A 140,043-nucleotide genomic window follows, 5' to 3' on the forward strand; every position below is an offset into this window, starting at 1 on the left:
AGAAAAACAAATTCTGAGTATCAAAAAATCCAGCTGATGTGTTGACTGAAGATTTTTTTGTATCTCTGGGCTCGTGCCAGAAAAGCGAGGAAATGCCAACTGCGTATGTCAGGGCAGCATTTCTGAGGAGGGTGAACTGGCTGCAGGAGCCTTTTCTAAAAATTCCCTCTTGCTGAGACTGCATTCACACAGCAAGCAAGCTTTGGCATTCACTGACCTACTTATGAACTAAGTGTAGTAGCTTGCTTCCATAGTGAGTCTTCTCCAAAGTGGTCCCCCAGTATTTTAGTGTATTCTCTTCATGTATTAACCCAGCAGTTTAAAAACCTCTCTTGTCTTAGCACTGCCTTTGCATTAACCTGCTCAGTACCTCCCTTTCCCCACCTGCAAAAGGGGGGGGCTGTGATTTTCATCTGCTTTAAGAAGTGCTTTCACATCTGCAGGTGAGCTTTATGTTGTACAGAGATACTTTCAGACACTGGAAAAGAGGTAAATATTTAAAACAAGACTATGGTAATTTGTATAATATTTTGCTTATATAGGAAAGTATAATAATATTTAAAATTCAGCAAGAGGGATTTAGAAAATTCTGTGATGGGCAAAATGCAAGTATTGTGGAAAACAACCTATAAAAAAATTGTTTGTTTCTAATCATAACACTGCTAATCCTGTAAATAACTTCATCCCTTTTAAAACCCCTCCATGCTTCTATGGCTTCACTAACTAGCTAGGGACATATCAAACTGTCCCTTTTTGTTCTGTAACAATTACCATAGATGTCTTTCATCCTCATTACGTGCCAACAAGTCCCTAAGATACAAACCAGGGGTCTAGGACAACTGTCTGTCACCAACTGTCTGCTGTCAACTCACCACTGGGCACTTCTACATGGCCAGCTCTCCACCAGGACAGCCACCAGGTCAACTCTGCTTGGATTGGCAAATGGCACACAGCACAGTGACACCCATCCCCGTGCCACTCCTCCCTATGGCCCAGCAATGTGATGCTTCTCCCCACCACCTTGAACCATGCCACCTCTCTCTGCCTTGGGGTATCATGCTCTCCATGCACAGTGAGCTCCACAAAGCCTTGAACGTGGGTGGGTGCTCTGCATGGTGCCATGGGCAGCCCCAAGCAGGCTACAGGGAGCAGAGGGGGGATGGCCAGCAGGTTTGCTCCTGCCCTACCTGCAGTGTGCATTATATTAGGTGGGCAAAGAGGAGGTGCAGAGGCAGAAGGGCAAGATGCAGGGGAAGCAGGGGGGAAATGGAACACCTGAGCACTGCCTGTCAATTTATTGTATAAGCTTTGCTGTTTTAGAGTAAAAATAAAGAAAACTTTGCCTGGCATAAACATGGCCGGTTAGTGTGCAGGGGGTACAGAAGGTGGGTGGAAAGAGCTATAGGAGGGTTTTCTCTGGAAGCTGGGGAGCAGGCAGCTGCCAGGCTGCAGGGAGGACCAGCAGAACAAGAGTTCTCATCAGGGAGAGCTGGCACAGCACCATCCACCATGCACTGATCTGTGCAGAGCTGTTCCCGTGGAGAGTTGGTGGTGTCTGCCAGAAACTTGGCAGGGGTCAGGAGGAAGAGATTTGCTGGCAGAGAGTTGATTGTTGTGGTCAATAGGTGGTGGACAGTTGTCAGTGGACAATTGTCCCTTTCTGACAAGCCAGAGTAGCATTAGAGGGAAGCCCCAAACTGAGGAAGAATTTGAATACCTGCCATGAGCCATAGATGTTCAATGTAACATTATAAATGTGAATGTAAATAGTGTCATGTGGGGAAATGAGCTGAGAGAAGCAAACTCTGCACATCTCCAGGCTCATTTTATCCATCAGAAAAAAGGCAGCTGTTAGCAGTTATCTGTGATAACTGGTTTTTCATGCACTGAAAAACAAGAAACTTTCCACATTTTAAAATATTATGTTTTGGGTCACCCATCAAACGGTGAGATTTTATTTTTGAGGAAGCCTTAGTCCTGTGGTTAAACCCAAGTGCACGACCTTCATGAGACTGGGACACCTAACAGAGGCAAAAGGAGCTTATGGTCATGTCTCAGGAAGCTATGGATGAAAGTACAGTGCAGGGTCTAGAGAGTGATTTTTATAATACCATTTTATAGAATCATAGAATAATCTGGGTTGGAAGGGACCTCTAAAGGTCATCTAATCCATCCCCCCTCCAGTAAGCAGGGGCACCCTCAACTAGATCGGGTTGCTCAGAGCCTCGTCAAGCCTCACCTTGAGTATCTCCAGGGATGAAGCCTCAGCACCCTCCCTGGGCAGCCTGTTCCATTTTCCCACTACCACTATTTATTGATTCTGCACTCCTAGATTATCTTTTATATTCTATAAACTCTGACCCATAATATTTCAGTAGAAAATATCTACCTGTGGTTGGTTTCAGAAGGCAATTATAGAATGCAGTCTGTTTTTTGGAGGATCTCAGCAAGTGCCTCCTACTCTAATGAGTAGGCTTGGACATGAGCTAGATCTTGGACAGGATGACACTGGGACTGGTGGACTAGGGGGAGCCTCTGGGCTGTGGGTGTGACTCCATCCAACTTGAAGAAGCAGAAATGTTGCCCAGCTGTTCATCTCTCCACTCCTGTGCAGATGTTTACACACTGAAAGTCACTGTCACAAACACACAAATTGCTGGCAGTGCTAGCAATAAGGTCAAGCAAGGACAGTTCTAGGCCTTCATTTGTTCTCCTCCTTTATACCAGCACTTGAGATCCCATCCGAAGGTAGTCTGGACTACTGTGGATATTTGGATGGAAAAGGGTGCTTCTGAGCTGTTGAAGAAGAGGAGTTTAGCATCATCAAATTGCTGTAGGCCATTGGCAGAAACTTTCATCTTTGACAAAAAACTTCAGAGAAAATGATTAACACAAAGAGAGAGCTGAAATGCCTTCAGCACCTTGATAGAAAATTAATTTGGCATTGGATTCAGTTGGTAAGATACCATCTTCCCTTTTATGCTGTGGCATACAGCAGGGACTGGAGATCAGTTCTTCCAGAATAAACAAGCAGTAGATGCTACACAGATACAACATTGATGTGCTGCAGCTACAGGCCAAGGATAAAGATACCAGAAGACAGAGATGCTGAGGGGTGCAAGGATGGGTGATGCAAACGTTGTGGAGATGCAGTGATGAGAGATGTAAAATCAGAACCAATGACAACCTGGATGTCAGCACATGAGGTCCGGAGGTTATGTCATGGCTTCTGCACAGAAAATAAGCTGTTGCTTTCAGCTTTATTTTGAGAGAAAAAGAAATATTATTTGAGTGAGATAAACAGTAGGACGCTGTAGCACTTTCACATTTACATAACTGAAACACATTTAACATCGGCCTCAAGCGGTTTGTAAAATAAATGGCTAAAACTGATTGAGGCAAACCAGACAATGTCATTAGGGCAATTAGCTCAGGATGCCCTGGCACTTTGAAATTATTCACTTAAACATACAACCATCTTTTTATTCGTAGCCTTTGCATGGGGTACTTTTTTCCAGTCAGATACAAGATATTGCTGCCTGAGATGTAACAATAGCCAAACAAAAGAAAACTACAATCCCTTATGTTTTTTGAGAAAATAAACCTGGTTCCCTTTTTCTAAACTGTTGACATTTTTCAGTTTCTCAGATGTTTGTTTGTTTGTTTGTTTTTAATGCACTCTATAATGACAATCCCCAAATAAACCCCTAAATCCCTTTTTCTTGAAGAAGCATATGAGAGTATACACAGCTACTGCAGGTTTCTGTCTCCATTCTGCACCAGCCTGGGTGGAGGCATCTTAGAGTCTCTTCAACAGTCCCCGTTCAGGAAATGATGGTTCTTGTGGTGAGAAAGGCAAGTCAGGATACTGTAAGGAGGCAACTATGCCTCCAGCCATGCAAGAGAAACACAAAATTATGAGATAAAAGCAACTCAGCTAAATGTGAGACATTTTCTACAAGAAATGTTCAACAAATGCAATTAAAAACCATTTTCTAAAAGTAATATTAAATAAATTGAAACAGGTTTTAGTCATGTTCAGGTCAGCAATCTGAAATAAACTGTTCATAATCCATTTGACTGAGTTGCCTTTATCTCATTGTTAATTTTTTGTTCGTCACATTTGATTGAGTTGCCTGACTCAACTGGTTTCAAACTGAGACCCACTGCAGAGCAAGGTGGACACCTCTGAGAGTTGAGCACAACTGCTAATCACACGAAAAATGCAATTCTTGCTTTTGAGGAGGTAAAAAGGATAAATAGATAGCTGTCCCCTGACATTTCTCTTCCTCCAGCTTCAGAGGGCAATACCTTGCCTTGAACATTAATTGTTTTGGGATCTCTGAAGGAAGACAATGTTGTATGCTGGTTACCAAATGAAGAACTAATTGTCCTGTACTCTGAATTAACTTTTAGCTGCTGAGGGATTTTTTTGCTGCTGTTGACAACTGGATCTTCCAAAGCTGTGCTGCAGTCCCAGCCTAAAGTCTTTCCAGCATTCTTTTCCTTGACTGATCTTCCCTTTAGCTCCTTTAGTCCTTTTCAGCATTGTACTTTTAAATGTTAAAAATGTCCACGTTGATGATTTAGATGGGGGGCTGAGGAAGGTGATCCTTCTACTCTGCTCAGCTCTGAGTAGGCCACATCTGGAGTACTGTGTCCAGTGCTGAGCTCCTCAGTACAAGAGAGACATGGACATACTGGAAAGAGTCCAATGAAGGTGATTAAGGGACTGGAGCATCTCTCCTGTGGGGAAAGGCTGAGAGAGCTGGAACTGTTCAGCCTGGAGAAGAGAAGGGTCAGGGGGATCTTAACATATATATATAAATACCTGAATGGAAACTGCAATAAGGATGAAGCCAGTGGTGCCCAGGAACAGGATAAGAGGCAATGTGCACAAATTAAAACACAGGAGGTTCCCTCTGAATATCAGAAACTCCTTTTTGCTGTGAGGATGACTCAGCAGTGGAAGAAGTTGTCCAGGGAGATTGTAGAGTTTACATGACTGCAGATATTCAAAAGCCATCTGGACATGGTTTGGGGGCAGCCAGCTCCAGATGGCCCTGCTTGAGGAGAGCAGTTGAACAGGGTGACCTCTGGAGGTCCCTTCTAGCTTCAGCTCTGCTGTGACTCTACAAAAACTTATGAGGCAGAGCAAACTCTGTCTCATCTCATCTATCAGCATAGATTCTGTGACAACAAAGTCATGCAACTGTGGACAGAACTTGCCTTCAAAAACCAGAAATGTGGCCATATTCTAGGAAAGGGCGTGTGCAGAAATGGTGATGTCCACTTATGTATCAGGCTGCATTTCTGGAAATGGAAGAAACTCTTACTGTCTGAAACTGCATCTCTTCCAATTCTACATTTCCCAGGTCATCTGCTTTCTAAGATATTTATTGCACATCTATTTTACAGCAATCAGTCATGAAGGTGTTTTGCCACTTTTTGGCTAAGTGAAGGCATTTCAAGCCTGTGATACCAAAAATGTCCTCCTGCTGAGGTTCTAATGATGCCCAGAACCACGGGGAGTGGTTTACAGCTGTCTGCAGGACATCAGTGGCATTCAGCTTTACAGTAATGTTCAATTAAAATTTGATGAGTAGTGCAGCTTCCTGCTCCAGAAAGCTGAGGAGTCAGGGCTGTTGTGCAGTGCAGAGGGGAGGGCATGACAGTGTAGTTTGAGGTGGCTGCAGGCAGAGGAAGACATGGAGGTGCTTCCAAGCAGGACTTCCAAGTGGTTTAAAAGGCCACCCAGAGAGAATGTGTCCCCAGTCTTATTACCCAACAAGCTTACCTGGCTGCTGGCAACTTGAGGTGAGTGCTTCCCACTGATATCCTCACAATCCCCTGCCAGGAGTTACTGTACTTTTCTAGTCCTGTGAATTAAACTAGATAAGAAATGAACTAAGTCAGTCATATAATGCAGACTATATTCATCAAGTCATCTCTAGGCTCTGAAGCAACAGGGCAGACTGGCCCCCACATTGATGACAGTGTTGTTACCATGATTTCTGAGTATGGCACTGAAATATCACACCACATACATCATGTTGCACCCTTCATTTACAATACTTTTTGACTGGCTTGAACATGAGAAACATTTTGATAAATATATATATAGCTAGAAGATTGGACAGAGTTGAAGATGTGTCAAAACTGAAAGTGGTATTCTCAGACTTTTCCTCCCACATTTTGGCATAAAACCAAGTTTATAGCTTATGAAACTTGTAATAAAATAACTGCTAGAAATAATTTTAGAACCAAATTTGAGATGAACCTTTGATATTTATATTTTAATAACACAACCTGAATTCAATATTTAAAATTTTGCAGATTTTTTTTTTGGATAACAATCAAGTTTAATTTTCACTTGAGCTCAGAATGAAGGTGAATTTGTCCCACTTTTCAGGTGATGAATCCTCATGCCTTGAAAAGACACTTATGCTAACTGAAATAGCTGGAAATACTTCCAGTTATTTTAACTTCAGTATTTTCCTAGTTATCTAAAAGGATCACACTGTACTTGCTTAAACAAAACATTTAAAAATGCAGTTGTCATCCATTCTATTCCTCCTGTAGCTGAACACTTTGTTGTTTTATAATAAATGGTGACATTAGTTCATATCATGTGATTAAAAAGGATTCATCACACATTAGAGCCCATAATCGCAGCCTATAGTCTCATTTTAACATTTCTCCCTGGCATATCCTACTTGACCCTGCTTACTGCAGCATTTCTATTATTCTGTCTAAAAGGACAAGAGGACTGAACAGAAACAAAAATGCAGGGGTGAACATTGCTTTCACACTCCCAGCTATGTGTTCAGTACTGTTATAGCTCTAGATGAATAGAAGAAATCTGGAGTCTGGCCAACACCGCTCGGCAGAAATCTCCATCTTCCCAAAAAATGTTCTGATGTGTTGAAAATGAACTGAACAACTAAACCAGTGAGCAGGAACATTCTTTCACAGAAAGACAGGACACCACTCAAGACAACCTGATTTAATATATCAGCTTCACACTTTATGCAATATCACTTAGTTTAGTGGTGTTTATTTTCTTTCTTGGCATGCTGATAACAGTGGTAATGTATGATGAGGATAAATACAAAAAAAAAAAGGTTGAAGGCTACTGATTAGATCTTTCAGTCTAGGGTTGTAATAGGTAATGTAGTGTTGACATATTGCTTAGGAAAGAAATCAAGTTGTAATGGAGCAAAAGTGCACCTTCATGGTTCAACATTCTTACACCTGGTTTGCTGATAACATCATTAAATTAGTTTTCTTATCTGTATTGAGGGACATGAGCAGCCAAACAGCTCTTCCTTCTTCATGCTCTTTTTCTCTCTTTTGGAAGAGCTGCATATCAAAACAATGTGAAAATAAAAGGTAGCGAGGTGCTGCCTGAACCTGGGCAAAATAAGCTTTGTTAGGACTGAGCCACTGGCAGGTTTGTGTCCTGGGCTCAGAGGGCAGGCAGAGGGGCAGGGGGGCTGCCACTGGTGCTGGGGTTTCTCGGGACAGGAGGAGGGCAGCCAGCCCAGCTGCAGGAGAGGGAAGGAGAGCTCTGCAGCCATCCCACAGAGCTCCAGCACTGCACATGGGTACCACAGCTCTGGTGTTTTGCCCCAGGTGCTTCCAGGAGGAAATAAGGTGAGAAAGCCCAAGGTCAAAAGAAGCCCATCTTGAGGATTACCCTGGACATTTGGGTTTCTTTGCTACTTCCACTTAGTTACCATTATTCATCATTACCCATTTAACTCCTAACCAATCTTAGTGTTTGCACCCATCAGGTTTTTTTTAAATCTCTCCCTCTTTTACTCACTGAAAAAAGCCCATCTGGAAGCCTGCGTTGCCTTTTTTTCATTGCCATGACTTTATTTGCTTTTTCCCTTTGTGGTTTGTCTGGTGGAGTTATCTGCTGAAAATACTGAAGGAGCAGCCCATGACTATGAGCACCAGGCACCTGATGTTCACACTGCATCATTATGGGCTCTGCCACCCACCTCTCCATGGCAAACCTTCTTGGAGAAGGCAGGCAGGCAATGTATTCCTGGTGCCTGGGCCATGGGATTTGGTCTGGACTTTCTTTCATTTAGCAGTTTTAGGATAGTTTTAGAGAGTAGTAGGTCCAAATAAAAGGTGTTGGGTGGGTGCATGGTGTGTGGTGGGGGTGAGGTAGAAAATATCCCTGTCCTTGTAAGCCTGCACTTGGGCTCTACATGCAGCCACCTGCATGTTTCCAAGCCATACCTCTGGCCGAGCCAATTTAACTCATCTTCTGAATTGAATCTTCTCCAGTTTTGCTGAAATTCAGGTGTGCCATGGTGGCGGTGTCCATGCAACACCAGTTCCCCTTCCTAAGGAAAAAAATCCAAAGCAATCTGAATCACACACTGAATCAATTTCTTCATTTAAAAACCTTGCTCCACAGTGCTTATTGCTTCTTTCTCAGGTCGTCACATTTTCTTCTGGGATGAAGAGACAGTCGATTCCAGTGGCCTCCGTTTTGCTTGGTAAAATCAAGGTAGACTCAGGCTTCGCCCAGATCTCCCACAGCCCTCAAAAAAATGATGTGTACAAACTCCTGTGCACAGAAAAAAACCATGAGACATCCTACTGTCCAAAGAATTTCATACCTCCACTGAAGGATTTTGCTTAGATTTTCAAAATTAAATAAAATCTTCCCAGCTCATTTTGTGGAGGCTGGTTATCCCGACTGGGCCTTTTTTCACTTTGTTCTTCATTATATTTTCTAATATTCAGGTTTCAGGGCTGCCTGACAGTGAATCTCTGTTGTTCTTCCAGTGCAGGTGATGACAAATTGCTCTTTCCATAACTTTCATGGTTTTGTTGTGTCTCAGCTCTCCTCCTAGCTGGGTCCAGTCCCACAGGCACCACTCAGCTGCCATCTCCTTTTGCTTGTATCTGCAGAGCTCTGACACATGAATAGGGCCTGGGCTGCAATCAGTGTGACCATTCTGCTGTCAAACGTTCTTTCCTCACAGGAAAGAAGCCTTCTCATGTCCTTCCCACCAAAACCAGCCTTTCTGCTGGCTACCACAGAGACCTTCCATTTCTTCCAGAATCTATGGCTCTGTGGTGTTATTTCACCATTGAATCTGCACTTACTCAGGAAAAGTAAGACTAAACAGTAAAATAATAATTTCAAGCGCATCTAAGTACTTATGTGGCAGTAGTTACTGTAGGATCCAACCTCATCCAACCTCCTTATATCCAACAAAGGGAAATGTCATTACTTTGTTTTCCAGCTGTGGATTCATCCACTTCTGGACATCCAAGTTTACGTGGTCTATGAGAATAGCCAACTGTAATATAGCTACTAACATGGAAATATTCCTCCAGCACCCCTCCATGATAGTTTCTTCATTTTGACAGCTAAGGATATTTTATGTTTACATCTATAATAAGTAGATAAAATAAATTGAGACCTAAGGGTCATTTGGGTCATTTAAGTACATTTAGGATGGGATTCAACACATCTAAGTTTAGTCAGGGGAAAATTTGGGTTCTCTTAGAGTCCATGGTGAGAAATAGGCACTTCTGCAGTGTGATTCTTCTGATTTGCTTCAGAAATCTGCACTGAGATTTCCACAAGAGAGAGCTGTGCCTGTTCTCTTACTGAATTTGGAGGGACCACAGGAGGTGAACTGTGATGGAGATTTGGCATCATTGAGGGGACTTCATCACTTGCAGGTCTGAAGTGCTGCTATGTTAACAGAGGTGGCCAGTGATGTACTGGTGACCTAAAACACTCTCCCACTCCAAGAGTCACCACAGTGTTGTGTTCTGGTATAAAAAGATGCAGTGATTTTTCTGTGTACCTTCAGGTCACAAAAGGTATCCATTATCCAAGTATCCACCATTTGAGCCCACAGGAAGCCTGGAGCAGGCAACAGAGCACCAGCTTTTAAAGTGTATTTCCTCCTTTCATTCTTTTGGAATGATTTTCTCTTGATTTTCTCCTTCATCTTTCGATGCTACAGCCACAAGTGCTACAAGTTCTGGGTAGACACCCCCAGTCCTTGCCCCAGACAGACACCCCACTTCCTACCCACATCCCCCCCATCCATTCTCCCCAGTCAGTGGTTCAGGTGGCCACAGACCACACTGTTCCTTGCTTCCACTGCCATGGGTCACCCAGCGCTCTTATCTTCAGTTTGGAGTTAGAGGCTCCATCATAATCTCATCCTGTACCTTTTTACCTGAAAGACCCTATTCCTCAGTTGTGTTGGGTGTCTGTGGGGTTTGAGATTGAAGGCCACAAACACCACACAGTTCTAAGAGTGTGCCACAGCAGCATGCACCTTCTTATTACTGTGGTAAAACTCCTCTTTCCTGATGAAAAGCATTCCCAGCACAGACATAAAACACAGAAGGAAACATGGCTAAGGCTTCCCCTGGCCTACAGACAGTACCTGCAAGATTTCTCTTTGCAAGGGTACAATCACTTTGCACATGAGGGAGGATGTGGTGAAGCTGTGTCTGGGTCATCCAACTCACCCCTGAACATTTCCCAAAACTGCCATAAACAAAACCTACAAGGATGGTCCAAACCTGGCCATGGCATGGTGCTCCCATATATGTGGTGTGTGGTCCTCAGCATGGTGCTCCTGTGTCTCTGCACATGAAGAGAGATTGCCCCTCTCCTCCTCACTTAAGGAGGTATCAGGAAAACCACAGTAACTTTCACAGGAGATGGTGGAACACTCCCATTACGACACAACTTTTCCTGTCATGGACCCAGCAGTCTTTACCAGGCCACCAGGACTTGGCTCTGTCCCTCAACACCTCCCCTTCTGCACTGAGGGTGTCAGCTGCCAACTCATCACTGCCCAGGTTACTTTTCCTACAGGACAGGGCCCATGGCTGGGGGCAGCTGTGGGTCTCCTGCAGTGCCCACTGCTCCACTTTGTTTCTCTGTTCTGCCAAATAGGAATCTGTGCAGCGTGAAATTCCACACACCCCACCCCTTACTGCTTTTTAATCATATTTTTGTTAGAAATTGTCTGGTTAACATTAGCTCTGTCTTCTCCTGCTTTATTTCCTGCTTTAGGACAAGAGGTAATGGAGTCAAACTCTGCCAGGTTGGATATCAGAAAAAAAATTTCTTCACTGAAGGAGTGGTGAGGCATTGGAACAGGCTGTCCAGGGAGGTGGTGGGGGCACCATCCCTGGAGATGTTCAAAAGATGGGTAAATGAGGTGCTGCAGTGGATGGTTTAGTGGTTAGGGGCTGTACGGTGGACTCGATGACTCTGAGGTCTTCTCCAACCTTGATTGTTCTATGATTGTAGCACATCTGTATGCCTGGAGACCAGCAGAACTGACATAGAAGCTCAGGAAAATGAGAGAGTTAAAATAAGATTCCTGTTTTCCCACTCATTTTTAAATAAAATAATATAGAATTAAAAAAAAAATCTTTGGCTTTGTTAACAGTACTACATCATTCATCTATCTCCTTTCACTTTAAGATGGAACTCTCTGAGACCTGCATTGTTCATGTTCCTGAGTTTTCACAGAGTTAACAAAAATGTGGCTACACGGAGCTTTCATTGTATGTGGTGTCAGTTCTGTGCTGGGGGCTTTGTCTGGCACCGGCTGCCTGCACACCCACGTGATGGTCTCAGACACCACACACAATGGCATAAAAAGGCTCTCATCTTGTCAGCAACACCAAATTTGGCAGAAAACAAAAAACAAACAAAAATTTCAAGCAATTGTCTTCTATTGCTAGAGCATATATTTTAGTAGATAGCTCTGACGTGTCGCTTATCTTTTACCACAATCAATACAATATTAATTTAGGTGCAGATAGCCCCACATATAACTGAAAGAATTTATTTGGATTGCCTAAATTCCTGCTTTAAAATAAATGTTATCACCCACTGCCGTGGACTTGTGCAATTCTAAAATTTTCCCAAGCTGTTCTTGCTTGTGCTTTTTTGTGTCCCTGAGAAACATATAAAGGCTGCACTGGGATCTGCTTGCCCTCAGGTACCACAAGCTGCTTTGCCTGGCACTGCCAGTGAGATTCCTGTTGAGCCACAGTATCTTTTACAATGCTTGGAAGACTGAAGATCTGAAAATTAGTTTGAAAATGAGCACAAATTATGGAGTAGCGTTATATATCATTATATATGTATTATATATATATATTATACTTGCCTGCTGACACATACTGTTTCTTCCATGAAGATAGGTGTTGAACTTCTGATTCAAGGCACATAGAAGGCAAATCTGGCAGAGACTGCAGCAACATATAGTCAATTGAGTTAATCTTCCCATTTACAGAAAAAAATCTAGTTGATTTAAGTCTTACTGTGACTGAGAAATATAATCACCATAATATGTCTATTGAGATGTGTTCAAGCTCATGGAAACCAACCTCACCACTTTCCTTTCCTGCAGCCACCACTGGATCAGGACCTCCTGATGGCCGGAGACTGAAGGCAGCTGCTACAGGTGAGCTTCTTGTAAAGCTTAAGCCACACAAAGCAATTTTATATTAAATGAATAGTGATTGAGACTGGGGCATTTATAATGATTGTGCAAAATGCTTAGCACTAGAAGAACAATTTGCATTAGAAGAAAAATGTTACATCTCTCAGGTGTGTGGGCTCAGGGATTTCTAGTGAACATGATTCCAATGGAAGAAATTGCTTGTATGGGTATTTCCCAAACCACCTTTATCGGGGTTTACACGTTGCTTCAAGGGCCTTTTGTAACCAGTAAATGAGCAGTACCATGGCAGGAGCAGACCTCAGTTTCCTCTGTCTTGGAAATAATTCCCAGCTTGCCAAATAAGCAAAGGCAATTTGAGGACTTTGCACTTAAGAGTTCAAGTAACAGCTCCCTGCTGCTCCCCTGTGAAATGCTTTCTTTTGCCAGGTTTCCAGTCATTGTATCACACATTTGGTAACCAGTAGAAGGGAGGAATCTGTGTTATATTTCCTGCATTCGTGGTTCTTACTATCAGGGTTATGTCTTGCACTATTCCCACTACTAGAGGTGAGGATTTGCCCCTAGAAGCTCAGTGATGAAGCTGGGAGGTGGGTGGGTGGCATGGAGTTTGTCCCTCAGTGGAAGCTGCTCATAGCAACATGCTGCAAGTAATACGGAACCTCCCAGAGAGCAACACAACTCTGCTGGAGCTCACTGCTGTCAGCTTCCAGCCCAAAAGATCCAGTACATCTCAGGTATCCTGACATGAATCTGGACTGGTGTTCAAATGCACCTCCAGGTGGAAAAAGGACCCTGTGGGGTCATGGGATTCCTGCAAGACCTGTGATGAGGGGTGGAGGGGGGAGGCAAGGGGAAGTGAGGGGAGACGAGGGGAAGTGCGGGGAGTCTCCTGGGAGTTGCTTCCATCACAGGAACTCTGCAGGGCCAGGCACAGCCATCACCCTGTGGCACCAGGGTAGAGCTATTAGTGCTTCATCTTTTGTGATGGGGACCTTTTCCAGCAGAACATGGGAATTACTTCATTGTTGAGAAGGAACTAACACTCAAGAGTACATTGGAAAGGTGTTTCCCAGGGCAGGCACCTCCATCACTGCCAGCAGCACAGCACCTCCTTCTCCTCCACCAGACCAAATTCAGCCCCTATTGTTGCACCACTAGCTCTGGCAGTAAGGATGTTACTGGCACAGAGAAACCATTTTCCTCCTGATAACAATAATCTCAGATGACAGCAGCCTAAGATAGTTCCCCCTTTCTTCAGCAAGTTCCTTCCCTGTGGTGGGAATGGCAGGGCATAAAAATCTCATAGATGGTCTGCTTTCTCTGAGGCCCTTTTGCTGGTTTGCTTCTCCCTGTGCTGCAAAAATCTGCCCCAGGGTGCTGCCAGAGGAGCAGAAGGAGCTGAAATACTTGCTTAAATACACAGGAGAGGTTTCACTTTACTGCTTTTGAAGAAAAAAAAAAAAATATCTAATCCTTTTTTCTATGATTGCTCTCCTGATGTTAAAAAAACCCCAGCCTTCCCTAGGCGATGTAACACTGCTCCCTCTGACATCACATCCCAGTGTGTTTCTCTGGAGTAAGAAAACACTGTGAAGGGGGCACTCCTTGTCTTGTTTTGAATTATTTTGCTTGGCAGTTCATAGTAATATCCCTTGTTACTCACTTCTTCCCTACTGAGTTTAAACAGTTCAAATCAGTCTTTCTCCCAGAAAATAATTTTCACATCTTTACTAGGCTCTGATCCTTAGAAAGTTCAACAATTGCAGCACAAAGGCTGGCCCCTTGTTAAATTGACTGCAGAGCCACCAAGGAATTTTATAGGATTCTCTCTTACATATGGAAACTTAACTCACCTAAGCTATTGCCTGTAGTCCTGGGTGTTTAGTTGATGTGAGGAGCTGCTTGCTGCTCTGAACCTCCCCCTCTCTTTGTCTGTAGGATTCTCCAGTTGAAGCTGGAGGGGCAATCACATTATTTTGCAATGAGACATCAATGATACAGACAACACCGACCCTCGGGGGTGAGCACACATTTTTTTTATCCATGTGAAAATACACGTTTGACATTATCTCTGGGTGTGAGGTGGGATTTTATTGTAAGAAAGACTTTTTGCCTGAAGGCAGATGTGACTGCTTCAGTGTAATGTGGTCATCTCTCTGGATGAACGATCATACATATATACATAGTGCAATATACAGACACTTTGAATTGTATCCCTGCAAGTACATTGGCTATAGGAGCTGCCTAAGATACAAGACCATGTGTATGAACAAGCCTGTACATTGCAAAAGGCACCAGGGCTCCTATTCTCCAACCAATCTGAACTGAAGAGACACACTGGTAGAGAATTCACATTATTTCCTTTACAGCACCCTCAAATGACATTAAGCTGCTCAAAGACTGCTCTTCCTTCTGTAGTCTTTCAAAACTTTTTTTGTTGTTGTTTTTAAAACTTTCACCTTTAATCCTGATAAGGTCATTGATACAGACAAAACTCAGAGGGGAAAAAAAAAGCTTTATTGCTTAAGTTAATGGAAATCAGACCCTACTTGTTCTGTTAATGACTACCACAGAGTTATTTACATACTAATGTGGATGTCATGTCTGGGGCTAGAGAGGAGACAAACAGAAAATACTGTCAGATATCATGAGATTTCTGAGATTTTTTTTCTCCAGAGTTACCAAGGTGTTTTGCAGTGATGGTGGGCTCTCTCATTTGCCTTAGTGACACAGCATAATCCTGACCTGAAGTGCTTCTTCACTTCCAAGTATGGTACATAAAAAATTCTCAAAGTCCAGAAATGCAAATACTACACTTATATTGCCCTGAATAATGCCTGCTGAAACTAGAAACCACCATCTTCATTACTGTAAGTAGCATACTGCTTACTCAGGAAATGTATGAGGAAATAAAAAATTTTGTATTTTAAACCAGTTAAGCACTTTCAGTGGTTTGACACAAATGAAATGCCAGCAGTTTAAATTACACAGGTGACAGAGGTGTTCCTGTTTGCTTCCCAGAAAGGACACCGAGTTTTCACATTTTATGAACCAGAATGTTAGTGTAAAAACAAAATAGAGGACTTACAAGTATCCAGACTCATTGTACATGACATAGCCCACTAACACTTTAAACACTCTGTGACTGTGAACCAGGAACAATAATTTAAATCAATCGATAAATACATAAAGGAAGAAGATGCTAATAACCTCAACTTTCCTCTTACTGGCACTCACCCCCAAGGGTGACAACCATACCTTGAAGAGGGCTTAAGGTTAGGTTTTATTCCTTCCAGACCTCTGAATTCCAAGCTGCTGGCTCCCCTGCTGAGCACAAGCCATCCTGGCTTTCCAAAGCTCTCACCTTGGGCACAGCTGTAGGCACCAGGTGACAGAGGGACACAAGTTTCCAGTACCTGCTCTTCTGTCAAACTCTCATCATTTTGGGTAAAGACAGGTAAAACCAGTACAATATTGATTTAAACTTGGGTAACAATTCTAGAGAGCTTTCAGCACGTGTCAGGAGAGAGGACAGCAGCTCTACTGCTGCCTTTACATTGCACCTGCCCTAAGGCAGGATGGCAGCCAGAAATGGCCCTCACCAAGTGCCACATGACATCAAGAAATGCCACCCCTACAAGAAATGCAGAGAAGGCAAAAATCAGATCATGGGCAAGTCCCATTCATACTCAAATCCCTAGAGTTTGAAAAATTACATGAGTGAGAATGAAAGCTGAGCTTGATCTTATTATTTTATTCACTTTTTGTGAATAATCAAAGAAACTGTTTGGCTCAGAAATGGTTCCAGGACTGCCACCAGCACTACTTAGCCTGGGTAAAACCACACCTCACAAGGGAAGCAACAGTGTCTGGGCAGCCTTTTCCAGATAAGACAAAACAAGAGGGCTACCCTGTGGCTCTTTGCCTGTAGCCAACTCTTAAATCCTTCTGCCAGCAACAGAGGAAATGATTGATGGTGTCCTTGGAAAGATTCTTCCAAGGACTTGGATATCTTCAGAGATTTTCTCCTTTTGTTTCACAAAAACGAAAACAAAAACAAAGGACTCTGGAAGTAGAAAAACATTTGATTAAAGAATTAATTGAAGAGCTGTGGTGCCTCCCTGGTACCTGGGACACTATACAGTGATTTATCTGCAGCTTTCCTTACTCAGATTATGCACTTACAAATGTGCCATGGCTGCTCCATCAGTGGCTTTAGTGCATAAAGACAACCAGTTCTCGGGTAAGGAAATAAAAATATTCCCCAGATACATGTATTTGGAAACAGCAACATACTGATATCCTGAAAACACAACTAGCCAGACAAAGCTCTTTTAAATGAATACCTCATTGGGTGAAACAGCAACAAGACCAACAGCAAGAAAATCCAAAGTGACCAGGACCTCCTCAACAGGAAAGGAAAGGGCCTGAAAGCAGCTCTGTGCAGGGCATGAGAGGGAAGTGCTGCCCTGCTGCTGTACAGGACTGCCAGCCCTGACAGGAGGGGGGGACTGAGCAGGCACTAACCCCAATGTCATCTCTGCACATCTGTGAGATGCCTGCCGTGCTTCTGGGTGTCCAAAAGAGATGGCTGATTGGTGTTACAGACACTAACACCAGTCTAAGTTTTGAAGCACGTGCCCCATGACACACTGGTTTCAAACATCCTGCAGCAGGGCTCCTGTGCTGAGGCTTCCAGGTTTCAATGTTTCAAATTAAAAAGCTCCTAGAAGAAAGATTTATTTCTGACTTGAGAAACTGGAAATTTCCATGCTTAACCAAGCCCTTGGGGACAGCCACTGTCACAGCCCTCAGGAGACACACTAACCCTATGACTTTGCTAGAACCCTAAGCAAAGGGTTAACTCAAACTTCAATGCTTCAATAACGTCACTACCATTTGGTGTTATAATCCAGAGACTCCAGCTCCACATGCTAAGATCTAACACCTTACATCTTTTCTTGGTAATTTCTTACCCTTAAGTGCTCTGAATTTCAGTTTCATTGAGATTCCCCACAGTCCTCAGCGCAAGAGTTGAGAAGCTCCCACTCCACATCATACTTGGTCCTGCATATAACATGCACAACATGTAATGAACAGAAAAGCAAATGTTTACAAAAATGGAAATGAAACTATTTAACTGCCCTTCCTAATAGTCACAGAGTGAAATGGGAAAGTGAGTATTAGAAAAGAAACCTCTACATTCAAAAAAAGGTCACTGAAAATGAGGCAAGTTCCTTCCACCACTCATGCCTTTTCTCTTCCACCCCACACATCTTCTTTTGGGACTGCAAGCTCTCCTGTTTTCCATCTATTCACAAAGCCTCTGAGGACAAAGGCACAGATAGGAAGAAAACAAATACTGCTGCATTATAGACTCAAACTGTGAGCATCTGAAAGACAATTAACATTGTACATTTTGAAATCAGTCCACGACCACAACCTTTTGTTCAGTAAAAGTTGACTATCATAATTTATGCTAAGTTCAGTAATTACAAAAAGCTGCATACTCCCATAATGACAGCACAAAATCATAGAAAAATATGACTAAAAAGAAAATGTCTTCCCCGAAAACTGCATGAATTTTTCACATTTTTTCACACTGAGCTGTACTTTCTATGTAATTTGCCTACTGCTGCCATTTAATTTCCATAGTGAATTAAAGCTACTACTTCACCTGTGAAGTGTTCAGAACTGCATCTCAGACTGAGAAGATGCAGAGCACACGCTGGCACAATTTGAGGAGTTAGAAAATCCTGCCTGGACTGGAGCCAGCAGCATCTGCAGGGCTCCATGTGGGCAGAGCAGGATGGTCCCCACGCTGCCTTTCTCAGGTGAGCTGTGCCAGGGCTCACAGGGATGGCCACAACACCCAGGCTGCCACTTCACACCCTCTGAAGGTGGAAAGCAAGGGCAGGTTCCAGAGAAGTATAATTAAATCAGAAGCTCTGTGTAGAACACAGCATCATGTGTTCCTGTCCTGCAACCTGCAGGTAGCTCCTTGACACCAACCTGATTATAGTCCAGCTGCTTGACAGTTACAACACAGAATAATAAAACTATATGCCCTGAACTCCTAATTATTACAAAACTGCATGTATTTGTTTTATTCAGAACTAAGGCTTTTTATTGCATTTTGCATCACCATTCAAATTTAGAAGTAATTGCATACATTGAGCCATGATGCATTCTTGACTGCAGCCACCTCAGTAGTTTACAACACTTGATCTGAACACTTGAAAAATGTTATTGCTGATGATGGAATAGCTCCATCTTCTGGAATAAAAGCTATTTTCTTAACAACTATCTTCACATTTCCAACATAGATGTAAGTGTAAAAATTTGTATTTCAAAACCTAACTTGAATGTCTTCGGATATCTGATATGGAAGGTGAACCTCAGAAAGAAGAAGAAATCTAGGAAAATAATGTGATTTCTGGTAAACTTAAAGGAGCATTCATTATTTTCTAATTACATTGAAAATGAATGTCTGTTGTACAGCATGTCATAATGAAAGCTGGCCTTATTCTTAAAGAAATAGCTGTAATCTGTCTTTCACAAGAATTAAAGACTAAACACAACACACATAATGTTAGTCTTGATTTAGACTACTTTAAACTTTGTAGTGTTACAAAGTGTGCTTGTAGTTAAAATACTGTCCTAACCAGGGAGTTATTGAAGCCTCCACTGAAATACTTAAAGTCTGAACTATAGAGAAGAGACCTTAGTCACTTAGAGAAGTGATCCTTAATGCTATTTGTAAAAAACCCTGAAATATATATTTAAGTGAAATATTTCCAAGTTAAGCACACGATGCATTTTAGGCAGGCAGTTAGTAACAGTGATTCCCATACATACAATTTAACTTATGGTCAAGTCAGGTGTTCAACTGGAGAGGCCAGAACAAAACCAACTTCTGACTTACAGCTTTTATGTATCATGGGCACACTCTTACAGCTGTTGTTTGAAAAAAACCACGCATTGATGAACTAAGTTCTTATGTATTTGAAAAAGGAAATGAGCATTGAAGCTGTTAGTGATCTACTGTTTGGTGCTGCATAGTTTTTCTTGATTTCACAGGAAGATTAGAGCCACCAGGAAAAGAAAAAAAAAAGAAATTAAACATGCACATCTCCATCTACTTTTGAAATTGTGGAAGATCTGAAGTTAATACATTCTCACAGATACACAGGAATAGCAGCAATTTAAATAAACTTGCTTAACAAAACAAAGCAACTGAAGCTTTATTTCTCTATATAGAAAGATGCAACCCTATGTGCAGTCTTTTAAACTAAGGAAAATGAAAAAGCCATGCAGCCCTTGCAAGAAGGAAATCCTATGGTGGTAATATATATACATAGAAAGTTTCTCTCTAGTAGATGGTTCCTCTCAACAGATGCTTAATGTCATTTAGGAGAGTCAAACTTAGTACTACTTTCTAGCAGAATATTCTAGTACATTTTTTTCAGTACAATAGCAAAACCATTGCATGAACCACCATATTGCTCACATCAGTTAAACAAGAGCAAGTAACAAAACTTAAGCAGTTAAAAGTGTATCTGGAAATCAGACTCCTTAGGCAAAGTAAGCACAATGAAAGGAGAAAGAACAAATGAAAGGACTTTTCTTTAAAAAACTTAACTTTCAACTTTCTGGAACTTCACATCTCATATGGCTTTTGAATGGAGGCATTAAGTTAAAAGAACTTTCCCACTCATAGTCATTGTCTGTATTTAAATACAGCAACACAAGGATAAACAAAAGTTAAAAGTTTATCATACCATATTACTTTATGTAATACAGCATTAAAATCCCTTTTGCTAAGGCTACAAAGGACAGATTTACAGGAATATGAGGTACTGGCATTTATGGTTGGAAAAGTAAAGGAGGAAAGGAATTATTAGCATTGTCATCAGACATGTTTTTTTTTTTTCTTTTTTTCATTTTTTTCATTTTTTTGAGGGGTTTTTGGTTTTGTTTTTACAAAATACATGTCTTGATGACCACATGCTTTAAGCTTATATTCATTTATTTTCTCATAGATTTATATTTGTTTGTAGGGGCAATTGAGAGAGAGTCACAAATAAGGAAAGGACACTAAGGTTTTAATAAGGGCAACAAAAAAAATGGTTTCACCAGAATAGATTCACATTACAGTACACCAATATTGACAGCATTCTCTTTTGTCTATTTTTGGTACAGAAGATGGAATCTCTCTACATAACCTTATAAGGCTTCAGTAACTAAAAAGTAAAAAACCTAGTAGTTTACAATTTATTTAAAAATTCTGAAAGACACAGCAAGTTCTAAACTTTAGTAGTGCTACCCATACAGAACCATCTGGTTTAAGAACCCATTAAAAGAGCCTCCTTTCAAGGGAGCTTCCAACAGCAGAGTTGTGCAATTTGGATGTCTCTTACTACAAGGGGAAAAAAAATTACACATGGCACATTCTCATTCATATTTTGCAATGTAAAAAGTTACAAACATACCTAATCAAATAAATAATAATTAAAAAAAAGAATCTGAAATGTGTTTGTTATGTATCCTAAAACCACTACTCAGAATAATGGAAACTTTCACTCACAGACTATTTACATGGTAATACCCAGGTGAGGGTACACACTGCTACAAAACTCATAAAACAAAGGGTAAACTTGAAATGTTTTCCATAGTAAAGATCTAGCAGCATGACTATATCTAATGCTGTTTGCTTTCTTGACAGTTTTTAGAAGTTTGTTTCAATCTATGTCTTCATCCAGTTCATAATTGTCTTTATCATAAATATCTTTTACTAAAAGAACCCGTACGAGCATATTTTCTAACGTGTTGCGGTCCAGTGAAGTAGCAGTGTACCAGATGGGACTCTCCGTGGAGACAGAGCACTCTGGCTGGAGATAGAACATGTCCGTCCTCTGATTCAGATTCTGGGGGCTACAAAGGAGGAAAACACAGGGGGTCAGATAAACAGCTTCACAGGATAAAATTATCCATTAGCGCTTCTGACATCCTCTGCAAGCAAAACTCCAACCATACTCAGGCAAGTTACAAAAAGAAGATTAATGTGGAGAAATGTGGTCTTGTTCACAGAAGGAGTCATGCTAGGTCTGGCCCAAGTCCAGCGAGTCCCACATCCCCAGGGCAGCCAAAAGCAGATGCCTGGGACTGAGCAAGCATACAGGAGAACACAGATTCTTTCAACACTCAAATTTCCATCTCCAGGACTTGCTAAAGCAGGAAGTATTTTCTGTCTATTAAGGAACCCCTGATTGACAGATTTGCTAAGACATCAGCAATGGCTTGCACCACAGGCTGATGTGGCTCTCTCTGAATAGACTCTGGAGATTCCTTGAGAGTCAAACAAGGTAGTTCTGAGAAATGTAGAGAGATACAACAAGCCAGAATTTCTCCTCCCCCTATTTTGGTTGTAGGTTTGGTCACTCTAAGTGTTAAATTCCTCTAACTCCTGGATATGAATTCTGGAGTTTGAATAAATGCTTGATCCAGCGCAGACATATCCTCTAAGCCACTAGAGAGGATCCCCCAAGGAAATTCTCTTCCTTAGCATTTTGTCCATTTAGATAAGTTTCAGAAAATAATTCTCAATTCTGCATGTATAAATGCTTGCTCGTATTTCCTTCATAAAAACTGCAGACTGCAGAGGTGACTGTATTTTGTGGTGTTTGGTAAAACAAGATGTTTTCACCAGCTTATCTTCCCAAACTACTTGGTAAAAGTTTCAGAGGTTGCTTTTCACCTGCTGGGGCTAATGTTGGCTTGGTTCTACTCTCACATAAACAAGATTAAGAGTGAGGTAAGAAGCCAAAGTATGATAGCTTAAAATATTTTTACAATAATTCAAACATTTTAACTCTCTTCCTACTTTTTTGACAAGCCAGTATTTTTATAGAAATAAGTAGTGATATACTGCTCACAGCTGTGAATGAGAATCCTGAAATTTCAGCTGCAACTCTCCACTGACTGCAAAGCTTATTTCAAATAGCTGGCATTACCCTGAATTTAACAATAGTTTTTAAATGGGTTTCAATGTATTCTTTTCATGGAAGTTGAGAAGTTTCTAAAGAAAGAGAAATTATTTGTTCTCTCCCCACTACAGGCTGTGTAACTCAGTTCAAAAATCCAGTTTCAACTTTAACAAAATATCCCCTCCAAAACATGACAGTGAATAGTGAGAAAGGAAAAAAACCCCAACCCTTGCAATGATCAGAATGAATGGAGCTGATGAAAAAATGGTGCTTGCATTAACAGACCACAAGTTACTCTTTACATGTTTCTCTCTGTAACATCACATACTTGCTCTGTGCATCAGCTTTCTTCACTTTTAAGAATTAGATGGCATTTCTTGACACATGTTGAGTCTCATGCTTAATTTGATTTATTGTGCTGCATATACAATGTGATTTTATTACTTTGGTATCACAAGCATGATGCTCACTTAGAATTACATAAAATCTCCATTAAATTCAGTCACTTGAATTGTTGTTAAAGAAAAGTATTTCCCATGAGATCCTGTTTTCAAACACTGAGCTGCTAAACTGTTGTTGTTTTTTGCTATTTCTGAATGCTGGGCTACTATCAGTGGCATTCTGTACGTACACATGTTTTTAAACTAGGTATTTCAAAAGCATAAACAGTTCAAATTCATGATAAGCAAATCCTCTGACTATCTTATTCTTCCTGAAGAGACAGGGATCTCAGAAATGGAAGCCTCAGTAGTAAAAACTATCAGAACTCTTGCTGGTAATTTTCTGCAGAGATACCTGGTGTTTCCCAGTAACACAACTGAACCATACTGTCACATTCCTAGATGGATTCCTTGACAATTAACATTGAAGTTCTCTGCTGCTCCCACACTTTCTGTACATCCTGTCCAGATATAGACCTGGAGATTTCAATGCTTTCATTTAGCTACATTTAGAAGGTTTCAATCCATTCCCTTTGCTTGAACATACTTCATGTTGCATCAGAACATTTGCCTTTTCTACCTGTTCTACTCTAGACCACTTCTTTATTACCTCTATCACACTTACCTTTTAGACAGATAGCACTCAAACATTTTCACAGGACATCTAGCTGGATCAGATGTGTTTTCAATTTGTTCAAATACTGGTTCATCATCTTCATGTTTCCTTTTCCCAGTAGTAATCTTATCTTTAAGAAGAAAATCAACATCATCTAAGACATAATTTGAAGTTATTTTACATTCTTCAGTAAACACCCAAGAGTGGACAGCCCACCAAGCACCACAATGCAGTCACCAGAGCTATGACTATCTGCAACCTGGAAATGGAACCCACAGACACAAGTAAGTTGCATCATTTAGCATAGAGACCAATGGGTTCAAAGGGATCATTTAAGGCACAGACCTGGTAGTCTCCACAGACCACACACTCTGATTAAAGACCCAGGAACTCAGAGATGCTAAACTTTAAGTTAAGTCAGATCTCTGGTTCCTGGCAAGGTGCCTAGATGTACCTCAGAGGAGCACAACCTGATTGCTCCTGCAATACTTATCGTGGAATTGCCACAGTACCTTCACTGTCAGCTCTGCACAGGGAAGACACTTGATATCGAAGACAAGCTTTGCTTTCCATTGTTAGAGGATTTTTTTTCCACTGTCTAAAAACAGTCCCAAAAGAAAGTCTTAAGTGTTGCTCCACTGTCTTCAGGCCAAAATATTTAGTGTTAAAGTAGAACAGAGTGTTCAGAAGAGCAACTGGTGAATGCGATCCAAGCTGTTTAATCCTCCACAGATAATCTTCTTCAACTCGAGAGAATATTGATCCTTCACAAAAAGATGAGAGAAAATACAATGGGTTAAGCTCATAAACTGCCACAGTGCAAAAGAATCAAGTTTCTGTTTACTGCAAAATTTAACAAAATGCCCACAACATAAGCGTCTAATAAGTATATTTAATTGTATGTTCAGACCCCCCAAAACCACCTCCTAAGGACACAGACACCTGCAGTTTCAGGAGATACTCAGTGGGAAATACCACTATAGGCCATTTCACACACAACACATCTCTGTTTAATTACAGCAGCCTTGCTTACATACAGCTGTCTCATCTTATTACATAAAAACCAATGCGCAAGGGGCTACTCTAAATTCCTTCATAAAAAGCATGATTTTGAGTTTATTTCATTCTGCTCAGGCAAAGCCTCCAAGTAGCTATACCTTCTTCTTTCTAATGCCAATGGACATCTCACATGGAAAGCACTCCTGGACCATACCAGAGTACAGGGAGGGCCCTATACAGAGGTTCTCCAGAGCTATAGAGAGAACAGTAAGTATTAAGAAGAGAGAGGAAAGGGGCTGAGGGTAAGGACAAACCCTCAACTCAAGAGAGGATTGTGAGAAAGATGAAAGAAAGATCATGCAGTTCAGCACCAACATCCATCTGCTGGGGAAAATTTCATTTTTCTCCATAAACTGATGATCTTCCTGAGCAGACAGCCCATAGCAGAGAGTCCTCCAACACAGTTGAGAAAGATTTAAATATGTATCTTTTTTGCCCTATCCACACATAGCCCAGTGTCTGCCTGCCTGCTTCCTATTTGGAAAAAAAGTGGTCACAAATAAATTCAGCTCATGTAAAGAGTACAGGTTGAAGAGCAGCGCCTTATTCTAACTTTCTCTCCTAAAAATGCATAGTAAACTTAAGATCAACAGGCAATGGCAAGAGCAACTCTTGCAGCATGGGATTCCAAGAAATAAGAAAAAAAGGCATAGGTACTTTCTTAATTGAACTCTTAGATGAGATCTTTATGATTTTTAATTAATTACTTTATCAATGCACAAAATGTTTGTATATATCTACATGCTTAACAATACAGACCTATTAAGAGATGAAAAACATGCATGACCAAAAAGAAAATTACCATCTGGAAGTATGCTTGGTTGCCAACTTCTAAGGATTTTATTTAACTCCTGTTCAAATGTCTGATAGACTGGATCAATAAATATGTTGTCTTTTCGATTGCATCCATATAAATACTATAGAAAAGAGAGAGACAGACAATATTTACAATTCCAGATTAAAACAAATCCTGTGCTGTAAGATTCTCGGTACAATGTTTGTGCCTTTGTAAAAAATTATTTTAGATTACAAACCACAAAAAACTTAACTTTTCCTCCACCTAGTTCTTCAAAGAAAAAAAGACATTTGACACTTTAAATGTGAACTCTGGACACTGACAGAAATATCATCAACCCAGAAGTGGGAGCAAAAAAAATCACAATATAATTGTGGTAATGATATACAGCAGTGCAAGAAAAATGACAGGATGTTGCAAGCTGCCTGACTGTTTTGCAATCTAATTATCTTAATCCTCGTGACCTTAGAGACAGAAATATTTGAATCTTTACCATGAACTAATGGCTGAGGGCTACACTAGTATTTTCCATCCTCTCTGGAGATATTTCTAAGAAACAGAGGATTGACTTCTTCAATTTTCTCCTTCAATGTTAACCTTTATGTGACCAAGCCTGTTGTTAGTGTATACAATAAAAGTGATAGAGACCAAAGATGTACACAATCTTGGAAATGGCATCTATTTCTGTACATATACTTGTAATACCATTAAACACATCACTCATTAATACTAGACAGTTCAGCATATCTGATCTTTGCACCATGTTTTACAGTAAGGAAATAAATACATACACTTCCCAGAAGTCTCCAATGCAGCATCTTCATTTAGATAACTGTTTTATGCAGCATGTTCAGCTAATTCTTCAAACACAACATTCCTTAAAATGTGCTTTTTTCTACATATATCAGCTTTGATTTTACAAAGCAATTCTAAACCAGACAATATATCTTACTATAAGCTTCATAGGGCTTTCCCCTCTTTTCCTTGGCACTTTTTTCCTGTATAACTTTTCTTTTTCTTCTGGTTTGCATTAAACACTCACACTGAACACAGGCAGTGAAAATGAAAAGTGGACTAAAAACTGGTTCAAAACCAGGTGCCACAAAAGCTAAAAACATTTCTGTTTCCTGGTTCAGATTAACAGTTGTTTGGCTAAACCTTGACGTTTTTAGTGGAAACCTGTGAAGCATCCTAGACCTTTTTCACTACAGGCTCTACAGAAGGCTGATGTCACCTTGCAAACTCCCCTGCTATACAATACCCAATGTGCTTCCACAAATCTTCATTTCCACACCATAATGCTGTGTTCTGCTACTCAGACTCCAGAGGGAGCAGAATTAATGATCATAAGCAGTTTCCACCTCAGATGAGCTTTACTAGAACTGCAGTGACCAAGCAGGAACCAGACATAGCCAAGTCCCACAGTGGAGAACAGGCTGGGTCACTGCCCACAGCACCTGCAGACAAACATCTGCCGAGCTCCATCAGTCTGAATTTTGCCCAAAAAAAGCCTATTTTAATGCATGAAAAAAAAAAAAAAAAAAAAAAAAAGCAGCAAAGAAAATCACTCCAATCTGTGCTGGGACAAAGAACAAAGGCCACGATGCAGCAAGGAAGAGAAACAAGCTAACATCTTCTCAGTAAACCTTGTCCACTAGATGCCTGTCTGACCATGCAACAATCTCTATTTTTAAGTGTTGTGTTTTCCAGGATAAATACTTCAGAGTTATCAAACCCAATACTGAACTATTTTTGGTTGGCAGCAGAACTATTTCACCTGCAAATTAACCCAAACTGAGAAAATGTACCATTTGACTCAGGGACCAATTTGCTAGAACAGGTTTTCCAAGTGCTTTCATTAAAAAAAAATAGTGAATTCTCCTTCTTTGAAGAGATATTTACTCTAAGTAAATAAGTTTGCTAAGTTAGCAAAATATTATTTTTGGCACAACTTTAAATGGCATAATTTTATGTCCTCTGGGACCCTTCTGAGTAACATGGAGCCAGTATTTTTGATGCAGTAGCAGAAAGTTTCCTTCAGGTGTATCCATGCTGGCATTGCCAGATGGAAAGAAAGACTAAGAAAATACTAGAAGGCAATGGAGTTTTGCTGCACACTGTGATGACTATGTTTCATTTAGGGTACCACTAACTTGTTTAAACCTATTTCTTCAGAAAAGTAACACATACCCTACATGTAAAATGTGCCATTAGCACACACATGTGGGCTGCAGCCCTTGGCAGCTCCCATGACTCTGTCCCTCCCCTGCTCTCTGCCTTTCTGAACTGCAAGTTTCTTAGAACAGGACACATCTTCCTACCAATATAAATAGCAGTGGCACAACCAGAGAAATGAAATGGACTTGTTAGCATCTCCTGAATTAAATACTGGATACTAAATATAAGCAAGAAGTACAGTAAAATAACCACAAGTTGTTCCTCTAATGTTCCAGCATTCCGTGCATTTATTAGAGCTCATGGTAACTGTGCTGGGCCACAGAAACTTTGGGTTTGGTTAACAAAAAAAAAAAAAACAAAAACAAAAACCAAACAGTTTTACACATAACTAGCTTTCACAGTGGACAAGATAGAGAATGTCAAAGGCACAAAGAGGTGAAGAAAAAAATATTAGGTGACTTCCATTTTATAAACACATACCTCACCCTGTGTACGTGCTAGCTTAATATGAGTATTTTTAATTCAATAGGAAGATACAGAGAGACAGTGTACCATGCAAGTGCAGAGCAGAAAGCTAGCTGAATTTGAAACATGCCTTGTTGCAATATTGACTAAAACGCCCAAAACTGAATGCTTGCTTCTCAGATTTCACCCATGAGGTAAAGTTATGAATAAACTCCTTAATTTTGCATAATTGCAATACAGAAAAATTACTGGAGGTACTATTAATTTTCAAAATATTTTTAAATTTTGTGATTTGATTTGAGTCCTCTGCCTTAAGCAGGGAACAGTTTAAGCAAGATTGCCTGTGAACTGCTTGCTTGCTACATCACATGCATTTCTTTAATTGCCTTTCCACTTCAATGAAATTTACTGAGTCCTCAGCTTTAAAAACTGCTGATTTTATCTATTATTTGCCTTATGTACCAAAACTTAAGAAATCCTCTGCTTAAAAGATAAGCTGTGGAATAGCTTTTCTCATTATCTAGTGATACATCATTGTCTTCACTTCTGACACAGCTGAACTGACTTCCTTTACCTGCAAATTCAAGGGCAAGGTGTTTATGTGTAAGACAGTCAGTATAGCTGAATTTCCTGTGCTCTACAGAAACAGCCTGATTTACCTCAGGTCTGCATTATTCAGTACATGAGACTCACAAAAAGACAGTTCAATTAGCTTGTTTCCACTCTACACTAAGTAATAGAATTACTAAAGTACTGACAAAACAGGCCTTGTTTCATTCTGACTTTTACATTAATCCATCTTTAGCAAATAAAATGAAGCACAGCATTTAAAAAATCTGTCATTTGACACCACAAATTCTTTAACCCATCAGGAATCTTAAAATTATTGCAATTTACCAGTTTGTATTTGAGTTTTCAGGATGGGCCTGCACACCTTCTATACAGACAGCTTTCTACAACATGATTTACATAGCAGCCTCTGTGTTGCAGATCACAGCCATAACATTAAGAATAGCTCCCAGCTAATAAATCCACATTATCCCCATTCTTCCACTGGAATAGGTTACAGTCAAATCAGTAGCTCCACTCCCACCTCTACAGTCTCTACTCACCTCCTGAATCCCAAGACACAGATAATAGATGCTGTCAGGTGCATAGTTCTCTCCATTTGGTCTTCGAATTTCATTGACAAAATGTGTCAACCCATAGTTTAACTCAGCTGAAGTATGTGATAATAGATCTTCCTTTAATTTCACAGACTTTGCTGTAAAATAGAAAAAAAATTGCTATAATATACAACAGAATTATTACACAGTGAGGGTGGGACTGGAAAATGGGAAACTGGCTTTATGTCCTCTCTACTAACCAATCCAGGAGTCTAGATGTACTAAGTAGTTAAAATGTTCCAGCTGTATTAAAATAAACAGGGCTATCAGGATAAAGTCTAGTTAACCACATGTACTATCACCCACTGACAAAAGTACTGTCACACACAGCTGAGGATGACACATAAGTGGCCCAAGATTATGAAGTGAAGACAGAGCTGTAGAAACCTTCAGGGGAAATGCCATTTTCTGAAGATCAAACAGCATAATGCGAGGGACACATATGGGAGCTGGAGAAGGGCAGGAGTAGCAGCAATCCCTTGTTCCCTTCACAGTAGAAATGTACACACAGGGAAGCACTGCAGGGAGCAGTGAGGTTCCATGGGAGCAGAGGCCACCTTGCATCAGACCACAGCCAGGTAATGCCAGCCTCAGATGAAAATCTCTTTGCAGGACAAAGAGTAAGATATCCCTCCCTTGCAATTTAGAAGTGCAGAAAAGGAATGAACTCAAGGTGAGTTAGGATGCAAGCCAAAAATCAAAATTATCACTGAGTGAGAAGAACCAAGAACCAAGACCCTGGCTTGCACATAAGAAGTATGAAACCCAACATTTTGAACCAAGTAAGGAAAGCCAGTAAAACAAAAGAGGTTGGCAACTCCGTAGTAAAATAAACCCAGTAACTGTAGGAATATCTGCAACACAACATGTGAAAACTTGTATCAAAAATTGCAGCTGAAAATCAGACAAGTACAGCAATTCTCGCAAGCAAATCAGAATCTGGATGCCAGGTTTTTAGAAATACTTACTTGATTTGAGTTCCTCTAATTCTGGAAGCTCTTCCTCTAAATGTCGAGACTTTACCCAGTGCTTCCATGCATTTACACCATAGGCATATTTGAATGGGAAGCTACACTCTGAGTTTTCGGAGCTATCATCATGAGACTGGTATCCTGACACCGCTTTCCTCTTCACCCCCTGCCATCAAAACACAGTGGTTAGCCCCACCAGCAGCTCCCAACACCAGAACACAGAACCTGGGTGGAACAAGCAAGCTGCAGCACAAATTACAGACTGAAGGTTCAGTGTGCAGAAACACGCACTTCATTCAGGAGGGAATTTCTACACTGAACATACTTTCAAGGACAGCACTCACTTAAGACAGACATTTCTAATCTGCCTGGTTCCCAACATAGAGCAATTTCCCATAAGGGAGTTGCTCTATTGGATATATATTATTAAAGCAACAAACGCACAATTCCCTAAATAATTCAGTGTATTTGTAGGATTTCATTTTGTTAATTCTACAAAATCTGTATCAAATTTTAGGCTCAATGGAAAAAACAACATTGGTCCCAAATTAAAACATGTCTAGCAGTAGATATGCAGAAGATGTCTAGCAGATAATACCAACAGTTTAGACTTCAAATATAAAATAAGAAAGATACATTTATTCTTACAAAGTTTTATTAGAAGTTGGCTATTCTTTTTTAAAGCTGCAATCTAACGAAGCTATTTCAGCAAAACCACTTCAGCTGTTTGTCAGGCACAAGAAACTCTGTTTCCTGTTAGTTTTCTTATTTAATAAATCTCATGGATAATTTATTTGCATGTCTAAATTAAGATTTTTGACTGGAAATGAAACAGGAAAAAATTACAAGCAAGTATTTTTAAGCTATTTTATACAGGTCCCATTATAAGCTATGGTAATGCCAACATTATTTCATTTTACTATGAAATTAAACCAAGACAGCCTTGCTTGAAGGAAAAGGTAGAAAAGCACTGTTAAGAGTGCAGTTAGTAGATAGACACAAGCACACTACATCAACAGTTCTAGCAACATGAAGCAGAAGTGGCATCAGGATTTAGAAATCACACTCTTAACAAATTTAACAGTTAACTGCAACATAGAACTGGTACAATTTTACTGTTTGATATATATCAATTTATATCATAAAAACAATATATTATGTGTGAATAAGAAGTAACAGGTTTTAGAACAGTGTAAGAGCTGGAAGAAAAAACCAAAACAATAAACCTGGCATTTTTTCCCAAGTTAATTTTTGTGCTTTTTAGATTTTTTTGGTAGCATGACAAAAATTACCTTTTTCTTGGACCGAGGCCTTGGCTGTTCCTCATATTCTTCCCCAAAAACAGGAGGTAACAAAAACTCATTTTCGGTATCAAGCTCCTCAGTTGCTGAAAATACATTAACAGAAACTTACTTCTGAACATCTTTTGAGTAACACTGGTTTGACAAAAAACAATGAACTGTATTAGTGCACATGAGCATAAGGGGTCCACAACAGCACAGATTAATGCTACCAAAGACTGCATTTTGCTAAGAAAAAATTAACTCATTCTTTTTTCTAAGGGAAAGCAAAGTTATCAAAAACCTCTATTTCTAAATAAATAGTAAAGGACACAATGCTCAATAATTTTTGGTATTATCTGAAGTCACTAAGGAAGCATTTCTTACTATGGACCCTTACATAGTTTTTTCTTGCCTAGGTAGTCTTTGGTATTAAGAAGTTGAACTTACAGTGAGAATGAGCACCTATGAGTGAAAAACATATAAAATAACTTACCGCATGCCTTTTTGGTAATCTATTTCAATAATTTATACTGCTGTTTTATATCTTACACTGCACATTATATTTGGTTAAAATACTACCAACCAGAATGTTAAGCTGTTTTAAAAGAAACTGGTTGTAGTCTGTATTTATACAAGTGGTAGAGATCCAGTTCATGATGGATATTACCATAACTTCAGTAAAAAGATATGGTAATATGTCAAAATAATATTTCCTTAACATTTCAGGGGTAGGATAAAGGACTCTTTCAGGCAACACAGTGGAATGAGACAACACATGACTAGATTTAACATTGCAAGTTCCACCTTACTTTACTGAAATTGGTTCATCCCTCATTTAGACATCAACCAATGTCTTAGTTAAAAACTAAATGCTCTTGTGATTGCCAGATTTCATTCCCTTACTACTCAAGACACCATTCTATCTGATCTAGAGGAAACAGCTCTCACATGCAAATATTTAAGAGCTCTAACCCAGAATAAATACCAGTGCTTCCCCCGACCACAAAGAACCTCATCTCAGGAGCACTGAAGTGTTAAGTACCTGGTGAGTGAAGAATGCATTTGCTATTGTGTTCCACAACATGTCATCCCAGTCTTCAGGACTTCAAAATAGTTTCTCTTAATTCATGTTCAAAACCAAGTGATGCAGCTAAGTTTGTTTTTGAAAGGTTAATTCTCTTTTTTCTTTGCATTCTGTTTCAAATACTGTATTTGGAAATATGGAGGAACTAATTCAGAAGTCCCCAGTCTTGCAAAAACATCACAAAGGTTTACCTAACAGTCAATTGGATCTTACAGTCACATAAATCTCCTCTGAAATGAAAATGAACCAAGTACAACATTTGCCCACAATGTCTTTTTCACAATAATTATTTAAATAACAGAAAAAATACCTCTTGGAAAGTCTATTTCAATGTCAAGATCTGGTTCATATGGAACATCAGGCAAGCTTGTCTGTATCGCTGTTTCTGAATTTAGCTGATCTGATTCCACAATCACCACACCTGTTAAAAAAAAAGGGGGGGGCATGGGGAGAACTCTCATTTTAACAAATATATAGATTAGTAAAACGAGGGCAAATTTAGAACATCAGAAGTTGAGTGGTTCTAAATCTGCTTGTTCTGCTCATCACCATCCGAAGTTTTGCTTTTCTTGGGATCTCAGATTTACTTCTCCAATCTGATTTCCTTCAAAGAGAAAAGATACCTATCAGACCATCTGTGCCTCCTCATTAAGATGAGCCAGCAAAGCATATGTATAGAAAATCAAATGCTGGCAAATCTGGACCATATCAACTGATCACCGAACTACAACAAGCCTGACAAACCTACCTATTTTTCTACATAATTTCTACATTATTCTGCCTGCAACAGAATCGACTTTCAAGTCTGTTAAAGAAAGCCTACAAAAGCAAACAAGGCAGCCAGAAAAAAAAAAAAAAAAAAAAAAAAAGCTCAGTATCTTTCCAGCTTCTGGAAAAGAGATTTGTCCAAGTTCAGTTCTCTGCAAATGAACAAGCTCTGATCTCTCATTTCATCTCTCTGAATCAACTCATTCAGATAGCTCTTTTGAGCAAAAGGTAGCAAAGAACTGCAAATTACAACCTTGTAGCACCACCAGAAATGTCCAGCTTTAGTGAGGGAACAGCAACAGTTTGGAAAACAATAAACCTCCTGGGACTGCAGCACCATTGGCCTTCTATGTATCTGGCCCAAAGCATAAGTTCATGTCATTGATCAACATCTTTTAAGACATCTGTTGCAAGAGCACAGAAAAAAAACCAAAACCAAAAACAAACCATCACACCAAAATTTCACCTAAGTCACTGAAAAACTTTAAAATCTAATTTTTGGAAGGGAAGGCAAATTCTCCTGGGAAGATACAGAAAAGTGTGAGGACTTTGGCAGGCAGAGCTGGGAAAGTGGAGCAAAGAGGTATGCCCACTGTAAAAATGTCATTTCAGCATATGTGGCTTTTTGATGTTCAGCTGTAATTTGTCCCAGATGGCTCTCTCCTTTTAGATGAGCTAGTGAAATGACAAGCCACTTGAGGATCACAACCCCAGTGACCAATCACTGATGAATTACTGTCTTCGAAGAGATAACACTTGAAGGTCAGGATCAATCAAAAGCAAAAGCCTCACAAGGTCACCAGGTTTTGCTGACCACCATTCCACTTGTGAAAGGTATGTTGCTTTGAGTTTTAACAGCTTTCCCAGACACAACATTAAATGTGCCTAATAACCTGTTATTACAAAGAGATCAGATCCCCATCATACCCCACCTTGGTCAAAGGAAGTTATGTTCACACATATAAAATGCAACTAAGATAATTTTCCCTAAACTTTAGACTAGAGGGTTTTTTTTGAGGAATAACAGTTTGGTTTGGCTTGGTTTGAGTTATGCTGAGAAGAAAACATGTGTATGCAATCCTGTATGACTGCTTCTCATCAGCCAAGGAGCTGGTGCAAGCAAAGGGAATGCTTGTGTTTTTAAAGACAAGGGTCTGGCAAATGTACCGAAACAATCTTTAAAAATTATTTAAATACCTAAGATTTCAACTTAACATAGGAACTCAATAATAGTATTGTTGCATTCAAAGAATCTTTCTCTAAAATAGAAAAAAACAAAACAATACAATCCTTCTCAATTCACACACACACCACCACACCAGGGTGTCAAAAACTCATCAGGAAACTCACTGGTCACATCAGAAGCTTCAGGTTTTCCATCATGTTCAGATACCACCTCTGACAAGTTCAGTAGCTCAGTTTCCAGAGGATTTGAGGGCACTTTTCCTCTCACTTCTTCTATTGCTGCAAGGATTTTCTCACTGCTATCCAGACTAGTGGGCAAGAAAACTGGAACTGGCACCTATGCAGACAGAGAGAAGAGATAATTAGAAAAACCTATGCTGCAACTAACAGCAACAGCAATCACCACAGAAACAAACTCTACATCCTTTGTCTAAAGGACAGAGTTAATACAGATTAGAAACACATCTCTTCAGTGTGGTCTAACAAAACCATGTTGACAGGTTAAAAAATCCAATATAAATGATTGCAAACAGACGGGAAAGCAGGAAAGGATCCAGAAAACAATTACATATGACAAACTATAGTGTGTCAAAGTAAGAACAAAAGGGACTTTGAAGATCCAAGCCTGGATGATTATAAATTCAGACTAACAGTTTGGACAAATCAGGATCATGTTCTAGTGGCTTGTTTGTGAAACATGGAATTTTTGGAATGCAGAGGGTTTCTTTCACCATTTGGATGAGATTTGGTCCATAAGTGATAACAAATTTAACTTCAGTCTAGGAGTTTTTTGCTGGCAGGTGGTTTGGGTATTTTTTGCTTTTATTCATTCTGTTTATCCTGCTCTGGCATCTCTCCTCATGCAGTCTCCCAGTTTCTCCACTACTAGATCAAACCTTACTGTTTAATTGCATATTCATCAAACTTAGATGTATCACTCAGAATTGTTCTTAAGAAGTTCAAGAGCAGAAGATTTTCATGATGAAAGCAAGTAGAGAGGTCCTAAAGAACAATCATAAAACCAAGTGCCACTATCAGATTTCTAATGCTTTTTGGTAAAGAGTACCACACTATCCTGCAGTCCTTTAGATGGGTCTATGCAATACCAAGTGCATGGGAATGAATGCCAAAAGCTGAAGTTTCACTTACAGGAACAGGAACTGCTGTAGGAACAGGAACGTTTTGACTATACATGTTCATAGGCACTGGAACATAGACAGGTACAGGAATAGGCACTGGGACATACTCTTTTTTCCAATCATCTTCTATTAAAAGAAAAAAGAAAAAGGCAAACACTGCCAGGTACTTAAATATATTCTACACCTGCAGTTTAGGAAAAAAAATCAGAATATTTGCAATATGTTCCATTATAATAACAGTTTTTAATAATTCAGTAAAAAAAAGTACAAGAACAGTTCAAGAGTTACCTGTCTGACAAGATTTTGTCTGCATATGAGGTTTACAGTACGTGGCTTTTGTCATTGTTAAAGGCTTGCAAAGAACTGCCTTGTTCTTCATTTCTCTGTTAGGTGTTGGAGAAGGTGGGGGTGCTGAGCCCTACAAACAAGCAAACAAAAGAGAACAGGTACTGCTAAACCACGCTGATTTCAACTTCTTGATTTAGTGCATCAGTTCATACTTCTCACATGTCAGATACTTAAGAGGTGGCTCATACAACAGCACCAACTATTATTCTTTAACTGAAAGCCATCCTACATTTCTAGCCATGAGCTGCCACTGCCAGAAATGTAACAAAATAGTACTTTGCTCAGTCAGGGCTAGAGCTTTAACAACTTCTGTCTCATTTTCCATTCCTTTTTTTCCTCCAATTTAAGACTCTTAAGATCTTCTTTTTTACATTGTTGCTTAAATGAAAGTACAATTTAAGCTATTTTATAAATTAATTTCAGCTGTAAAAATAACTCACTGTAAATAGCATAACAAACTTCTGGTTCCCAGTCTAACCTTTTTGAACTACATGAACTAATGTGATTGAAAGATCGCGGTTTTAAAAAAAATTTATTTCTAAACAGGAACACCAGCTCTAAAAGATTTTTTTAATACCCAACATACGAACTTCGAGCTCCCCCTGCTGGCTCTACAACACTCAAAACAAATACTTTGGAATCTCACAGAACGCTCAAAGTGCATCCTTACACTCAACAGGTAAAAACCCTTCTTGTTCCAGACATGGTTTTTGTCCCCTAGGTCCCCTTTTCGAACCTCTTATCAGATACAGCTTGTCACTTTTATTTGGTCATGTATAGTAAGACTAGCCCCACATAACCTTTTCAATATAGTAAGTCAAATCCTAGGAACAGCAGTAGACTTTGTTTAAAATGCAAACTTCTGTAGTATGTTTAAAAAAATACTGTATCACACATAGCTTTTGTGTCATCTTAAAAAACTTATAGATTGACATTAACATCATTAAACAGTGCTACGTTTTTTTAACATGATAGTTTAGCTTGTCTGATGCCTGTAGTTATCTAAATACTCTTATTTTCTCTATTTTTCATTACTGTATTTTGTAATGCCATCAAAATGCTTCCATTTAAGTCTAAGATTTACCTTATAGAAGTTTATTTGCACTAAAAGGGTGAGTCAATTTTTTCATGGAAAAAAAGGCACTTTTGAGATCTTCCACATGTCAAACAATTTAAAACAAAACTAAGGCTCAAACAAAATACACTAAGTCGAAAGAATTCTGATAATAATATTTTGACAAACTGACAAAAATGAAAACTAAAAATGGAGGCTGCTGCTTTGTTGATGATGCTCACCCTCCCAGAAACTGATCCCTCCTCCCTACTTAAATACCACTTCCTTCAAGCCCAAGATAGGTGCATTCCCTTGAGTAAAACATTGGGTAGAGGAGGTAAGAGGCATCCATTGATCAACAAATAACTTTTGAAAAAAGTCTCGTGGAAGAAAGAAATTCACAGCTCATGGGAAAAGGGAGAACTAAAGGAATGTTGCCAGATCATGTAGGAAGGCAACAAGAAGGGCCAAAGTCCTCTTAGAACTCAAACTAGCAGAGGAAGTAAAAGGAAACAAGAAGAGCTTCTTCAATCAAATATATCAGCAGTGAAAGGAAGAATAGGGAAAATGTGGGCCCACTGCTGAATGGCAGGAGCCCTGATAACAGAGGATGAAGAGAAGGCAGAGCTGCTGAGTGCCTTCTGTGCTTCAGTCTTCACTCCTAGGACCAGCCCCTGTGATCCTCCAGAGAAAGCCTGGAGGAGGGAAGACTCACCACTGATCTATGAAGAATGGGTTAGAGATCAGTTATGCAGATTGAATATACACAAGTCCATGGGTCCTGATGGAATGCACCCAAGAGTGTTGAGAGAGCTGTTGGTGTCATCGCTCTAACGCTCTCCATCATTTTCAAAAGATCATTGCAAACATAGAGGTGCCTGAGGACTGGAGGAAAGCCAGTGTCACTCCAGTCTTCAAAAAGGGCAAGAAGGAAGATCCAGACAATTACAGACCAGTCAGCCTCAACTCCATCCCTGGAAAAATGATGGAGTGGCACATTCTGGCGGTCATCTCTAAGCACCTGGAAGAGAAGAAGGTTATCAGGAGTAGTCAGCATGGATTGACCAAGACGAAATCATGCTTGACTAATCTGATAGCCTTCTATGATGTTGTGACTGAATGTATAGATGCAGGGAGAGCAGTGGATGTAGCCTACCTTGACCTTAGCAAGGCTTTTGACACAGTCTCCCATAACATCCTTCTGAGCAATCTCAGGAAATGTGGGACAGAAGAATCTGCAGTGAGATGGATTAAGAACTGGCTATATAATAGAGCCCAAAGAGTGGTGATCAATGGCACAGAGTCCAGCTGGAGACCTGTGACTAGTAGGATCAGTGCTGGGTCCAGTCTTGTTCAACATCTCTATCAATGAGCTTGATGATGGGACAGTGGCTTCTCAGCAAGTTTCCTGATGACACAAAGCTGGGAGGAGTGCCTGAAGGCCACTGAGAAAGGCTGTGCTGCCATTCAGAGGGACCTAGACAGGCTGGAAAGTTGGGTAAGGAAAAAATTAATTAAAACAAGGGCAAGTGTAAAGTCCTGCATCTGGGCAGGAACAACCCCTAGTAGCACTACAGGTTGGGGACTGAGCTGTTGGGGAGAGCACTGAAGTGGAAAGGGACCTGGGGGTACTGGTGGCTGGAAGAATGACCATGAGCCAACAATGTTCCCTTGTGGCCAAGACAGTCAATTGCATCCTGGGGTGCATTAGAAGGGGGGTGGTTAGTGGGATGAGAGAGGTTCTCCTCCCCCTTTACTCTGCCCTGGTGAGACCACATCTGAAATATTGTGTCCAGTTCTGGACCCCTCAGTTCAAAAATGACAGGGAACTACTTGAAAGAGTCCCGTACAGGGTAACCAAGATGATGAAGAGAGTAGAACATCTCCCTTTTGAGGGAAGGCTGAGGGAACTGGGTCCCTTCAGCTTGGAGAAGAGGAGAATGAGGGGTGAACTCATTAATGTTCATAAATATGAAAATAGAGAACCAGGATGATGGTGCCAGGCTCTTCTCAATTATCCCAAATGATGGGACAAGAGGCAATGGATTTGAGCTTGAGCATAGGAGGTTCCATATAAACACAAGGAGAAATTTTTTCACTGTGAGGGTGACAGAGCACTGTCACAGGCTGCCCAGGGAAGTTGTGGAATCTCTCTCTCTGGAGACATTCAAAGCCCACCTGGATGCATTCCTGTGTGACCTGCTGGAGATGACCCTGCTCTGGCAGAGGGGTTGGACTCGATGATCTTTTGAGGTCCCTTCCAACCCTTAACTCTCTGTGATACTCGGTGAAGTGCACTAAAGTCAATCAGACCTTGAGCACCAATTATACTACTCTTGGGAATTATAATTTATGACCTGAACCTTTATTTAAGCATTTCAAAATTGAGATACAACCTTAATATTCTGATCACTCACTCAAATTCTCTTCCCTTTCTACAATCAATAAATACATTATCAGTCTAAACATGTGAATAAGATTCAGTTTGTGGATTAACCCCTAAGCAACACATTCATGCACTACAGGTGTAAAACAACGGATTATTTGGTTCCCCAGAAGCCATTAAAAGACAAAATACAAACATTTAAAAATTAATTTCCATTACTAATGTAAAAAAGAATAAAAACTCCACAAATTAAGCTTAATGCCATTTGAAGTTGATGATTTTTTGCTTTTTAATATCATCCCCTTAAGCCCTCAAGATCTCACATTTTTAATACATTTATTTAGGCTACATGTATGTTAAATATATGTACTTACAGTTATTTTTGTTCGAAGACCTTGACAGCCCTGATCTAAAAATGTAAAAAACAGTTTTAGAAATTCTTTCCCTTTTTCAAAATCAAAGCAAATTTCAGTAAGCAATTCAAACAACAGGTATCATCAGGATAATATTAAATAACAGCATTGGTTAATACTATGCTGCAGGTGGGAACTGCACACAAGACTTGTCATTCGTAGGCATCTCATTACTCCAGCACTGAAGCACAAAAGCAAATCCTAAATCAATGCTCCATACCCTCTTTCAGAAAAGTAAATACCAAAATGTTCAAATATGAAAGTGGCCATAAAAGAAGTTGTGTTGGTATAATTACATTAATCACAAAGCTGGTTTATTTGATCTTTCCCTGACTTGTCATTTAAGTGACATAAACATGCACTCAGCCCCCATCAGCAAATTTACAGGGGAACTATTGCCAATAGAAAAAAAAAGCAATGTATTCATCTTATCTAAATACTTTCATTCCATTCTCACTTAGTTTCCATTTATTTCCTTTTAATTAAATTTGATTTAATTTTCTTTTTTTTCATTCCTAGTGCACTTATCTGCTGCATGTGACCAAAAACAAATTTTGAAGGTTTCCAAAGGGCAAGTGATGACAAATTGGAGCACAGCAGAAGAGGAAAGTATTTTCTGTCCCTAAAACAGATTTGTTTTTTAAAAAGGGAGTACAAAATGGTCTGACTACCTGACAATGTTTCAACTCTCAAAAAAGCAATAAAATAACAAGCTAAGATAAGAAATAGTGAATGGATCAATTATTACTCAGATGATAAAAGAAGGTCATCTGTAACACAGTTTATTACAACAAATAAGTAATTCATGCAGCTTTAAATTTTTCATGTACAGGAAGCATCTTGTTTGCTGTTTAGCAGCCATATAGCAGCACATACCATACTGTAAGTTCTCAGGTCCTTTTTGGGTTGCCAAATTTGGTTCATTTTGTTGACAGTAGAAACGGAGCAAGCAGTGCTGATCACAGAAGTGTTTCATTTCCCCACGCCACTGTACTTTCTCTTTGAGAGTTCCTTGAGACTTACAACAGTCACATCGTGCAGCCTTAATACAAAGGAAGATTTTGACATTTTTAAACAAGCCTTGGAAAAAAAAAAATTTTCACATTTTAAAAGATTACGTTTTTAAGAGTGCTGAAGGATCATTACTGATGCACATTGAAGCATCACTCATGTAGGCTCCATGATAGTTATGTTACCTTCTAGCCTGTGTGTACAGGCACATCTGTCACTTCATTTTTCATTGTTTTCTGGGGGTGAACACCTAAAATGAATCTGTTTTTTTCACTAAGTCTTCATTAAGTCTTTAAAAATTGCTCACTTATAGTTAGCAAAAATATTAATTTTATGCATCCATTTTAATTAATTCCACTGAAACATTCTACAAAAGAAGAGCAATAAGCAACTGAGACTCCTTAATGACTGTCTTGAATCAAGAACAAGTAGATGTTTCCCCTTCAAAATCTGGTGCTCTTTCAAGTCACGAACACAATCACTTCTCTAGGTATCAAAACAGAGCCCTTTAGTGTAAATAACTTTTATATTTCCACTATTTTAGTACTTAACAATTTTAGATTCCAGTTATACAGTTCAAAGTTTCTCCATGATGTATAACCAATAATAGCTCTCAAACAGAAGATTTCCACAAAATCTAGTTAGCATGTAACCTGAAACTCAAAACTTTTGTTCTTCTGTATCCTTAGCTCAGTATTTCAGTAGAACATCTTTCACCAAGCTACATAATTTTATGAGGCATTGCTAAGACAATAGATTCAGAATTAGATTCCAGAACAGATTCCACTGAACTTAACCAGACATGCCATAAATTATTATCTGAACAGGGCTAGCTCCAGTTTCAGATGCTACAGTAAGCAAAGTCTTGTGCTACTGCTCCCCTTGAAACTGCTGGCAACCACTGTCCTAAAGCAGACTTTAAAAAAAACCAAAAGCTTTATGGATGCTCAGGAATCCAAAATAAGTCAACCTAATAATATATCCAGGAGAGGAAAAGTAATGATAATAAGCAACATAAAACATTAATACATAAACCCATGCACAGTTATATACAATTCACATATTCAGTATGGCTGAAAAAAAAATTCCAACTGTAGTTTGTCCCTGTTTTTCAAAAAAAAAAAAAAAAAAATATACAGGCAATTAGTTCCAATTTAAACAGCAATAAAATGTTGAACTCCTTCTCTATCCTTCAAGCAATCTGGCACCATGCTTTGGCAATACAAGAAATTCAGCTCTCAGTTGCAATTTTCAATTATTTAAGACGATATATAGAGACAATTCTGGCAGTCTATCAAGCTTTAAATTGGAAGCAATTAAAATTAAAGCTTTGGCTACAGCATCACCTCACACTAAGCACCAGGTGCCCCTGGAGGGCTAGGTCCTTCTATTCCCCATCCTTTGTGCAGGTGTCAGCATTAGTGCATATGCACCTGAAGGGTACACAAGGTCAGGGACCTTACAGCACCACATTACCCCTTTTCTCCCATAATTTTTGTTACATTTATCACTTTGACTTCCTAGTGATTCTAATCCACAGTTCCTTCTGCAGCAGAAATGTTCTGAGTGGGACAAAAGAGCAAGTTGTACTATTAGAAGGGAACAGGGAAGATGAAGTGTGGAGTGTTGCCAAAATTACTCAGATTTATCAGCTCAGGGAAACTGTGAATTCACACCTTTAATGCAAATGTATCTTTCAAAGCCACCAAAAAACTAAAATATCAATAGGGAAAAAAATTATGTAGAACTCAAGTCTAATTTTAAATCTCAAGCCCACCTAATGCTGATTAAGAACGACAGCCGACCTCTGTGCAGAAAACCCCACCAATGCTTGATTAGCAAAGCATCACTTTCTGCTCATTTTATTCTCTCCTTCAAAGAAAGAAAAAGGTGACTTGATCCTGTCAAATGCATAACTACAGCCTTCCTCCAACTGCTTCCTCACTCTCCTGATTCTGCTCTTCCGTTTGGACCTTTGAATAAGCGTATTAGGATACTTGGGTGAAAAAATTCTGGTTTGCTTCAGCATGGAAATTACTATTCCTTAGCAAGCCCAAGACTCCTTTATAAGGATGCTTGACTTCTCGTTCCTACATTTGCTACACTGTAATTTTACAATTTCCATCATCATGCTCACTGTACAAATTATGAACTCTTTCATGCACTTAAGTTTCCTACTACCTGCTTGTTCACCCCACTTTCCTGACCAAGAAAGTAACTAAAAATGTATGTACGTGTGAATTCGCAGTTTTCTGTATTTTCCTTCCTTCCTTCCTTTCCCTTCCCTTTTTTTTTTTTTTTTTCCACTTGAGATACTGGCAATATATGCTAATTGAATCTCCAAAAATACCTGCCTTCAAGTCTGCTGTCTCTATCTGTCCAGAGAGTCTGTGCTCCAATTGCACATAACTCTTTCACGAATGCTTTTTGGTGCAATTCTTTTCCCAGGTCAAGCTTCAACATGTTTAAATAGGCCTGGTGAATACCACAAATCACTAATGCTTGGTTTAAAAAACAAGGTTTTCACATGTGGGGCTTTTATTTACATTCTTAATGAGTTTGTTCCTATATGTTCTCTAATGGTTTGGAGTGGTATTAATTTGACCTAATTTTAGTTACTCGAGTTCAATCCACAATCAATAGGAAGCAAGAGATGTTTCCAGAAAATGAGTGATTAAAACAGAATGGAGATGAACTGTTCTGAAACAGTACCTACTTGACACTGAGATCCCTAACTACAGTGGCTTGATTTGGACAGGAGAAGTTCCACAAGGCTGTCTTGCTGCTTGTACCATTTAGATTAATGCTGGCTCCACTGTTTCAAACTTCACCACTGTTGACAATCCTTGCTATCTGAGCTCACCAGGCACAGTAATTTTTCCGTGTACAGGCTGTAGTTCCCCCACCTCCTACTTAGTCTGCACTGAAGATGCTTGCCATCCAGTGACCAGAGTTGTCACCATACATGCTCAATCCAAACAACCCTCTACTGCAGCCTTGAATGACCTGTAAGTGCACTTAAGCTGTATTATTTTCAGCAACGTTTCACAGTGAATATTTTAAACATATTTCTGTGCTGTTCTGAAAACTGTATACTCTTTTCGTAAGGTACTTTCAATGCTCCAGTTTAAGTAATACCAAATTACTGAAACCACCATCAAATATCACGATACTAAAATATTGAGAATTTCCAGTCATTTTTCAGATTAACATCTGAACCCCTGTATGCATTTAAAAGTTTAGAGAAGGAACTGTAATAACTTAGGGAGCTAACCTCAAGATACCAAAAATTTAACCTCATCTCACAGGTGCATGGACACCATACAACAGTAATTTCCTCAGAACTTGGCACGAAATGGGGTAGCTGTAGCTGTCACCCAAGAAATTATTAGGATTAAACTATTCCTTTACATTTAAATCCCTCATATTAGGTTTTAAGAACACTTACAGGTAAGTCTGATTTGCTTCTAATACTTCTAGATAACAGTCTGTGGTGCTTCTATCACTGCTGGCTTCTGGCTTTTTGAGAAAAGAATTTTGGCATTCAGGGAAGCTCTCCCATTATTTTTAAAAGTTAAGATGTTTCCCAGATAATACTACATGAGAATAATGTGGCCATAAAAAAAAAAAAAAAAAAAGAGAAAAAAAAAAAAAGAAAAGAAAAAAAGTAGACAAAGAAGATGACGACAAACATTTGTTTAATGAACACAATGCTGGTGTTAAAACATTACTAGGTTATTACTACTTCTCTTCATGTATACATTGAAGCTTCAAAATAACACTGGACATTGTATAAATGAGAACACTCATACATATGTAACTATACTTTTAAGAAGCTAACAAAACAGCAAATGAAGTACAAATTTGGGTAGGGGTACATATCTATCCTGTCTTTTTTTTATCGTCACTATTATTACTGATTTTGATTTTTTAATCTATTATTATTGATTTTTATCATTATCTCTTTATGGCTAGGTAAGAGCATCAGCTAACTATACACTAACAAATTTAAGATATCTCAGGGGACTTTTATAGAAAAGAAAGAAGGACAACTTTAGCGAAAGACACTATTTCCCAAAACTTACTACATGTTCCTCATGTAACAAATCCCAAACTGTTATAACCAGAACTGAATCAGGCAAAGGCTTTAAGAAGTATTTGAGAAAAACAGCAAATGGCAATTTAACTCTATGTAACACTTGTTCCACTAGCAAGTGTAAGATTTAAACAGTAAAAATATCTAACACTTCAATATCATTTTGATTGCTAGTTGCTAGTTCCCAGCAAATCTGTTTAAATTGCCTTTTCATGGCATCACATCTAACTTCCCTATACCACAGTATCAACAGCATTCCTTAAGCAGACTTAACAGGCCAAGTTACTGCCTTATCCCACAGATCAGGACAACCTCAAGTCAGACCTTTCAAGCAGTTCTCAAACCCAAATTACAGTTCCAAGCTTCCACCAAAATTCATTCTGTACATGAAACTAGTTTGGTATCCATACCCCCATATGGGGTATACCATTTGCTGAAACTCACCAAGAGATCTATAAAGCACACCAAAGCTTTATTAGGTTCTCTACAAGAAGGCACTTTTAACATAGGGATAAATTTCACTCCATACACCAGGTTTACAGGCATATAGATTAAATATTACTGTATGAAGTTAACATTTTAGGAAGTTTAAGAACCCTGCAGCCAATCTTCGTCACTCTATTTTCACATGAGACAGAAGAAAATCATTCTGGTCTTCAGTAGCTTTTTTTCAGGAATGTCTAACAGGACCCTACGTACATTATTCAAAATAAAAACTTAACAATGTTTGGCTGTAACACTTCTGGAACCAGACATTCCAAAATATCAGGTATGTCTTCAAATTCAGTTCTTTTATGGTAGGTAGATCATTTGAATTATAGGACTTGTATCTAAACCTCTAACATTTCAAGCTTCTAATTGCCTTCCAGGCTGTGTACACTTTCGGTATGGTGATGAATTTTGTACTGCCTGCTTTGCAATTGTATCCACAAGTAGAGTTCTTGTTTTGATATTATCAGTGTAGGTTTCCAGGATGCTCACACCAGAGATCAAATATTTTATCCATGGTACTAATTGCAGGTCAAACCCAGTTCAATTTCACCTTTATTTCTTTTCATTTTCAATGGAAAAAAAAAACCAAGCAAAACAACACCAAAAATCAAACAGCAACAAACTTCTAACGTGAATTCTTTGCTGGTTGTGCTTCTCAAGGTAGTTAACCTTCCAGAGGTTTAGAAACAGATGCCATCTGTTTGATTTAAACTTTTATTAGAAATCCACTTGGTCTTGCTTTTCCCTTTGGCATCCTTTCCACTTGGAAATAATAAACAATCAAAGCCTCTGCAGTTCAAACTGTGGGAAAAGTGAAAATGAAAAAAAAAAAAAAAAAAGAAGAAAAAAGAAGGAAAAAAAAAGGAAAGAAAAGGAAAGAAAAAAAAAGAAAAAGAAAAAAAGAAGCAAAAACAGGAACAAGAAAAACTTTTCTAACTTAGTTTATCAGTGAACTCCAGGGATCATCCAGATGCTATTAACAATGCTTGCAACATTCTGAATTCTCAATATACATTTAAGAAGTTTTGGCAAGAAAAATCAAATAAGGAGAAAAAAATGGAATTGTAAAGTAACAAATACACATAGTATCTTTTTGATTTTCTGTAACTCAAGATTTTCTTGCCAAATGAATTAATTAAGTCAGATGATAGAAATGCTGCTCTAAGATCTAAGAAAACTTAAATAATGAGATTAATCCATTTGCTTATTGTGTAGCAAATGCTTTGCTGAAGTGAGCCATATTTGTTGCACAGTCCTTGAGATATCTTCATATGTGCATTTTTGGGTTTTTTTAACTGCGGAGCTCTCGTCAAAAATTCTAAGTTACTTGCCTTGTAGTACCAGTCCTGAAATTTTTTACAGCACTCTTCACTGCAGAAATCTCTCACTACACCATCAAGTTCCTTAGTGGCTCCCTTTTTGCACAGCTGTGAGCAGTAATTACAAGTAACACATCTCAGTCCTAACCGTCTTGCAAAGTCTTGTTTATATAGCAGCTTGCAGCCTGGAAACAGATTTTAAATATTAGGAACAAAGTAATTTTTAACAGAGAGATATCACAGTTGAGAGTTAAATATTGAAAATTAAATTAATATAACAACACCTAACATTTGGGGCTTCAGACAAATTCAGGTTGGATAAGAAAACTAAATTACAACACACTTTTACCTGAATACCTTTCCTGCACAACTCAATGATTTCATATGTTGTCCACATCTTTTTCAAAACACTACACTTGAAACTGAGCTTATCAAATAAATCCCTGAATAAACAGCCAGAAAAAAACCATAATTTTCTTTTCATACAGATCCATGCAAATGCATTGACTTGAAATCACATCGCTCAGTTACACGTCCTCAGAATGCTAGACCTCCAGACAAACAGGAAATTTAAGATAGACAACACTATCCACTTAAAACAGTACCTACAAGGATCAACTTACTTCTATTACTATTTTAATGCTATCAATACAGCAAACCATTTACAATAGATCAATTATTTTTAAGAGCACTAATAGGTTCAAAATGACCTAGGAACCAAAATGTAACTATAAAGAAATGTAAAAATGTAACTATAAAGAAAGCAGTAAGTACTGTGAATAATTACACAATGATAGGAGTTTACATATAAAATTTGTGTAGGATTTGTAGGTCTTATTTTTTCTTTTTGCATCAGGTGGGTTGGGGTTTTTTGCATTTGCAATTCAGGATTGCCATGAGACCTGTATTCTTCAATAATCTGATACTCCTTCAACATATTAAATGCATTAAAAGATGAACATTATAGCTATTACATAGGCTATTTTGAGAATATAAAGTATTCAAACTACCTCAAATCTAGTGTATATTCAGCTGATGCCTAAATCACATACCATAAATCTCTGTAATTGTGCTAATTTTACAGAAGAGAACCGCTGGAGAAGATCAAGTAGCTGCCTGTATTAAACAGTGGAAGGACAGGGGAACATCTACACAGACCTTTAATCTCAGATACTGAACCTGCTTTTATGATCTCACAAATATCACAGTACCACCAAGACCAGAACTCAAGTCTTCCAAGTGCCCCCTCTGCTGTGGCATACAGTGCAGACTCAACATACTCTGGTAAGTAATGAAATTCAACATGTAACATACATACACACTGCATTTCCCTCCAGCATACAGAATGTAAAAGTATTGTAATATACTCAGTAATTTCAATTAAGTGACTTGTGCTTTTGTCTGTTAGGGTAGTATTTAATATCTGTGAAACTGGAGGTACTATTTTAAAATCACTAAAACACAAGAAAGCAAGTGGAAGCTGTGGCAGACAGCAGCTTCGAAAAACTAAAGGTTATTGAGGAATTTTAACTTGCAATGCTACAAACTTTGCTAACAAATTACAACTTGCTAGCAATATCAAAACAAGACAATTACAAAATACAGTACAAATAGGACACTGTGGGTAATTGTGTTTTGAATGGTTTAGAGTTAATTTAAGTTACCTACTTTATTCTTTTATAACAGCATAAAGAAAATTACTACCACAGAAAGCAGGCAGTGGGAAGTGTCAAATCAAGCAATTGCCCTTAAAGTGCATCTAATTCAGATGTTAAATACACTACTCTGAAGGAAATTGTAATCATGAAGATAGCAGTGTGTGCAAGCTATTCATCAAAAGTACCCATTAAGGCACTGAAGATTTCTTGCCGGTATTTTTTACTGTTGGCTGTATATCTCAGCCAATCTCTTGTACATGCATCATATTCTTTGGAATTTTTCACAATTCCAGAGCTAGCTCAGCACCACAATGCATCCTTCTCTTCAGCTGTGCCCTATAAGGGCCATTCAGCATTGCATCAACCTTTCTAGATTATAGATTTGTAGAAGTACTCTACCACCATGAGGCAAGTTATGTGCACCTGGCTAAATAACCTACAAAAAGTAATGGACAAAGTTGACATTTTTCTTGGCTCCTGAACTATAGAGAGTAAAGAAGTGAAGATGATACTGCTGTTGCATTAAAAAAACAAAACTATCAGGTATGAAATTTTACCATTCTCCAATCAAACATCTCCCACACTGCTGTGACTCGTGGGCCCAACTCCTCTGGGGATTTGGGATAACTGAATATGAGCACTGCCTAAGACAAACAGCTGACACCCCAACATTTTGATCAACAAGATATGAAAAAAATCCTAAATTCCTCAGGATTTCTACTGTAACAAACACACAAGTTACAGTGTGACCAGATTAAAATCTCTAGAGCTTTGAAGATCCTTTAAAGGACTTTGAAATTAACAGCTATTTTCTCTTAAAGAAAAAAATGTAAGTGCAGGCAGGACATTTGGTTCAAGCCAGACAGGTAAGTAATCACTTATGTTCTTTAACAAAGTTGTAATGGAAAACCACTCTGTAATTCAACTCTTTTTACCACAGACAATAACATCTTTTCAAGTGTTTCAGCCTAAGAGCAATTAGTTATTTACCTCTGAAAGGCTGTACTTACTAGACTACCTTTCTCTTCCTTTAAGCTACATACAGGATTTGCTTTGTCACCTTGTAACAACTGCAATTGTTATCCTTTAACAACTTCACCCAGAAGGTAACTCCAAATGATAAGCGTCCAACAAGCACTAATCAGAAACTACATTTATACAATCAGACTCTTCCACATGTACAATACCACAAGAATCAGCTCTCAAGCTCTTCCTTGTGCATTTGTCCCCATGTGTGGAAATGCTGAAGGAAAGCAAAGATCAAGAGCCTTCACTTGGTCCTTCTGAAGTGCAGGAGCCTGTTAAGAATTTCATCAGAGACTTTTCCAATATATATATATACTGTCTTTTTTACCTTAACTGATTTTTATCAGCATAAAAATATCTTTGAGCGTTTACAGTAAAAAAATTTGATTGGAATAGTCATCTGCAGCTCAAAGTTTTAATAACAGATTACAAAGAGGCTTTGGCCTGAACAACTGCACTGTACCAATCAGAGTGCTGTTTGGAAACCAGTTTGTTAATGTTTCTAGTAACAAAAGGAACTGCTATGAATTCCAGGTAATATCTTAATTGATTGTGAAATATTCATAGGTAAGCACCTATATATATAAAGCTTAACATACTTCTGTTTAGGCTACTCCCAGTATCCGTAATGTTTTCATGAAAGTCTAAAAACCAGTTAAAACCAATTAGCTAAACACGTAACAGTATACTTTACTGAACAATCTGCTGTGCTGCAGTGGTTGGAAAAATGCCACTCTAAGATCTGTAATGCTTTAACTAAATAAACATCTTTCCTATACTCAGTTCTTAAATCACTTAATTTCCTAAATTCCTTTCCCACTTGTCAGCTTGGATGAAACCTCCCAGTTGTACATTGGGTTTAAGTTACAGAATCTGTAATTCCCAGGAACTTATTAACATACTATTAAGATGATACTACAGTTGCTAGTGTCACAGCTGTCCTTTATCTGTATTACCCATTTGAAAGGAATTCCCAAGCACCCCACATAACTGAGTTACTGCACAGCTTACTGACCCTCTCCCTCCAAGAAGCAGACTACCAGATATGAATCAGTGTTATTAAAACTCATACTACAAAGCTTGTGCTATTTAAATCATAGCATTTCTATCAAGAAGATTAATTACATGCAAAATACATCCACAAGTAATAAGAAATTATGGTCATACTGATCATAAAATAGTTCCATTGCCAAAGACTTATTTATTCTCCTAGACCCTCAGAGGGTCTATTCAACAAACCAAAACTCAGTAACTTGAAAAGCTCCTCAGGATTAAAAATGTGCAAAGCCTTTTCTTAGTTGTCACTCATGCAATTACACATACATAAAAATCTACAGGTAACTTTGATCTTCTTGCTTTAGCATATACAATATACATCTCATTTAACTTAGATACTAGGATTTTGGAATGAGGCATTTTAGTAGCAAAATGCCAGGACAGTTTAATTTCCAAAGCCTCAGCACCAGAGTAACAGATTACTCTTTAGCTAGTCCATTCAGGTTGTTCATCCTCCATGTATGTAGGTCTGTGTGTAAATACATACATATGTGCATTTACAAAAAAACTTTAGGTATGAAGAATGGGAGCAGAAGAATGACAAGATCTTCAGTACTGTGGCTAGGCAGGCATAAGCAGTCAAGAGTATTTCTGGTTGATGCTATCTATGCTTTTCCTTGGGTTTGCTTGAAGACCAACAAATAACTCTGGCAGACATTTCAACACCTGTTTAAATTCTGTTGATTTTATCTAGGAGCTTTCTGTATTAAATACACACCTGAAATTTTCCAGTATCTCCCTTGAGAGTTCAATTTCTTCCAAAAATACAAAAAATTTTTGTGACTGAGCACTTTAGTTTATTTCTTCTCAAATCCTAATACATTTTATTCTGGTGAAGAATAATCAAATGCTCAACAAAATAAGTTCTCTTGGTGAAGCTTCTTGAACACATTGCAATATTCAAAAGCAGCATGGCCTCCATATCCAACAAGTTTATTTGGTTCATCTACTAGTTCTTCTACTTTACAAACAGTTTGACTATTTCTGGAAGAAGGCTATGACATCAAGGAAAAACTAGTGGTATCTGGGAGCCTAGAAAAGGAACAGAAATCTACCACCTCTAATATAGAACTTTCATTTGCTGATCTCCACTCAACCCATCTAAAGACTTAGCCCTCTCCCCTCCACATCAGATCTAAACACTTAACTCTTGGACTCCACTATTTCTGCAGCAATAAATGTAGCCCAGACAGTTTTTATCATATGCATCACAAAGTACACCTGAGCTACAACCACCAAGTGTGCCACATTCAAGTTACTTTCTATATAGTGCTTTTGATTCCCTTCTCTCTATTACTCATTGGGTTCAGATCATCACAGTAAACCAATAAACTTTAACAGTAACATCTGGCACATTCATCCTCAGAACGATCACCTTTGCTATCAAGCTGACAGTTCAACACATGCAAACTCAGAACCCACACCAAGCCATCTGGCAGTGAATTCCTCTCATTTAGTAACTATTCATGCAGCAGAGTGCTTTTGTTTCTCTCCTTCACTCAAATTTTCCAGTAGAAAATATAAGTACTCACTTATTTCAAGCCCCCTCATATGGAAAAGTATCTTTGGAATGAGTGAATAGCATAGCTTGCCTGATCAATCTTTCTGGTTTCATTCTCTCAGTCACCAGGCTTTGAAACAAGGGAAGCGTAAGATTCACAGTAATACCAGCATACACTGCAATTTCCAAGGCAAAACCAGTTTCCTCTTGTCTTTGAAAATATTCCATGGAAATTTTTACTAATGGAAACAATTTCTAACTAGATGTTACTGAGCACTGCAATATACTCTAAAGCCAGACCTTGCTTTGTCCTTTTTTCCTCTCCAGCTATCAGTTTGCAGCCCAGAACACAAGAAGAAAGTAATGATGGCAAAGTAACCTAACCCACACCACTCCATTCAAAAATAAAAGATTGCAGAGTCCAGAGCCATATGGCTCAGCACAGAGGAAAGGCTGCCTTCAGCCCCACAATCCACCTCACTACAGGTTAACAGGATCCTGCTACAAGTGAACTGGCACAACTGCTGCTTAATCTGCTTGAAAGCAGACAATCTTAGCAAGGTTTAACAAATGATAGTAAAAGAATTATTATTATTATTACTACTACTAAAGAAAAAAATAATATTCACTATATCCTCTACAGACCCGTCATCCAAACTTGTAATTAAACTTCTAAAACCAGGAGTAAATACCAGTATCCCAGAAGTGGAAAGGATAAGTTCTTACTAAGACTCTATTTTGCTCTTCCTATAAATACAATCAGTATTTTAATGCAATTTAAAAGAAACCTGTGACCATATACTTCCTTTTTAATTTATTCTCTTTTAAAAAATCCAAATAATTAGTCCGGAAAATTATGATAGTAATCAACCCACATCAACACACCATCATTAAAATTACCGCTTCAATAACTACTCTAAGCAAATAAAAAAACCTAATTTCCACTGTCACATTAAATTTTGAAAATATTAATCAAAAAGAAAGCTTGGTATTCCTCAATGCAGTTAGTGTTGCTATAGGCTTTGCTGCACAAATTAAACAAAACAAATCTCTAATTTTTTTGAGCATACGTGTATGTATTTATGCACACATTTAAGAGTGTTGCCAATTTTTAATGATCTTGGACCATAAAAGCAGCTCAGATAAATTAACATATTCATGCACTAATACTAACAGGCACATGCACTTCATTAATAATAATGAAGAAAGTTAGCTTAATTTTCACATTAAATATTAACACAGTAAGTCAGCTCCTGTAAAACTGCAATGACCAATATCTTAGGGAAAAAAAATAAAAAGCATCTACATACCTTCACTACAGAATGGTCTTTTGATGCCAGAGAAATTCACCGTCTCATGCAGCGTTTTCTCCTCTTGACAGTATTCACAGTATGTAACTATGCAGTGCAGTTTCTTATAATCATCAGAACATGCTCTGCTGCAGAACTGATACACTTTGTTCTAAACACAAAGTTGGAAAGCATCACAAATAGAGTTAATGGATAAAATTTTTCGATCTGGAGAATTTGCCATTAAGACACAACTTCAACTAGTAAACAGAATTGCAAGCATATAATTAGGGTATGACTTCGCACGCTAAAATTAACAGCTGCCACTCAAGCTGACAGGGAATGCTACAAATACTCATAATTTCATATGAAAATGCTAAACACAAAAGATGCCAATCAATCTTAGCATATACTCTTCAGATCCTTCTCTCCATTCACAGAGAAGTGTACAATGATCTATCATATCTCTAGGCATACAGTAAATGAAGATTAAAGATTTCAAACTTACTTAGCTGATGTGAGAAATTACATTTTTCTTTAAATTCTACATATGCTTTTCTATGTGTTATTCATGAACAAAGACCCCTTCCTTTTCCCATCTTAGAGTTAAATGATATTCTACAGAACCAGGTAGATTTTGTTAATTTTTTAAGCTTCAATACCTTATAAAATAGCTATCTAGAAAAAATTTGTTAAGTTACAGATTTAAATTTCTAAACATTTCATCATTCTAAAAATAACTCCAACCCCCTCTTACCTCCCACTCCAGTACTTCTGGCTTTGAACAAAAAGAACTTTTGCAATAATTACATTTCAACTGAATATCACTGGGAGAGACAAACTGACCATTTGTTGAAGACTGCACACCGAGAGTCTGAAAAACATAAATATATATACACTTCACTAAAAAACTTAAGAGCAAGAGCACAGCAAGTTAATCTTTCCCTTAATTATTTTTCCCTTGTCATCTTAGGTTTTCCAAGATTGAATCTTCACCCTTGCTTCCACCATAATTACTTTAGGTCATATTTCTTTTACCTTACCTTCCTAATGCTTGTTGTTTAAGGGTAATGTATAAATAAAATTTTAAAATGTGTCCCAAAACTGAACACCTGTTAATCACAAAACACCTATTTTCACTACATACATCTCACTGTTTGCTTTATTTGGTCACAGAAGGTCACACCAACAATGATTTTTCAATTCCAAACATCACCAAGGCAGGTTATTAGCACCTTACTGAAGCATACCACTTGAAAATAGAGACACTGAAGTCAACAGCTTTCAATTTAGAAACCATGTGTTTGCTCAGGTTAAGAGAAAACTAGCCAATAGTCCTAGCTGGCCTCAATCACCAGGGCAGAAGGATGCTATCATTCAAACAGTCAGACTCTAAACAATTAAGGGGTTTCAGACTGAGAGAAATGCTGCAGATTACGTGTGTAGGTATAAGAATTCTGCAACTGAATCATTAACTTAATCCTTTTCTGAATCAGTAGATTAAGAACTCAATTTTACAGCATCAGTAGTGATCCAGTAGGTCTGCTTACAGAACAGTCTTTTGGTGTTTCCTTGAAAAAGCAACAATTACTAGTGTGTTACACATGACATTCAACATAAAATTAGAATAAGTAATGTAACATTCATTTGAAGAATCCAGGACAAATTCATTACATGTTGCATCTTCTCAATAAATTTTCCCACAGTTTGCAACAAGATAAATATATTTAAAGATTACAAGCTCTCTTCAGACAGATTTATTACTACCTCTCCATCTCATAACTGTGAAAATGTAAACCATGTCTCTTACAGGATACTTTGCTTCAGACTGTCGTGTTACTAAGAGTTCACCTACATTAATAAAAACATAAAATTGTGGTGACTGATTACTGATATAAGCCTTCATGTAGGAGGACCAGTACTGCTGAGTGCTACCTAGTATTAGTATCATTCTAGGCAGATGAACTAATTCTATATCAGCAACCTGCAGATATTAGGACTCATGCACATTTCATTTCCCAGTCATGGACAGGACCTTAGCAACAGAATGCCACATACTGCAGAAAAGATGCCACCTTGATCTCAGTGGTACATTGTCCCATAACAACATTTTAATAGAGTCTGATGCCCACATACACCACTGTTGTATCTCTCCTACTGTGTCAAGCAAAAATCCCTGTGGTTGATAAAGTGTTAATGGTCTTTGGCTGCTCTAAATAGGCAGCTGAAGACTTGTACTAACATGGGAACCACAAAGGTTTCCTCACAAAGCAAACACCATGCTCAGGATGTGTTGCCATATGGCATATGTAGACACAATGGAAGTTCTAACAGTTCTCATCAAAAGCTTGAAGAAATGAAGATGGAAGCCCTAAACCAAGCAGAAGATGGTTGTAAATCCAACAATTAATCACAATATGATTCTGTATGCCTCCTTGAAGTTGATATTATCCAGCTTGAAATTTAGGTACTGTGTCTGTATAGTGTTTTCGTGAATCAAGTTGCCATGCATGTAGTATTCTCATCATCTTGCTTTGCTTCTAACTGACATGACTCCTAAGAGAGTATCTTCAGGATATGCCCTGAACACAAAGACCATTGAAAGGGTCAAGAAAAGCAAAAAGCAGCGTAAAGGCCTCTTCAGCCTTCAATGCAACCATCCCTAACTTCTGTAAGCTACCAAATTACTAAGGAAGAGCAGGCAGACACAGTCTAGGACTCTTCTGAGAAGACCAGGATAGTAACACAGCTTCTGGACCTGCCACCATCCCTGCCACCACAGCAGGAATCAACAGTAACACAAAATCAAATTGTACAAACTTATCTGTACATAAATGTCATCCACTAGGACTGTTCCACAAGTGAAATCAAGGGCATCAAATTAAACAGGCCAGGAATCAAACACCTCCCTTACATTCATGTGTGCACACAGATCTTCCAGCCTCAGCATGGAAGCCTCAGTTATATTTATTATGATCAAATAAATAATTTCAGCATGTCAATCTTACTTTTTAAAATATATGTACGTATGTGTGATAGAGAGATCTAAAGTTTATAACAAAGAACACTCAAAGGCATAAGGATGAAAGATAACATTAGTGAAAAAGCAGATTAACCTTAAAATTTTTTTTGTACTCATAATTTTAAAACATACCGATCCTACAACTCTCCTGTTACACCATAAATTGAAAAAATAATGGTAGTTAAAAAAAACCAAAAAACTTTACTACAAATTTTCTGAAATTTTTCCACAGCTGTGTTTTGCATGATAGATTGTACTTTGTTATTTATACTTTGTTATATATAGCTATAAATTACATAAATTTAGACATTTATACAGTTGATGGTTTTGGGAAAATACTTGTACTACATCCTTCATGTTAGCAACAGATAAATTAGTAGCTTATTTTTCTTTAAGAGGCAAGTTCAGATCAAGATCTTCAACTGACCCAGGAAAGGTACTAACAGCAAAACCAGCTTAAATCAATACAACTTTGGAACAGTTCTGTCTGCAATAACATCCTCCAAGACAAAGCATGAAAGACAAGATACACCCACACTATCCTACTACCACCTACCAAACCACAAATCACATCAAGCAGGCTATTCCCCCTTTTAGCCTCTTTCTTACAAGGATGAATTCACCTGCAAGCTGTCCACACAAAATGACAGATATGGATGTAAGTTGCACAGCAAGCTGCTCAACTGAATCTTTCAAGTAATTTAATACTTTAAAACAACAGTTAGCTAGAAACAAAAAGGCTATTTACTAGATAAAATGACAATGAATCCAACAGTACTGTAAACAAATTGAGAATCTGAATGTTCAAACTCATTCGTAAACAAAGGGGGTAAATTTTTTGTAGAAGGGAGAAAGAACTGAAGCAGCAGTTACTCTGCTCCAGCAGTTACTCCTGAGAAGGGTAACCCCTAACAGAAGAAAACCTATAGAAGAACAGGCACAGTAAGAAAAAAAGAGGAATGGCAGAAAATTGAAACTTGAGTTATCAGCATCAGTAAATACTGAAAAATACAGAGTGCCATAGGAAATCAGCCATTTTTCAAACATCATTGCAGAAAGAACTGTTAATGACCAAATGGATTAAACCATTCTCTCAGTTTAGGTTCAATTCCTTATGTGTCACTTAGGTATAAAAAAGCATCAAAAGAAAACTTTAAATTCCAGTGTTCACATTGTAGGATATTGTCCTTTCCTCCTAAATACTAAACAAACTGAACAAATAAGACATTGTCATACAATCAACTCCTACCTAATAGCGAATATACTTTATTGTTCTAGACAGTGAATATATGAGAATGATGTAACATTAGAACCCAGAGATATCTGAGCAAACTAAATGTAAGCAAATTACCACCTACCAGTTCTTGGTCTTCACGAAGAACTCGCAACCTTTATGGCTGTTCTAATTAAACTCCATGACAACATTAAAGAGACAAATCTACACCTAGCAGTGTAACTGCAAAAGCAGCATCAGCAAGGTCTCAATAAGATCAGAAACCCACAACAAGCATCAGCTGATCCAGCAGTTACATTCAGTAATGTTGCTTAATGTTGACTTATCTGCAAATCCAAGAAGGCCCAGGCTGTTATTTTTCATTCACTAGCTTTATTTTCCTCCCTCACACAGCAGAAAGGTTTTGTTCTGAGAGCTCTCAGGACTGCAATCAACTTCAAGACCATGTAGAATAAAAGAGATGCCAAACAAGTTTGCAAGAAGCATTACAAATTTGACATTACATACTAAGATTCGGCATCTATTCTTGTTAATCAGTTCCATTGACAGACATCTACTAAATTGTTAGGATGGAAGAACATAACAGGGCAATATGCTGGAGATCCTATCCAGGGTATATTAAGAAAACCATTAAGAGATCGATGTGCTTTCCATTTGGCAGAAAACAGTAAAGTTTAACAAGAAATGGAAAAACCTTGTGTGGATGTAACTGTTCAACAACATATGAGGAGGCATTTATCAACTGTACGGTGCACATCTGAGAAAACTGTTTTTACATATAAAAATTGAATTAATTTTTTCAAAAATGTTCCTTGATCACCTAGAGATGAATCACTACAACACATTTTATGAATTAATCATAAGTCATATTAAAAATATTACATTTTCAACAAACAACACAATTTCTGGATATAATTTCGACAGCTAGTTTTGTTCATAAACATTCTGATGGCTTAAGCTCTAACCTTTCATTTCAGACAGCTGCTACTTCCAATACCTCACCTTTGTTAGTACACTATTCAACATAATAAATTTGTTACTGTATTAGTATAAAAGAGATAAAACACTGATCTTCAATGCAAAAGCACCAAGGTTCATCTTCACAGAGATGTTGGAGTGGTAAAAACAAGATGATCAGTGATACTGATCTGTGTTTTCTCATAGTATGAAGGAGAATGAGTTATTATTATCCCATTCTGTAAGTTTAAGATAATGATTAGTGTTATAATTATGAAACAGTACTTAGATGAAACAAATTGTTATGTGCTAGAAGCATCTATGATAATTGTAACTCAACATGTATACAGAAGCAACTTAGTTTAATATGCAAATATTTATCACAAACAGGTACACACAAATATTTAGGAAAGAAAAGATTTAACACAACAGCTAACCTGAAATTTAGCTACACAACTGGAACTGCAAAAGTTGTACACTTTTCCATCAGGCATTGTGGCTGGATATTGAGGTAAAGAGTTTCGTTTACAAAACTGGCAAATAATTCCCATACCTAAAAGAAAAATGTAGTTTACAGACAAAATAAACATGAAAAAACAAACACAAAACAAAGAAAAAAACACAAACCAAAACCCTGGAGTACAGGGTCAGCTCTTCTTAACGCTTTGATGTAAAAAGCTAGAATTTGTCTGTTTTCCAGCTTCCACAAGTCAAAGAAAACAAGTCTTAATTCCCTGAATTGAGATCTATGCATGCTTTGTATACTGAAGAATACACAATTTATCTACCAGTTCCTTTCACCCAGACCAACAATTTTACCAGGAGAATATCCATACATATTACAAACTACCTCTTCCCTCCTCCAGTTGTTGCTTGAGGTGAAAAAACGGGATGGTGTTAGATCACAAAAAAGAAAGTATTAATTCATATGCCTGAAAAGTGCACTATCATTCTGTGACACACAAAAGCATGTTATTTCTCAACAATTTCTCCCAGGAAGCCTTAAGACAGTTGAAAACTGTTTTCATCATCAAGCAAGAAGGCCAGTGGGGAAAATGATTTCTCATGGGTCCATTTACTAGTGCTGAATATTAAGATAGTGACTTTTTAAAAGTAAGTTTTAAAACCTACAAACCTATTGCATAGCTTAATTTTAAAACAAAATAACACAACTCAAGTGTTCAGTCCTCAAAAAAAACAAATGTCTACTCTTATAAGTGATGAAAATCCATCATCCTTTTCACTTACTTTGTGATTTTGCATATTTTGATGTGTGTGTGTTCATGCATGCAGTTGAGCAGTACGACTCCATAAATCCATGAGATCCTATGCACTGAGTCATGTCAAAAAACTTGCACTGAGCTCTGCAGCCAGTACAAGATGTTAATTTGCCATGTTTCTAAAACAGAAAACAAAGCAAAATAACACATTAGTGAAAACTATGCTTAGTTTTTGGTTTCAAATTATAGTAGAAAAAACACAGAGGAAAACAAATACTACTGCAATTTGCTCCCCCCATCACAACCTTCCTGTACTAATTCTCATGAACATCCTCTCAAGAACATTCAGAGCTCTATAGCTGGGTCTCTTACTCCTGGGGGGAAGCTGGCCAAAACTAAACTTCTGTGGAAAGAAAAAACAAACACACCCTCCTAAAAAAACAGTCAAACAAACAAAAAACAACCCAAAAACCCCTCAAGCAAAACAAAAACCAAAAACCAAAAAAACCAAGTCAGAGTTTGAAACAACTCTGCTCCTCTCTTGTTATTGATGGGACAGTGTTTGAGAGAAAAGATACAGCAGTCTGGCATAGCAATGATGAAAGATAAAAATTGGTGCTAAAATCTGAAAAAAACCTGTGCTCTCTAAACAGTAAATCAAGCATGAGTTAGGCAAAGCAGACTCTTGGTAACAGCACTAGTGGGAAAATCTTTTAACTTCTCAACTCCCCTAGTTCTAGTCCTACAAGCAGCAGTAATATCTTGCAGGAGAAACACCCTGCAAAGTTTCCATAATTCTCAATATATCCGAAGGGAACTGGAACTGTGACTCCACAAGCCTGACAACAGACTCAACTCTGACATCTGTCAGCACAGCACTCAAGTCAATCAACATTCTTCCACAGAAGGGAACAAATATTCTACAAGAAGCACTTAAAGGTTGCACCAAACAGAAATATCAGTGACACAACCAACACACAGTGACCTGCTACATCTAGTACATACTTTAGTGTTAGGCAAGTATTTCAAGCATCATAAAGCAAATTTCAGAAAAAATCTAGACACCTTCCCTGCCCATAGAAAAAGCACCATGGTTTTGACAGTGATTACAGAGAATTCCTCATCTGAACAACGAGGTGTCTCCTATCAGAATCTTATTCTTGAGTAATAGGAAATACCCCATTGACACTTAGGAGGCACTCAATAGTTGAGCAATGATTTTAGCACTACTTCTCCCTCTTTTCCTCTTCTCAAGGTCTGAAAGTGGAAGTAAAGGCAAAGCATGTTTCACTTTATTTAGAATAACAAAAGCTGTAGTCAATATCTTTGCGCTTTTTATCTTTAGCTACCTACATGTGAGAACAAGATAAATCCAGCCTTGCAGACAGCCAGAGAAAAAAACTTGTAAGATGTGTATGTATATGTTTTGTAAGACTTAAGATTTGTTAGATATTCCCTATATTAAAAACATGTACATGAAAACATAAATACATATGCCTCTGCCATAAATCAGCTGTAGCATCTTGCAGAGATAAGCAAAATTTCAGAGTATCACACAAATCTGCAATTGCCACGTGCTACTTTGATGAAACCTTTGCTGTGGATTTCCTCCAAAAAGGAGTGTGTCAAGGCATCAAGCTCCTACCTACAGGGTATTTTATACAACTCTAGGATCCCTGCTTCCCATATTCATTTTTGTCTGTTTCCCTTTAAAAACTTTACCTGGCACCTAATAATCCTCCTAATCAGCCACAGTATTGACAAAATTCACGATAGGCACCAAGACCAAAATGCAGCAATTACATTGTTCTGAGTTGGAGCTATTCTGCCAATATGCATTCACCTCTTCTGACAGGCTAACAGAAAAAAAGAGCAGGACATCAAGAATACTTCAGGTTATACTACCAGTGAGAATACAGGGCATCACAATTTAAAAAAGAAGGAAAAAGGAAGGGACTTCTTGTAACAAGCTTAATGGACGACAGCCAAGGAAAAATCTGCATGTACAAACAGTGTTAGTATGTCTAGAATAAACGCAGATGTACATCTAAAGCACCAATACAAATACATGGGCAAACAGCTTAACAAAGAGTGGTCAGGAACACGATGAGAAACAATGCACAGGTAAGTTAAGCTTTCACAAGTTCTAGATTTGAAAGAAAAAAAAAAAAATCTATCTGAGGCCACGATGCCTAAAACAGACAGCAAGATAAAAATGCAGGTTATAGTAAGTTAATTTACAGTAAACCCATCAGAGCATAATCAGAATTGTTTGTGTCAACAGACTATGTCTTTGAAAAGAATCCCTTTAAAACATAAATAGCTCTTGGAACCAGCAACTCAAATATCATGTTATTAACTGATGTCAAGGAAGGATCATGCTCACAAGGTATAGTGCAGCAGCACATCCATCACTTCTGAATTTCAAACCACATTCTAATAGCAGGGCTGTTTACTGATTTTACCCTAAATTTCTCCTAAATTACCCTAAAAGCAACAAGAAACCTGATGAATATCAAGTAAAAATTTATCAACCTTAGATCTAAATTATCAAGACTACAAAGAACATAAATCTGTTCTCATCTTCTTAGTATTTTAACCATCCTCAAAGAAAAGTCTATGTTCAGAAAAGAAAAATGTAAAGCTTTGTCAGTGCTGTTCATATTTCATGGTCAGGAGAAAGACAATGAACTTCACTACTAAAAAGAAAAATACAACAAAAAACACCAAAATTGACATTACTAAGACAAGAGGGGGAAAACCAAACCAAACCAAAACCACAACATGAAAACTTCTTGACTCTATTTTAAACATCACTGCTTTGTTCTTTGTTTCAGAAGAACAGAATAACTGAACCATGAAGATTGGAGGGGATTTTAAAAGATCAAGTGCAGCCTCCTGTTCAAAGCAGGTGCAGAGCTCAGGATCTTGTCCAGTCAAACCAGAGCATCTCCAAAGATCTCTCTGGAGGATTTCTCTGCCCTCAGACAAAAAAAAAAAAAAAAAAAAAAAATTTTTTTTTCTTTGGAAAGAAGGGGAAACTTGATTTATTTCAAAGTTGTGTCTGTTGCCTTTCGTCCTTCCACTGCGCATTTTTTAGAATTCCAACCTTGTCTCCTGTCCACCTATGTCATGTAAACATCTTGGTAGCTACACTGAACCTGTCATGACAAGACACGTCCATGTCTTTCATCCTGTTGAATCTAAACCTGGATGCAGTGCTCCAGACACAGTCTCAAAAGTCCAGAAGGATCTGGAGAGGGCTGGGAGGGTGAGGGGGTAAGCAGGGCTCAGAAATCATTTCCCTTGACCTGCTAGCTACACTCTTGCTAATGTAGCAATAAGCTGCCCAGAGAGGCCTTGGGGTCCCCATATCCTTGGGGATATTCAAAACTCAAATGGACGTGGTCCTGGATGGTCTGCTCCTGGTGACCCTGCTTGAGCAGGAAGGTGGACAAGACGATCTCCAGGGGTACCTTCCAACCTCAAGAAGTCTGTGATAAAATCCAGGATGCAGATGGCCATCTTTGCAGCACAGGCACACTGCTAACTCCTGTTCAACTTGTGCCACTGGAACACCCAATTCTTTTTCTCCAAAGCTGCTTTCTTGGCAGTTATCTTCAATACAGGATGAAGTACTGGCTTCATTTTGTGGTCCCCCTGATACTTTAATAGTAGGCAAAAGTGATTATAGGCAAAAACCTCCACGTACAAGCTAGTTTGAGATTTATGATTGCCTTCAAAGATAAAATTAATCAGAACAAATCTGCAAAAGAAAATACCAAGCATTTTCCTTCCGTGCACCATTTCTGGAAAATTCAAATCTACAGCATCCTGCAAAAATCTATACAGGTTTATGGACTGCAATTTTAGGGAGACTTTTAAGTAAAAACACCACTACAAAACTAGCAAAGAAAACTGTAACAATTCAATTACTACGTAAAAAAAAATATTAATCCAGAGACAAAATTTCTACAGAATAATGGCCTGGTGCCCTCCTAGGGGAAGCTTGATGTAAAGTAGTCTGACTACACCTTTCCCTCACTACTCCACCTAGATTCTGCATTGAGACGACCTACTTTTAGCTAGATCCCATTGCATGTCTAACCTTTTCCAAAGCATCACGTCTAAAGTAAGAGCAGAACCCTGAATATACATTTGTTATTGTATTTGATTTCAAACTCAACTCAATCTTTCATGACTTCTTTGTGTAACCCATGTATACCTAAATATCAAAATCAGGTCTACTACATGAAATTATCTGTTGATAGGTAACTAAGAAAAAACAGATTATGAAGCCCTTGATGCAGTTTGAAAAATCTTTCAAGTTACAAGTTCTGTATAGACTTCAAGTCCTAAATCCTTCCAGTGTTGCACTTAAACTGCAACTATAAAAAGTGGCTATCAAGATGCAAAATGAGACAGATGAAAGAGATATATTCCAGAAACACAAGTACTGCTGCAACAGAAATCCTGGAAGTAAGGAGAAAATTCACTTGGAGGGTTTCTGAGCAATTTTTATTCTTGCCATTACCAGCAATCATCATATTAGAAGGTATCTTCATCTTCCTTTACATCTTACCGTAAGGATCATGAAAGCTCCAGTCTAGACCTCTTCTTGCATAGATTCTACCAAGAGGAAAGAAAAAGCCTCAAAATAAATGTCATATAAATACTATAATTTCATGGTATTTTAGAAGTAAGCCTTACTTCTGTTTGCAACTACAACTAATGAAAGTTTCTGTTCTTGAACTTCCTAGCTAGAAGGGTGTTTTAGTAAAGCTATTGGTGCCTTGCATCTCGGCACGTGTGCTGAAGTTTTATTCCTGACTGAAAAAAGCAGTATGACCTGCTCCATGTGCTGTCAGAAGGCTAGAGAGCAGGATGAAGAACACACCTGCAAAGAGCATCTTTACCACAACTTCTCCCTTGCAAGAGCCAACTGATTGAGAACACCAACATGACAGCTGATAGTCACCATGCTCTGTAGCAGCCCAAGATTTGTTGCCAGTTGAAGGAAATGCTTTGCAGTTAAAACTCTTGGCCCCCTGTAAACAAATCTGTTATATATCTCTCAATTCTGGCAAAATTCTCTCTGGTAGCTTTAGACAGTAACAGTTTGAGATCAGAAGTAAGATAAATACCTGGAAAGCATCTAGAAAAGAATATTCTGGGACAGAAACAGTCAACCAGTGTTCAAATAGGAAGATAAAGGAGAAAGAAGATTGAAAATTTCATAATAGAAGAGCAGAGACATTCACTAAATGGAATTCTTTGATAAGAGAGATCATTAGTAAAACAATCTAGAAAATAGCAGCTAAACTACTTTAGATTTTTAGAAGGATGGTTTGGGTGGATCCAGAAGCAATACACTGGTCTAAGAAATAAACCTGATGTCAGCAAAATCTGAAACAGCAAAGAAAGAAGAATCATTTTATTTATTCAGATTTTAAAAATACTGCACTCAAATAATCTCTTCCCCTGAAGAAGGTGAATTCCACCTTCCTCCAGCAAGATTATTAACACCTCAAAAACACTGGCCTAAGTCTTAAGACCAAAAGGTGAAGTAATCTCTCTTGTGCTTTTTGTGGCCCTTAAGCACCACATGATTCGTGTTTACATTCCAGGAGCTGAACTTTGCAGACAGCCAAATCAACAGCTTCTCCTCTAACTTTTCTTTGGCATCTCCCAACTCCCAGTGAAAGCTCTTTTTGCCAGTTTTGCTCCCACTCTCAAGACACCTGCCTTCATGTCTTCAAGAAAAGCAGAGCTGAAAAATCCCTTCTCCCCCTGCCTCAAAAAAAAAAAAAAAGGTCACTTTTATATTAACTTAATGTTTAAGCTGTTTCTGTTTTCTTTTCTCCCTAGTCCCCAGTCCTACCCAACTATTCCAGGTATAGTCCCAACTCCAATACCCAGTCATACCAGCTTCTTGCTTCCTCCTCCTGTGCTCCCAACACACACAGACCGCACCTCACTGTTCTGACTGCCAGAAGTACTTTTCCTTGGAACTACAAAGTTGTTTTAACATTCCTGATGTACATATCACACTTTATCTTCCAAAATATCAATAAAATATTCTGAATACTTATTATGAATGATTCTCAGGTACCTAAGGAAGGTGATTATACTGTTTTATTAAAGAGCAGGAAATTCTACAGCTGAAGACAAACATCTAAAGCAGAAAAGGCAATATAAATGGTTCCAGAAACAGGAATAAAGATAGATGTAAAGCTAGAGAAACATGATAATTTCTAGAAGTACTTGATTTGCAACAGGGATGCAGTACTGTCAGAGACTCCAAGACTAAACCACAGGTTTGAACAACCTGAAACCAAAGAACTTCTCTTTAAAAGCAACGAGAATTTTTTTTAAATAGTGAAGTCAGTGGTTTTACTATTTCAATTTATAGGGGCTAGTCACCTCTCACAATTACTGGTTTTGTCAACAGTATTTGCACTTGAAACAGACACTTGGAAACAAGAGTTTACAAACCATCAACAAAGACAGCAGATTTTGTTATTAACTGTACTACCAAAAAGACAGAGCTGCCTTAATAGCAAAGAAGCACAGAAAAAGAACAGACACTGCAGAGGACAAGACAAAGTTGAAAACCCTAGATGTCTCCACTGAAACATCTAAACCAGACATTCCAGAAAAGCATTCACTGAGCTTTAAACTAGTAGACAGCACATTTTGTGAGATCAAACACAAACTCCACATAAGTAAAAAATGCTCCTAAACCCCTATACAAAGATAAAACAGATGAAACGAGTTTTAAGAGAGTTTCACAAAAGCAGTTTGCCAAGGAGCAGAATTCAAACCAAGGCAACATGGTTGCTGAGGCTGGGCTTTTTTCTAATGTTTTTAAGTGAACAGCTTAAAGTAATGGCACAGTCTGGTTAGTCTTGAAGCAGGTTCAGTCTTCAGCTAATCAAGGAAGTCAATCAAATGCACTTCCATTCTGTACTGAAGGAAAACTTTCACTAGATGGAAAGACCCTGTGGGCATCCTCTCCAGCTAGGAGAATACTCATTTAGCTTGCCATTCACCTGGCAATCAGTTCATTCCAGAGCTACCAAGAAGCTCATCAAGAATTAACTACAGCTCATTCCTCCCTCTCTTGACAGCACATGAAACACCCAAAACAAATGAATCCCAGGTAATATTCTAACACGAATTTTAGTCAAGTAAGCAAAGCAAGAAGAAGTAAAATAACATTTTGAAGTAGTGAAGTATTAAATCCTTTCATGGCAGAATCAAGAGCACTGTGGATTTATCAGGCCAGTAAGCAAAGCAGTTAAAGCCTGTATTTTTGGAATTAGACACGGATACAGCTTCCTCTTAGTTAAACAGCTGAAAATTAAAAGGTACGGTTGGCTGGAAAAGCCAAATCACGTAATTCACTTGTTCCTTCGAACAAGGTTGTCAAGCCTGTACCCAAATCCAGCAAAGCAGGACACAAACAACATTGGAACTACCTTGAAAAGCAAGTCGACTATTTTCTAAAGGCAGAAAATAGGCAATAATATAAGAAACAACCTATGTATCCACTGTTTGTTAATATGTCTTTATGGCAGACATATCCGGGGGCCGTTTTAATTTGTTGCATATATACTATTTTAAAATTAACTACTAAAGTAATTATTATATTGTTCTCATTTTAACTACATGAAATTACTACCTGAAATAAAATATTTCAGCATTTGCAAAGTTACACAGACAATTCAGCCACATCCTGGTCACTCTTGAGTGTTTTCTGGTTTTTTACTTTTCTTCAGTATAATTTCCATGTCTCTCTACATGTGAGGAGCTAGAACCTCTGTGCAACAGGTAGAGAATTTACAATCTAGTAGTAGTAGTCATCTTCAGGTTTAAAAAAAAGTAAATTCCAATAAGGGCTTTGTTCTGACTTTTTAGTGGAATTTATTGTCACAGTCATTTCATTCTCAGAGGAAGGATTTTATAATTGTTTTCTGTTTTTTAAAAAAGCTTGACTTCTCTTAGCTGTCTTAATGAACAGCTGTTGTGCTCAGGAAATTAACATGCTCTTGAATATAACAGTGAGCATGAGCATCAGTTAGGCTATATTATTTAAATAATTCTTATGCAATTTATTAATCTATTTTTCATAGCTTTTTCAGTATGAAAAACACTAAGCTCTGTAATTCAGTTTTAGGAAAGAAACAATGGCCACTGCCTCTCAGAAAAGCAGAACAAAGGGTGTAATGCTCAAGATTAAAGTAGGTTCCAAAACTGTTACATGGAAAACTAACTTCATCCATAACCTTGCAAGGTGACAGGCACTTCAGAAAAAACCTACTCCCCATCCTAGGAATAACACTGTTTCTTACTCCCACCAACAGTTCAAAGCAGAAGAGAGCAACCCTTTGTAGCCAATAGGTTATTTGAACTCCCAATGTGTCAATTACCCACAATTTTAATTTTTGCATTCCAGCAAGAAAAAATGTCCATGCTAAGTTATTGAAAATTAATTGTAAAAATCAGTGTAGTATTTATTGAAAAAAATAGGGATTAAGTTTATAGATAAGTACAAGTAATCAGAACCAGTTTTCATTTATTACTACTACAAATGCATTGCATATTGATAGCTGTATGACATTGTAACACAAACTGCTGAATACAAAGTTCATAACAGGAAGACCTATGTATTTTACAATTGTTTGTAAAAAAACCCCAAACAAACAACAACTGTTGACACACAATAATCAGTAATCAAATGACACATCAACTTTTCCATTTATTTATTTCAGTATGTAAGAGTAACTCTCCCATACTCTCTTCCACCAGTTCTCCTTCGAAAGCAAGAACAAAAAATTTCCAACAAAACTATGAATTAACAAAGCAAGCTACAATTTATTAACTGTGACCCAATGAACTGTGACATTTCCTGAAGTCTAAATTCCTTTTTAAAAAGCAGAATTCCTTGAAAAAATTTTCAGTTCAAAAAAATCAATGCAAATGGAATAAGCCTAACTCAAGCCTAAATAAATCCTTCTAAACAGCTAAGTAGTCTCAAATAATGGTGTCCTGAGCAACTATGGACATACCTCAACATACACTAAAAACCTTCTAATTTTATAGTTTTGTTAACATCAAAAATAACCCTAAATCCCCACACTCCAGAAACATTTAAAACCTACCAGTTAAGAGTTTCGCTTAATCACCATTCCAAACCAGATGCACATGAGGACTCAAGCTTCTCACTGCCTGCTGCATTTCCCCAGTAGTATATACCAATATTTCTACAAATGCATTAAGAACTTGCTTGAGCAAAGTCTGCAGCCAGACCTGAATGCACAATGTGTGTTTCATTCTTAGAGCTTAAGGATCCTCACACTAAGGCACCATATCCAACACTACTTGTGAAGATTCCTGGTATTGCAAAAGCTGCTTCTCCTCCCCAAATCAAACCACAACATACACCTTGCTACCCATATACCCTTCTCATTCTCAAATACACAAAATAAAAGAGTATCTGAACAAATAGAGTACAGTTTGTAAAGTGTTAAGTACAGATTTATCATGCAACCTCTCAACATTCCACGTTCATTTCATAATTCCGTGTGCAGTGTATGTTATAGTGGTTGTGTGGGAATGTCTCAAGTTCAAAGTTAATCTCATGCCTTTTTTTTCTTCGAGAGACAGTATTCAACGTTTCTTCAAGTCTTTCCATGGCTTCTGGGCATGCCTACGTTTTTAGTATCTTGGAAACCTATCCTGTCCCCTTTCGTATAGCTGTGACAAAAGAATAACGCTTAAGTTACGTTTTCAGTTACACTGTTGATACCTTTCCAGTTCTGCTGTTTGCACACTGCATATACATAAGAACAGCCAAGGGCATCAAAACTTAATGTTTAAAGAGAAAATACAAACATGTGATGCAACAATGAAGAATGCACATTCAGCACTGCATTCCCTTTTCTCTTTAATTACTGGTTTCTTAAAAATGGAAAAGAGATGAAGAAAGAACCCAAAGCAATGTGCAGCACTGGGGCCACTCACATATTCAAGTGTGAACTTCAAAATCGGATAAAGAAATTTCTTGCTAGTAAAAGAATATTTTCATATTTCATAGTGCTATCCCTATAAACCCTGAGCAGAATGTACCAAGCAGAAAAAAAATAAAGTGAAGAAAAAAAGCTCCAAATTGCACATACTCCTCTAAAATAGTTATAATTTCAGAGTTGTCCTATCATACCATAAATACTGTGATTAACATTTGAACCTTCAAGCCAGCATTAGCAATGGTTCAAAGCTAAACTGTCTCTGTAAAGAAGACATCAGCATCACATTTCTTGATTTGGAATTATTTTTAACCACAACAATTATCACTGTCTTAAGGGTCTTAAGAATAAATAAAAACCAAACCAAGTCAAGAAAATGAAAACACAGAATTTAACACATAGAAGGTTCAAAGTAACAATAAATTTTGAAATCCTATGCTGTGTAGTGAAGGAGATTCAACATAGCATGGGTACAGAGCCCATGTGTCGTTGGAGCATTCTTGCAGACACGTTCAATCTGTACGCTCTGCAGATTTTTAAATGTTTCGATTGTATACCAGCAAGCTTTTATACCTAAAAAAGAACATCACTTGAGGACTAGCAAGCCTGACACACAAGCTTACTATTAATACATTCATAAGTAGCACAAACATTAGAAAGGAATAGAAATTATTAAATTTAACTTCAATTATATTTTTGTTAATAACAAATATTGCTATAACAGCAACATCAAAAATGCCAGTAGTAAAAGGTCCATTCCAGCTAGCTTATCCTCACTGGCATTAAGTTCATTTTTACAAATCTTTAATACTTCACATTTCAAACAAGATGTGGAGCCATGTTATGAAGGACAGGATATATTTAAGGCATATTTATGATTATCTACTTTTAAATTATAGGTAAAGTAGTAATTACCTGCTTGTATTCACCAATGCAGTTCTGACAGCAGAATCTTTTCTGCTGACCATCAATAGTAAGAATATTGTTTCCAGCTCCTTTACTGGGCAAATACTCCCCGCAATGCTCACAGCAATTCATTATTAAACCATTTGCCATCCTGTATCTATTGAAGCAATGGTCACTGCACAGTTTATGAGTCATATTTTTAAAGCTAACTTCATGACGAATCTAAAGAAAATAAAAATAAAGAAGTATTTTATCACCAAACAAGCACAACATTGCCTGAAACTATTAGACAAGCCAAAAGTCATACTTTCAAGTACAATAATTAAAAGCAGATTATACTAGCTCACCATTTAAGAAGGGAGATGCTTCGCCAAAGCATCTCCAAAGTCTCCAAAGTTCTAGAAAAACACTGGATCCATAAGCTCTTGTAGCCTAGAGGCAAAGGATCTTGGCAAAGGTCCTAACAGTAAAATCCATGAGCCAGCAATGTGTCCTTGCTGCCAGGAAGGGAAATGGAATCCCAAGGTGCATAAAGAGTGTGGCCATAAGGTCAAGCAAGGTCATTCTCCCCCTCTACTTGCCCTGGTGAGGCCACAGCTGGAATACTGCATCCAATTCTGGGCACCCCAGTTCAAGAGAGACAGAGAACTACTGGAGAGAGTCCAGCTGAGGGCAACCAAGATAACTCGAGGGACTGAGCATCTCTCTTATGAGGAAAGGCTGAGAGAGCTGTGACTCTTTAGCCTGGAGAACAGAAGAGTGAGGGGGGACCGTGGTAATTTCTACAAATATCTAAAGGGTGGGTGCAAGGAAGATGGAGCCAGACTCTTCTCAGCAGGTCCCAGTGACAGGCAGTGGTCATAAACTAGAACACAGAAGTTCCATTTAAACATAAGAAAAACCTTTTTACTGTGGGGGTGACAAGGTGCTGAACAGGCTGCCAGGGAGGTTGTAGAGTCCCCTTCTCTAAGACTTTAAAACCCACCTGGATGCAGTCCTGTGTAACGTGCTCTAGGGATCCTGCTTTAGTGGGAGAGTTGCATCAGATGATCTCTAGAGGTCCCTTCCAACTCTGCTAATTATGTGATACTGTGATTCCACAGTAATTGCAGATTAGAGCCGCTGGTCATTTATGTGGATTTTATAAAATGACCCAGGTTTTACAGGCTAAGAGCATGGCATATTAAGACTGGCCAGACACTTATGCTGTGTAAAGTAGCAGCCTAAACACACCATCACGAGTAAATTAATATAATCATGAAAAACTAAAATTACATATATTCTACACATCTTTAAGAATATTTGCATCATCTTTCAAAAAATAAAGTCCAAAATACTACAACAAATCTTTGTTTTTTTACAACAGCAATTCTTCTGTGTGGGAGATCAGGCTTAAAAGATCCTGCACCTAATGAAATTGCTGACTTCAGCTAAAAGGTATCAGCAAAAGGCATTTCAAGTTTCTGGAACAAAAATGAAATATTAACCTCTTTGAATTATTTCTTCCTTCAGTTGCTCTTCACAAATATTAAGCCTGTACAGCTTAATGTATTACCACATATGAAAATACTGCATCATATTATTTTCATTTCTCTTATTTCAGAATCTAAGTTACTGATATGGTCATTATTGAGACAGGTAACAGAAATAAGAGTCAAGCAGACCTCAGTTAGTTTACCACAGATAGTGCATCTTGATTTATTCAAAGCTCCTTTTGAGGGATTCTGCTTCTCTTCATAGAAGGATAAACACGACGTACTGCAAAACTCCTGGAATGACTCACTTGAATCAACTTGAGCAACAATGGTACCTTTCATTGTTGTTATATCTCTGAAAGACAAAAAAACCCACCCTCTAGTGTGCTTGTATAGAAATACATATATTTAAAAAAAGAACACTTTACATCTAGTAAGATTCATTCTTTTTTAACACTTATATTTCAAACGGGGTTTGTGGGTATACACTTGTTAGTTAAATGTAAACCAGCTAAGTTTAGTACTGCTTTAAGTACTGCAAGTACAATGTCCTTCCTGTGTAGAAACCAAATTTTTTGTTTGGATTTGGATTCTTTTTGTCCCCATTATATTATTCTAGAACAAAGTGACATTAATGCACCATGAGGTACCAGTTGTGGCAAACTGTATCTTACAAAGAGAAAAAAAAAAACAAAAAAAAAAAAAAAAAAAAAACTGGCACAGCAAATTTAGAACAGCTCTTTGGAAGTTCAGACAACAGCTGCATTTAAGTTTTGTATAAAAAATTCTGATTTATAGTAAGTGGTAAGAAATAGGTCCTTACTGGTATATAACTCATCTAACTCTTGTATATATTTCCTCTCATATCAGGATAGGATTACAGAAAAAGAAAAGGTGGTTTTCCTATGCTTATAAATTCAACCTAGAAGTTTGAAACTCTACTGCAAACTTTCCTAGAAATTCTATAATTTACAATTTTTTTTAAATTTAATTCCATCATTACTTCAACCTCACCCTTTGCCCTCTAAGTGAAAAAAAAAATCTTGACATACAGGAGATACTAGCAGGCAGAATAAAAAAAATCTTGACTGGGCATGTCTGGATCTCTATTGACATCACAATGGATCACAAGTCTGAAAAGACAAGCTGCAGACACTCAGAGCTAGAAGCCCTAAACAAAGATGAGTGAAAAGGATTGGAAAAAAGCTGTATGCTTCCTGAGACAACTCCCTTGAAAATAAACTGGTAGTGCCCCTGGATATTAACACTTGCAAGCCTGCCTTCTTCCATCAACGCAAAGTCACCAGATTTTGGCTTGCCCTTCAGCAAGTTAGCAAGGACTTGTGCTGGGGAGTGTTAGCCCTCCTGTTCTGCAAAACAAAGCCAGCACTCCTGCCCTGAGAAGTTTACAGTTTCTGGCCATAAACTCTCAAGTTTCTGGACTTATAAACACTTTTAACTTGTACCAAAGCACAGAACTGTGAACTCAAAGAGTAATACAAGTCAATAAAAATTATAAACACTAAGGAGAATGTCAGGCATCCCCTTTCCTTTCCCTTACTCCAATTCTTATGCAGTTTATGTAGTTAGAAAGCTTTGAAAGACTGCTAGAGAAGTCATCTACAATAAAATATATAAGAGTTTTGACTTCTCAGATTGAGTTAGATTTTTTTAAAAAAGCTATTGCAGGCTTCACTTTTCCCACTTAACATACATATTTAAAGATAAATATGAGCATTACCTCTGAAAGTTTGACCTATGACTAGGTCTATCAACTACTACCATCTGTCTAACCTACATTCAGGATCTCCTGGATTTTGCTCGAGTTCCCAAATCCTTTTACTGACCTGCAATCCGACAATATTACATCTACTTCAGTATGAAAAGAACACACAAGCAAATAGTCAGCAAATACTTGGTCTAATTAACTTTTATGTATAAAACACAGCTAGCTGTATAACTCATGGTGGTTTACAGACTACCATTTTCAGACTACTGAAAAATAAGCAGGAACTGTTCAGCCTGGAGAAGAGAAAGCTCTGGGGAGACCTGAGAGCAGCCTTCAAATACCTGAAGGGGGCCTACAGGAAAGCTGGGAAGGGACTTTTCACAAGGGCATGTACTGATAGGACAAGGGGAAACAGTTTCAAACTGAAGAGGACAGATGAGATTAAGGTCATGTAGTGACAGGACAAGGGTTTAAACTGGAAGAAGGTATATTTAGGTTAGGCATTAAGAGGAAATTCTTTATAGCGAGGGTGCTGAGACACCCGTACAGGTTTCCCAGGGAAGCTGTGGATGCTCCATCTCTGGAGGCATACAAGGCCAGGTTGGATGGGACTGGGAGCAACCTGGTCAAGTGGGAGGTCTCCCTGACCATGGCATGGTGGGAACTAGATGATCTTTCTGCTCCCTTCCAACCTAAACTACTCTATGATTCTACAGTTCTACGTACAAGTTGGCAGAGAGAGCACAGAGTGCTTTTAACTAGCTCTGCAGAGGTGAGGGCAGTGACCATTTTAGCTTCTACATGTATTTTTTAAAAGCTTATATTTTAAGTTTGCAGTGTCCTGAGACACTAATACAAAGAATACCAATACTTCCTATAGTTTATTTTCGCTGAATCTCAAGGGAAAAAAAGATGTACTAACATCAGTAGCTTACAAATGTATCCACAAAATGAATCCACCACACTGCATAGTGAAGTAGAAATTTTTTCAGTGGTTTAAATTTGCAACTGAACAAAGACCATCACAAACCACCTCTCAAAACAAGTATCAATGAAGGCAGTTTATTGCCTTCTTAATTCAGGAAGAATTCACCATTTAACCAGTGTCATTGCTGAGTGTACTGGGTTGAGACAATACTGAAAAAAACATGAAAAAGTGCAAGAATCTCTGTTATTGGTACACTGAAAGAAAAAGACACTAGAGCTATTTTGTACACCTAATATTTCAATAGTACAATTAGGGAAGACCTCTCTTTGGATATTTTAAGTTTGGGAAATACTGAAAAATTACAAGCCAAATTTAACAATAATTCAGAATAAGACAGTTCTTGGTATGTTCACCTCTACCTCTACTGCCCACTTAAGGTATCTACAGTTTCAAACCTGCCACAATTGCCTCTATGGGGAAAGTCTAAGGCTTCTGCTCTCTACAAACTTCTTCCAGCTCCCAAACTTCTTTCAGATTCTTTCAAGTATCAATTTCTCCTCCTTTTAAAGCCTCTTGATATTTTTTCTTCATCTATCAAAATAAATGCTTTCTATACAACACAAGGTCCATTTTTCTTCATAAAGGACTTCAGATATAAAGAATCTATCTTGTCACAGAAGCTATTATAATCTGGACACTTTATGTTAAGAAAAAAAAACCCATGATTTTTAGTGTATTTGCTTCACAATCTGCCATACTCCGAATTCAAAAGGTGGTAGACTTTTTATGTTGTAATAGCAGACACAGTGAATTCAACATTTCCAAACAACACTGCATTTAGTACTTCAAAGTCAGATTTATATAATTAAGCAATTCTCAGCATGAGAATCAGTATAACTACTTTTAGCTGCTAATGTGAAACAAATAAAAAAATCCCTTACTTTCTCGCACATAACACAAAAGTTCTTTGGAGTGGTTTGTGTGAATGATAGAGGCAGCTAGTAGAACAAAAAAGGTGAGCTGATCTTTCCGCTGATATGCAGTCTGTCCCTTTTAAAGGCTTTTGCAGTTGCACATTACTTAATAACAGGGTGACAGGCTGGAAATCTGTTTAGGAAGTGATACACAGATGACAAATCCACATGATTCCTAGAGGAAGCTGACTAGGGAGATCATATATTATCCAGAATCTTCAAAAAAACAAACAAAAACAACCAAAACAAACAAAAATAAGTGAACAGACATGCACATATATATAAAATTATATTCATAGACATAGGACTATAAAACCATTTTTTCTGTTGGAGCTGATGATTAACATAAGAGAGATGTTATTTCAGAAATTCAGGGTTTTAAGTAAAATGCTGTTTGATGGTACCATTCTCCATTGTGAAAGCTTCAGAACATGAAAAAATTACAGGATGTTCCCATCCTTTATCTAGTGACAAATTCTGCAGACCACAATCCACTTGCAGTGGGCTTGCAAACTGGCAATTAATGTGTAAACTGGTAAAGTTATGGAAGTTCCAAGTCTTCCGCAGTAGAAATCAATGAACCTAGAAAATAATACTTCATTTAGTTCTGGCAGTACACAAACCCACACCTCTGTGCTCCAGACTCCACTGGTTTTCTATCTGCATTTTAGACAGTAAATTACTATGTAATTATGTTATCTTTGCCCAAACTTTTGTAGCATAACATGCTACAGAGTAGCTTTCATAGAGGAACTTGAAAAAAACTTTTTATCCAAGGTAAATACATCTGCTAGACACATGCTTCTGTTAAATTACATGCTCAGTATCTTGGTTTGGAGCAGAATAAACAGTTCAGGGGGGAAAAAAAAAACAACCCCCAATTAAAATGTAATGTCTAGGCTTTTCTCCAGAATTTAAGCTTCCATTTTAAATCATTATTACTAGAATTTAGCAACATTTGATCTTGTGAAGAATACCAAGAATGATACATCACTTAAGCATGAATTAAATCTGGATAGGAACTATTAAAAAACCCCAAAAATCAAAAACCAAAAAACCCACCCCCAACACCTTTACACACATTTTCAATATATGTCAGCTACTTCGAATACTGTTACTGCACTTGAGACTTACCTTTCAAGCTTTAGATTCCCAGCATCTAGAACAGTAGTTTAATGTTACTTCATTACTGAAGCAATGTTACTGAGCAATGAACACCTGCATAAATATTACTCCATTTTCTTTTCTGGTGACTATTTTCAAGAGTAAACACAACACTTTAAAACTCTGTAACTTCAACTAACAAAAACCTTAATCTATACACTTCAGCAAATTGCCTGTACCTTATCTTTCGGGAGGAATTATTTTTGTCCATAATCATTCATTAAATAGAAGGCACCTTTTCTTCATCCTACTTTCAAAGTCTCTTTTCCCCAAGAGGATTCTCTTAACAAAATATTCTGCTGCATAGTTTTAAAAATAATTTTAGGGACAAAGTTCCAAGAACTCCTGGTTACAGCAACAAACACCATATGCTCCTTAGCAAGTAGAAAATAATTTTTTGCTGTGACTTTGTAGCTATCAAGGATGCTCTGTTTCTCAAGAGATGTAAAACAAGCTGGAAGTTCAGCCACTGTAATGCGTGAGGGTAATTGAAGAACTGGTACAAAGAGGTGAGGGAAAAAGGGAAAGCAGAGCAAAACACATTCCTCTTTAAACCATTGAAGAAGTTCACCTGTAAAGCATGATTACCAATACTGACAAACTAAGGTATGTTATTAGAGTGCTTAAAGGTAAAAATCACTTGAGTGCCTCCTTCAAACGTTTCTATACTATGTCTGCTACTTCAGATACATTTATATCCCATTAGCACATTAACAACAAAATATTTTGAGATTCTACTCTTTTCTCCTATCTTTCAAGAGGGAGTACATTGTCTCATGTATTAGAAATACACAACATAAGCAGCAAAGTTACATGTGCTGGTAATTCCAGTAGCACTCAACTACCACTTATGAAAACTTCAGCAGGCTGGGTTCATTTGAGTTTGAAACTTTCACCAAGTCCACCTAGGAACTCATTATTTCAATACTTCCTTAGCACCTTACAGCTTCAGATAGCCTCCCTTAATTGACATTTTATTACATTTCTCATTCTATAAACATACCAAAAGAAAATCTTAAGGTCTCCCTGCCTTTCCTTTCACTTCTTCCACATCACACCTTCATAGACATTTTTAAATTGTGGCTTTTCTTCACATGCCACTTTTTAACCATGTCACCTTCTCCACTTTATATTCTCTAAGAACAAACCATAAAATCTGTTTTTCATGTCCTTGAACTAAAAATGTATAACACTTTTACATTTGTGGAGTCATCCTGCACAAATGACTCAATTAAATTCTTTTTTTAAAGAAAAAAAAATAAAACACTACATTGGCACAACCTAGGACAGAGGTAAGAAGGAAGATACTAACCAAGTTTACAGAGGCATGCAGCTCTAGAAATATATTCAGCTACACTTACATTAATGACCCAGCTCAGATCAGGGCAATTCTGAACTGCATCCTCCATTTGCTAGGTGTTGGTTCTGGTTTTGAAGCACAAAAACTGTATTTCCTTCACAGAAACAAAAGCCAAGTTCCAGTCCAAAAGCACTTGAAAATTCTATCTATATGGAGTTCTGTTCACCAACATGGACTTAAGCCAAAATTTGTGATTTGGCCCCTACAACACTGTTGCTGCTAAATTAGAGACATGGTTTTGATGGGTAAGAAAACGGCTAGACAGCTGCACCCAAAGATTAGTTAACAGCAAAATGTCCAAGTGAAAACCAGTAATGAGTTGTGTCCCTCAAGGGTCCACACTCAGAGTGATACAACTTAACATCTTCATCAACTCCACAGATCAACTACCAAGCTGAGAGGTAGAGCTGGTAAGCCAGAGGGAAGGGGTGACATCCAAAGGTTTGACTGGCTTGAGGAACGGGCTGAGGAATGGGCCCTCATGAACATCAACAAGAGTAAGTGCAAGGTCTTTCACCTGGATCAGGGCAATCCCCAACAGAGTCAAGCAAGGCAATTTCCTCTTTTCTGGTGAGACCCCATCTTGAGAACTGCATCCAACTCTGTACTGTCCCCAGTACAAAACAGACAAAGAAAGGCAAAGAAAGTTGGGGTTGTTCAGCCTGGAGAAAATACAGCTCTAGCAAAAACTTAAAGAAGCCTTTTGGTATATTAAGAAACTTAAGATAGATGGAGAGATACTTTTTACCAAGATCTGTAGTAACAGGGAAAAGGGCAATGGTTTTAAATTGAAAGAGGGTAGATTTATGAGTAAATTTTTTTTTTATGACAAAGGTGGCGAGACACCGGAACAAGATGCCCAGAGAAGCTGAAGATGCCCCTGGAAGTGTTCAAGGTCAGGGCTTTGAGCAACATGATTGAGCAAAAGATGTCCCTGACCAAAGGGTGATGTTGGACTAAATAATCTTTAAAGGTCCCTTTAAACCCAAACCATTCTGTCAAACGTACTGCAATGCTTACCAGGGGCATCAGGTTCTGTATCACTGTGTTGGAAAGATGTTTCTTCATTAAGCATTTACTGCTTCCTACAGTGGAGGCATTTAGCTGAGGGCAACAGACTAACACTGATCCAAAAGTAATTTTCTTAACCATATACAGCATCATAGAATCATTTAGGTTAGAAATTACCTAAAGACCATCAATTCCAACCATAAACTTAACACTGCCAAGTCCACCACTAAACTGTCACTAAGCACTACATCTGAACATCTCCAGAGAGGATGATTCGAGCACTTCCCTGGACAGTCTGTTTCAATGCTTTGTAACTCTTTTGGTGAAGAAACTTTTCCTACTATCAAATCTAAACCTCCCCTGGCACAACATGAGGCCATTTCCTCTCATCCTATCACCTTTCACATGGGAAAAGAGACCCACTACAGCTTCCTTTCAGGTAGCCGTGAAGAGCGAGAAGGTTTCCCCTAAGCCTCCTTTCTTCTAGATTACACGAATCCTAGTTCCTTCAGCCACTCCATGCAAGACTTGTGGTCTAGATCCTTCATCAGCTTTGTTGCCCTTCTTTGGACACACTCCAGCACTTTAATGTCCTTCTTATAATGAGGGGCCAAACACTGAACACAGGATTCAAGGTGCAGCCTCACCAGTGCCGCATGCAAAGGGACCATCACTTGCCGAGTCCTGCTTGCCACACTGTTTCTGAAACAAATACATACATGTATTTGCCAGACCCTCAGCATCAGCAATTTCCCTCTGTTTTTCTAACATGTCACATGTCCTAACTTTTTTGTCCTAGAGAAAAAAATTTTTTAAAAAGTCAGTATCAGAAACTGTACATGTTGCAGGCTTCAATGCTTCAAATGCTCTACAAGGGGAAGCAAACAGGGAAGTAACGTGTTTTGGAGAAGATGCATGCTAGAATGTCTTTAGGTAACAAACCAGCTGCTCTGTAAATTGATGTATGAAGTCTTCAAGCAAAGCTCTGATGTTCAAACTCTAACTAGCAAACCCCTAAAGAAGGGGCGGCATGTGAAAACTAAGTTTGCTTTGCAACTTCTTACATCCTGTTTCTGAACTATAAGCAGTGTTTTCCAGTTCATGATTTTCAGATTACCTAAATAAGTATTTTCATAATCTATATGCTTAAATTAGCTAAAGAAGGGTCTCCAAGTCCACTGGAAATATTCTAGAAATCTGGAAATCAAAACAGATGGAAAATCACTGATGCAGAAGAGATTAATTCATCTTTAGCAGCTTAGACTGGAATTGATAGACTGTATTAAAATATTTAAATCAAATACTTCCGGTCTTAATATCAGAGATTTCCAAACAGGGCAGGGTTAACTTTAGTAGTGAGGTTGTTTCTAGCAGAAAAGAAGGCAACTCTCCAAGGCAAAAGAAAAAAATTGAAAACTTCCCCGAAAAAACCTTATTACATTCTTTGCAAGTACAAAACAATGTTTCTCTATTTCTCTTTATTCTGCAGCTCCAATGTTTCTCATGTTGTCGTTTCTTGTAGTATAAAGCCTATTGTCCAATTAATAGCTGTGCTGTCCTTTCCACCTCCTGTATTCAATCTCTCAATGCCTCATTTGCCACTTTATAAACATAGCCTCTTAGTTTCTATTTTACTCCTTTCCTTTTACCTGGCGGCTGCCCTTACAGGGTCCCTTTTTAACCTAATGCTTTTTTATTTTTCAAATACAAAACACAGCCATAAAACCACTGCATATGTACACTTTGAAATAAGTCTCATTCTCCTGTAAACTTATTTTAACTCTGTTTTGAATGAGTCTTTCCTTCTGAACATAATCTAGTTTTCGAATACTGCTATGGTCCCAGACTATCAGATTTCACACCAACAAAATTTTTGGTGACTTGTTTGTTAATGACACCAAAAATGAAAGGTCCAGTATTTAAGAAAGCACATCCTGATTTTTGGAGACATTGCTTTCCTCAAGACAAACAAAGGCATCAACTTTAAAGTAACAAATGCTCTTAATTCTCATGCCCATCTACTTACCACCTGTGATAACAATCATTATCCATGTCTACGGAGTCAACCAGCAATTAGTGGGAATGCTGCTTTAAAAGATATAAAGCAAAACATCCAGATTATTAAACACACTGCTAGTTTCAATTTGTTGGATGTGTTATTTAAATTTTTGTTGAAAAACAGGTAAAAAAACTACCCACGTGAGCAAAATAAGAAAATTGTACATAACAGAGTCTATTGCTTCCTGGATTCATAAATGTTTTAAAATTTGCCTTCCAAAATTATCCTAAAGTAGTCTGAAATTAAACCTGTAAGAAAAGTGATCTGGCTTTTTCCCTACACTTCTAATGTAACAGGGCAGCAGAGTACGAGCATGTGTTGTACTTGGAAGGTTTTTAGATAGCTTGTATTTAGATATCTTGAATTCTGCACACTAGCAATAGCAGAAGACCATTCATGGCTTCTCCATTTGGATTTTAGCAATATCTGTTTACTTGCCAAATCAGTAGACAAATATACTGCTATGTACACAGAAAATACCAGCACAAACCCAACCAACTTCATACTGATTATATAAATATTACCACAGGATATTAAAGAGCAATTACAAAGTACATATAACTTAGTACAAAAATATGCAAGTCCACAAATAATTTGGACCTTGTTTTGTTAAGCATTGGACAGTACCAAGATTGTTCAGTATGCACAAAATAGCGACAGACTAGCTACTTAGTGACTTAAAAAAGCCTTTTAAAATCTCAGGTTTTTTGCGAAGTCTAAATTATATCTTAGATTAACAGAAAGTAGATCAGTAAAGATATTACTTAGAATTTAACCTTGGATGCCATTATAATGAATAATTATTAATTACCCCAAAAAGGTACAGAAAGTTTGCACAGAAGTCACTGATGTTTCCTTTTGCTGTCAATTACAAAGGGGTATGGCTTAATTGTCATGAGAGAAAGTTCTTCTGTTCTTGGATCATGAAACATCTAAATGATCACTAACTACTAAACTGGGATAAATTTACCTGCTAAACAAAGACAAAGGCTGTGATAGAGATGAAGAAAACCATATGGATTAAGCTAAAAACCCAAGGAAGCATCAGTGCAAAAAATATTTTAATCAAGCATCCTAGTAGTTATTTCAGCTTTGAAGAAAACTATAAAGAATTGCACCCTTACCAGGATTCATGATGAGTCGCAGATTCTCCATTTTGAAAATACATCTCCAGCCACATTCATTCTACCAGGATTGAAAGGTCCTACACCAGTCTTGGTCTTGTGAAGTCAAAGATGGGGTGTATGTTTGCATATTAACACCGAAATTACTTGACTGCAGTCCGTTAGATACATCTCCCATGTTGGCATTCTGCAGTGATGTAACATGTGTAATTATTAAGTTCATGTCACGCCCTTCAGCATTTTCTAAATGACCATCACTCACAGAGCTCATAGGACCTGTTTCTAATGTAGTAACATTAGCAATCTGAATTTCAGAGTCTGGTTCTGTGGTTATACCACTATTACCTATTCCTGAATTTACCTTACTTCTCGAAAAACCGGAAGATGAGAATTCCATATCGTTGATTCTCTATTTTTACACTCTGGAAGTCTTCGTTCATTAAACTGGAAGCATTCTTCTCTTGTCCTTGATTAGTTTCAATGTCGTCTTCATCATCAATAATAATAGTTTCACTTATACTCCTCTTCTGAGAGTTTAAGTCTTTTGGAGAAGGAAGCATTTTGCAATCATTTCCCTGAAGTTCTTCATTTTTTGATGATGTAAATGCAGCTTCCTTTGATCTGCTATCAGTGATGGCAGAATTGGTGGGGAGGTTGTATAGGTTCAACAAAAACTACATCATCATCATCTTCTATAGATGAGTTCTGGAACTTACTAGTCTAGAAAACTAAAGAAACCTGGCGGACCTCCAAATGTATTTCCTACATTTGCAAGACCTGCTGCCATGGTTTGTATCCTACTAATACACCAGAGGTGTGTTCAGACAGTTCTATATCCTCCCAGAGGACTCAAGTCCATTCCAGATCTGCTGTTTAAAGAAAAACAAAGCAAGAAAAAACACACCCAACTTCAGAGTAAGATAGAACTTTCCAATAACAGTTCTTAAAAATAACTACAGAATTAATAGTTCCAGCTTTTACTTGGTTTTCTTCCTAAGATCATGTAAAGAAAAAAAAAAAGTTTCGCTATGATCTCTTTTTGAATGCCTTAACATTTATTTACTTTCTAATGCAAAAAAATACAGCAATTAGCAACGTTTCCCACACAATAGCTACACATCATTATGTTCAGCAGTGCACACATACACGCAGGAAACAAATTTTTATGGCATTAATTACATGATCCTGATTTCTCAGTCCCTTTCCCACCCACACACGCATACAGTGATTCTGTAATACTGATTTTGCTAGTCTGCAAAGCAAAACCAAAATTTCAGATATGCAGAAAGAAAATTTAAATTCCTATTAAGTTTCATATCTACTAGAAATGTTAAGAGTTTCAATATCAACAAACGTATACAATAAAGGCTGAAGTGCATATTCAAGTGCCTAACAACAATTACAAAAAAAAGTCAACATTTTGCGTGTTAGCTTTTACATTTGACTGATTTTTCCCCAGTTCTACACTGCCAAAGCTCTTAGGTGGCCCCAAAATAACTGGAGCTGGAATAACTAAGAACTGCTGTACACAATGAGCAACAGTACCACTGGTGAGCAGTGGAAGGTACACAACAACCTCTTATTTCCAGCCACTACCAGAGATGGCTCATTTGAGGTAAGGACTTAGGACCTCATGTTCCATTGCAGCTTTTAAGGAATTTTTTTTTATCTTTCTTTCTTTCTTTTTAAAAGCAATTGATCTTCTTCAGGACCCTCCCCAAACAGCTACTTTGTCTGGGAGCTTGTTTGCCCTTTAGTAATCCTTCAATTTGAAGTGTGTGCTGTTTATATTTGTCAACTGTCCCATGAGTTAAACAAATTATAAAAGGTAACCTGAATATCTAATTTCTGTACCTGTAATTTCAAACTGGTATATAACCAGTGATTAAGTACCAAAGATCTCTCTAAAAACAGCTGTACTAATAAGCCGTAAATTAAATTGGTCTTGATATATACTAGAAAAATTTAGACACAATTACATTATAAGTTGGTAATGTCTTTGTGTATACACTACTGTGTGACATCACTAAGCTTTTTTATAAATCCTTTATAAAGCAAGGTAAATAGGGGATCTAGAAGCACCCAGCTCACCAATACTTACCCATCCAGAAATCCACTGCAATCTGTTTTACCTTAATACGTTGCTCCAAGACCTTTTTTTTTTTTTCGTTCCTGAAGGTAACCTGCTCTTTCTTGATCAACTCTGCTGCCCTCTGCAAAAGCAGTGTGTTCTGAAACAGGGTTGAAACAAGATTAGATAGTCAAACAGTATCTTCATCTCTTCTTCACCAAAACCTGCCTGGACACTCTCCTGTGCAACCTACACTAGGTGACCCTGCTCTAGGAGGGTGTTGGACTTCATCTTTCAAAGTCCCTTCCAACCCCAAACATTCTGTGATTCTACCAACTATGTTCATTAAACTAACTTCCTTCTAAATCTACCACTTACGTTCAAGCCTGACTTTAACCACTATCATCCTACAACATTAGAGAGAGAACATCAGTCTACACAAGTAGACTTTACACGAGTAAAGTAGTGACAAGTACTGTTTATTTTGTATTTTCAACTGTGTCAATCATATTTCCAGAATCCTTCTGAAGAGACAGACAGTCATAAATGCAATTAAATAATCAAACTCTAGAATTAAAAAGTATCTGTAGAATATTTAACAATGCTTCAAGTAAACTGAGATATAGAGAAAAAAAATATTAACAGTTACATTTCTTTGGATTTTAGTGTCAACCACCTTGATGCTTGTAGCATAGTATACTATGCTACAATTAAACACAGCAAAAGAAAAATCACAGAATATAAATTATAAATCAGGCTTACAATGGCAACAGAAACCTTTTCAAAATTGTATATATGCACTGCAGTGGTACTTAGCTAAGGTTCACGCATCTGTAGATTATATTAACATATCATCATTCACAAGAGACTGAAGACATTCAAAGTTCAAGCCTATATTTATTCTTCAGGTTTTATAATAGTCATTAGGTTTTTCAGGCTTAGCAGCATTTTTAGAATATAGAGTATCAAACTGTGTAGCTTTCTCCTGTCTGAGAACAGCCCATCAAATCCCCAAACAGTGAAGAGGCCCAGAGGAATAAAGCTCAAATATTCTTTTATGCATTTACAACTTCATTAAAGTTCTCTTGTCCATTAAGTGAGAGGCAGCAGGGTGAGGGCTGAGGGGAGAAACACCAAACAGCAAAGCTGTGAACCCATTAATCCTAGAAGAGAGGCAACCACTTTTAATTCCTTTATGTGTTACCCTTACAGCCAAATGTCATTATGTAATAGCATTTAACTTGCAATAAAGGTAACATTCAATTGGAATTTAAGAGGATTTTTACAAAAGAAAAAATGTATTATTATCAATGCAGTTGGCCTGTACCTCCCTGGAAATCAGTTACACTGAAGATAAATTTAATCCAATTTTCTCTTTTACCTATCTTATTTGTCCTCTAGGGCTGAATAATTCAGTGTTAGATTTCCCTACATCTCAGCTTTTGCTGAAAAGAAGTCACTCAGTTCCCTGATTCTTAGTCTACAGGTTTATTCCATGTATTTTCTTTCTCGACAAGGACAAAAGTATCATAAGCACATAAAGCTTTTAATAAAGTTTTAAATGTACCTGAACAGATGGAAGCAAAGAAGAAATGAGACAATGCCAAGACTATACCTCAGGCCTGACTCAAACCTTTGCTATTCCCATTTTTACAAATCCTTAGTAGAGCGATGGACTTGAACTGTATTACATGGACAAAATATATAGCAAAAGTAATACTCAAAACACATCTTTTTGTCTAAAGGCAAAGGCTCTTTAAAAAGATTCTAATGACCTATATTGGTATGACACAAAAATAAGAGAAGTTTACATGCTTAACTGTTAGTCTACAGTTTAAAGTAAAATCTGCATATAATTCCTCAAGTATCAGCTCCTATCTCTGTAAGACTCAGCAACAAAATTACCCAAAGAATCAGAGAATTTCCCCCCCCCAAAAAAAATTTTCAAAATGAGGTACCTTGCCTTCTATAAATGCTAGTAACAAGGAGAAAAACTACACAGGCAATGTCAATGTCAAAGTCAGTATTTCTGAATTTTTCTAAAAGGAATTATAAGAAAAATGAAAATGAGGTACTAGGATAAACCTCACAACTGCTAACAAAATATAGAATAGAAACATTTGTTTCATTGCTAGAAACCTGTAAGACTGATTAGACTGATCACTGGAGGAATTGTTGAGACTTGGAAGAAACCTAAGAAAATTCAAACTGAGGAGACCTAATCTGTAGAAAATGTATGTACAATAGTGCTGCAGAGCTCAAGGCTTCGTGGTAGTGCGAAACTACAGGCACCAAAACTACAGCTGGATGGAAAAAGAAACACTATCAGCATGCAACAGCCTTTCCAGAACCTGCCTTTGTGTGCCTTCCAATTAGGCTACATCATTTCTGTAAAAGTCTTCATGACAAAATAAATTACAATTCCATAGCTTCCATTCATGGCTTAATTGCTAGAAGAAATAAAAGGCAAAATGCAGGCACTTCTATGGAAGGATGGCAAATACAACAGCTTTCAAGATAGCCAGGTTAATGAACACTTTTTAGGCCAAATCTTAACTCCATAGCTGAATGACAATATAGTTTTAAATCTACGATGAATTGTTGAAATTGGGGCAGGGAGTGTGTCTACCCAAAAAAAAGTATCAACTTCACTTTAGAAAGATAGAAACAGGAATTCAGAAGTCTTTACTAAGTCTCATTAGCAATACCTGGAATTAAGATAACAGAAGAGGACACTTATGGTAATGTACAACTGGAGCAAAGACAAAAATTACTGAGATCCAGCCAAAACAGGGCACTTAAAACAGAAATCCAAAGTAGGACCAGTATATGTAAGTGCTTCCATAAAAAAGCTTGAAGCCCCAAAATAAAAAAAGCAGAACTTGAGAAACTGCTTTTCAGATAGCACATACCTGAGCCATCTTCTAAAGTGAATAGAGCAACAAAATTCAGGCAGAACTGAGGTACAAGCATAGGAGCAAGAGGGGGATGATTCATTTGCCCCCATGAAGGATACTACTTTCTGCTAGAAAAGCGCGTATCCTAACAGAATTATTTACCTCCACATTTAAATTCCATATCCAAACTAGAAGAAATAGCATATTAATGGTATACTACCAACAACAAAAAAAATCCAATCCAAACCAACCGAACAAAAACCACCACTGAACAATGGAGACAAATTCTTACAACACAGCCAACTGTAATCAGTTTTAAGACTAACTGGAAGAAAAATAACTCCTGATCTAATTCTGAGCCACACAACATAGCTCAAGATGTAGTTATCCAGATAGCACTCCAGAAGAGCTTATTTAAATGCCCAAGGGCATTAAGAAATTATATATAAAAACTCATTACGTCAACATTTGGCTTCAAAAAGGAGAACTGTGAAAATTTCAGTTAAAATAAAATGGGAAAGAACAGCTAGAAGAGCAAAAAGTTTCTTGAGCACACTAAGACCATTTAAAACCTCACTATATTAAATGTACAACCAATCTACAAAGACCATAGGAAACCATGAAGACTACCATCAGGATGTTTCTGAGATGCTGAAAATTGGTAGGGGGAAACTTCATCTCCATTTGCTTTTTTTGTTTGGTTTTTTTTTGTTTGTTTGTTTTAATGCACAGTTCCGGACAGGCTGTTGAGCTATGTCAGAGCAAAGGATTGTCTAAAATCCTCATTCTTGCCAATTTTACATACAGTAAAATTTTCCTAAAAAGAGTACCCAAGAAGCCTGAACTGCAGTAGAAAACACAGAATTAATTCTTTGCACTGATGCTGAATAAGGAAAAGATCAGGGAAAACCACATCTAAGCTCTCGTTCTAAAGGTCAGATCAGAGGAAAAATGTCGTATCAAAGTGCTAATAGAAAAGGATTTTAGAACAAATCACTAGGGCTACATGGCATTCACTTAAGATTTCTAAAGACAGTCAGAAATGTTGCATTTCAGCATCTTAAAGCAATTACTTAAGCAGAAGACAGTAACAATTACCCACATAATTACAGACTACAGTCCTATCTTCATCACTTGGCAGGCTGATAGAAACTACAGAAGAATAAATATAAAGAAAAAATAAATGGGGGAAGAATTCACATGGATTCTGCAATCAAAAGGTAGTATGTCATAAGACTACTAGAAACCTTTTGAAGGCCTGACGACTTGTTGACCAACCCCAATTAAACTGGTACATAGCATTTAAGACTTCCAGAATGCCTTCAAACACATCTCTCACTTAAGACAAATTCCACTTAAGGATATTATCTACCATAAGGAGCTGAGAAAGGGTTGTCTGGGAGATTTTTAATAATTTAAAGAGAACTATATAATATGTTGTTTTATTAGAATAAAGAGAATTTACCAGGGATAAAATCAAATAAAATTGTATAGGTCAAAATACATAAAGCCACCATGAGACAACAGCTACCAAAGCAATAGTCTCCCAGTCAAACAAAATTATTCACAGGAGCTGAATACAGAAATCAACTGTGAAGAACTACAGAAGGATACCACAGTGCTGAATGCTTAGAAAGTATGGTAGGCAAAATCACTAGTGATAGATGCAAGGTAATGAACAGGTATAAAACGTTAACTACAGAAAGAGCAATTCCTCTAAAGTTGAGTCTAATATCCGTTGCAACTCTGTCACTCTTTCAAACCAAGTCTACTCATCATCAACCCAAAAAGGAAAAACAATACAAAAGAAGAATCAAGAACAACACAAAACGCATTTGTCACTACATAAGCAAGACACTAGTGAACTACTTTTTTTATCACAAGAGGCTTAGGTCACCCCCTCTTCAGAGAGGGAAAAACTGATGAGTTGCATGAACAGAAAAGTCTTCTCACTGGAAAAGCAAAACAACTCACAGCAGATGAAAAATCTGCAAGAAAAAAAAATACATAGGAGACAGAGAGCTATGCTCAGTGTCTTACAACACACACACAAAAAGGCATCCAATGAGATAATTAAGTAGGTTTAATAATTTATTGTGCAGAAAAATACTGTCTTCTTAACTGTCAGTTCCCACTGGAGAAGGCTACAGAGGCAAGAAATGCAACCAGTTCAAATAGTGATTGAGCAAACATGAAAATAAATGCACTGACAACTGAAACACACAGGTCCAAAGGCAACTCTACAAAAATCCCAAGCCAATCAGCTGAAAAAACAGATACACCTGCAGAAAAATCATGCTATAACTGCCAAGCTTCTATACCTAGACATCACTGTTAGCAAACAAGTAACCCAATTGTCTGCTAACCTAGTAAAGCAATTAATCTAACCAAATAGAGGAATAATAATATATCTTACATGCAGAAGAAACGTCACCTACTCAACGAGTCCCTTACCCACTTACCCAAAATGTGAATTCTGGCCTGTGGCTGCCAGGCTGACTGACTTCAGTTGAGGGAGGGTGTCAACATTTGGAAAAATTATCAGGCAAGAGACAGATCTGAACTCACCTCAAGGTCCTGTAAGGCTACATGGTATTAATGATCATCTCCTGCCTCTTCTTGACCATGACAATTTGTCTGACTTCAGTTACTTCCAACAGTTTTTATCCTTCCTTATTACAGAAAATAACTGTTTATCACTTCATATTTTGTAAGTCTAATGATCAAATAATCAGCCTGTTGCAGATACTACACACAGCTATCAAGAAGCTCTTACTCTGGCTTAAACACTATGCTGTAACATCTTGCTGCAACTTGGGAAGGTTCATTCCCTACACAACCAGATGCAGCCTACATACCATGGCTTTCTTGGGATATGAACATTTTGGGCAGTGAATAATAAATGCTGTGTATGGACAGACACCTACTATGTAAGCAGAACTCCATGGTAGCAAAAAAGATGTCGTAGGGCCCTTCCGGGTCACCAGACAAAAAACTCTTATTACAGGCAAGCACACAGTAAAACAAGTTTTGTTAACCACTCTTACAAATGAGGACAGTCAGACATTGGAATGGTCTCCCAGGGGAAGTGGTGGATTGCCCCACTTTGGAAAATGACAGGGTGCCCAGACATATCATATAAACAATAATATTAGAAGGGTTGGACCAGATGATCCTTGACGCCCTTTCCATTCAATTATTCTACTACTCTATGATTCAGTATTTTTGTTTGGTGGCTTTTGTTTTGTGTTTTTTCCCTCCTTATAATCTTCCTGAGGGTCATCTAGTCATCAACCCAAGCATCTTATGCTGAGATACATGGTGCCTCTGATTTACTGCCAACTTCTACATCTCTGACTTTAACAAAAGTTCTAACCTTTCTGAAGGTCCACACAGTTATCTGGTCCACAGACTCATTTTGTTATTCTATAATGTGGCACAGCTGTTTCTGCAATTGTGCACATAACCATAAAAAAAAGTTGAACCAGCTGACAAGACCTTCCCACTGGAATCCTTTCCAGGCAGATCAGTTCTCCCCTCCCCCAAAGAAAAAATCTCTGTGCAACAACACTAAAAGCTGTGCCTGAACACGACAAGGTTGGTGCCGCTGTTCTTTACTTCAGTGTAGACATCATTTCAGCAGACAGGATAACAGTGACAAGCTGATAGCCACAGGCACTACTCCACAACACTGCCAAGTACTGAGTAAAGCACTCCAAAATATAGGTGCTAACTAAAAATGAAGCAAGCAGTGAGACTGAGTATTAAAATGTGTATATCCACTGGTCACAATTAGTAGGTTACCCAAAACTTGTAAGACTTGAAGCAAACCTAACATACGACATTAGGACCACAATAACAACTATTCAACCAGCTTCACACACAAACCACATGAGTGAATTCAACAAAAATACTTGCATACTTTGGGCTACACTCAAGTGTGAGTATTCACAACAGCAAGGTAAAACAAGAGTCTTTTTAAAAATATTATACAAGAGTCTGAATAAAATTTAACACTAATTCAGTGTATTTATTTTGCTGTTTTTTAGAACACAGGTAAGAGCTTTCAGCAACAGGTTACTAAGCTTAGGTCCACAAATCTTATCTATCCATTGTCTGAGTACTATCATTACAAAAGCCCGGGATCTCATTACTTCAGCCCAGAAACAAATACTCCAGAAATTTTTTTCAGCTTCAAATTTCATCCTTTCCCCAGATTTTCAGAGCAGTTGTATGGATTCAAGAAATTAGCTCACTGCAAGTCATTATGTAACACCCAAAATTAGTCTGTCACACAGATTTCAGGATATTTAAGAGAAAAGCATATACATATGAAGACCTGTAATCCAGCAAGCAGCAACAAAGAACTGTAAAAAAGCAAGAAAAGAGAAAGAAATATTTTTAAGCCATTCAGGTCAGTAAGTTTTGGTTTTATTCACAGGACAAACTATTAACACAAACTATAGCTTGCTGAAAACAAGCAAACTTAATCATTATCTCCTGAGCACCTCAAATGCTCTGCAGCCACCAGTACTACATGTGCATGCTGACATTTGGTTTCCAACTGATATTTCCAGGAAAATTTTAATAACTTTACTTAACATAGCATCTTGCTTGTGTCCTTCTCCTCAACCAGTGCTAAGAATTGCTCCCCTGTATGTATGAAAAGTATCAATATTCAGGGTCAATCTCAAATTTGATTCTATTCAGGGTCAATTTTGAATGCAAGCATATCCACACCAAGCACCAATTATTTTCTAGTCTACTAACAGGGAAAATAATTAGCACTTGGCATACCAACTCATTGCAAAACAAAATCAAAGAGTTGACTAACTAGGTACAAGCTTTAGGACAGCCATACTGACCTGTATCCCTCTCCTTATAAAACCACTTTCAATGAATTTCATGGCTGTTTATTCATTAAAAGGTGCTGATGAGCAGGAACCCAGCACCACTTCCAGCCTTAAAAGCCATTATGCACAATGCAGTAGACAGCAAATTTTCCCTCCCTACTACTCAAGCTGCTTAAGGATATCCTTTATCATAAATGGAAGAAGTAAGGTGAAATAATACAAGGAACCAAGGACCCACAGAAGAAGTTGTATCTAAATGCTTATCTATTACTTATATCTAAATGCATATCTATTTCCAGGAAAGTAGGTAACCCTAGACCACAGCAACAGACTTGAAAGATGACCTAAGTGGAAAGGGAGGAGTACAGTAACACTGTGCTAAAGATACAAAAATAGGAAAAGGGTAAATAAAACATTGAAAAGTATAAATAAATAGTGTAAAGTGGTCTTGATGAAGCATGTAAGAGGCCAAATTGTCATTTGACATTTTAATTTTTAAATTTTAAATTCTACATTTTAAAAACTAACTCTTTCTAAGGAGAAAAAAATACATACTGAATGGCTAGATCAGAAACAGACCTGAGAACAGTAAAATTATTTAGATGTTGGGAGTGGGCAATGGCATACAGACCACTGATAAATGTCAGTGGATCACAGCATACATCTGAAAAACACATTTTACTCTTGCTCCACAGGGACCAATGAAGATTGAGAATTCAAAACTATTAAGTACTTAGTTTTTGCTAGCATTCAAGAACCTTGAGATAGCAATACATAAAATGCACAATCCTTTTAAAATACCATTTAATTATTACAAGCTCTAGGAAACAAGTTGGAAGTACTCTGGTAACTGACATAATGCAACAAATGCCACAAATTTAGAGTAGATATTAATGAGAAAAGGCTCTATAACAAAGTAAATATCCTATTTCATGAGAGGTATAGTTGCATTGGCCATACTTTCTATATGACTTTATCAAGATCAGTAACTGTACCAATCTGTGAGTAATATACTCAAGCAGCATGCCATCTTTCAAATTTGAAAAGTTACAAGCAACCTGAGATACAGCAAAACATGTATAAACCAATAAAATGTGACAAAAACCCAGAAAACAGGAAAGAGGAAATCTCCCATGAAAGAGGATGAGATCCAGTAGATCAACTACATTCTGCAGAATTGCGTGTTCAGAAACAGACTAACTTATTCACTGCAGTAATGCTGATTCTGTGAAGAAGTTAACTTGTTTTTTTGTGTTATTGCAGGAGGAGTGGTGGGGGAGTGTTGCCATTAACTTACAGTAATGCACTGCATATCAACGGAGAGCATCTTCCTGGTCATTAAATAGTATCCTACCTTAGTTTAAAACACTAAATGTCATAAAGCAGCTGATGTTAGAAGAGAACCCTAGATATCACCTTATCAAACCCATCCCATCTTAAGAGCAATAACAAGTAAGAAATGAGATTAATTTTCAAAGTTAAGTCAGGTTGTTAAGGTCATACCGAATAAAGTTTTCAATATCTACAAGGATACAGATTTCTCAGCTACTTTTGGACACCCCTCATCCAATGTTTATCTTAGCTATTCAGAATTTCTTTTTTTGCTACTTCTGCTCATTACCTGCCATTCTATCACCATGCATCTCTGAGAAGAGCCAGGCTTCATCTTCTTATAGCTCCCCATTAATTAGTTGCAGACAACAGCAAAATATCCTTTTGGCCTTTTCATTAGACTGACCACACCCATCCCTCTCTGCTTTTCCTTTCTTAGGTGCCAAGCATCCAGCCTCCACTGGACTTACTTGAGTATATCAGTTGTCTTCATTATAAGAGTCACAGCCAGTACTATTCTCATAGATTTTAGAAAAGAAAATGCTTTACTAACAGCCAATAAGAACTTTTAATGTTATTTTTCATTAATGCTGCTGCTTCTTCGGGTGTTTTGGTTTTTTTTCTTTTAAACTAGCATGCAGCATGAAGAAAGCAACTGCATGGATAACTGGTAACCATCATGCCTAATGGCACAGACAGTTACTCAGTGACATATTGCACAAATCTTCTTAATTTAGCAATTTAAAAGCCTTTCTTTTTACTTTTGCACGTGCTGAGAAAAACAAAAGGCCCTCATGCAATAGCTCATAAATGAACATGAACTTGTAGATCAGCCCTTTTCCTTGTCCTTAACAACAGCATCAGCCAGTAGTCTCAACCATATTTTTTATCCTGGAGAAGTATCAGCAAACAACCTAGTATTTTTGGCCCAGTATGGACAAACTTCTTCAACACAATTCACCTGTAGTGATTAGCATTCAATATATCTAGTTATTCAGAACAAGAAAAACTGAATTTAAGGGAGTACATTAACACTATGATGGGCATTAGAGGGAAAACTATGCAGTCTGTGACCAACCAAACAGCCAGTAAAACTACAGAAGAACAAAGGAAAGAAAACCTTAGTATCATGTACAAAAAGGTGATTTAAAAAGGAAGGGAAAGAAAAAATAAAAGAGAAAATAGTTCCAAGATCTATGCTGAGGGATGTTGATGGGAAAATGGGAGCCAAGGAAAGAATGGACATGGTCAACAAGGCAAGGTTGCCTTGTTGGGCTGCACTTGTGGGCTGGCTGCAAGCTATGTTATGCAAGCAAGACTCCAGTTTAACAAAGTAGTTTTAAAAAGTAAAAGGTAGCTTCACTTTTAGACAACAAACATGTATTGTACTGGCTAAGGCTGCAGTTTCACAACAAACCACATCCAGCCTAGGTCACAACCACTGTGGTTTTGAATTCCCACTCCATGCTCCCACTTTCTCCAGGGCAACTCTTTCTCCCTAATTGTTACGGGTCAAAACAGAGCAAACATCCAACACACACACAGCTCCCCCAAAAAAGAAGCCGTTGTGATGATTCATGGAACTAAACTGATTCCCAAAAAAAGAAATGGAAAAGGTCAGTGCTGGTACAAAGAGGACAATGAAAACCTTAAGTAAGGGTGGTTTGAACAGCAAAATGCAATCAAGCATATATGCCTACTAGAACTTATCTCCATGAAAAATACCCTGTTATAGCACTTGTTCTAAGCCAGTACTTTTCTGAGTCCAACTCTTCAATAAAGATCTACAGACCATGAAGTGTATTCCAAGCCTTAAAAAAAAATTAAATAAAAGAAAAGAAAACCTATTTAACTTTGCTAGTGTGGAGCTTTTCAAATTCCTTTTAACCTTTTGCCTACACAGCAGAAAGTGATGACCTGGGAAGTTATTCCAGCTCTTAACCCAACTCTTGATTATCCTACCTGCTGAAAGGCTACACACTGCTCTCTGTCTGAATTTGTATTCCTTAGGCACTACAGAAAGAAATTAAATCTTTAACACTGGGGAGGAGATAGAAGCACCCCCTTAGCTAATCTGTTAATGGACACATGGCCTCTTCTAGAACAAGGTAAGTCACACCCTAATCTATTATGTCTTGGGGAACAGATTTGAGTCTGTTAATAGAAAGCAAGTTTTACACTCATTAAGCCATTTTTTGAGGTTTCCTCTGAACTCTCCAGTTCTTCTTAATTACTAAAAAATGGTGGACTTAGTTCCGATCATAACTCCTGTACTCAGATAAACTCAATATTACTGTTTGCTAATTCTTTGGCTAGAAGTATACATAATGATGGCCATGAAAAAACAGAGACAAGGGCAACAATTCCAAAATACTTTCAAGATTTGTATCTGATAAAAAACAACCAACCAACCTTTGTGGTGCTCTACATTTTCTGGGGCTTATACTTTGCAATTATTTTTTATTACATGTATACAGACAACTTCTTAACCTCGCCTTTCTAGATACTATTTGACTACTTTAATAAAGCACCTCCTACCAGAACAAAACCTCACCTTCTGAATGAAGATTTGCCAAAAATAACACAACCATCACAAGGAAAAGCTGAACTCCCCAAAACTCATGCATACAGAAATAGTAGCTATTAATTTAAAAGATGTATGGTTAATTCCTAAATGTATAGAGGTTGGTGTATTAATCATAAATTCTTGCTCAAGCAAAATGATGAAATAATTTCAGGTGTAACAGCACACTAGGTCTTCTTCCCCTTTACACACACACAAAACTTAAAAAATAATAAAGAGGATAAAAGATAACAGACACGGATGCCACACCCATATAGTGCAAACCTTATCACAGGCTGCTAGTAGCCAAAGTCAGGGGCTACATTGTGCTAGCCACTGTACAAACACAGAATAAGACACTTCAAAGAGCAAATAAACTAAACATAAGGGACAACAGATGGAGAGAGACAAACAAGAGAATACAAGGAAACAGCACCACTGTAAACAACAGTTAGAATTAGTTATTGTTCTAAGGATGGTGTGTTGAGTTCCAGGGTGACAGGAAAGGTGGTGGTTTCATTTAGACTTTAGAGGGCAATGTTTCCTAAAGTTAACTTCTTTTTGTTGTACCAGGCTGCAACTTCACTAAAGGCTGCACACAGAGAACTTCTCCAAGAATGAGGAGCATCACAGAAGAATAAAATCGCACTTAAAATCTCATTAACAACAAAAAGAGAATACCCTTCATAGCCAAACCCAAACATAACCTGCTACTTTTACAACTATAAAACCTAACATGCAAAAAGACCAGACAGTCTAAGTAGAAGACAAAATTACTCTTGCTCAGGATTCTGAAGCTGTATCAACAAAGCAGTACCTTTTTACTGCAACTGTAAGAAAAAAATGTTACAAGCTACCAAGATCAAAGTAAAGGTATGAGATTTAGTCATGTGATTTATTAACACAACTAAAAAACTGTCTATTAACAATTAAGAGACAGCTCAGAAATGGAAGAATTATGCAGTCTTTTAGAAGAGCAGTATGTGCTGTGTCCAGAAGGGCTAGATTATGGGCTTAAACCAATGTTCTCATGACTATGCTGTCCACAAGCACCAGACAGCATGGAGAGCTTTCCTTTGGGGAAGGATGGATTGCCTTTGTGACAGCAGTCTGAGCTAAAGGCCAGACATCCACAAAGAGAAATCAGAGGTACACACTGAGATGTAGCTGGTATAGAAGGCAGCATGTTCACAAGTCCAGAAGAGAGAGATACTTCAAGGTCATGCATACTGAGATGACAGCTGAGTTTATGAACGAGATTAACAAAATAACTTACAGAGAAACCTGACATAGCACTAGGGGTAACTGCCAAACTGCAGAGGTCTTACAGGGACAAAAAGAAAAGGAACTCTAAAAAGAACTCATGTTTAGAACTGAGATTTTCACTGAAGTTTAACTTTCAAGGGGAAGGGGGGTATTAGGATGACATCCTGCTTAGCATGTATCTATAAGTATTAAAACTAATGGGTAGGAACTGTGCCTTGATAGACAGGGCACATAAATCTAGGTATTAGGGCTTTTAGAAGTAACAGTGACACAAACTGAAGGATTCTGACAGTCTTGTATGAGTAAAGGAATTTATGATCCTTATACAGTTAAGTACGAAGTACGAAATTAATTTAGTTTAGGTAATGCAGTAACATTAAGTGTTATGTATATTAGAGTTCAAAAATTATTATTTCTACATAACAGCAATACATGATTAAGTAATCTAATTACAGAACTTAAAGCAAACAAAAAAATGCCACAATACTCTTGTGTTAGGCAGCATGGTTGGGAAGAGCACCAGTAACACCCAATGACTCTTCAAACCATTACTGCAGCTCGTCTGTTCAGAGCACTGGACACTTGGTTCTGTTCCCCTGCCTCAGTGACGAATTCCTGCCATCCCCATCAGATTACTCTCCAGTAGCTGAATGTGGAAGGGGCAGAGAAGGGAATTATTATGAAGGTAGTTCAAAAAAGCTTGGGAAACAGAGAGAAAGATGGAGTACTTAAACACTAAGATATATTTACAAAGTGCAAATAGCCTCCAAACAGAACAATCTTGTCACTGAAGACTCTCCCCTGATCACCAAAGTGCATAAACTCAGTTAATTTTAACTATGTTGGACTAGCAAAATCTGAATTGTCACCAGAACTGTAAACATTAATCACAATAACTTTGCTCAGATAGCAAACTGCAGTAAAAAAACAGTTTTGGTCACTGAAAAACCCAATCCACATGGTATTTCAAGTGATGACATGAGAATCCCACAGTGAACAGTTAGGATACAACCTGTCTATTAAGGACAGTCCTTTACCTCACGTGATCTCATGTAGTGCAACTACTGATGTTCTCACATAATCCAATTTCACACGTGTGTGTGAATCCCATTGAATTCTAGTGGCAGAGTTTACAAACAAAATATTTTGTCTTAAAAATTGATAATTTCTAGAAGCTCACAGAGAACAAGCACTTGAAATTGCCAAAACAATTTACATATAAGTAACTGGAATTGAAATGACAGAATCATTTGTGATTTTAAGGATCTTTTCCAACCTCAAGTCCAACTGTTAGCCTAACACCACTAAACCATGTCCTCAAGCACATTTTCATGTCTTCTAAATACTTCATGGATGATGACATAACCCTTTCCCTGGGAAGCCTGTTCCAGAGCTTCACAACTCTTTCAGCTAATAAATTTTTACCAATACCCCATCTAAAACTTCCCTGGCACAACTTGAGGCCATTTCCTCTTGTTCTGCTGCTTGCTACTGGGAAGAGATTAACACCTACATCAATCCAACCTCCTTCTGGGTAGCTGTGGAGAGTGATAAGGTCTCTTCTGAGCCCTTTTCTCCAGACTAAACAACCCCAGTTCCCTCAGCCACTCCTCACTAGACCTGTGCTCCAGACCCTTCATCAGCTTTGTTGACCTTCTCTGGACACACTTCAGCCCTTCAATGTCCTTTCTTGTAGTGAGGGCCCCAAAACTGAGCACCCGATGGAGGTGGGGCCTGACCAGTGCCAAGTACAGAGTGACAATCCCTTCCCTTCTCCTGCTAGCCACACTACTTCTGATACAGGCCAGGATGCTGCTGGCCTTCTTGGCCATCTGGGCACACCACTGGTTCACATTTAGCCACTTCAACCAGAGCAGCAATGAATGCTCCTTAGTCATCTCAGTGGGGGTAAGGGATGGAGATCCACACAGCAGCAAAGATGCAAACCAAAGAAACACCTCAGAACAGTCACATAATAGCTTCTCTGCCACAAAAGGCAGTGGATTCAGTTGCCCTAATGAAGCACATCTATATGAATGGACACAATGTGAGCAACAAACAGCAGCTGGAAGTCATTTGTGAAGCTGGAAAACTATGAAATAAAGTAAGTTAAGGAGTTAACTGATGTGGACGTACCACAGAACTTCATTCCAAAAGTCTCACACTGCTCCCTTCTACCTAAAATTTCTCTTGGAAGTACAAAATACCACCTGACAAACTTACAAAACTTGGTCCAAAATGAAGAATTTTAATACAAGCATCTGAATTGAACAGATAACTCATATAGCAAGTTGGCATGTGTTGCCAACCATATTTACCAGCATCACACAAGGCATGCTACAAGTATGGAAGGAAAGCTAAGTTTCCTCTGAATGGTCATCTCTCAGAAACCTAATTATTATCCTGGAGCATTCACCTAGTAAGATTACATCACTGAGATGAAGTTAAAAAGAAGTTGTAAAAAATATACTTTCAATGCTTAAGTTAAACTCAACCATTTCAGCAGACAACAAAACTTCAGTAGCATACAAGGCTTTAAGGATCTTGTAAGGCAAGCAGTACATCAAACTTCTCAGAAGGCACAGCATACCAACACTCTGAACTTCTAATTTCAATCAGCTTCCACAGCTAGGTTGAGTTCATATTTATTTGTGATGTACATTTCTTCCAGGGAAAAAGAGTTCTCCATGAACAGTGGATTCTCCATTAGTACCAATACTTCATAAAATTTCTTCACAGAACTCCTCATCCTGCTTTTGTTGCAGAATGCTGCAGAGCTTCCAACTATCAATTAGCTCCAAACTCACACAATATGACAGCTTCAGTAAAATATTCATGATATGCTGGACAAAAAAAAAAAAAAAAAAAAAGGTAGAACCAGTTTTGGTCTCAAAGCTCTCCATATACTTGAAAAAGCTCTGTAGAAGACAAAGAAACTTACTTTCACTTTTTCCCTGGCAGTTGTACATTCTTCCTGATTCAAATCCCTCTTAGCAAGGGTAAACAACAGTAGATGCAATCATATATTTGAGGTAAACCCTGAGTTGCTGGAGTGAGTTCAGAGAAGGGAAAGCTGGTGAGGGATCCAGAGAAGAAGTCCTATGAGGAGAGGCTGAGGGAATTGGAATCATGTAGTTTGAAGAGGCCAAGAGGAGGCTATTGTTCTCTACAATTGCCTGAAAGGAGGTTCTATGGAGGTGAGTGCTGGCTTCTTCTCTAAAGAAAGGAATAGGTCTAGAGGAAATGGCCTGAAGTTGCACCAGGGGAAGTTTAGACTAAATATTAGTAAGAATTTCTTTACCGAGAGAGTAGTCAGGCAGTCGAATGGGCTGCCCAGGGAGGTGGTGGAGTCACCATCCCTAGAGGTATTTAAAACCCATGTAGTTGAGGCACTTCAGGACATGCTCTAGTGGGCATGGTGATATATACATATATTTTATTTTTACTTTTTTGTAGGGGAGGGATGCTGATGGTTGGATGGGGTGCTCTTTGAGGTCTTTTCCAACCATGACAATTCTGTGACTTTGTGAAAAATATAAAGCTAACTTATTAAATATTCTAATTAAGACAGTCTTCTATTAAAAGAAATTATTTCGTTTAACTACCTAACAATGCGACACCACCTCCATTTCACAAGTTGTGGATGAGGAACTTGGTTTCTAGAGCAGACATTGCAGTAGTAAGCACTGAATACATTTTGTTTCACAACAGCATGGCCAATCACATGCCACAGGATAGGCTTCTTACCTCCAGTCACATGCTAGAGGAAAGGCTTTGTCACTACCACCACAGTTGGAGAAGAAAAACGTGCCATCTAGTAGGGTGCTTTTGTGCAACATGTTAGTGTAATTCACAAACCAGCTGGCAATTGCTTATTGAGGTTTACTGAATCTTGGCTATACAGCTGTTCTTGGCAGTATTCTCATCTTTTCATAGACAGCCACAAAAAGCTGCAATAATTTTTTCAAACCAGCTCCAATACTCAACATCCTTTTTCACTGTCTTCCAACACAACAGCCTTCCTCCTTCCAAAGCACTATTTGCCTTCATCACTCAAAGATGTAACTTTTCTAACAAGAGGAAGCATCAGAAAAAGCAGAACAGCTGTTAGATTGAAATGCATAATGAATCAGGAGTAAAATCAGATGGTAGCTTTATATCCAAGATACAGCAAGAGTTAAAAAATTATAATTAAAATTTAAATGGTACAGTAATAAGCAAAGGTTTCAAATAGCCCACTTTGTTAAAAGGCCATAAAAACTCGTAGTATCTTTCATAGGGTTGGTAATTTTAGAAGCTCAGAATAAATGTAAATTTGATGCCTTTCTCCTAAGCAGTGAGGTTTTGCAGTGAAACATTTATTCTTTGTATACTTTAGCCACCAAAAAGTGACAAAGTTGCGATCTATGCAAACTTGGGAAATCTGCTAGGTAGAATGGCAAAAGAGAGGAAAAAAATAAAAGACAAAAAGAATATTTCAAGATACGAGTAGAGGGAAAGACTACAGGACCTGAGCGCCCCTGTCCCCGAGTGAAGACTCCAGAGCACAAGGCTGGCCTTCCCTTTATGTTTTGTTCCCGGGCTGCACGCTCCCACCACCGCCCGGCGGGGCCCAAGGCGCTGATCGCGGCGGCCTCTGGCGGCGGCCCCAGGAGGGCCCCGTCCAAGCGCCGCAGCTCCCACCACCTCTTCCCATGCGCACTCCGTCTCACTTTCTCCTTCGCTGCACTACTTCGCGATTTCTGAATCTCCCGTGGAGAATTAAGACAAAACAAAACAAACAAACAAAAGACCCAAAAACACAAGGGGGGCAAACAAGTGTCAAACTACACCCCAATCTTACAGACAGCGATCAGCCATCAGGCTCTCCTCAGCCGGCCTAACACCCAACAGAGATGACAATCTGCTTGGAAAAATTCCACCACAGAGGTGAAACACCGAGTATCTTCAATTTTAAGAAGCTATGGGTTTACCCAGTGACCTCCAGCTTTTTGGGGAAAGGGCAAAGCTGATGGCTCATACACCCCACCAAGGTCCACAAACTGCCAAAGCTACCCAACAGTAACCCTCGAGCAAATCTGCGGGTGTAAAGAACCAGCGCGAAAGCACAAAGAGAAGAGACTGGAATATCCTCTGCAAATTGCTGGGTTATTTTAAACCTCTCATTCCTCTTCTTACCTTCAAGATATGCGGGACACAGGATGGGAAAAAGAGCGAAAAATTTTTAAAGATGGCTAAAGGTGTCTCGCCTGTGGTTTTAATGCACGCTGTAAAACTCTAGAGGGCACCCGAAATATGCCCTCCCCCTCCCTCCTGAGCCGGGTAACGTGAGCAGCGGCAGGAGCCCGTCGTCTGCTTGCCGGAGTTGGTATTGCAGGAGCGATGTCTGCAGCAGCAGCGCCCACCCCGAGGAGGAGCCGCCTCACAGCCATTACTGGGGCTTCGCCCCAGGGCAGCAGCTGCTGGACCCAGGAATTTCCCCACCCAACCCTGGAGGCCCTTCCCCTGCCCACGGAGAAAACTGGGGGGTAGGCTCGAGCCCACCCTAAGCAGGTCTAGAAGGGGCAGAAACAGATACGTAAATAGCACTCACAATGGAGCTCCCTCTCCTTGTTGGTCTCTGCCAAGGCTGCACCAAACTGGGCTGGAGCCTAAGGGAAAGAGATGGGGTTAACCCGGGGCAGTGGGAAGCAGGCAGCGCCCCCGAGCAGTATTTCCTACGCCTGGCGAGGGCAGGTACCGCCTGCATCACCCTCTACTTCCCTTTAATCCCAACCCTTAAAATAAATCAACCAATCCATCTAAATTGCCCTCCCCGGGGCGGTGGGGTACTCCTCAAGCACACCTACGCCGCCTGCACCCACTGAAGGAGAGGGGACAAGGAGCCGCCCCGGGCTGGAGTAAAGGCAACGGCGACACCCACGCCGGGGAGCAGATATTACCTGCTAACTACCCTAAGCTGCCCTGAACCGGCGCCCGGGGGGTCACAGGGCCCTCAGCAGCGGCACCTCAGCGCCAGACCGAAGCCTCGGCTCCGCGCACGCTGTCGCGGCAGTTGCCCCCGGTCTCGGGTTTGCCCCCCTGCAGTCGGTCAGCAGCACTGCCGCCTCCTGTCCGCCATTAGAGAGACCCAGCCAAACAATACGGGAGGGGAGCAGCGACGGCGGCTGGATCCGCGGAGCGCTGGGCAGGAGAGAGAGGGAAGCACCCGGGGGGAGGGGAGGGGGCGGCGAGGGCGGTGGGTGGGGGAGGCACCGGGGCAGAACAACAGCCGAAGGCCCGCCGGGGAAGGCAGAGAGGGTGTTAAAATAGGAGGCGCTAAACCAGACCCGGCCCTTCCACCAAATGCCCCTGCCCCCCCCCTTAGGGCTTGCCCCCGGATGCCCCCCATTTACCCCCGTCGCTCATCTACAGGCCACGATGGCTACCCGCGGGGCTGCCCCCGGTGCCGTCCGCGCCCCATCCACTGTCGCCAGAGGTGGCGCCGCGGCGGCGGCGACACCGTGGGGTACTTAGCCCGGGTAGCTCGAGGGACGGCGGCTGCTCTCCCTTCCCCGCCCTGGGGGCAGTTCCGCGCCACCAACCGCCGGCCAGCCCGCCCCTGAAGCGCAGCACCCCGCACCCCCACCTTACCCGGCTCCCCGCCGCTCGCAGGCACGGACCCCCCCGCGAGGGACGCACGCACTCTGCGCTACTCCTCCGGCGTCTCAACTCTAACTCGGTCCAGTCCCGGGCGAAGCGCAGCTGCTAGCGAAGGGGAGGAGGAACCGGGCCAAGCGAGCTCGGGGGAGATCCGCCTCCCTGCCCCGCTATTGGCTCCCTTAGAGGGCGGGCTCTGGCGCTGAGCTAGCGGAGTGGGTGGGCCGCCCATCCATCAGCGCCGCCCGTAGCCGGTTGACCCTATAAACTGCCAATCTTCCTCCTGGCCATGCCCGGGGTTCTTCCCACATTGATCCATCAGGTTTGAGGAACCCGGATCGTTGTCCACCGGATCGTTGCCCACGTCCGAAGGCTGTGCTCGCAGTCCCGGCGCAGCGCTTTGACAGCAGCAACTTGTAGAAGTTTGCGCTGCCGCCACGCCGTGGCGGCCGCACTCCGCCGGCGGGGAGGTTGCGCTGCCCATCTTAGCCTTGCGCTCCGTCCCTCTGGGCGCTACAGCCCCAGCCGTGGGGCGCGGGCTCACCGGGCTCACCTATCCCTTTCTGCCCCCCGTCGCCCAGCGATACAGATGGCAGGATTCCTCTGTGGTCCTCCGAGAGGTCCCACCCTCTCCTTCCCCCATCAGGGCTTTGAACCTGGGGCCATTTCCATGAGGGACAGAGCGTGCATAATGGAAGCGCTCCCAGAGGGGAAAGGGAGAAGGCGCACGTATCCCCGGGAGGGCGCCTCCCCCGCAGCCTGCCCCGCCGGGCAGCGCCTCCTCTCCGCCGTCTCCCTAGGACGCCCTCCTGCAGCCACCCGCTGTGGGGGAGGGCGCCATGTCAGCTGCCAACATGGCTCCTGGAGTAGCTGGTGGAGGTGGTGGTGGTGGTAGCAGTGGTGGCGTCCTCCATTTTGTCGGAAGCTGCTGCGGGGAGCTTGGGACCAATTCAAACCAATGTGAGGTGCGGCGGGGCGTCCATTTGAGGCGCCTCTGCCCTAGCTCCCCGCGAGAAGAGGAGCTGAGTGCCCTCGGCCGTGCCGCGGGCTGGGTAAGAGTGCTCGGGGCGGCGACGGCAGCCAAGCGCCAGGAGCCAAGCTCTCCGCCCGCCCTCCGCCAAAATGGAGGATGCGCACTTCCCTTGCGCGGCTCCTTCCCCTCGCGCTAGCCATGGAACTCAACGCCCGCTCCTTCGAGGACCTCGGGAGCTCAGCCTCCTATCTTGCGCGTTGGCCGCGCTCTGTCCCATTTACTCATCCTCCTTTGTCCAGAAGAGGGAGAGAGAGAGAGCAAATAGCCGCCCTGCTTTCTCTAGCCAGTATCAATTCGTGTCAACCCTTTGGAGCAGTGTCCCCCGGCGAGAGCTTCTTGCCTGCGCAAGGAGCCGAGTTCCAGCTGCTGGCGCCATTTCCAGACCGGAGCTTCCCTCAGCCTGGGGAACCCTCGCAGCATTTTAGCTCTCGAGCGGCGAAGTCACTGAAGGGCTCGTTCCTTTAGCCATCAGCCTGCTTGATGGGTTTGGCTAACAACATTCACGTGTGGGAGAGACCAGAAATGCTTCCATTGGCACACTGCATCTTCTTTCCTCCTGACAATGCCATTCGGAGATGTAGGCTTCAGCCACCAACTCAAGCCAAAAGCTCTCCCAACATAATCACTCCATGTTGTTGATTGGGATTAATGTGTTGGGTTTTTTTTTCATACCATCCTAGCCATCAGATGAATCTTGGAAGGACTACCTGGTGTGGGAGTAGAAAGTTACCCTAGGGCTGGTGGCAGCTTGCACTGCCATTGTTCATGCCTGAAAAAAAGCGGTGAGTTGGTGGTGAAACAGCTCTAAAAAACACTGTAAAAGAGAAAAGCGAGGTCCTTGAGGTTGAAAACCATGACCTGTTTTGAATGTCTCCTCAAAGTTGCCCTGTAAATTAACAAATTTTGTTTCATAGCATCATACTATCCAGCTACTTGTGTTCATAGTAACCAGACAACTGCTGAAATTTCAACATTTACTCTGATTCACTCAGGCAGCTGTCTCCTTATCATTTCCATTATTAGCCTTGAATATATACTAAGTTGATAAAAGTCAAAACCACATTAATTTATCCTTTGCATTTCATGTTTTTCAATCTTTCTAGTTTGTTACCTCAGGAAGAGGTCTTTCATTTTACAACAGCGCTTATCCATAAACACTTCAAGTTTCAGAAATAAATTCAAGAGGACTTATGTGTCTGGTTTTGAGATCTGTGATGCATCCAGAGATGGATGGTAGAAAATGAATGGTTTTCTGATTTAGAACATGTTCAGTGTAACCAATCACTCTTATTAGTCATAAAAAAACTAACTTGAGCACTTTCCTCTTACCACTGCCACTTACAGCAGACATTACCTAAAAGTGTGACTATGTCTTTTTTGTAGCAATAGACCATTTTCATTATTGCTTTAGATTATTAAATTTTCACAGAAATTTTAATGTTTTGCTAATAAATTTTGGAACTGTACTGTAATGTATTTATATATAAAATCTATAAGATAAGAAAGCCCTTGTTCCCCTATAGACATGTAACTCTTTTTTTTAATATGTATGTTCAAATGTGGATAGAAATGAGATACACAATGTTTCCATCATTTTTTCAACTGACATAAGGAGTGAGATCTTCAGACACCTATGTAAATTCCTTTTCATCACTGAAAGCATGTATAACTCAGATTATTTTTTAAGAATAATCCAGATCAAAAAATTCTCTTTTTATGATTTACAAGAGTTAGCATTAGCTCAAACACTAAGCAGTAAGCTCTTCATGAAACCAGAGATATGAAATGGATGTATTTGTTGGCTCTACACCACTGCTTTCGTGGTCAGGCATGATGTCAGCAACTTCACTAAAAAGTGTTGAAGTATTGACTGGCTTTAGATAAATTCAACAAAGCTGAACCAATCATATGGCTCAATTATTTACAAGAGGAGTGACACCCTTCTATCTGATGAAGTAAAATAATCACAAAAAGAAGTCAACTGTATGTGAACTGAGAAGGAGTAATCCGATGGATCCGTACAAACTGCATGAAGGTCAATAAGGTCAAGTAAAAGGTCCTGCATCTATGCAGGGACAATACCAAGCACAAATGCAAGTTGGACAGAGAATGCATTGAGAACAGCCCTGAGGAAAAGGACTGGGGGATGTTGGTTGATGAGAAGCTCCACGTGAGTCGGCAGTGCGCGGTTGCAGCCAAGAAAGCCAACCATATCCCAGGCTTCATCCAAGCAAGTATGGTGAGCAGGTCATGGGAGGTGATTCTCCCCTTCTACTTCACTCTTGTAAGACTCCACCTGGAGTACTGCGTCCAGTTCTGGAGCTCCCAACACAGGAAGGACATGGAGTGGTTGCAGCAAGCCCAGAGGAGGGCCACAAAGATGATCAGAGGGTTAGAGCACCTTTCCTGTGAAGACAGGCTGATAAAGTTGGAGTTGTTCAGCCTGGAGAAGAGATGGCTCCAAGGCAAACTTAAAGTTCCACCTCATGGAAGCTGGGAAGGGACTTCTTAGAAGGGCATGTAGCAAAAGGATGAGGGGTAAAGGTTTAAAACTGGCAAGTGGTTGATACAGGTTAGACATTTTGTTTGACACTGGACAGGTTGCCCAGGAAGTCTGTATGTGTCTCATCCGTGAAGTGCTCAGGGCCAGGTTGGGTGGGACTTTGAGCAACCTGATTTAGTGGGAGGTATCTTTGCCCCTGCAGGGGTTGTGGAATTAGATGATCTTTAAGGTCCAATTAGATGACCTTTAGGGTTCCTAACTGTTCTATGTTTCTATGATGTATTCTAAAGAGTGTTGTATCAGGAATCTTAAGAACACTACCAAGCCAACCTTAAAATTATGCACAGTATATTGTAGCAACAGGATGAACATTGCTTAAAGCTGCCTCCTGCTATCAGCAAAATTTACCTCTGATAAGGATTAGTGGGGTTTGTTCCAGAATTTCAAGGAAACATATTCATTTGACTGCAGGTCTTCTTCAGCCTGAACACTGTTTAGGTTTACATCAATCTACCTGTCCAGGTGCCTGAACAGAGATGTGAGGAATGAAGAGGAAATACTTGCACAAGGTGTCTTTCACTATTCCATACATGTAACACTTGAATAGTAAAGGTTCACAAAACATTTTAGAACACAGTTTATTACAACTGGTTTGAAGATTGGCTTTGAAAAAATGTGTTTGGAATGCAGGTAAAAATTATGTTTATAGAAGTGTCTCTGCTTTTCCACACTGTATTGGTTGATGAAACATGTTGTCTTTTCATCATCGTGGCATAATGGATTTCTGGTCTACTAGCTGGTTGCACAACACGAATTCAAGAAATAGTAGTGAAAGAAAAAAAGATTTAAAAACCAAATCCAACAAAAAAATAGTAGACTGTTAAAACACCTATCACTGACACGTCAATAATTTTGAGTTTTTATATAATATTCTCTCTATCAGTGTTCCAGTTTGAGAGTTTCATTAGGTATTGCAGCTATCCTTTATAAACTAAAGCTCTTAATGAAAAAATACCACGTGTATATGTGTTTTTATGGTACATAACAGATCCCATACTACAAAAAAATGGAAAAAAAATTGCTTCCTACAAAACATTGCCTGTGGTTTGCATTGATTATTGAACTACATATACTTTTCATAATATTTATAAACAAATCAATGTGTGTATACATATATATATATATATGTATCTATAAAGAAATTGCATTCAGCTATCTAGTTTGCATATTATTCAACCAAAAGTGATCTTTCAAAAGGTCAAATAATGAGACAATATACACTATCCTATTAGATTATTATACATTGAGTGATAAGCCTACAAATGATCTTTTTATCACATATTTCAATTTTGGAAAGGTAAATAATAGCTTATGTTCTGAACTGGGCAACATCCCCACAGAAGACATTGCAATACAATAAAGACTAAGAATGCAATACCCAATAAAGTCTTTTTCTGAAATCACTGGCAGTGAGTTTACAGTAATCAACATAGTTTTTAATTGCAGAATAATTTTTATTAGTTCTTAAGCATTTGAGGGGTTTAGTTGGATAAATCTCATGTTCTTATGGAGAAGAAATAACAGTGCAAAATAGAATATAGGATCTTAAGACTGGAAGAGACTCCCTAGGGCACTGAGTCCAGTTTCTTGCTATTACAGGAAACTGTGACATATAATCCCTTCCAGAAACTTTTCAAGCTCCATCCTAATGGTAGCTTGATATGTTTACCCCCTACTCCTGTTGCAAATCTGTTCCAGAACTTCATTGTTTTGGTGGTTAGAAACCTTCTTCTAATTTCCAGACTAAATTTATTCAAGAATCCATTTGTTCTAGTGCCAGTATTCATCCTTTGGTTTAAATAGCTCTTCTCCCTCCCTGGTGTTTACCCCTGGTGTATTTATAGACAGTAATCATATTCCCTCTCAGCCTTCCTTTTGCTAGACTAAACAAAGCTCTTTTAGTCTCCTCTTACTCAACAGATCTTCATTCCCTTCATCATTCTACCAGCCTTTTACCTGTCCCAGTCTGAAGTTACTCATCTTTAGTATGGGTTCAAAGTCCCATAATATTCCATTTTTTATGGAATTACTACATTGTGCAGTACTTTAATATTTACATATCTCCATGAGATATTGCAGTCTTGGGTGTTCAGTTGTCCTTTTGCTCAACTACATTAGGTAACCATCATCTCTTCTAGTAGTATCTGTGTTGTTTTCTACACTACTCATTTACTGGAAAAGTTCTCCATTAACAACAAATTTTTTATTAGCCTCCAAGAGCATGACCTTGCATGTTGTATTACAGTAGTGTGTTTTGTTTCTATTATTTCAGTAATCATGGTCATTCATTGTTTTTCCATATGACATCCCACGGCAGCTCTGTTGATGATGCTGCCTAATTTTTTTGAGACTAGACAATGCAATAAACTTGTTTTCCCCTCTTTGCCAAACAAAAAGATCAATCCCAAGAATAAATCTCAAAGAAATTTACTAGCAGGCACTCTCCAATGTGACACTCTCCTGTTCTTTACTACCTGGTGTGATTTCACTCATTCTGCTCTGGAAATACAATCTTTTCTCTGTGGTTCTAAATGTATAGCAAAGCTTCTCTGCTAGTCAGTTCTTCTTTCCCTGAAAGCTCTATACTTATTCCAAATTATCCTTTTTATGGACTGTGCTAGCACCTGCCTCGTGAAGAAACAGCAAAGTATTTCAAATCATTTGAGGCTCCTGATCTCCTTAGTTGAGTCGACTTGATTAGCTAGGTCCTTCCATTTACAAAAAAATGCCTTATGAAATCAGGAGTCTTAGATATAGACCTCTTTTGGTTTTTTTTTTCCTTGCATTTTACAATAAATCAACTTTAAGATTATTTTCTATAACTAGCTTTTCTGCACCATCCTCAAACTGTAAATCCAAGTGTAAAATAGCATAATTTCATGTTGTTTTAGTGACATTTCACCAGGAAAAGCTGTCAGCTATTACATTCAGCCATATTTGGGGCCCTGCCACCATTAATAACATTTTTTCTCAAACCTAGTAAATCAATTACAGAAAACAAAATGCCACTTCAATGAGTTTAAGTGACTTCTGTCTCAGACAGGTACCGAAGCCCTGACAAGCACAACACTGTAAGGTGTAGAGCCTGAAGGAGGACAGAATTACTCAGTTTCAGCAGCATAGAGTTCCTGAAAGAACCTAGCTTCTCATCTTGCCATAACCTTTCTTTGGAGTGGCATCTCTTTATGGATCCATAGATATAAAGAAAATTCCTCTTTCTTTCTATGTCCCATTTCTTTCTAGGTTTTCATTAAAGGAACTCAAAAACTGGTCACAAATATTAATCAAGTACTGGATCTGGCAAATCAAACCTCTTCTAGTCTCCTCTTAAACAAAATCTTTCTACTTACAGGTTGGAGATCTTGAGAGGTCTGGAAGAACAGTGTTTCAAGAAATGACTTCAATATATCCAAGCCTTCAGCTTCTTTCAGTTGAATCCAGCATATGGCATTCTTTTATTTTCCTGGTATTTCTCATACTGAAGAGCTCGAATAAGGTCAGGCTCCTTGAGGCTTAGCGTGTGGTTTCACCACAGGCAGGTTGCTGCATGATAAAGCTGCTGCCAAAAGTAGCATTCCTGTCCTCAGTGTCTGGGTAGAAATTTCTGTCACCTTTCAGTGCTGACATGAACACTCATATAGCTAAAAACTGGGCAATACTCAGTTGGATCAAGATGTTGATCTTGCTGCCTGTGAGTGATAGATGAGTGACAGTGCCAATAAGGGGTGCAGTGGGAAGCACATGGGAACAATGTATATCCCATTTGTGAAATTGCAATCCTAGTATGCATAAATCAAAGTGATGCTACATATATGAGAAGGAACTAGTGATTTTTGGCTGGTGTAATATCTTTTGCTTTATCTCAGTAAGATCTGCAATTAAGTTTTTGATTTGTTATTATCATTGTTTAGAGCCAGATGAGAGGAAAAAAACCCTGCAAAATACAGAATCATTAAGTGAATTCTATCTAATAAGGCTTAAAATTGCTCAGTTCTTAAAACTTTATATAAGAAATTTCCTGTAGAAAATTTAATTTAAAAATCAAGTTGTAGAGCAAAGTAATTTTTTCTTCAATTTCATTCAAAGTGCCTGAGCCTGTTGTAGCAATGAACAAAGCTTTTTTGTCAGCTTGAAATTTGTGTTGGATGAGGACTGTGCGGTGTTCATCAGTACCTTCAGACAGGATTAATACATTGCTGTTTAATATTCTAAAAGTCTATTTGAAAAAAGTAGTTAGAGCAGGACACAATCAGGAAATTTTCTACAGGATCTTTCCATCACAGCTATATTTAACTATAAGGTGGATGGAAGAGTATGTTAAATAGCACACAGTCTCTCATTTGCCATGAGACTCAACACATGTGCTGCACAGAACCTTGTAAATGGAAAGGACCCAACCTTTAGGACAAGATTGTGTGATGAGCCTATCGTAAGAGTTCTTATTAACTCTGCCTTTTCTTCTTTTGGAATGTCTGCTAAGTGAGACTTTCACTCGTGTCCAGAAAATGAAAATTCTTGTTCTGTATGCACATGTCATCATATTGCAGCCTCTTTTCCACACACCCAAAATTTTTCTTCCTTGTTCATTGCATTAACCAGTACTTGATCCTTATATTCAGTCCCCTCACTGGTTCATGCAACTCCCCCAGTTCTGAATCTGTTGCAGTCTTCTCTTCTGTGGTCCTCCAAAGGTCCATCATTCCCTTTTAACTCTATGGTATCTCTTAAGGTACCTTCTCTTCAGTCAAAGACTCACAGAATCATAGATTCATAGAGTGGTTTGGGTTGGAAGGGACCTTAAAGATCACCTAGTTCCAAACCCCCCAGCCATGGGCAGGGACACCTTCCAATATCCCAGGCTGCACAAAGCCCCATCCAACCTGGCCCCATCCAACCTAGGGATGAGACATCCACAGCTTCCCTGGGCAAGCTGTGCCAGTGTCTCAACAGCCTCACAGTAAAGATTTTCTTCCCAATATCTAATGTAAATCTAACCTCTTTCGGCTTAAAACCATATCTCCTCATCCTATTGCTACATAATCTTGAAAGCTCCTCTCCAGTTTTCCTGTAGGTTGCCTTCAGGTACTGGAAGGCTGCTATAAGGTCTTCCTGGAGCCTTCTCTTCACCAGACTGAACAACCCCAACTCTATCCTGTCTTCATAGAAGAGGTTTTCCAGCCCTCTGGTCATCTTGGTGCTCTGTGAATCTGGTGGTTTTGTTTGATGGTAAGCTCAATATCAGTCAATAACGTGTGCTGGTGGCAAAAAGGCCAGATGGGCCCTGGGGTGTATAAGGTACAGTGCAGCTAAATGGTCAAAAGATGTGGTTGTCTCACTCTACTCAAGACTGTTGGGGCCGCACCCTGAGTACTGTGTGCATTTTTGGTTTCCACAACATAAGGATATAAAAATATTGGATTGTATCTAAGGAATGGCAACAAAGATGGTGAAGGCATGACTTACGAGGAATAGGTCTATGGATCTAAGAGAAAGGGATGCTGAGGGTTGACCTCATTGCTGTCTACAGCAGCTACAAGGGGGAGTGGAGAGGGAGGTGCTGATCTCTCCTCTGGTGGCTGGTGATAGGATGTAATGGCATGGCTTAAAGCTGTGTCAGGGTAAATTCAGACTGGATATTAAGAAAAGGTTCTTCAGTGAGAGTGGTCATGGGGCCATGGGGGAAGTGCTGATGGCCCTGAGCCTGTCAGTGTTCAAAAAGCATTTGGATAACACTCTTAGATATATGGATTAACTTTTAGGTTGCTCTGCTTGAAACCAGGAGTTTGACTTGATGATTCTTGTGGGTCCTTTCAGTTCAGGATATTTGATTCTTTTGGTACTTACCAGGGCAGATGACTGCTTCACAAACAATAGGCTTTTTTAGACACATTTTATACACAGAGACCTATGGTACAATTATATTAGCATCAAAAATACATTTTATTTTGTCTGCCTATTTTGGATGACCACGTTTGTCAAGAATATATAATCTTATTTTTACAATTAATTTGGCAATTACATCTGACATCAACTTTGCTTGATGTCTCCAGAACATGAAGCTGAGTACCTAAGAAGTGAAAAATACATCTATCCCAAATATGAATTAAGTGCATTTCAGCCTCATACAGGATTTATTGAAATGAGACAAGGAAATAACTGAGGTGTCTAGCAGATACTTATCTGTCTGAAATACATAAGTAACTTTGTCTTCTTGGGATCTTCTCTCAGTCACGGTGTAGTTTTTGTACTAGACAAGGAAAGGTCATAAAAACAATAGGCTACTTAATAACTTCATACTCTGGACTATAGGTATCCCGTGTACTAAAAAAGGGAATGGCCAGTGGAAAAAACAGTGTGATCTTTGATTTAAGTCTGTATCATAGTACATATATTGTAGGAGTCTGAATTAAGTTTTCACAAGCAACTTTAGTTCAAGTGCTTTCTACTTTTTGGATGATGCTGGCTCTCTAACTTTGACAGTCTCCAAATTATTTCCAGGAGGTAACTTCCTAAAAGGCAATCTAGAAAATCAATTATCAAGGCTTCTATCTTGTTGAAGCAAATTGGCATGCCTGGGGCTCATCCAAGAAGTTCAAAACTCAGGATTTTATGGAACAAATTCAGGTGACATGAGCTAATAGCAAGTCAAAGCAGGAGAAAACTATCATCTGTGAAGTCTGTGCAGCTCAGTCAGTCATCAGGGGGAGCAAAACTAGTATTTTATGTTGCCTCTATAAACCAACTCAGGAATCTTGGATCCTAATCTGCATTATAAAGGATCATGCATTCACTTTTCTTCACCATTCCTACCTGTCCTTCAGCCTATGTCTCTGTCCTTTCATTTTCCCGCTTAAATCCTAACTTCCAGTTTGAAGATGCAGATCCAGGCAAATCTGAGGCTTATATCTTAGTCCTCTGTCTCTCTGAAACATTGTTCCAGCTCCCGTCCTTTCCTTAGTAATCATTGGATATTCTCAAGCACATCTTCTCACATGTCTGTATTCCAGCACCTCTTTCCTGGAGGCATTCAAGGTCCAGTAGGGCTCTGAGCAACCTGATCTAGTTAAAAGTGCCCCAGCTCACTCCAGGGAGGTTGGACTGGATGACCCTTAGAAGTCCTTTCCAACCCAATGAATTCTTTGAGTCTGTGATTCCCTGCTCTCAGATCTTGGCATTATAACAAGATGCTCAGGAAAAATTACAAAATTTGCACCTCAGACAGGAGCATATCAATATAGATGGAATTTAAGAATTTATCAATCACAAGCTAACTTGTGCAAACAGGTAATTTTCAGGTTTACATACATAGAAACATACAAGCAGTCAAAATAAAGGTCTCTTTAGCCCATGATCCCATCTCTCCCAGTGGCCAATGGTGGACATTTAGAGAACAGCAGAAGACAGCAATTGAGTGATAACTCCCCAAATATTCTCTCAGCCTCCATCTTATAACTTTTGCAAATGTGGGTTACTGGATAGAAATCAGGAAGGAGTGAAGATTACCAAAACAACACCAGCCAGCCCCAAATCACTGTTCTTCTCAAGACCCATTGAGGTAGGTGGCTCATATAGAAGATATCAGTTAATTGCTAGACAAGAAGGAAGTAGAACTTTGATATAACATCGAAGAAGCTTACAACAGGAGAAAGCTTCATCTGAAATTAAAATATACTTCATACTAAATCCCTCTACAACAAAGCCAAATGCAATACGTTTTTAGTCTTTGTAGTTCATGGACCTTTAATTTAATGGGTTAATTTAATGTGTCAACAGATACATTTTACTGATTGAAAAAATAGAGTATTTGACCCTATTTCTAGTTATGTTGGTATAACAGAAGTACAAGTATGAACAAAAGTCAAGCTATGAAGACATCTGTGAAGAAAGATCCTAGGCTGAAAGCTTTGCTTACAAAGTCACTTCTCAAAACACACAATTTAAAATGGCTTGAGATAATTAGTAGAAAACCCGCATTATGAAGAGCTTTCCATCAGAAGACAGCTGGGGAATCAGAGAGCTGTAATAATGTAATTCCTGCAATCTGAGAATGGAAAATAAATTTCAATCACTTTTCTTACACTACACCTGATGGGTCACTGGTAAACCCAGCAAAATTTAGGATGGCATGATTTAGAGAAACTTTTGCTCTAACTTCTGTGCAGATGCTAGAAATGAAAAGGGAAGATATATTACAATAGTGCTCTACAAAGCTGTGGACCAGTACTGAAGAACGGGGTCCAAAACATGAAGAAAATTAGAGAAAAGAATTGAGCAAACTACAGAGAATAACTGAGAGTGAAAAAAATGGACTTAGCATGCAGTTTTTGCCCCTCAAAACTGCACCAGGTAGATGATACGGTATTTCTGTTCCTGTTTTTCACTCTACATGGACTTCTTAGGGTAATCTTAATGCTTATTTATTCTAACTGCCCAGCTTTTGGATGTCTGAATAGAGCAAAGCCAATCTGTAGTGAGAGACACCATTGTAGGCAGAAGCCTGGGTAACTTTAGCTTAGTACAAATATTTTGTAGATTTCTCCCATGGGACTCATATTTGGTATTACTTGAGCTTCTTGTTTATTAACTAGACCTTGAAGTCAGACATAATAAAGCAAAAGAAAAGCACAGGCTGCACTTGAACTGTTTATCAAGCTTTGTCATCCATTTTTCATCACTTCAAATGCTTTAATCACAGTTCTATTTTTTGCCCTAAAAGTTATATTATAACTCATGTGGGAATTAATTCTGATAAGGTCTCTTGTTTTATGTTCATTAGGCAGCCAAGGGTCTATTCTAGAATCAGTCAGAAAGCCATTCCTAGGTTTCTGACCAGTGGAGGCATCTTGGGTTATCCTTTTGTCATTAAGAGGGCCAAGGAAATTCAACTAGAATCAAGAATTAGGAAGAAAACCAGAATGTCTCATGACACTTAAACTGCATGTGGTCTAATCAGTTTGTCAGAAGAAGACTGATGAGTTTCATGTCAGTGCTTAGAGGTGATTATACATAAGTAGATAACACATCAAGGATCTGGAATTAAAGGAATTCAGGATGTAGAACTCTTAGAGAAGAGTTACCATCACTTTATTGATCTTCTGCTATAAAAGAAAGTTAAAATTGTTTGTATATTCATCAGAATATTTTTTTTTCTTTGGAAATAAGTGGAATTGCATCAAGAAAGAAATGACTTTATTATCAGGTTTTTCTTCTGGAGGAATCAAATATATCCAAAATTTTTGGGAAGGCACTGAAACTAAATAGAGGTATTGTATTTTCCACTAAACAGCTTTTTGTTGGTTGTTGTTAGATTTGCTGTTTGTAACAATTACTCATTTTGGTAAGTGATCTTTTCAAGGGTGATTGAATTCTAAGATAAGCATAGCAGAAAAAAGCCCTTGTCTTTTATTTCCAAAGAACAGTTAATAACAGTTGACCCATTATTTTCCCTGAATTGAGTTGCATTTCTTAATCCTGATTTCCTTCAGCAACAAATAGCAAGGGGTTTAATTTTCTTCATATTTTCCTATAGATGCAAATTTGGGTATATATTTTAAATGAATAATTATATTGTTGTCAAGTTCTGTATTTGCTAGAGAAAATAATATGATTCAGACATTTTTTTGTAGATTGATGGGTGCATTTGGAATTTGTTTAGTTCTGTATCAAGTCTGTCACTGCTGGGAATGTCATCATCATATATAAATCTAGTATGATGCTTTCAGAATTAAAATGAAACTATTTTACCAAAAGTAGAAGCAATGAGGTAAGTGGAATTTGGGCAGTACAAATGAAATTAAAAGCAAAACCTTAATTTATATATTGAAAGATGTGTGCTTTTGTAGTAAACGTTCCTTACCATATGGAGTAAAAGTCTTAAGTGTTTCAATATTCTTTCTTTTTCTGACTCAGTGCAGGGTTCAGAAGCTTCACAGAACACCTACCTCTCCCAATGCTCCCAGCTGCATAAATTCTAAAGCAGGTGTTTCTTGGGCATTGATAAATTTTAACTTTCAGACTAAATGTGAATCATGTAAATAAATAATAATTAAAAAATAAAAATCATAATAAAAAAAGATATGTTGCAGAATTTTCCTGTTTTAGCATTCTCAGTTTAGTAGTTGTCACATAGAAGTTGATGTATGGAATTTTGCCAGGTATATACCAGCTGAGGTAGTAGTTGTCTTGTACATTTGGCATTGGCCCAGGGAACTATGGCGATGCTTCTTTGATATGAAGTGAAGGAATAGTGTACTATTTGATAGTTTGTGATTAAGGAATATTCAACTATGCTCATAATTAAAAAGAAAAATACTCCAGAGAAAAGCATAATTAGCTAACCATTTTGGAAAAAAATCACTTTGAATTTTTCAGCATAACACAGGACTTTTAAACATGGGAATGCAATATTGCTTGCAGATGGAGCATAGCTAATTCAGTATATTTTGCATTGAAATATAAAAGTGAAGTCCTTGGAGAGTTCTCATTTTGAGATATCATCTCAGTTTATCATCTTGAGATTATACTGAAGGCTTTTATATTTTTAACTCTAAACCTCTTACCTCTGTAGAACACAACCATTTTGTTGCATTGATAAGAAATTCTGAGAACTGGATCAAAATCACTAGTATCCATATGGAAAGGAACTTACTTCACCAATAGGTAGTATCTACAAATTTCAGTTTTCAACGTTGGAGACAGCTCCTGTGTTGACTGGTAGCTGGATCCAGGTGCCTTTTTTTCTCCACCACATGACAGAAAGAGTGCACCTGAGCAGAGGTGCTAATGTGGGACTGGGAGGAAAGGTAGGAGAGATGTGACTTGGACTTCCTAACTGATTTGTAATGTAATGGCAGATGTCCAGTTAGAGAAACAAATCATATTTTGGGACACTTGCTGATAAAGATACAGAGATTAAAAGTAATGACCAGCAGAGCAATGTGAACTCACGTTTGCCATCAGTGATGGCAAGTGAGGCTATCAAGATACACAAGTAGAAGCAGCTCATCTGTTGTGTATGGCACATAATGAATCCTGTGGAAACAATGAGCTGCATCATGAAACCAAAAGTGTGCTACAGCTGGCTAATGTGTGTGGTACTGTGTTGAGAAAAAAGGACTTGTGTAGGTGAATAATTTATTCCATCTTTATTTGCCTAAAATTACAGTTTAGAACATACCAAAGATAGTGGGAAGAACCAGAACATTTATTCCTGGGAAACTTAACTACTGGGAGTGGTAAAAATGACAGTCATCATTACAGACATAGTGTAGCACCTTCCACAAATAAAAAGAAATTACAAAGGCAAGGAGAATGACAATCACAACACATGCAAAATAACCTGTCTTGCACCTTTGGGAATGGCTAATTACTCCATAGCAGTCTGAGCACACTGAGTGATGGGAAGGGGTCAGTGTGTGACAGTGCCTTACCAGCTCTTTTCAGAACATCAAACGTTCTGGCACTTTCCAGATACTGATTGAAGAATGCATAATTAATGCCATTTGGACTACTGTGCTGTATCTTCAGGTACAAAAGAAATCTAAAATAGTCTGATGTATTCTGTGCAAAGAACTGGAAATGGTGAAAGTAATAAGGCCCATGAACAAGAATTCCCCAAACAGACTATAAGTGATAATGGCTCAGTTCACATATGAAGAGTTCCAGCTGCTTTTTGAGGAAATGCTATCAAAGTGATACATCAGCCTCTTACCCTCCTGCCATGAATGGATTAGTGAAACGATTCATCCAGCCATTTGAGAAAGCAATCTCTGCTTCATTCCTGCATGGTATTAAGCTGGCTAGCTCAAGATAGTTGACAACACAATGATCTTCTGTCTGTAGAAACACACTCCAGCACTGTTATTTACAGGACTTAATTTAAGACCTCACCAGGATGTCCTAATCCTTAATCTACAGAAGGATACTGAAAATAAATATTATGACTGAGCAAACATCTGAGCAAGCAGTTTTCATTAAAAACAAACAAACAAACAAAAAGAAACCCAGACATTTCTGAGGAAATTTGGAAAAGTAGAGGCTGGTCCTCTACTTCACTAGACTGAAATCCCACAGAACTGGTAAGTTTGTGGAGAAGACATGGAATGCTAGGGATGAAAGTGATCTCTCAAGGTCATGTAGTCTGTCAATGTAGCCCATTGCAAAATTATATCTTTATCATTCCTGACCTGCTCTTTAAAATTTCAGTTACCTTGTTTTTCAACAACCTCTACAACCTCATCAGCCTCATGAATTTTGTCCCAACACATCTCCTTCAACGTTCAGAAGTTTTCCCTAACATCCATTTTGAATCTTACTTGCTTTTTCAGAATAAAAATGACCAGACCATATTCCTAATTTCTTTCAGACCATATTTTCTACAGCTCTAGTAATGCTTTTGTTTTTCTTTGGACACTTGTTGATGCATAACTTTGTTGAGGGCCCAGAACTGGACACAGTATTACAGCTGCAGACTCCAGTGCTATATAATGTGGGATTATTTCCTGTGTCTTGCAGACTGAATTCCTGTATCTTCACCCTGCTATTGGTTAATACACCAGGAGACCCACATTCTTCTTAGTAGTATAGTCACCTGAGCACTCAGTTATTCTCAATCCTGCTTTACATTTTTTTTGCCCAAAGGTAGCATCTTGCACTTTTCCCTGTGAGTTATATTATTTCTCTTTTTTTCCCCTAGGTTATTGCTCTAATTTACTTTTTAAAATTCTAATTCTGACTAAATGTTCTTAAAATCTCTCCCAATTTGTCATCTGCAAAGCCATATTTTCTATTTAACTACTCAGGTATATTTTCAAATAGTGGATCTTGCTCCTGCAGGACTCCAGTCAATGCTCTTTCCACTCTCCCACTTGGACAGAGAACAGTCAATAACAACTCTATTAGTACAGTTTTGTATTACAGTCATCTCATCTAGGTCATGTTTCTCTAGTTTATTTATTAGACTTTCACACAGAGGAATATCAAAACCATTACTAAAATCAGTGTACAATACTTTATGCTGGATGTAACTTTGTTCTTTCTGATTCTCATAAGTAGTTTGTTCCAGTATTTTTACAGAAAAAGGTATTTGGTTGGTCTAGAATTTCCTGATTTCTCTTTTCCCCCTTTTTAAATACAAGTATGATGTCTTCCCTTTTCTAACCTATCATTACTTTTCACAATTTGTAAAAGATAGATAACTGCTAAATACTTCTTCTTTTAAGCATCCTAGATATATGTTAGTCATGTTCAGACAATTTAAAATACACAATTCAAAGTATTTTCTCATATGTTCTTTCTTTCTCTGCACTGAATACTTACTCCTTTAACTATGGCATCATGCTACCATCTGATAGAAACTGACCTTGGAGGTGGAATCTGATGCAAAAAAGTCATTAATCTGTTAGATCTGTTGATAACATTCTTATTTTTCTGTGGGCTCATGCTTTTATTGATATTCATGTTATTTTTAATGTAGTTACATATATATATACATGTGTAGCATACATTAATCATCTTAGCTCAGTGTCTCCTTTTTTTGTGTGTGTATTTTGGCCTCTATGATTTTTGCACCTCTACATTTATGCTATATTTTTAATTTCTTTCTTGGTAATTTGAGCTATTTTACACTTTCTCTGTGATTCCCTGTTGTTAAGAAAAATTAACAACACATTATTTAATCAGGTTGGTGGTTTTGTACATATACCGTCTTTCCTTACACAATGAAACAGTCCAACTTGTCTCCAGTTCCTGCCTGTTCTTATTTTCCTGAAGATCTTGAATTTCTATTTTATAGTTCTTCCTTCCTTGCTGTTCTCCTAACTTCCCAATTTTAATCCATTTGTCAGTTGGTTAAAAATTTGTATTGTAGGCGCTTCCTCAAGGTGCTTTCCCCCCCTTCCTCCAAAAGGTTTTATCAGAGCATTGTGGGACCTTACTGGACAGTCTGTGTCCTATTTTGTTCTCTTCCCAACAAATAATAAGCCTAATTAAGAACCTACATTACTATCAAATAGTTGCAGTGAATGACTTGTCTGCTTACCCACAAGTAGTTAAAACTTGAGGTTGTTCCCACAGTGGTAACACCCATACATATTTCCTTTATTTGTCAAAAGATCTTCAGCAGCAGATTTCCCTCTACCATCTGCAATGCATAGCAAAGATAAATTTTTGTTTATTCCTATCTGTCCTTCAACAACAAACTCTATCACATTAGTAGTCTAGTTCTCTGAACAATGATACAATATGTTATACCAATTTGATCATAACTTGATTAATGTATCAAGACTTTCAGCAATTTAGAACTCAGTTGTATTTAAGTGGAGGTATGAAGGAAGGGGGTACACACCTTCAAAGCATCAGGTGAGGACTTAAGGTTCATGACTGCTCATACTAACCATGAACACTCAGGGCTTCTGGTTACTTTACGATATCGTCCTCAAGACCCAGATGATCCCTAACTCCTTATTCTACAGTGGGGACAAGCGAGCTCTCAGCCTCAAAGACCTGTCTGACAAATCTCAGTTGTAATATCCATATATTTTGGGGCATCTTCTCCTAGCCCATGAAGTAGTCTGTGGGCTCAGGTGTATCACCACATGGGGTTCCCATTAGCTTTACTGTGGCTACTCTACTGGAGCAGTGCTGACAGGGGGTGCCTTCCCTACCATCCTGGCAAGAACAGTTGCCGAGAATCTGTTACCTACTCCAATACAGGCCTCAGGGGGTGACTCCTCTCAGGAGTCACGGTGTAGTGACTACAGGAATCCCTATCTCCTTTCAGAAGGAAGCAGGTACAGGAAGGGAGAGGTATGCATAGACAACAATTCTCTATAGCCAAGCCATCCATGTGCCTGTGTGTGAAAGAAGCGATCTCTGATTTATTTCTCTGTTCCCAGAGTTCTTTTACTAAGGGGTTGGTCCAGCTTAAGCTTCTTATTTGGGTTAAACACCCTCAATTGGTCATTAATCCTACTGTAGATAAAGTTAGCTGTCAATATCTTAGAAAAACTCTAGAATGCATTATTCAGATCTGTAGAGAGACAAGATAAACCAGGTGCCTCGAATTGCCAGTGAGTGGGTGTGAGTCCACCTGTGCCTGATTAGGACAGGCCCCTATTGGGCATGAGCAAGATCAGGGGACCAATAAAGGTGGGACACACACCCACAGAAAAAAAGCTCAGCTCACTCCGGTGCGAGGTATGGAGAGGCCAGCAGCTTGTTGAGCCTCTGGAGCAAGAAAGGCTCTTCCTGCTACACTTCTACCCTGGAAGCGCTGTGTGGTGGCTGGAGTCCTGGAAGAGACCAGCAGCTCGTCGAGCTTCAGGAGCAAGAATGGCTCCTCCCGCTACACAGATCAGGCAGATATTCTAAGATGTTATTTGGTAGCCTGAGAATAAGACAGACATTGAATCAAGCAGCTCTGTTTTCAGAAGTGACACCTGGTAGTTCCAAATGAACTTCATGGCCGCTGTTGATTACTATTGCTGAAAATCAAACTATGTAGTTAGAAAATGAAGTATGGAGAAAGGATTCTAGATTTCCATTAGAAAACTGACAATATTTAAAAGATTTGTCATGTAACTACAATCAGTTTACAGCTCACAAAAAGCTTCTTCCGCATGCTGAGATTAAGCAATGGCCTTTCCATGTGAAATAATCCATTGGGAGAATGAAAATTTACTTGAAAATGTCCCTATTGAACTAATAATCACAATGCACTAGCTCAGAATCATCCCTGTTAGTAATCTTTGTACAGTGCAGATGAAAGTGTTACTCAGGTGCTTTAATAAATAATAAACATTTTAAAATCCTCTAGTTGGTTTCTGAAGACACTCTTCCTCTGCTTGGTTGATAGGAACAGACTATATGGCCACAGCTGCACAAGGCTGTCAGTCAAGGAGATCTAGTAGTATTGGATTAAAAACAATTAGGAAATCTAGTGGTATTGGATTAAAAACAACGGCAGTCACATGATGCAAAGACCTAAGCTCATAGAAACTCACCATCCATGTAACGTCAACTGTATATAAAAAATGTGAAGATCAACTCTTTCCTAGAAAAATTGATATTTGATCAGGTATTATCTCACCAAGCTACTTTTGACTTCTTTCTGAATCAAGCGTCCTCATCTAGATAGTGTCAAAAGGGATTGCCACCATAAAAAAGGCATAAACACTGTCTCAAGTGCTCTGGTAGAGTGCTGTATTCATGCTTGGTCTAGATTAAATCTGTATTGAAAGGAGATCCAGCATTTACAAATTTGGACCTGGTCCTAAGGCTTCTCCTGATCCAGTAAATGACCAGGATTTTAATTGAATTTGTAATAATTATATATAGTTTTTCTTAGTTACAACCTCCATTCAAGAAACACATCCCATTCATTATTTTTGCAAGAGTTTGAAGAGTGGAAAGCAAGGTAAGACAGCAATGGAATATTTTGAACTATTGGATCCATAGATTCAGATCCTACACAGTATTTGGCTATCAGATTACAGTGGCTGTAGTTCTACAGAACTGCAATATTTTGGGTTGAAGCAAGTTTAAAATACATCAACGTTGCACAGTATAAGGATTTTTTTCTTCATCATTTGGAATTCAAAACTAGTCCACCCAACTTTTCAAGTTAAACAAATTTACTAAAATAAAAGGAGACAGGACTAAGACAGAATTTAGATGGAAATTTAATTGTGCTGACAACAGTTCTACAACTGTAGCAGTACACTTTCTATAGGTAGGATTGAAGTGATTGAGTTGTGTATTTAACCACGGTGAAAACCAGAGTATTCTAGTGAAATAATCTGAAAATCAAGAGACATGTCCCAGCTGTAGTTGAGTAAATGTAAATTTAATGTTCTGCTGTTTAACAGTCAATTAAGTAACCATGGTTACTTTTTACTTTACAATTGCTTCCAGTCAGTCTCTGGGAGGTGAGTAGAAATGGATTTGTTCTTGTAACTAAGAACTGTGTAACTTTAAAAAACACATTGTCTGGAACACCTGGTATCTGGGATACTAGGTTTGTATAGCAGAGTGCCTTTGCAGGTAGTCAGGTTTGTCACCTGTTCCCAAACTGATCCACGAAGATCTTTAAAACTGCTGGAGCAAACAAATGCAAAGGCAGAACACATAGTCCTTTAAAATGTCACCTGATCCACATCCCTAGTCCCTCTCAGCAGCACCTCAGCCAGCTGATGGATGTTCTTCCTTCATCAGTATTTCACTGTGTAGCGCAACAAGCTGACTCTGTAGTGATGATCTCTAAACCACTTTTCACTGTAATTTCTGCCATTCTACATCAAATAACTTTGCATATCAAGAAGACCTATGTAATCTGCCTAGGTATTTCTTCACTGAGACTTCATTCAGTCTTGATGTCTCTATGCCATTCATCCATTAAGCTACCCAGAGAGCAGTTTCACAGTTCTAAATCTTTCCACTAGTTCAAGGAGCCTTTTCCAGACTTCTGCAATGTTCTTGGTTTTCCTTTTTGTACTGGTTGCTACTCTGATCCTCAAATATTTCTACTGGGAGATTCATACCAGAGTATGGAATATGTAGTTTTAGTTCATGATTAAACAAAACTTTTATCACCTTCTCAAAAAGATCTGCATCTGAGGATGCTGGGATAGGCTTCCCTGAAGTGATTTTGAAATACAGAAAGAATGTTTTATAACAATAAATATAGTGCTTCTCGCAGGCAGCTCTTCTCTAGGTTAAACATTCACACTCTCTGGATGGACTGCAGTCTGTGTTCACAGATTTATGTCTATTTTTCAAATACAGTATTTGCACAGTATGGTCTTCTGAAAGTTCACTTGGCAAGAAACAGTTCTTGCTAAGTATGAAGTGTGAAATCTGGCAATAAAATTTTAAATCAAACCCAGCATTTTTCAGCCTACATCCTGGCAACTTGCTGTCTTCCTAAAAAGTAGCAATTCTAGACGGCATTATGTGTAGCAGTGTAAAAGGGTGAAACTGAATGCTCACTCTTCTCCATTTATGAATATGAAAAATTGTTTATAAGTTATCAGATCTCATAATGCAACCTTGTATTGGTAACAGATTATTAGTCCCACTGTGTTAATTACTTCATATACATCTCAATACCTGTTCTAAAGTATTTGTGTGCAATTTAACTTCATACAGTGTTAACGTAGTAATTAATATTGGGCTTAAAATGAGTTCCAAAAGACCAATCAACACCTGCTGTAAAATACATAGCAATTAGTTTTTTTAATTAAATTCAATTATAAATACTGTATAAAAGAAAGTGTGTGTATTCACATAGGATCTGACTCAGACTTTAGAAAGAAGCAATTAGTTTTGGCTACATATATCTACCCAAAACATTCCACTTAGCTTTCCTAACATACACATTGCTTTTCTTCTCCACCAGCAGGATCAGCTTGAGGCAAACTTTAAAAAAAGGATAGCATGAAGTACTTACTAGCTATTTGGATAAAGATTTCTAAGGAACATTTAATGTATTTCTTTTTCAAATTTTTAAAAAATCAGTTTGCGCTATAACAATTTCTTAAGGATAGCTAATATTTTTTTTTATCTATCTCTTCAAAACATCACCCCAAGTGTTCTCATAAGCTAAAAACTAATTAAATAGCAAACTTCTAGCACATTCATATTTCGTTTTGAAACTTGAGAAATTTGAAGAGCTTGTATTACCTTCTACTTTTCAAATGGTTGTACAATTTATTCAAATATTTCAGCAAGTAAGACCACAAATACAAGCCCTTCTTACAGATCATATCAGTTAGTGGAACCCAGAAACTGTATCAGTTGAAAGTCCAGACTGCAAATACCTTTATTTATTAGACCTTGATAATACAGCTTCCTTTAAAATTTGGTCTGTTACACTTAAAAAAAAAAAAAAATGTACTTCTAAGAGGTGTTATTAAATTAATAAAAATAAATTACTTGCTTCACCCTTCTTATAGAGTCCCTAAATGAATAATTGTCCCAAACAATCACACTAACAAAATGGTCACTGTGCTTGGGTGGAGTCCTCATTTGATAAACCACCTGGACTCTGTTCTCGCAAGGACAGACCCCTATTTGGGTAACCACCTTGATAAACTGGGCCATGGTCTTGCAAGAGCAGCCCCACGTTCAGTGGTTGTCCTGAGAAGCAGGACACTGCCCTTATTTGATAAGGGACAGGGGCTGGCAAGCAGTACCCTGCAGAGGCAGAGTGCATTCTGGTGTATGCCCTCTGTGAAGCCACAGAACAGGGTGCATGCACAGAAATGAGAGCCAGTGCCTGGTCAGTCCAGCTGGAGGAGCCAAGTCATCACTTGGACACCCATGCCCCACCAACTCTTTTCTAGAACACTGCAAAATTCAACACTGAGTCTGTGAAAGATACACCAAGCCCCCTCCAAAAAGGTGGATCCAGGTAGCATTAAAGGGTCAGACTTAAAACACTGGGTGCATGCCCGCCATCCAAGGACTACAGCTTCCTATCAAGATCATTGCTGCATCTAAGGGTGGTTATATCTTTTCTATCTCCCCTTTCTCTCTCTAACATCTCAGCACATAAGGGTGACAGTTTCTAACTCTGTTAGGTTTTGCAAACCATTGCTTTGTTTTATTAGTTGTAACCTGTTGTTTTGACAATTTCCTTAAGTTATGCTGTTTGTAATCCATTGCTTTGAAAGTACCAGCATTTCTAATTCTGATACTTGTAATCTATTATTGATTTGAGAGTAATATTGTGGTGTGCTTTTGACATGCTTTATAATCTTACATTTAAGTAAAGTTGTGTTTTGTACAAGACTCCTGGGCTTAAAGTACTGCACAGAGAATTCCTGAACTTAATCTCGCCTTATATGTTGGTAAAAGAGATTAACTAAGAGAGGAGGACTGGATCCAGCTACACCAAGGCTCCTTTCTGAAAGAGTTTAAAAAGCAAGGGGGTCCAGTCTGAATCTCCCTAGGTCAACTCCCACCTCTCGGGAACTCTACCTGTGCCCACTCTGAGGGATGTAACTCCATACCCTCTCTGTGGGATGCGGTATTTGGTTTGGGCTCCCACCTCTGGGGAGCCATGCTTACTTTGTGAGATGTGACAGTGCTGTACCCACCTTCTGGGTCATGACACTTCTACATCTTCTGTGCAAGATGCATTGAATATATCTACAACTGCACTGTGAAAGCTAGTCCAAACCTACTATTGGAATCCCATTCCACAGTGAGGCTGATGCTATGTTTAGAGCTGTGCCTGAAGCATTCCTGCCGATGGCTCCAGCCCCACCAGGTGTTCCCAAGCAGGCTGCCCTCAGCAGTGCTGCCAGCAGAACACCAGCTCACCTGGCACCTCGCCATACAGCCACATCCATCACTTCCTTTTCAGAGCAATGTGTCCACAGCCACTGAGATACCAAGTAGGACAAGGTCTGGATGAGCAACGGTGGCTGCAATAACTCTGTTGAGAATAGGGTGAGTGTTCTCCATAACAAAGTTCAAATGGAAAAAGCTAAAAAATGGCATTATTATCTTTCAAATATATTGTTAGAATTATAGAATAGGTAGGGTTGGAAGAGACTTTTAAAGGTCATCCAGTCCAACACCCCTGCAGTGAGCAGGGACATGCTCAACCACATCAGGTTGCTCAGAGCCACGTCTAACCTGACCTTGAATGTCTCCAGGGATGGAGAGTCTACCACCTCAGAGTAAAAACACAGTGGGGAATTCCAGCCAAACTACCATCAAGGTAAGTGATGCTGAGTCCTGTGGGCAGAGGGGATCCTCTGAGGGGGACTCAGAAGGGATCCTCTGCTGGGAGGCAGCCCTGATGTTTTCAGGCACGAACAGGCATATCAGTATAGGGTCAACTTCCTTACTATATATATAAAAAAATGTATTTCCGTTATCTCTTCTTGAGTTCCAAATCATCTATAGTAACCTAGAAGTTAAAATCGATTATATCTAAAGTTCTCTGTACTGCGTATGTGCTTACTCTACTAAATTCTTCCCTAGTAAGGAAGCATGGTGGAGCTTTCCGATTCCTGCACTGCTGAAAACCACTGCGACCTCAATCACCGCATCCTTTCAGCGTTACAGTCGGGCTGTTATTAGCCGAGAGCCATTTCCCGGTTTTCCCGGTTTTCCCGGACACAGAGGAAGTGTCACCCCCCGCCGGGACCCGGCTCACAGCGCTCACGGCACCTAGCGCCCCCTCTAAACATGGCGGCGGCGCCACATCGCCCGGGGCCTCCATCTTGAGAGCGGCGGCGGCGCCTTTGTTGGTGTCGGGTGGGATGGGCCTCCCGGGCCCTGAGCTCGGCCCATCGGGGACAATGGCACGGGGCTGGAAAATGGCAACGGGAGGCACATCAGCTTGTGATCTCGGCCCCGCAGGGAAGAATGGCAGGCGGTGGCATTGTGGAAGAGATCTGTTATTCATGAGGTTCCTTACAGGCAGCTTTATGTGCCAGCCTCTGCTGACTGATAAGCCACCAGTTCCAGGGAAAAAAAAAGTAATAATTAAAAAAGGAATTAGAACATCAGTGCTAAAAAAGCATTTTTTAAGACAATGTATAGTAGCACATTTACTAAAAAGATGGTAGATGAGAATAAGAAATGTGCAATGCTATGCAAGGCTACATGGATGTAGAATGAAGGAAATAATTACCATGTACATAACAAAAAATTATGTTTCATAGAATACAAAGAGTAAGCGCATGAAAGTAATTCACAGTTTGAAAACTTAACCGGCCACTTAATGCAAGAGCAGCTAAATCTCCTGCTGTTTGGAACATCCCTCCTACAAAGCCAGGCTGAGGGAGCTGCGGTTGTCCAGCCTGGACAATAACAGTGACCTTCCAGTATCTGAACGGGGCCTACAGAAAGGCTGGAGAGGGACTGTAAGGCTTGTGGTGATAAGACAAAGGGCAGTGGTTTTAAATTACAGAAGAGTAGATTTAGATTGGATGTTAGGAATAAATTCTTTACTGTGAGGGTAGCAGAAAATGGAACAGGTTGCCCAGGGAGATACTTGAGACCTCATCCCTGGAGATATTCAAGGTGATGCTTGACGAGGCTCTGAGCAACCCGATCTAGTTCTGGGTGTCCTTGCTTACTGGAGGGGGTTGGACTAGATGACTTTTAGAGGTCCCTTCCAACCCAAATCATGCTATGATTCCATTCAAGGCTTTTCTGCTGCCCACTCTGTTACCTCCAATTTTCTTGCTGATTTCAGCATATTTTTCTTTTAACATTGTTAATCCTACTGTCTAGTTTAGGACCGTCCTTACTGGAGGGTACTTGTGTGCAGTCCATGTCAGAGATAATAGCTTCAGCCCTCAATGTATTTTGACCAACTGTCTCCTTATTCTCCAAGCACTCTGTCTTGGATGTCTCTCACTAGCAGCAGAAACACTAAGAAGCAAGGGTGATGTTCCTATCACCCTTGCTGCCAAATGCAAGGCTTTCATCCTTTCAGTGCACTTGTTCTGCAGTTTGGCACATTTCTTGGTCATGCACCGTCTTTTGTCATTCCTTCCATGTCAGGGCAGATTATGTTGCATTTCATTTTCTATCATTCAAGTTCTAGACTTAGCCTTATCTGTTTTGACAGATGGGCTGGATGCCACCTTTCTCCAGTTATTTTCTATTATGTCCTTTTTATTGACCTTTATCTGCAACTTCCTCCTACGATTCATATGGCAATGCAGCTGGCAGCTTTTGTCACTCTTCAGTGTAACGAAGTAATTGTTGGGTTAATCCAATTATGAACTCCTGTGCCTTACCTTCTCTTAATTCTTCAAGGTTCTCTTGATAACTGAAAGTAGAGAATCCAATTCTCTAGTCAGTCCACTGATTATCAAATCAAAGCTAATATGTAGCCCCTGAAAGGATGCATCCTGATGGTTCAGAATTTTCTAACTCCAATTGTCTACTTAGCTTTTGATATTCAGACACATATCTGTCTTTATGGCCAATTTTGCTTGTGCTAAAATTCTATTAATTGCAAAACTTTTAAAATTCTGCTTCATTGCATGGTAGTGTCTTGCTTGAGAGTGGCCACCAACCATGTTTCAGCAACCTAGTCAGGACCAGGTCACATAAGGATTCCACTTGGTCAGGTGAGAAAGCAAAAGCAAAAATAAACACAAGGAGAAATGTATTACTTAGTTTCTTTTGAGCTATGGCAGGTGAAAGCAAAACATTTTTAGTGAAAGAAAACATTTTTACCACAGAGAATTCAGGCAAGAGTCATCAAGTTATTGGTAGCCAAATAAAATAATCTCCTCTCACCAGACCTGTTTTCCATACACGGGCTCAGAGATGCAGTATCCCTTCACACCTGAACTCCAGCCAGTCTAGTCTCCTTCTCCACCAACTGAATTGGCCTCTCCATTTTAGGGCTTCACTGAAATCTGACAAATCTTAGAAAGCTTGTGCAGATGTCTGAAGAGGCTCTCCTCGATGTGTTCTGCATCCCATCACTCAGTGTAGAGCATTAGGATTGGGCTAGTTTCGGAAAAGGTATCTCCTATTTTCTGGTCACAGTTCTCCCTTGAGTATCCACCAAATAAGTTCATCTGCAAAAAGCTGAACTAGTGACTTTCTGCAACTGTATAGTTCCAGTTTGATTTGACTATGTCCAAAGGAATTGGGCAGAGGATGTTAGACATTGCAGACGCTGGAATGTCACTGGGCTTCAGTGGTGCTTCTGGATCATGACATTTTTTTCAGGCTTTGCAGCATTTCCAATACACATGAAACGAGGCATTCATCCCTGGCTAGGATCAGGCACTTGTGTGTCCCACTGTGCAAATGTGGGTTGATGCTTCTGCATGTGGGCAACTTTGTACATGGTACATGGCAATGTAGGTTGCATCGAGGGTGCTTCTTTGTGAGACATCAGGTGACCACATGAGCTGATTTGCAGAGTTTTAGCAGTTATCATAGAATCATAGAATCATAGAATCATAGGGGTTAGAAGGGACCTCGAAAGATCATCTAGTCCAACCCCCCCTGCCAGAGCAGGGCCACCTAGAGTACATCGTGCAGGAACGTGTCCAAGCGGGTTTTGAATGTCTCCAGTGAAGGAGACTCCACGACCCCCCTGGGCAGCCTGTTCCAGGGCTCTGTCACCCTTACAGTAAAAAAAATTTTTCGAATATTCAACTTGAACCTCCTGTGCTCCAATTTACACCCATTACCCCTTGTCCTATCATTGGTCATCACTGAGAAAAGCCTAACTCCATCTCCCTGACACTCACCCCTTACATATTTGAAAACATTGATGAGGTCACCCCTCAGTCTCCTTTTCTCCAAACTAAAGAGACCCAGCTCCCTCAGCCTTTCCTCATAAGGGAGATGTTCCACTCCCTTAATCATCTTAGTAGCTCTGCGCTGGACTCTTTCAAGCACTTCCCTGTCCTTCTTGAACTGAGGGGCCCAGAACTGGACACAATACTCCAGGTGCGGCCTCACCAATGCAGAATAGAGGGGGAGGAGAACCTCTCTTGACCTACTAACCACACCCTTTCTAATGCACCCCAGGATGCCATTGGCCTTCTTGGCCACAAGGGCACATTGCTGGCTCATGGTCATCCTCTTGTCTACCAGGACCCCCAGGTCTCTTTCACCTACACTGCTCCCCAGCAGGTCAGCCCCCAACCTATACTGGGACATTGTGTTGTTCTTCCCCAAATGCAAAACTCTACACTTCCCCTTGTTGAACTTCATCATGTTTCTCTCTGCCCAACTCTCCAGCCTGTCTAAGTCTCTCTGAATGGCAGCACGGCCTTCCGGTGTGTCAGCCACTCCTCCCAGCTTAGTGTCATCAGCAAACTTGCAGTTATCTGGCTTGATTTATTATTATTAATTATTATTATTACTATTAATTTCCTGTCCTGTTCCTATGATCAGTAAATTCAGTTCTTTGCCTGATAAAAAAAAAACTACCATGGTGTCCCAATTTTTCTCAGATTTGAAACACCTAATAAACATCACTTGCTTTGGGGAATTGTCCTGCTTGCATTTCTGCCATAGGACAACTGGGATTCTGTGTGTGATAATGCACTATTGATCCTGGGAATTTACACGTGAAGAGTTCTTTTCATTTGAGGATTCAGAGTGCTTAAAAGTTAATTCATATTACATTACAGTACCCTTGTGAAGCAAGTAAATATTGCTCCCAGCGCAGAAATTACATATTAAGAAGATCAAGACTTTGTAGACTCTATGTCCCATAGACACCTACATAAAAATGGCCTTATATTTTATTGTAGTACTTATGGCTTCCATTGATTTTAGCCTCTAGCTTTTGTCACCTGACTGTCAAACAGAAACCTTACTCTAGCTCCCTTTAGTCTATAATAATAGGGAAAAAACATACCAGAAGCCACCCCTTCAAAAAAAAACCAAACCCAAAAAGCCACCAAAACTAAAGCAAACAAACAAAACCAACCAACCAACCAAAATAAAACAACCCAAAATAAAAACAACCCAAAACCAATCAACCAACCAAAACCAGAGATGAGATAATACATGTAGTCTTATCTGGAAGCTGGGAAAATGTGATTTTATGTCTTAAGTGTCTGCATGAGGCAGTACAATTCCTAATATTTCTTTAGTGCTGGGACAGGAAGCAATCTTGCTGTGCTACAGGTTTAACTTGTAGCAGGAACTGTGACCAGCAGGAACTGTCATATGGTCTAAGTGGCACCATGAGGAACTCTGTGACCAGTTTATTCTGCCCTGTAACTAATAAGTCCACTGGTGTGGGGAAGTGCTCAGGGAAGCAATTCTCTGTGTGTAGGCTTAAACTGGATCCCAACAGATATAGGAGGTGGCTACCTCTAGGAGGGTTGGGAGGTGCAAGAGGTTTTCTTTGAGACTAAGCTATCACTGCAAGGCTACCTGACCTGCATGCATGTAGAGCAGTTTATTGTACTTGTTTGTTGAATGAGCTAAACTGCCCTTACATTTATTTTGGGATTACAATTTGCTTGAGAAATTAACCAAGGAGCCTGTGGCCTTATTAATTCTGGTCTGGAAAGAGATTAAATGGACTATACAGGGCTATTATGTGGACTACAACTTTGGGGGGAAAAAGAGATCTAAATTTAATATTTTAACTAGGCTAAAAGTTTGTGGTTAATTTTACTGTCATGATTAGTGTGTTATATTTCTCAGCTGCCCACCTGGTTGCTGAGCTGCCTTCTTGCCCAGATAACTTATATCTTAATCCCTAGGAAGAGCTGTGAGCAGGAAATATGTCTCATTTGCTTCAGTTCAGCCAACTATTTCTGCTCAAGTTCACTTGGATGAATAGTGTACTGGAAAGATGGCAAGACTTGATGAAGAGGGATGGCTGACACAGGTATAGAACAGCTTTAAACTGAAGCAGGATCTGCTAAGCTTTCTCCTCTAATTCCTGAAGTGATTGTTACAGGAGCAGACTCTTTGTCATGTTTACACAGATGGATATCTCCAAATTCTGGATATTTAAGGAAACAATACTTAGGGAGTACTTCTTCCCTCCCCTCAGGGGCAGATGAAGCCTCTAACAGATGCTGTTTGAGACTAGCATGAAACATGTTTCTACATTTATTTGCTATCAACACTGGCTTAAACAACCCTTCACTTGCTCCTCTTCTCCCTCTGTCTTTTATCTGGATTAATTCCCGCATCCCGCTCACACGTGGCTACATAAACAGCTGAGTCATGTGTTAAACCACAGCAGGAAATTACACAGGGACAGTAAGAAATGTCAGGGGAAATAATGGAGCAGAGGATCTGCAGAGCAGTGTGCTGCCAGGAATGGCCACACTCACAAGACTTACATTCTCAGAGTTTTGCAAAAAATAATAAGAATATATAAATTTACTAGAATTTGATCTATGTGCACTACAGTTGCAGACAGATATCTGAATTAACAAATATTGAATAGCAACTATAGCAAGATGAAAACACCTTAATACCACACTACACAACATGAAATGAAACTTAATTTTCTCACACAAATTTTAATTGAGCAACTTGGAGATCACATATCTTGAAGCTTTTTTGTTGTTGTTTTTGGGTTTTGTTTGGTTGTTTGGGTTTTTTTGCATCTTCCACCTAAATCTACTTCCTAGACAGGTCAGCACTTTTCCCATAAATATTTGGCATCAACTACCTGTCAGAATAGTTGACATTCATCATTCAAAAATGATAAACCAGATAGGCTTTGTTTTTAATCTCTCATGGCAGTTCCTGAATTCCCATGTGCTACACTACAGACAAATGTCACCCTACCTTTAAAATAATTCAATAAAATAAACCTGAAATTAAATATTTTAAAATGTGTCAAAATAATGTTTAAATTCACCTAATTTATTTACTTTTTCATAATTTTGAGTAGATAAAATTTTAAAGTTACTGAATTTTCAAGATGGTAACATATTTTGACCTGTACAAAATGCTCAAATATTACAAATACTATTTGTTTTCCAGCTGTAAAACTGATTGAAAGATATGAGTCAAAAAGATTTAGGTAAAAGTATTAGATAAAATACTGAAAACTGAGTTCACACATTCCTAATTAATTTAAATTCCTTCCCTTGCTAAACACAACATCCAGTTCTAGATCTGGAAAGTGAAAAAAACCAAGACCCCCGAAAATATCTTACACTGTTCCAGAACATAATCACTGTTTCTTTCAAGAGCTTTTAAATTGGTCAGATTGAATAATATTTTCAGCCCCAGTGGCATTGTGAAAGAGGAGGTCAATTAAGAGAGAAATATTCTTATGCCCCAGTTTGACAGGAAAATCAAAAGAAATAACTATACAAACATGAACCATGCAAGAAAATTTACAGAAGAAATTAGCATAATCAGAGAAGATGCAAATAATCAGATATAAGAATATTTTTTTTTCTACAGATTGTAAGAGAGATCATTTGGACTAAAAAGCAACCAACCACTGGCCATCTCCCTCATCCTATTGGACACCAAGTGAATTGTCCTTTGAATGAAAGGAAGCATTTATAAGGTGCATGGTTCTCTCTGTAGTGTTATTGGCTCTTCAGACTTTAAGTTACCCTGTTAAAAGCCTTTCATGGAACAAAGAAATTCTTTCATTTCTTCCATAATGGATAAATATTGAGAAGTTATTTAATAAGTATTGCTACATTTCATTACAGGTTTTGTGCATTAAAGACTTGTTTTAGTAAGAGCCTTAGCAGAGAGTATCTGATTTGCATAACACCATCTCTTCTGTTTTTGTATTTTACAGTGAAAATACCTGCTTTACAGATGGGGTTACATATGTACTCTTTTGAATTTTGCCATACTAATAGGTTTGCTTGAAAAACAGAGGGCTAGCAAAACTTTATATGTCACGTTAATTCTAATGGTTGCATGTTTAGGCAACCAAACAACAAATGCTTAGCTGTGCAACCCCTGTAGGAAACAATGATTTAGGTAAAAAATATCCAAAGCTGTGTGAATTACGTATACAGAACTATTTTTCAAAGGTTCTCTGTCTGGATCCTCTAAGAATCACGACATCAGTATCATAAGCTAAAACATCCTAGATATAGGAGCTCTGGGGGAGTTGTGTGAACAGTATGTCCCATCAATGGACTTTCAGACATCAGGGAAAGGTAAACTGAAGTTTAGTCTGGGGATACATGTGAACTAGATGTCTGTTCACAGGTTTGGAATTCAGCAACTGTTCTAGCTAACATTAATAACAATTATAAAATACATATTGTTGCCAAATAATGTTTCATGAAAAAATATTTTTTCTTCATAATGGTCAAATTCAAAATGCAGCACTATGAAGAAGTCATAAACAAGGAAAATCTGAGCTATGCTTGAAAGGGAACTTTTCCATGGGTGTTTCTTCACCTGGTTATACTGGCCTCCTTTGCAAGTAATAGCAAGGCATTCTTGTCCTCTGCTCTTGCAGAGGTACTCTCCTTCCTCAGTACCCAAGCCATCCAAGCTATCACTGCTATCACTGGTGCTCATTCTGAACCAAAAATGTCAACAAGCAAAGTTCTGCAATGGTTGAAACTGAAACACAGAAATTCTTGTCATTTTGTCTTCTCCCTGCTGTTGGCCACTTACATGCTGCTCACCTTTGTGTTGGATCAGGTGCTTCTCAGACCACTCTTTGCACTGATTCAACTCACCACAGAAAATTAATTAGTAAAAAAGTGTCAAGTTTTCTATTGGTTAGTGAGCCAACTGAGTCTGGAAAGATCTGCTGAGTATGCAAGCCAGCACAAGGAGGGGGACACTCCATGGCCACTGGTGAGAGTAAAGGAGGGAAGACAGAAGCAGTAGAAGAGGAATGGAGGGAGTGTTTACTCCCCCATTTTGTTGACAATAAACTATTAGATCAGCACAGCTGCTTGAGAACTGTTACTGGATCACCATGCAGACTATGAGTTCATCAGTTTAATTAAGGAAAACAGTTAATAGGGAACTTATTCAGACTTTCTTGCCTGCTGATGAGGAAAAATCTCTTGTTCAAAATCCCTAGGGCAATAGATTCTGGAAAGAATTGCCCATTACCCCCCAAAAGACTCCACAAAAAGAAAGTGAGACAGCCAATGCTTGGAATGCATTACTTCATCATTACTTCAGTACCAATGATCCAATTGCCATGCATGTGTCCTGCTTATCTAGCATTTGAGAATTAGGTGTTAACAGCATTTTCAGCTTGTGCAGTTCTTCCAGCTATGCTAACTTTCACACATTCACTCATCATTATCTTTTCATGTTTTTCACAGTGTGGGTGTAGGGTTTAGTATTTTCAAGTACTTGGTATTGTATCAATAGTTTGGCACAATTTTTGTTTCCATGACCTTAGTGTGTGATTATTTGGACAGCAGCTGTAGAGGCCACGATCAAGACAAACCATTGGTGGATTCTTTTAATGATGTGCAAAGTAAGGGAAGAAGAATGGCAGGCAGTTTTTGTGATTTGGTTGTGTTGTTTTCATCAGCTTACATTAGGGTTAAAGCTTCAGAGAGTGGTTAATGTTTGTCTGCGCACCATGTGTTGTGGTAGGACTTCAGAGGAAGAGAAGCTTCCTGAGGCCAAAGAAAGACAAATACTCCCAGTGGGAAGTGCAAAGGGAAAGGCCTCTGGGATCTGTGGGCTATTTTTGTTGGGCTAATTGCCCAGCTTGGTGGTAAGTTAAAACTGTCTGTATTTGTGTTAAACTGTTCAGAATAATCTGACTGAAACACTTTGTGGCACTGCTTTCTTTCAGGGCTGGCAATTTGGCTATTCTGGGTCTCTCCCAGTTGCTGTAATTGTTTCAGACAAACTGCTGCTTCTTCCTAACCTAATCCCAGGAACTGTCTCCCATGAAGCTCTACTGCCTGATGTAATGACAGCACCCTGAAAGGTTGTTTACAGATAAATTAAGAGGTGAATATATATGAGGAATGCTTCCTTAGGCTATAACTTTCCAGCTGCCTCACTAGTTAAATGTCATGCTTCTACAGAATAGACAAAGACAGTATGCTGGAAAATATTCAGAATTAAGTGATATTAAGCAATTAATTGAGTGATTAAGTAATATAACCATATTTACTGGTTATATTACTTGGGAAAGTAGCTTTGGAAAAGTTAGGTAAATTTTTTGAGCCTCAATCATAGGCTCATAAATCATAGACTCGTGTCCATCTGAAAAGCACATTTTCACAAACAACTATATTTTCATGTATTATCAGTCTTTTTTTCCTTGAGGCCAGTCTTGTTTTAAAGAATAATACTGACTTTTCATACTCAGATAATTCTAAAATACTGGTTTTCATTAATGTAAAAAAAATATGTATAAATACGTAGGCATATAGGTGACTATTAACCATACCAGGTTAGGTTTCACAAATTGTTTTATAAATGTGATTCACATACATTTCTCTCTGTGGAAAAACAATGAGTGTACCCTGTTGAATTATGCTAATATTGAAGAGAATAGAAAAAGGAGGCCTGCCCACCAGGTTTAAGAATAGAAGTCTAAGTCATCCTGTTCATCTGGGACCAGAGAGATAATTTCATTGTAGGTTTTCCGTCTTTATTTTCACTTGATTTATTCTATTGAAGTTCTAGTGATAATCCCAGTAATTGTCACGAGATGGCAGTGCAATGACATTATCTACCCACTCCTTCATGCCCGAGCAGTAGCATAATGAGGTCATCCTCGGATAATTACAAAATATGCATCACTCATTCAGATTGCATTGAGACCTTCTTTCTCCACAGTGTTATGTTATGCCATCAGGCTTGTTGGCACAGCTATGACAGGTAGTTTTAAAAATATTCTTAGCCAATTTAACTTTGTAAGAAAGTCTCAGTAGTGAAGACCAAAGCCCACTCTAAGCTTCATTTGTCCAGACGCTGTCTTTAATGGCAAGAGCAGCAGCAGCTCCCCCCTGTTTCAGGTCATGCACAGAAGTGTCCCTCAGTTCCCTGGCCCTGTACTTCTGAATACGATCCCAACCTCAGGCCATCAGCCATTGCCTACTGAATTCCCTGTTTATTCAGACTAGAATTTCCTACTTTCCTTTGCATCCCCCTCCATGCCCTAATTTATCTCTCAGCTCGACTGCTCCCTGACATATTTTGTGATGATCTACCACTGTAGCTTGAGTTACAAGCACTGATCCTGAATGTCTCATTGCCCATTCTAAGAAGTAAAAAGAAATAAACCTAGGAGTCCAAAGACATGTTGAGCAGTAAGCTGTTACACTGTCTCTGTTGAGAAGCCAACTTTAGCACCCCCGTAGCTACCATACAGCTGTCATCACTGGAGTGCTGCTATCCGAGCAATCACTGTGATGTTGTTCAAGGATAAATACACATAGTTAAGGTTTTTATTTGCAGATCAGTATGTCTAGGATTTATGACTGATGATGCCTCCCTGATATTCAGCAGGATCCTTTTATTTTGTAGGGAAGTATATCACAGGAATGCTGTTATAAAAAAAACAAAAATAGAACAGTTGCTTCTGACTGTGTTTCACATGGCACATGACTGTATAGAGTGTGTTTTGAATAACCTAAGTCTCATGATAGTGACTTCAGCATGCACCAAACAGAACCCTTCTCTGTAAGAGACAAAATGAAAAATACAGGCTATTTTCACAGTTCTGCTTTCTGCCACTAAAATGTTTGTGTCCTTAGGGGGATAGTGGTTGCACTACAAATCATAACTATTATTTGCCCATTTTTCAGAATTAATTTCACGTAGTTCAGCTGCATTTAAATTATTAAATACCAAACCTATAGAGAGTGGCTGCAACAGTCTAGCAGAACTCCTCCAATGATATGAATTGCGATTACTAAATCATAAAAAATTAATAGATGTTTATAACAGAAAGAAAGCATTT

At 38.8% G+C, this 140,043-nt stretch overlaps 1 protein-coding gene across 1 annotated transcript; it reads right to left on the reverse strand.

The window, feature by feature from the left end:
- Nucleotides 1-20,572: 20,572 nt before the first annotated feature.
- Nucleotides 20,573-104,212, reverse strand: ZMYM2 (zinc finger MYM-type containing 2). Its single transcript, XM_030461179.1, is given in 29 exon segments — nt 20,573-21,422; nt 23,540-23,660; nt 24,043-24,294; nt 25,392-25,506; nt 29,141-29,292; nt 30,163-30,331; nt 31,458-31,552; nt 32,843-32,953; nt 34,651-34,822; nt 35,635-35,750; nt 35,913-36,042; nt 39,787-39,821; nt 40,702-40,867; nt 46,756-46,928; nt 53,295-53,445; nt 54,031-54,147; nt 58,924-59,039; nt 59,735-59,885; nt 70,650-70,862; nt 72,305-72,470; nt 75,714-75,879; nt 82,612-82,873; nt 82,876-82,910; nt 82,913-83,112; nt 83,114-83,199; nt 83,201-83,333; nt 84,566-84,695; nt 103,040-103,097; nt 104,080-104,212. Coding segments are annotated over 26 exon segments (3,714 nt in total). The 5' UTR covers nt 83,252-83,333; nt 84,566-84,695; nt 103,040-103,097; nt 104,080-104,212; the 3' UTR covers nt 20,573-21,229.
- Nucleotides 104,213-140,043: the final 35,831 nt, after the last annotated feature.

This window comes from Calypte anna, chromosome 1, assembly GCF_003957555.1.
Source record: "Calypte anna isolate BGI_N300 chromosome 1, bCalAnn1_v1.p, whole genome shotgun sequence".
NCBI classification, from domain to species: Eukaryota; Metazoa; Chordata; class Aves; order Apodiformes; family Trochilidae; genus Calypte; species Calypte anna.